The sequence below is a fragment of the Tenrec ecaudatus genome, chromosome 17 (assembly GCF_050624435.1).
Source record: "Tenrec ecaudatus isolate mTenEca1 chromosome 17, mTenEca1.hap1, whole genome shotgun sequence".
NCBI classification, from domain to species: domain Eukaryota; kingdom Metazoa; phylum Chordata; class Mammalia; order Afrosoricida; family Tenrecidae; genus Tenrec; species Tenrec ecaudatus.
The window spans coordinates 52,413,094-52,550,779 of record NC_134546.1 but is presented as its reverse complement, the minus strand read 5'-3'; the positions used below and the strand labels follow the sequence as shown (position 1 = coordinate 52,550,779).

Here is a 137,686-nt window from a genome sequence, read left to right as displayed (position 1 = left end):
TTGTGTAGTGCTTTTTACCTGGTTATTCCTAAATTGGAAGTTAATCACGAGTGGATGTTGAATTGATTTTTAACCCGTATTCAGTTCATATGAATTCTATTGATTTTAATGTGAAGCCAAACTTGCTTTCTTAGCATTAACCCCAATCCACCCTGACATAGATAATCTTTTGTATACTGCTAGATTTGCTTATGTACTGTTGATTTGGGCATCTATGTACATGCCTGTAGTGGCATGATTTTTGCTACCGGAGGAATGTTGACCTCCCCCCTGCCATTAAGTTTACCACCTCCTTTATTCCCTGGGTGCTAGCGCATTGGTGTCCCTTGCCCCCCAAAACGTCTGATAGAATCCACCAGTAAAGCCATCTATCCCTAGTTTCACCGTGGAAAGGTTTCTAATCAAAGGTTCATTTTTAAGATATTTAGGGCTATTCTGATTTCCAAATGATCTTATTTCAGTATTTCTTTTTTTAAAAATCATTTTATGGGGGGCTCGTACAATTCTTATCACAATCCATACATCCATCCATTGTGTCAAGCACATAGGTACATTTGTTGCCATCATCATTCTCAAAACATTTGCCTTCCACTTGAGCCCTTAAGATCAGCTCCTCATTTCCCCCCTCCCTCCCCACTACCCCCTACCTCATGAAGCCTTCATAATTCATAACTTATTATTATTTTGTCATATGTTACACTAACACTTCTCCCTCCATCTTCTCTCCTGTCCACCCCCCAGGGAGGAGGCTATACACAGATTCTTGTAATCGGTTCCCCCTTTCTACCCCACATTCTCTCCACCCTCCAGGCATCGCCACTCTCACCACTGGTCCTGAAAGGGTCATCTGTCCTGGATTCCCTGTGTTTCCAGTTGCTATCTGTACCAGTGTACATCCTCTGGTTTAGCCAGATTTGTAAGGTAGAATTGGGATCATGATAGTGGGGGTGGGGGTGGGAGGGCGCATTTAAGTACTAGAGGAAAGTTGTATGTTTCATTGTTGCTACCCTCCACCCTGACTTGCTCATCTCCTCCCCACAACCCTTCAGTAAGGGGGTGTCCAGTTGCCTCCTGATGGGCTTTGAGACTCCACTCTGCACTCACCCTCACTTACAATATGATTTTTATGTTCTTTGATGCTTGATACCTTATCCCTTCAACAGCTTGTGGTCACACAAGCTAGTGTGCTTCTTCCATGTGGGCTTTGTTGCTTCTGAGCTAGATGGCCGCTTGACCTTTAAGACCCCAGACGCTATATCTTTTGATAGCTGGCCACCATCTGCTTTCTTCGCCACATTTGCTTATGCACATGTTTGTCTTCAGTGATCATATTGGAAGGTGGGTGCCCACTGATATGAGTTTTTGTTCTTTGATGTCTGATAACTAGTCCCTTCTGCACCTCATGGTCAAATGGGCTGGTGTGCTTCTTCCATGTGGGCTTTGTTGCTCTGAGATAGATGGCCACTTGTTTATCTTCAAGCCTTTAAGACCCCAGATGCTATATCTTTTGATAGCCGGGTACCATCAGCTTTCTTCGCCACATTTGCTTATGCACCCACTTTGTCTTCAGTGATCGTGTTGGGAAGGTGTGCATCCTGGAATGCCAATTTAATAGAAAAACGTGTTCTTGCATTGAGTAAGTACTTGAGTGGGGGCCCAATGTCCATCTGCTGCCTTAATACTAAACCTATAAATATATGCATATGGATCTATTTCCCCACCCTACTATGTAAATATATTTACATATGTACATGCCAGTATTTAGACCTCTATAAATACCCTTTGTCACCTAGTTCTTTCCTCTATTTCCTTTTACTTTCCTCTTGTCCCACTATCATACTCAGCCTTCATTTGGGTTTCAGTAATTTCTCTCGGTTACCTTGCCCTTGCTGAATCCCTACCAGGGCTCTCACACCCTCCTTGACACTAATTTTGAATCACTTGTTGCTCCCTTGTCCCTGAGTTGGTCAGCACCACCTCCTTACCCCCGCCTCCCCCTCTCCCATGTCCCCCGGAACCATTGGTCCCATTGTTCTCTCCTCCAGACTATTCATCCAGTCTATCTTATCTAGATAGAGCTGTAGAGATAATAATGTGCACCAAAAATCAAGGCATAGCAAGACAGGCAATGAGTGAGAACACAGCGATGGCAACAAAAAAGAAAACCAATGACCCATAAAAGAATAAATTAATTAAAAGAAAAAATATTTAAAGAAAGAAAGACCTGTAAATAGATCAAGGTCTGATTTTTTTATCTCTAGGTGTGTCTTTCAGTCAGGTCCATTGGGGTGCCATGCTCTGGCCCCAGAGTCGGTCCTGTGTACTCCCTCGGGGGCTCTCTGCTCTGCTCCCACTGTTGCTCTGTCACGTGCCTTTAGTGGTTTGCCTTGGTGTCACACGGTCAGTCCAGACCAGTCCCGACACTGAGTCTCCAGTGTTGTCCCCCTTAGGACCTTGGGCCAGCGAGGGATGGCATGTCTTGTAGTGGGATCAGCCATATGGTCCACTGTGTGCATTGGCTGTTCAGAGTGGGGATACCGTCCTCCAGGCCTGGTGGGTCAGGATGTGCTCCACTCTCTTTTCCTGCCCCTTCATTTGCTCCCACTTGCTCTGATCAGATATGTTCATCTCCCCTAGCTGCAGCTTCAGTGCTGTCCTCTCAAGTAAATTCTTCTTGGGGGAGGGGCAATTGCCCACATAGCTGGTATGGGGGCCGAGCCCTAAGGCCCCTCCACATTTTAGTATTTTTAATTTGTGGCTTTTAAAGAATTTGTCTCCTACATTTGCCACATACACGAGCACAGCACTGTTACCAGCATCCCATTTTATCCTTTAGTGCAGCGGTGTCCGGAGCCACGAGGCCCGGCCACTACTTGGAATTTATTAGGACCTGTCCGGAGCCATGAGGTCCGGCCATTACTTGGAATTTATTAGGACCTGTCCAGAGCCACGAGGTCCGGCCATTACTTGGAATTTATTAGCCTCAGCTCTGGGCATTCTTCTACCACAGCCTACTGATAGAGCACTGCAGCTGTAAAGCTTGAGCAAACAAGGTGTGATGCGCTTTAGATAAGCACCTGTGTCTTGCTTCCCCTTGATTGGGTAAAAGATTGTCCTCACCCGCGCCTGATTTGCATAAACATGCCACTCCGTGTACCTGGTTGAAGACTGTAAGCGGTTACTGACCCACAGGCAGGGCGCGCTCCCCTGAACTCCCTGATTGGCCTGTCGCCAAAGTAGCCTAATTTGCATGTGCGATGGGTGCTTCCCCCATTGCTGGCCCATATATGCTGTAACCCTTTGTTCAATAAACAAGACTTGGTCAGGATACTGTCTCGTCTCCATTTTCCGTGCCTCTTGTCCCCCCAATTCCCACTCTCTCCTCCAGGATCCACGTTGAAGTTCCCGCGGGACAGGACACAGCGGTTCTCAACCTGTGGGTCATAACCCCTTTGGGCGTCGCCCGATTCATAACAGGAGCAAAATGACAGTGATGAAGTAGCAAGGAAAATAAGTTTATGGTTGGGGGTCACCACCACATGGGGAGCTGCATTAAAGGGTCACGCATTAGGAAGGCTGAGAACCACTGTTTCCGTGTCTCTAGGGTCCTCTCTAGCCAGTCTTGTAAAAGTTTCCAGTTTCATTTTTCAAAGGAGCATTTCATTTCTGTTTCATTGATTTCTGCTCTGAAATAATTTCCTCTTACTCTTGAGTTTAAATTGGAATTCTTTTACCAGCTTCTTAAATCACCAATTTAAACATTTTTTCTAATCTCTGATTTTAAACATAAAAAAAATTCCCCATAAGTATTTCAACCGCCATTCCCCGTCTCTGTTTTTATTGTCATTCTGTTCAAGACACTGATGTCCTTGTGATTTCTTTTATGCCTTCTATTATTTGGAAATGTGCTATGGGAAATTTCCAGCTTTTTGTTTAATTTCTAAGTAATTCTTTCATGGTACATTGTTGTTAGGAGCTCCAAGTGATAGTCATCCCGTGTACAGCAGAAACACACACACACCCCTCACCTGGTTCTGCACCATCTCATAAGGGTCGTTACAGCATTGGAGGCAATTGAAGATACCAGGGCTTAGCTCATGCTCATCTTCGTTCTCAAAGTGACACATCTCCTCTTTTAACATTGGGGCCTTGCAGGTATACCCAAGGCAATGTGCTGTTTGATTTCTTGACTGCTGCTGCACAGGAGCACAAGGAAGTACTCAGGAATTCCCATTCTCCAAAGTGTGGTGCACGTAGTTTGTTATGGTCCACAGAGTCGAATGCCTTTGCAGAGCCAATAAAATATAAGTAAACACCTTTCAGCTAAGGGCCATCGTGTCAGCAATGATAATCCTTTCTTTGATGTCTTCTGAATCAGGCCTGAATTGCTGGCAGCTCCCTGTCAACATGCTGTTGAAAAGGTGTTGAAATTCTCCTTGGCAAAAATTTACTTACAGGAGCTACTAATGACATGGTTTAATAGATTTCACATTCTGCTGAGCCACCTTTTTTTTTAAGGATATATTGGGTCAATCATTTTTAAGATTTGGGGGAGGGTATAACCTATATCCTATTCTGGTAACTGTCCTATGTCCACATGAAGACAGTCTCTTCTACCAGCCGGAAAGTGGACTCTTCTCTTCGGTAGCCTCAATGGTTGTTTTGTGTCACTGTTTTACTGAGGCGTGTTGTAACTTCCACCTATAATTGAATTCTTGACTTCTGCTTTTCAGTGGTCAGTTTTTGATACATGTATTTGAAATCTCTGTCATTAGACACTTAAAACATTGTCTTCCTGTTGGGTAAAACCATTTTATTAGGCCTTTAATTCTGCATTATAATGTCTACTTGGTATCTAAAGGGGCTTGAAAGAGTTCCTGGAACGATTATGTAGCCACTCTAGCGTTCTTATGATTACAGTGCTTCCCTATTAGCTTTCGCCATCCCTTTCCTTTCAACCTATGTATGTTTATGTTTAATTCTTGGAAAGAGGAGGCAGCTGGGCTTTTGCTTTTCTTTTGGCTCCAGTCTCACCTTCCCAGTGGATTGGGTGTTTGGACCATTCTGAGCTCATGGGATCTTCGTGGTCAGTAGGATTCAGTCCACCCTCTTCCTCGGTTTCTCTTCTTGTCCTCTTCTCTGGCTTTCCATGGATGGACTCTTTGTAACTCTCTTCCTGACACCACTTATATACTAGCCATCTCTCTCGTTGCAGTGGGTGCTCCCAAAGTGTGGGCGTCACACCAGCAGCATCTCCCTGAAATCTGCAAGAAATGCCCTGGCCTCACCCCAGATCCACTAATCAGGAAGTCTGCCTGTAGGCTTACAATGTGCATCTAAGTTGCAACTAACAACTTCCAAATGTTAGACAGTGGAATGGGATATATAGTACGTAATGTTAGCATACTTCTGTGCCCTTTCAGGTCATGCGTTTTATTTCTATGGGTTTCAAAAATCACAATGCACTGTCAGTTTACAAATATCTCCTAAAGTTATTCTAAAATAAGGGGTCGCTCATTGGCTTGCATTCATGTGTGGGGCTCAGGCTTCACTGGCAGTACTTTTGCTCTTGCCCAGAGAACATCCTCCTTCATGAGGATTTGCAGTGGGGCAGGTCTGCTAGTACTGAGTGCTCTAAGCTTTCTTTAGTGGTGTCTTTTGTGTTCATTTGCATTCATTTCCAAAGGGCATTTTCTTTGCAGAATTACGTTGACAATTCCCCCGGGCACTTTAAAGAGGTCTCATTATTCCAGGTTTCAGCGTTTCTAATGAGAAGTCTGCAGTCACTCTTCTTTGCCGCCCTCCCAGCCCTCTTCCTTCGGCTGCTTTTAGCCAGTCAGTGCTCCTCGTTCAGTGTGACGCGTCTTGGTGAAGGCTTTTCTTTGTGCCTTGTAGTTCATATTCTTGGATTTGTGAGTCTGCCTTTTTGAAAACGCCAGTTTGGAACATTTTCGACCGTTATGTCTTTCAAATAATTTGTGGGTCCTCTTCACCGACCACATCGAGGTGATGCCACACAGGTCCTTCCTCCTCCTCCCTGCACCCCGCCCCCCCCCCCCCCCGCTTCAGGTTGGGCACTTTCTGGGTGGTGTCCCACTCAGTGAGGACGCACTCAAGTGCTTCAGAGGAAAGGCCTGCCAATCTGCTTCTGAAGGCTCACAGCCTCAGAGAGCTCAGGACGCGCAGTCCGACTGCGCACACATGGGAACGCCGGAGGGAAGCCCGAACGACTGGTGGACTGCAGGTGGTACATCTGTCGTCTCCAGAAGGTCCATTTGGTTCTGCTTTGTGCGCATTGTTTCCCTTTAAAACCTTGAGCCTGTCCACAGGAGCTCAAGCCTTTTCCCACGTGTCCCATCCCGTCATCTTTATTCTCGCGCATCACTCCTGCTCTCAGCCTTGTGCTGTCCAGTTGTGTGGGCGGATGGACCTTGTGCATCGTCCAGACCGGCCCGCCTCCCTTTACCGTGGCCTCCTGGCTTTTGCTGGATCATGTCCTGCCTAGTCAGCTTGATCTCTCGGAAGCGGGGCCAGGGCTCTGGCAGCCGTCGGGGTCTGCATTCACCTTGATGAGGCCCTCCATGTGAGCTGTGGGGCTGGTCTTTGCCTGGCCAGGAGCACCCCCTGGCACATGGAGGCCCACAGGGACCTGTGACTCTGCTCCTCAGCTCAGCAAGCCCGTGGCTCGGTGGGCTTAGTTCCTTCTGGGCTGGTGGCCACACGGGCCCTTGTTTCTTTCACTTGAGAGTCCGCCCTGCCTGTCCAGTGTGTGAGCATAGCTGGTTCCCTGCCACCCAACTACCTGGTGCCGTGTGGCAGGACTGTGGCTGCCAGAGACCTTCCACTTGGAGGTTTGTTATTTTTTTTTTGGGGGGGGGGGGTCTATGCTTTTGCCACAGCAGAGAAGTACATTATTCTTTTTTGTATCTGTTCCCCAAATCCGAGGACAAATAGTCTGTAATAGGAAGTTCCACACATAGGTACTACATCACTTGCTGCTTACACCATTCGAATCCCTACCTGACTCCTCACACGCTAAAAGCCGCCCACAGAGTAAAACCCGCCGGAGCAAGCCTTTAGCACTGTGACGTCACGTGGCATTACTATTTGTGAATGAGTCTCCACAGGCTGACCCTTTCACACCGTTAATGTTTTAGCTCCTGAATCCTGCTTCGCCGGGGTGTGTTTGCCACCACCCATTCCCCCAGCTCCCAGGCAGCATCTGCAGATATTTTTAGTTGCCACAGGGAGGCAGGCAGACATCTGACCGCGCACAGGATGCTCCCTGCCCAAACATGCCCTTGCCCAGGACATCTAGCAACAAGATGGGTAAGGAGGCTGTGGATAATGCTGTAAACCAAAGTACCGGACTGCTGGTGGCAGGTCTGGTGCTTGAAACCCGCCAGCCATTCTGCAGGAGAAGAGGAGGCTGTCTGCTCCCACAAAGATTCACACCCTTCGGAAACCCAAGGTTCACGACGAGTCATAATGGAACACAGTGGGCTGGGGGTTAGAAGTCAGCGACATCTAACAGAGATCTAGAACACCCCACCCCACAGCAGCTCCAAAGATGTTCTTCTCCAGGCAAGTCACAAAGCCGGTCTCCATCCATCCAGTGAACAAGATAGAAATCAAGCCCATGGCAGGCATCTTTTCTGAGGGTCACATTGAGCTGGCAGCATGTCCAGGGGACACTTGATGGCACAGGACATTGAGACCAAAATCAAGAACCACTGAGCTGCCCCTTTTGACAGATGCTTCCCCAACCAGAACTGCAGGCCAAACGACGTGGACCTCCCCTGCTGTTAAGGGAGTGCTGTCTCCGTGGGGTCAGCGGTATCTGAGTGTGCACAAGTCTCCCTGCCTCATGTCCATGGAAGCTCTGAGTCTGCCTCCTTTCTCCTGGGATCCTGCATCCTGACTAACTGTGAATAAAAGCCTTCCTCAAAGCCAACCAAACCCACTGCCTTTGAGTCATACGCCCCTATGGGGCAGGGTAAAACCGCTCCTGTGAATTTCTGAGAGTGTAACTCCTTATGGGAGTAGAAAGCCCTATCTTCCTCCTTCCAAGCGCTTGGTGGTTTTGAACTCTGATCTTATGGTTAGCAGCCCAATGCACAACCACTGTGCCACCAGGGCTTCTAAAAGTTTCCTGAAAAAGCGAAAAGAAAAAATAAAAGAATTAAAATCATACTAAGCAAATGCACCTACCAAAATGGAGTGAAACTAGAAGCGTATAGTGGAAAGAAACTTGGGGAGTATGCAAATACATGGAAATTAGACAGACCAATTAAACAGTGGCCCTCGCTGGGATCTCTACGACAGCGGTGACGGTCAGCTCTCACTCGCGGGAGTGCCACTCTGCCAGCCACTGTGCTAGAAGGTTTAGTAGGTCCTCCTCGAACACACAACTACCTAGCTGTTGTGCCCTTCTGGGGGCTCCCGAGTGAGTGAGAGAGCACAGTAGACTGAGGGGCTTCAAAGTCCCAACCTTTCCGTTAGTCGTCAGGCGTTCAACGGAGCCACCTGGGGACTCCCCCCTCTCCTAGACACCCCGCTCCCCCAAAGGGCTGGAAGTGCCAACACAGACCTGTCAGCAGTGTTTGTTCCCGTGGCCGAGAGGCGGCCAGCAGCCTGTCGGGCATCATGGATCGATAGCCAAAGGACTAGCACTCAGCCCCAGAGAAGACAAGGGCATGGCACGGGCTGCCGCAGATAACGCTCGAAAAGTTCTGCCGAATGAAGTCAGTCAGTCACAAGACCACAGACAGTGTGAGTCCACGTATAGGAAATGTTTCTAACAGGCAAACAGATGTTAACAGGTTCTGGGCTGTAAGAATAATCACTTTTATTAATTAAAAAATAATAATAATAAAAATTTAAAAAAGAATCATCACCTATGGAGCTTCCTTCCGTATGGGCCACAGAGTAACCTGGAAATGGAGAGTCGTAATGGTTGCAGTGTGTGGAACACAAGCAATGTCTGCCACAGAACTGGACCCACGATGCCAGGTGGACATGTTTTGCCACATATTATTTGCGAAACACAGCAAAGTCATCTGGCCCTAATTTAGCATGAGCCAAGGTTGAGAAATCTTCCCTAACAACTGTGAGCTGCATAGAAGCCAACGGTGTTTTATTCCTAGTTTTAGTGTCAAGGAGTCCTGCTGGGCTAGTGGACACGCAAGCATTGGGCCGCTAACTGCAGGTAAGCAGTTCGAAACCAGCCGCCGCTCTGCAGTGGACAAGGCCTCCCACTCCCATGAAGTGCTGACAAGTCTCGGAAACGCACAGGGACGGTTCTACCCTGTCTGACCGCGTCGCTGTGGGTTGGAATCACTTTGAGAGAACTCTAGTACCCTAACAAGACCTTCAATGGTGTGTGCAGTGTTTTGACAAACACTTCGGTAAAATTGTTGAGGCGCTGGCCCCCCAAATTCTCAATCAGATTATTTGTATTGAAAATGGATGAATACATTTTCTGTAAATTTCTTGTCAACTTTTTTTTGGGGGGGTTATGTTGGGGATTGTTGAGGGGATTGGTTGTAAAGACACCAGATAATATTATAAAAGCAATTTATAAAATAAAAATGCTGGAGAAAACAGGACCAATGGTTCCGGGGGACATAGGAGAGGGGGAGGTGAGGGAAAGGGAGTGGTGTTAAAACTCAGGGACAGGGGAACAACAAGTGATCCAAAATCAGTGGCAAGGAGGGTGTAAGAGGCCTGGTAGTGCTTGATCAAGGGTAATGTAACTGAGAGGAAATACTGAAAACTAAATGAAGGCTGAGCATGATAGTGGGACAAGAGGAAAGTCAAAGGAAATAGAGGAAAGAGTTAGGAGGCAAAGGGCATTTATAGATGTCTAAATACAGGTATGTACATATGTAAATATATTTATATATGATGATGGGGAAATAGATCTATGTGCATATATTTATAGGTTTAGTATTAAAGTCGCAGATGGACATTGGGCCTCCACTCAAGTACTCCCTCAATGCAAGAACACTGTGTTCTATTAAACTGGCATTCCATGAGGATCTCCTTCCCGACACAATCGCTGAAGACAAAGCGGGTGCATAAGTGAATGTGGTGGGAAAAGCTGATGGTGCCTGGCTATCAAAAGATATAGCATCTGGTGTCTTAAAGGCTTGAAGGTAAACAAGCAGCCATCTAGCTCAGAAGCAACAAAGCCCACATGCAAGAAGCACAACAGCCTGTGTGACCATGAGCTGTCAAAGGGATGAGGCATCAAAGAACAAAAAATCAAATCATTGTGAATGAGGGGGAGTGCAGATTGGGGACCCAAGACCCATCTGTAGGCAAATAGATATCCCCTTACAGAAGGGTCGTGGGGAGGAGATAAACCAGTCAGGGTGCAGTGTAGCAATGATGAAACATACAACTTTCCTCTAGTTCTTAAATGCTTCCTCTCTCCCCACTATCATGATCCCAAGTCTACCTTACAAATCTGGCTAGATCAGAGGATGTACACTGGTACAGACAGGAACTGAAAACACAGGGAAGCCAGGACAACCAGTGGTGAGAGTGGCGATACCAGGAGGGTGGAGGGAAGGTGGGTTAGAAGGGAGAACCAATTACAAGGATCTACATATAACCTACTCCCTGGGGGTCGGCTAACAGAAAAGTGAGTGAAGGGAGACATTCGACAGTATAAGATAGGACAAAATAATAATAATTCATAAATTATCAAGGGTTCACAGGGAGGAGGGAGTGGGGAGGGAGGGAAAAAAATGAGGAATTGCTACCAAGGGCTCAGGTAGAAAGAAAATGTTTCGAGAATGATGAGGACAACGAATGGACAAATGTGCTTGACACAATGGATGTATGTATGGATTGTGGTAAGAGTTGTATGAGCCCACAATGAAATTATTTTAAAAAGAAAAATAATGTTTCATACATACCTGCTCCCAAAACATTACATTAAATGCAGCTCATTGGCTGCTGCCTGTATTTTCTCTCTTGCAGGAAACGTTCTTGTAACCTGCCGCAGTGTGGGGCACAAGTCAGGTGTACAAAAACGCCTTGCAAATATTCTACTATTCTCCCCCAGATAGGGTCAATGTTTTTTTAAAACATTTTATTAGGGGCTCATACAACTCTTATCACAATCCATTCATATACATACATCAATTGTATAAAGCACATCCGTACATTCTTTGCCCTAATCACTCTCAAAGCATTTGCTCTCCACTTAAGCCCTCTGCATCAGGTCCTCTTTTTTTTTTCCTCCTCCCTCCCCGCTCCCCCCTCCCTCATGAGCCCTTGATAATTTATAGATTGTTATTTTGTCATATCTTGCCCTATCCGGAGTCTCCCTTTCCCCCCTTCTTTGCCATCCATCTCCCAGGGAGGAGGTCACATGTGGATCCTTTTAATCAGTTCCCCCTTTCCAACCCACTCACCCTCCACTCTCCCAGCATCGCCCCTCACACCCCTGGTCCTGAAGGTATCGTCCACCCTGGATTCCCTGTGCCTCCAGCTCCCACATGCACCAGTGTACAATCTCTGCTCTATCCAGTCCTGCAAGGTAGATTTCGGATCATGGTAGTTGGGGGGAGGAAGCATCCAGGATCTGGGGGAAAGCTGTGCTCTTCATCGGTACTACCTTGCACCCTGACTGACCTATCTCCTCTCCTAAAACCCTCTATGAGGGGATCTCCAGTGGCCGACACTTGGGCCCTGGGTCTCCACTCCGCACTTTCCCCCTTCATTCACTATGGTGTATATATATATATATATATATATATATATATATATATATATATATATATATATACACACACACACACACACATATATATATATATATATATATATTTTTTGCATGATGCCTTATACCTGGTCCCTTTGGCACCTCATGATCACACCGGCTGGTGTGCTTCTTCCATGTGGGCTTTATTGCTTCTGAGCTAGATGGCCGCTTGTTCACCTTCAAGCCTTTAAGACCCCAGACACTATCTCTTTTGATAGCCGGGCACCATCAGCTTTCTTCACCACATTTGCTTATGCACCCATTTGTCTTCGGCGATCGTATCATGGAGGTGTGCAGCCAATGATATGATTTTTTGTTCTTTGATGCCTGATAACTAATCCCTTCGGAACCATGTGATCACACAGGTTGGTGTGTTCTTCCAGGTGGACTTTGTTGCTTCTGAGCTAGATGGCCACTTGTTTATCTTCAAGCCTTTAAGACCCCAGTCACTATCTCTTTTGATAGCTGGGCACCATCAGCTTTCTTCACCACATTTACTTGTTCACCTACTTTGGCTTCCGCAGTTGTGTCGGGAGAGTGAGCATCATAGAGTGCAAATTTAATAAAAGAAAGTACTCATGCATTGAGGGAGTGCTTGAGTATAGGGCCAATATTAAAACCGATCCTAGCTAACATAGTTTTGTTTTGTTTTTTTACATTTTATTAGGGACTCATACAACCCTTATCACAATCCATACATATACATACATCAATTTTTTAAAGCACATCTGTACATTCTTTTCCCTAATCATTTTCAAAGCATTTGCTCTCCACTCAAGCCCTTTGCCTCAGGTCCTCTTTTGCTAACATATTCTTTATATATGATGGCGCTTTCCTTCAAAAAGTTTGTGGAAAATGGAATTTTTTTTTTAAAGAGGAAATATCCTACAATTTTTGGAAGGCCCCTCATGGTCTTCCAATGTAACTTTGTACCTCTAACAAGATGTGATTAGTAAAGCTGTGTCGGCTCTTTTAGGATGTCCATCAGGGAGACCCGTGCTCAATGTCCATGTTTGAAACTCATGCCCACACCAACCATCCGCGCATCAGCTCCTCTCCCAGTGCTGTGCGGGCATGACAATGGCATGCACCACCCTGCCAGTCGGGGCCAGGCCTGAGCTGCCACAAACAGCAACCATCTATTGCTTTTCTTGAAAATGCCGGCAGACTGGAGAGTCAGCAACTGCTCTGCGGTTCATGCTGGCAAACTGCAGAATAAATCAGCAGCAACACGTTACATGGCCTTCCCTCCTAGGTTGCCAACGAGGTTGGCTCAGGCGCAACTGAGACTGCAGGCAAGTGTCTCCCTGGACACACTTCATAGTCAGCCACTTCTAAGGCGGCCTTCCTGCCTGCCTTAGATTCTGTTTTTAAGGGCTTTCATTTTAGACTTTAATAAGCTCGCGCTCACTGCCCTGGAATCAATTCTGACTCACAAGGACCCTATAGAACAATGTAGAACTGCCCCTCCGGGTCTCTGAGGTTGTAAAAAAAAAAAAAAAAATCCCCCAAAACTATTTTATTAGGAGCTAATCAGACATCATACCATTCCATAGTTCTGACATCAAACAGGATTGTAAAGATGTTACCAAAATCCATCCCAAAACATTTTCTTCTTTCTTGTACTCCTTGATATCAGCTCCCTTATTACTACCATCTCCCCGACCCCTTGGAGGCTGTAAATTTTTAAGGAGACTAGAAAGCCTCATCTTTCTCCTAAAGAGCAGCTGCTGGGTTTGAACTGTGGTTAGCAGTGCAATGCATAGCCCACTCCACCACCAGCGCTCCCACTTGAGGAAAAGGGAATGGAAATAACTACCTCAGAGAAACCTTTCATAAAGCAAATTGATTTATAAAGCTATTTATAAATGATTTTGCTTGGGAAATAAGATAAAGCAATATTTTGTTTCATCTTTTGAAGAAATAAACCATTTTATCACCTGATCACCACTTGAAGATGCTAAAGGTACAAACATCCTACCGGCAGCCCTCCATGACGTCACATATGACGGCAAAGTGTGCCAATTCCGGGCACTGACCTCCTCTCCTGCGGCAGTGCTGTCAGCACTCACAGCAGCAGGCACCCTTTCAGGGCTGGCTTTTATAGGACCCACTTATGTATCGGCTGAGCCTTTCATCATTGGTAGTTTATGGTGCCAACCTGGCCGATAAACACACGGGGTGAATTGAAGGGCAGAGAGATAAATGGCTCAGTGAGCCTCGCCTTTCTAGTTCTTGAGTCTTGCTTTCTGAGGGTCGGACTAGGGTGCAGCTGCCTTAGGCAGTTCCCTGCTTCAGCTGGCAAGGCTCACTTCCTTCAAGGCATCCCCGAGGAGAAGCTGCATGGACCTACCCTGATGCAGCCCTGGGTGCTCCGCCTGCCAGTGCTGAGATGCTTACACATTCACTGATTTGGCTTTCCTCCTGCAGTCGGCATCATTGCCATCTGTTCTGTGAGATGGAGGCCTTTGTAGATTGGTGTTGGACATATGGATTAACGTTGGACTTGTGGGCTTGGGCAGCACTGGGTTGGGATATTTTCTTGATGTGCACTTACCGTTTATATAACTCTCATACATAGTAATTTCTGTGGATTTGTTTCTCTAAAGCACCTAGACTAACAATCATTGTCTGACACTAAGTAGGTGGAGCTTGCTGTCGAGGCAGGAGGGAGCTTGGTTCATATCTGTAGGTAACTATTGTTTCTATTCAGCCAGCACCTTCCTAGCACAAGGGTGCAGCCCTGTGGCCTAAATGACTATTGCTCACAGAAGGCCTCCAAAATCCTGCCCCAGCTTCACATACATGGAAGGACCTAGCGGAACACATTTTATATGTGTATCAATTTGAAGGAAAAAAGCAATTAAATCCCCAGGCGTGGGTTTTTCCCTTTTAAGGATCCATTTTCCTGTGCCCTTCAACCCAGGATGTTTCCCAAATACGTCCGTATAACCAGGACCGGCCACATACAAATATTCACTCGTAAACAGCTTGATGGGCCTTCTCCAGGAAATGAGAATTTGGAGAAACCGTGAAATAAAGGAGTCCCTTTGTGTTTAATCACCTATATAAGCAGCAAGAATTCGAGTCCTGACGCGGACGGAGCTGATTGTACTCACCTTGCTCCCCCACTGTCCTGGTACAACACAGCACGGGCCTTTCACGACAGAAGGGCCACATGTGAGTGCCATCAGTGTCAGGGAGAATGCATCAGTGTGGGGACAGACACTGGAGCCACCTTGTGTGTGTGTACGTGTGCAGGCCTGCAGTGGGACGGCCCTGCCCCCGTCATGCTGGGGGCCCAGGACCCATTGTGTGTTGTTCGCCTTTCACAAATGGGCAGTGTCCACTCTGCAGTCCGGGACTACTTCCCATGCAACAAGCTGGACGGGGCCCTAACCATCCGCTAACGACTTGAGGGCACATCAATTCCCACACCCGGGCCCCAACACACACAGACACAAGGGTGCCTGGGGAATGCAGTCTCTACTCCAGGGGGCTGTGCCCAGCCAATGCAGAGGCACATCACCGTGCAACAAGGACAGAATGGCTATTGGGGGCGGGGTGTGTGGTGCTGTCAAGACAGATCTCATGAAGATACAAAATGAAAAATTGCAAGTTGAGGCTGACTCCGCTGAGAATATGATAGGATTAACTCACTGACAAAAGCTGTAGCGCTCTGCATTTACTGTTCAAGGACACATCAAAGACACCAAGCGCAGAACAGTAGCTGTGCGCGTGTGCCAGGTGCAGTTTGTTGGTCTAAAGCCAAAGGAAGGCAACCCGGTGCCGTCGCCTGCCGACAGAGCGGCCACGTGGGGAACAGGTGGGCGGGTTCCCTGTCAATCTGTTCACTGAAGGAAGCATGGTCACTTATAAAGCCACAGAGTACTGATTAGTCTTGGCAATTTCACCGAGCAACTTTAGAGTACCAAAAGCCGTCCTTTACATTTTCAGCATGTAGAACATCAGCCAAGAGCCCACCTTCTGGAAAAACTGGGAGCGTGGATAAAGATTTCTCAGGCAAGTAGGCCATCAGTATCTGTTTCTCCTTTAATAAGTAAGGGAGAGGGGAAAAAGGCCTTCATGAGTTTGTTTGAGACAGCGGTTCTCAACCTGGGCGTCACGACCCCTAGGGAGGTCAAACGACCCTTTCATAGGGGTTGCCCGATTCATGACAGTAGTAAAATGGCAGTGCTGAAGTAGCAACGAAAATCACGTTCTGGTTGGGGGTCAGCACATGAGGAACTGTCTGAAAGGGTCGAGGCGTGAGGAAGGTCGAGAGCCACCGGCTTACGAGCTCATCTAAGGGCGCACGGGGCAGTGGTGGAAGGCTGTCCCGTCATCGCAGGGCCAACGGGGACAGCGGCCCAGCAGCTGCTGAGTCTGGCGCAGCAGAACCAGAGCCCCCGTCTGACGCAAAAGCTCTCGATTCTCACTCTCTGTTCTGTGACACACCAAGCTTGCTTTCCCTGCTCCCTTAAAAACTACCCCAGTGTGATCTTGACATGATCAGTCAACACTACGAAACAGAAACAGCTTCGAAAGGTCTTTTGTTAGAAACGCACATATTCTGACCCCGCTTCCAGACAAGGCCGTGCCCCCGCACCAGGAGAGCCGCTGCACAGGGGCTTCATTTAGCTGTCCCCAGGTGGATGAGGGTCATGATTGTGGTGTAGCTGTGGAAGAGGTCGTCATCCTCGACCTTGCTGCACTTCCTCAGTATGAAGTTCCCCGTGACGATGCGGTCACACCCAATCTCCCCATTTCCAAAGAAGCCGAACAAGGGCACGCTGGGGAAGAGCTTTCGGAAGGCATCGGCCTCCACGTTGCCCTTGGCGCGGTAGTACTGGAAGCCCCGGCCCACGCACGCAAACATGAAGCCGAAGGTGTTCTGCTCTGGGATGTGGGCCGCCTTCAGGCGCTGCAGCGCCGCCTCGGCTGTCTTCTCGTCGTTGACATCCTCGCTCAGGAGCACGGTGGCGCTCTGGATGCGGTGCCCGCTGAACGACAGCCCAACCACGCCAGTGGCATCAATGTCCAGAGGGTTCCTAAAACAGGACACAGGTGGCAACACAGCTTGACATGAAAGTTCAATGTGTCAAAAAACAAACAATGCCCCTCAATTGGTACGTGGGAGCTGCTGCATTGGCCTTCTGTTAGTCGAAGGTGCCCTCTTGCAGAGAAGGGGTGCAGGAGGGTTGGGACCCCCGCCATCCATGTGAAATAGCAAAGGCGGCAGAGCTGTGGAGGGGAGGGGGCACGGCTGCTTTCAGTCAGAAGTACCAAGAGACAAGGGCGCCTCCACAGATGTTTCTAGAAGCTTCCCCTTGACATCAGCAGGTACGGAGCCTCATTTCCTTAGGTGAAAATGCCTTACTGTTTCATGGCCATGAACCTATTAAAGCTGCCGTGTTTTTTTTCTACTTGAGTTATCAAATTCTCAGAGGTGGGCATTACAAATACCATAGAGAATTAAGTTTAGCAAGAAACTTTATATGAGGTCATAAAAGAAAAAATCGTGTTATTGCTTAGAGCTTGGAATTTTTTGTTTGCATTTGCCTACTATGCCTTATAATAAAATATCTTATCCGTACAGTAGAAAGAACACAATGTCAATGAAAACACAATGCAGACTTTCACTATTACGCCAATCCCGTCCATTGACCACTGACGACATCAGCGTTCAGGATAAGGTATAGGGTGGCTCTAAGGCTCAAAAACGTTGAAGAACATAAAACAAAACTTTACTTTGGTAGCAAGTGTACAGCACTGCTTGATACGTGGGCGCTACGGGATGGAGCGATGTCTGCATGAGCTACCAGAGTGGGGGGTTTGGGAAAAAGAACCACAGAACTCGGTGCCATCAAGTCAAGGCGGACGCCCAGCGGCCCCGCAGGGCAGGTGGCTATGTCCCCGTGGGGTAGGAGGAAGCCTGCCTTCTCTTCCCCCGAGAAGCAGCTGGTGGTTCAGAATTGTTGACCTTGCAGTTATCAGCCCACTGCACCACTGCTGCATGACGCTACCCTCATAAAGCTAGCTCACGGCACGACTAGTGGACGGGGGCACAAACCATCTTCAGATGTCCTCTGCTGGCTTCTAACTCACACACACACCTGCTCTGCCATACCACACGCACACACACGCACACGCTGTCGACCCCTTGCCTTCAAGAATCATCTACCTCTTTCTAAGGAGAGTGGAGGCCAAGACACCACTAACACGTGGCACAGAGTCACTGCGGCCTGGGTGTGGTGTATCTGGCACTGATTACTGAGTGCATGCAGAAGCTGAAAGGGGAGGCGCCAGGGGTCAGAAGCTACTCCATGTCAGTGGGTTTGTTTGTTTCTGGGCTAAGAGTCCCTGGATAGCACAGTGAAGCTACATGGCTGGCAGTTCACGCCCACCCCTCGGGGCCTTGGAAGGAAGGCCTATTTCTGAAAGGTCAGCCTTGGAAACCCCATGGTGTTGGGGCACAGAGATCTGCAAGGCACACAGGGGAGGGGGTGACCACAATTGGTGGTTATTCTGCCCGTACCCAATTTTCACGTCTCTATTTTCACCTTTAGAAGTGGTTTAAAAATAACTGGTGATTTTAACATGCACTTTACCTTTGAGTTACCAAAGTTTCACAGCATCTGACGTGGGGGTCTTTTACTGTGTGTGTGTCACCTACGTCTTACACTTAACGATCTGGACAACACCCCCGGAATCGTTCCTCTTTACAAGCAGTCACTTCAGTGGACACAGTGGCTCTGTGCACCTGCTAGTGGCGTCTCGGGGCCCCTCTTAGAAAGAGGGGTAGCTGGCTCTTGAAGGCAAGGGCTTGACACCTGTGTGCTGCACTTGTCCGGCAGAGCAGGACACTTTGACAGAGCATCAGCAATCCTCCCTCCCTCGACAGGAGGCAGAAGCCCGTCACACATACTTTTCAGAAGTCAGCGACGACAGGTTGTCCACCTGGCCCCCTGCCAGTATGATATTCATATCGCTGAAGGTGCTGACCACTCGATGCAGGTAATTGCTGGCTCCTACCTTACAGCAATTGTAGCCAAACACAAGGACCACACGAAGTTCTGGGTTGTCTAAGAGACCTGTGGAGAAACAAAGGGCAGCAAACAGTTATAAGTGGCCTTAGAGAGGGGTTATTGTCTACAAATCCTGCAAATTGAAACATTACAGTTAATGTCCCCCCCCCCTACTAATCTCAGACTTCAGTTGTCAAGTGTCACATTTTTTTTTACAACTTGTTATACAATTCAAAATTTTTACAATTGATGTTTCCCTCTGAGAAAATGCAGTGTCTATTGGAAAACCACATCATCAAGCCTGAACACAAGTGAAGCAGCAGCTGGGTACGGGGGGTAGTCGCCCTGATGGCCACACCGGACACCCTAGCTCACATGGAGTAGAGCTGGGCCACGTGGGCAGAGGGATCCAGAGCTAGGGAGAACGGGCTCTAACTTCCCCGAGCTGGCTGAATGCCCACTACAAGAGTGAATGTCCACATGGACTCTCGGAATCCCTGGGTGTTACGTAGCAGCTATGACTGAGTGGTGGCTGTGAGACGAAGAGATGGTAGGGATTCTCAGAGTGGGCTCTGAACTGGAAGACACGTGTCCTTGTGAGAGAGGGGACAGCAGTGACCACGGGGGCTGGTGTGGAGAGGGATCACCCACAGCCAGGAGGAGCTGGGAAAGATGGGCACTTCTCCCGCTGCCGCTTTCACTTCAGACTGACTCCTGGTGGCCTCTACAGACCTCATGCCTCCAGTCAAAAGCCACTGCCATCGAATCAAACGTGATACAGTGTGGTGCCATGTAGGACTTCTGAGGCTACAATCTTCCCGGGACAAGAGGGCCTCATCGTTCTTCCTTGGACTGGTAGATTTGAACCCCTGACCTTGCAGTTAGTAGATCAAAGCCAGAACGAAATACGGGCACTTCCTCACCGCACCCACCACCCCAGGGATGGCCATGAACAAAAACAAGAGGCATTGACAGGCTGTGGAGAAACTGAAGCCTTTCCCCACGGTGGTGGGAGAGTGGTCCAGCTGTTGGGGCACGTCTGATTTTGGAAGACCTCACAATCGTGGGGGAGGGCACTGGTTCTACACCTTCCTCAGGCTGCTACCCTTTCATACAGGTCCTCATGTGGTGGGGACCCCCAACCATGATATTATTTTCGTTGCTACTTCATCACTGTCATTTTGCTACTGTCATGAATCGGGCGACCCCTGTGAAAGGGTCATTTGACCTCCAAGGGGTTGCGACCCCCAAATTGAGACTCGCTGGGGTCGGGGTTTGTGGGGAGGTGGGATTTTGTTCTGTGGTAACAGTGTAAGGTACTGTGGCACCTAACAACAACAACGACAACACACAGACGATGCATTGAGGAAGCAGTAGAGAAAGGAAGGGAGTCCTTGGGCACAACAGTTCGGTGCTCAGCGGCCTCCCAAGGGTGGTGGCTTGGCCGATTCCATAACCACTCTTGCTTGGGTATCTGAGCCCCACCTTCTCAGCTCCCCAAATGGGGCAAAAACCAAGAACACATTCGTAGGAATCATTCCCTGAACACCAGACTTAAATACAGACAAGCAATCAACAAGAGTAGTTTTGGGAAAATGTGCATCTCTGGCTCTTTCTGGGCTTTAATGCAAATAAAGTAATTTTAAAAGCGTATCAATTCTACCCAAACTGCCACATCAGCCCTCCTGGTCACCGGACTTGATTCCCTACCCATCTCCAGAACACGGCTTCTCCACCACGCAGATGCTCCCCAAGGCTCCTGGCACGGAATTATGGAGCATCATGAACTCCGTCAGTGGACAAAACAGGCAACTAAAGGTAAATCACAACTTACCCACTTCAGTGAGCTGTCGTCGGTCTAGTGTTATCTTCTTTGGATCCTTAATAAAATGAAAGGGCTGTATTTTTATTCCTTCAATTTGAGGGAACAGCAGGGCAAACCCAGCTTCTCCGATTTCTATTTCCTGAGGTCGATGACTGCCCGACCCCATTGGAGTCACTAGGAAAGAAGAGAGTCCCATGAGCAGGTAAACCTGCTGCTCCGCTTCCCGGCACGCTCAGTGACGACTAAGCAGGTGCATAAGCTAATGTGGGGAAGGAAGCAGATGGTGCCAGCTATTAGAAGACATCGTGTCTGGAATCTTGAAGGTAAACGAGCAGCCATCTAGCAGGGAAGCAACAAAGCCCTCATGGAAGAGGCACACCAGCCTGTGTGATCACCAGGTGTCGACTGGATCAGGTATCAAGAGATCCAAAACACACAGTTATATCGATGTGAACAAGCGAGGGTGGGTTGGAGTGGAAACCCAAAGCCCATCTGCAGACAATTAGACATCCCTTCACAGAAGGGTCACAATTCAGCCAGGGTGCAGTTTAGCACCCATGAAACAACATTCCTCTAGTTCTTTAATGCTTCCTCCCCCGCACTATCATGACCCCAGTTCTACCTTACAGACCGGCTAGACTGGAGTGTGTACATTGGTACAGGTAAGTGCCCCCGACACACGAATCCAGAATAGGTAAACCCCTCAGGAACAGCAATGGGAGTAGGATGCCATGAGGGTAGGGGGAAGGTGGGGGGGGGGGGAGAAGGGGAAGAAACGGGGAACTGACTACAATGATGTATAACTAACTCCCCCCAACCCTAGGGGGACGAATAATAGTAACGTGGACAAAGGGAGACAGCAAGGAGACATTGGACAGTGTAAGATATGACACAACAATAATTTATAAATTATCAAGGGTTCATGAGGGAGAGGGGAGTGGGGAGGAAGTGGAGAAATGAGGAGCTGATGTCAAGGGTTCAAGCAGAAAGCAAATATTTTGAGAATGATGATGGGAACGAATGTACAAATGTGTTTCACACAACTGATATATATGTATGGATTGTGATAAGAGTTGCATAAGCCCCCAATAAAATGATTTTTTTAAAATATGAAAAGAATAATTTATAATTTACAAGGTGCGATAGTTTATTGTGCCAGCCTGACCAATAAACACAAGTAGGATTAATTGAAAGGCAGAGGGATAAATGGCTCGGTGAGCCTCGCCTTGCTTGTCTCTTGTTCTTTAATCATCGGATCTATGTGCGGCTGCCTTGCTTGTTCTGTGCCTCAATTTAAAGGGGTACACTACCTGTGGGATACCTAGCCTGTGGACTGTGTCGCTGTAAGTTAAAGTCCCTTTAAGCCCTAACGATTGGAATGTTCGTCTCTGGAGCTGGGGACCGACAGTTGGTGACAGTTGGTGACCTGCCTTGCTGTTTGTTGCCTGGGTATATAAGCCCAGCTCTCTCTACAGAAAGGGACTGGCAACAGGCAGCTCTCAAGACTTAAAAGGACTGCTAGTGTCTCACTGCTTTATAATTTAACTGCTAATTTCTTGTATTATCTATCTGTATATAATTTAACAGTTCATTTCTTGTGTTAGATATCTATTTTTATAAATATATTTATATATATAATTACTAGCAATCAGGTTTTGTCTTTCTAGAGAAACCACCCCCCCCACCCCACCCCACCCCCCGTCCAACACACCAGGGGTCCATGAAGGTGGGAGGGAAAAAGAAGTTGATACCAAGGGTTTAAACATTAAAAAATATTTTGAAATCGATGATGGCAACATGTTTAAATATGCTTGATACAACTGGTATATGGATTGTTGTAAGAGCTATAAGAGTCCCCAATAAAAGGATTAAAAAAATAATAAAACAAGCAAAACAAACATCAACCAACCAAGACCACTGCATATAATATACTGGAAAATCTTAGCTCTGATTTGTTTTTTGAGATAATCAATGTTGAGGGGTTCTGAAAATATGATAAAATGATTCTTCCGCTCACCTGCAGCTGGGTCAGGAAGAAAGGCTTTCCTCAAGCAAGAGTGGAAAAGCAAGCCTGCTCTAACTTGTTTACGGGAATGAAGTGAGATAGAAGGGCATGGGAGTCCATCACTCTTTGCTACAGGCTTCACCAACACAGTTTTCTAAAGAAACACTTGGGCTAAAGGACAGGCAATTCCCCTTTAACAAATGTATCCTTTAAAAAGTTACATGCAGTCTATAGACACATAAGCACTCTACCACAGACTTCTTAATAGGAAATCAAAGGAAACCACCCAAGTGCTCCCTCAATGGTATTTAAGTAACAAATTACACTTACACAACAGGACTACTAGGCCGGGAACCACAACAGGCAGGCCACTAGCTGCTGTCCTGGATATCTGAGGGGTTACCACCCCCAAAAAACCCAGAATTTTTTGGTCAAAGCTATGCATTTAATATTTTTTTTGTAACAAAACAACTGTATCGCCTTCTAAGTACTCTCCATTACACTTAATACATTTACCAAGTCTGTGATTCCATTCTTGGAAACATTTCTCAAATTTATCTGTTTGGATGGCTGACAGCACCTCCCACGTTTTTGGCTTTTTTTTTCCTTCGCCTCTTTTATGTCTTCAAATTGCTGTCCTTTCATGTCTCTCTTCATTCGCAGAAACAAAAAGAAGTCACATGGAGCAAGGTCAGCCATGGGGCAAGAGAGGCATGCTGTTTTTTTGCCACAAACTGGTGCACTGAGATGGCTGTGTGAGCAGGTGCATTGTCGTGGTGGCAAAACCAGTGCCTTGTCTACCTCAAATCAGGCTGTTTTTGATACATAGTTATGCAATCTTTTCAGAACCTCTAAGTAGAAAGCTTGATTAACCACCTGACCTGGTGGAACAAACTCCAAATGTACCATCCCCCTCACATCAAAAAAACCAATGAGCATCATCTTGATCTTTGATTTCACTTGATGAGCTTTTCGGGGGTGAAGTGATGATGGAGTCTTCCACTGGCTTGAGTGATGCTGTTCCGGGTCATAAGAATAGCACCGGAGACATTGCAGCTGACAAGACACATGGAACTATGCTAGTGGCCTGAGCTGGAGAAGCCACATGGACCTACCCTGATGCAACCAGGCCCCTGAAGCCGGAGAAGCCATGAGAGACCCCTGCCAGCACTGACATGCTTACAATGCCACTGGATCCAAAGACTTTCTACCCACTGGCCTGTGATTGTCCTGCATTTGGCATAATTTCATGTGTTTCGTGGGTCTGAAGAGGATTTTATAGATTGCTATCGGACATATAGGCTAGAATCAGACTTATGGACTTTGGACTGGACTGGGTTGGGATGCTTTCTCAATGTTCAATTTCTTTTGTATATAAACTTCTTTCTTACATGCAAAAAAAAAAGGATAGCACCATGTCCCTCACCAGTCTGGGTCACTTCAGAGCTGTTCTTTCGAAGCACAGCATGTTTCCACCCCACGATCTTTATCCTGCTCAGTCAGAACTCAGGCGCAAATTTTGCAGCGACCCTTCTCATTCCCAAATCTTCGCTCAGTCACTGAACCAAGCTCCAAAATAGTCCCGATACCTTCCCTAGCCCTTCAATGGTCCCGCGTTTGTCTTCAGGCACCAGTGCGTGGAATTTGTTGATTATTTTCGTCCTTTCGGAAGGTGGATCCCAGGTGTCCAGACAAGGTTTGTCATCAATCGACCTTTCACCTTTTTGGAAAGGAGAAAACCACTTGGACACAACAAGGTTTTCTCATAGCGCTGTCATCATAAGCTGTGTTCAATATCGCAACAGTTTCTGGGGCTCCCCACCCTGGCCCTCCCCACCCCTGCAGGAAACAAAATTGCACAGCCGCATCCTTTCCTCTTAAAACGACCACCCACAAAAAAATGAGGTTCAAACCAAACTGCTTTTACGAAAAAAATTCATTGTGACCAAAGAGAACCTTTCCAGGTGATGCCACTGGGTGCACTAAAGCCTGAATGCTTACTAGGAAAGCTCTGATCACCAGAGCTTTTTTCACGTTTTTTTTGAGGGGGGGTGTTTACACTCTTGTTATGTTTGCAACATGCTGTGAAGTTTTCTTTTTTGCTGTTTTCAAAAATCAGTTCACTTGTCATTCAGCAACACAGACACCAAACCAATTACTTTTACATGTGCACCCAGCAACACAGATTCCATGTCCAGGGTGCAACCACTTTCTCCTTCCGCCTCCCAGTGGTCCCCCAAGTTTCCTGGCAAACTTCCAGGATGCTATTACCCCTCTAACAGGCAGTCCTGAGAAGCGCACAGTGCGCAAGGCAGCCATTCTTACGAAACTCAACAATGCTGTGGTTCTACGAAGCCCTCAAAGGGTAATTCTGTCTTAAGGCTGGAAAATTATCTCAGGGCAATAGTTTAGAGGGTTCATTTGTTACTGAAAACAACCCAAACAGTCATCCAAAGGACAGTGGACACACATCTGATTTTATTTACATTAGAGATTACCATTTAACAAATTAGTTAAAAACAAAATTCTGTGGAAATTTTACATTGAGGGAATCAAGCAAACACGCAGGCTTATGTATGGGACTGTGCCATTTACATGGCACCTAATGGGAGGCAAACAATAAGGACCGACAGCCACCCAAGAGTTAGGCGTGATATTTGGCTAATGTAGGTATGCCTCGAGATTGCAAAGATTAATCACCATAACCCGAGGAACATTTGCATAAGTCAAATATAATAATAGCATGGTAAATGTAACTACCGTATATGCTCGAATGTAAGCCGACCCGAGTATAAGCCGAGGTACCTAATTACCTGGGAAACCAGAAAAACCGATTGACTCTAATATAAGCCTAGGGTGGGAAATGCAGGATGTGAATTAACACAGAGACCAGAGGGGAGAGACGGAGCGCAGCCACAGACACATCCTTACCAGTTCAGCTGCCGGCCTAAGTGAATTCCTGCAGGTGTTTCTGCGAATTGGAGCCGTCCACGTCATGGGACGGCCCTGATTGGTTAGATGTGAGTAAACAAACATTCAAAACCCTGCAGTGTCAGTGAGGCTTTGAGTGAATGGTGGAAGAATGGCAATCACCCGCGAGATGTTACACCTCGCTGGGGTATCACTGACCCGTGTATAAACTGAACCCATATTTCAGCACATTTTTTGTGCTGAAAAACTCGGCTTATATATGAGTATATACGGTACTTTTATTGTGTTTGGGATAGCCAAAAATAGGAATATGCTTTTAAGCTACAAATAACACACCAATCCCACATCAATAGAAGATACAAAACCATTAAATTGGTATTTCTCTTACCTATGATTCCTGGGGTTACAATCCCAAGGACTCGACACTGCTTGGGAAATAGCTTCTCTAGAGCAGATGCTGTTTCCATACTAGTTCTTTTCCTTGCTGCAACGACACAGTTATAAATTTAAATACACACATCTGACTGTATGAACAAAAAGAAAATCAAACACTGGGTCATTTTAAAGTCATTTGACACCAGAAAACTTATCAGAAAATCCAAAGCTTCAATTCAAACAATCTTTTCCTCCTCCTGAGCTTCTGCTGTACTTTAAATTCTAAAACCTCGCGCACTAGTTTGTCTCTTTCGTGCATTTATAGCCTCTCCTTACTTAGACACGGCTAGGTTCCAGACACCAGGTCATTATGGGAACTTAGAGGGTGACCATGAGATCACAAAATGGAGGGAGACTACACCATCACACACCAATGAGAAACCAAAACCAAACTCCCTGCCTCTGAGTCTATGCCAACTCTTACTGACCCAACCCGTGGGTTCCTGAGACTAACTCTTTATGGGAGTAGAAAACCCAGCGGGGGCTGGTGATTTTGAACTGCTGACCATATAGATCACAGCCCAACTCCAGGCCACCCGAGCTCCAGGGCCCAGAGAAGCTGACACAAAACCTTAACCCTCACAGCAGCATCGCACTTGCTTCTAACCGTGGAGCTCCCTACGCAGACAGTCAATGAGCGATGAGGCTGCTCTGCCTTTGCCCCACTGCTACTGGACCTGTCTGTGCAGCTGATAAAGAGCCACGGTGACAGAGAGAGAGTTTGATTTTCTTTGTGGTCAACTTGATGGTACCTGTGGAGTCCAACCTGGCCATCAGGTGGGCAGCTAGCCTGGTGATGCTTCCTTGGTGACGTGGCCTTTTTAGGAGAAACTGGGAACTTCCCTCTGCACTTGGCCTTCCTGCTTGCTTGGACTGTGCCTGGCTCCAAGGTGGCCTCATGTGGGTCGCCTGACCCTGAGAGCTGTCTGTGCCCTGCCATGTTTCTACTAACCTGTGTCCACACAACTCTGCACCTGCCCACCTGTGATCTCCCTGCATCCAGCTACAACTGTCGGTATCGTGGTCTTCCATGACCTGAAGCTATAGAGCGCTCCAGCTGGCCTGGGACCCATGGACTTGAGTTGGATGGGGGCTGGGCTGCTTCACTGATACTGTTATTTCTTGATATAGAGTCCCTTCTTAAACATATATATGTCATTGGTTGTTTCCTCTAGATAACTCAGCCTACTACAGTTTGGTGCGTGGAGCAGGGTTGGTTCTGGAGTAGCGGTTCTCAACCTTCCTCATGCCGCGACCCTTTAGTACAGTTCCTCATGTTGTGGTGACCTCCCCAAGCATAACATTATTTTCATTGCTACTGCTATGAATTGGGCGACCCCTGTGAAAGGGTCGTTCAACCCCCAAAGGGGTCGCGACCCATAGGTTAAAAACCGCTGCTCTAGAGAAACGAATCATGAAGGTGAAGAATGGAGGCTTGTCTGACCTCTGCCTTATGACAACTGGGTGGAGCTGGCCAGAGGTCAGATATGGCCACCTGGTTGGTATTTGGAAAAGTCATGGAAAAGGACACTTTTGATTCTTAGAAATTGTCTTTCGTCATTCCTACTTGAATGGTGCAAAGCCCACGTAGGCTACCTGACCCTGAGAGCTGCCTGTACCGTGTTTCCACTGATACTGGACTGAGACTCTACCAGCTGACCTGTGATTCCCCTGCTTTACCTTTCTGCCTCATTGGCCTTCACTACGGTTGTCTGACAAGCTCTCCTGCTAGGATAGAACCCGTGAACTTGAATTGGTCTAGACTGAGATGCTTTCTTCATATTAAGTTTCTTCTTATGCATCACTGGTTTTGTTTCTCTAGACAGCCCAGCCCAATGCAGCATTAAACGGCACCTAATGCAAGCCATCAGATGCTCTGTGGGAAAGAAAAAGGGCTGCCTACTCCCATATAGTCTTAGTCTCTGAAACCCAAAGGAAGAACTTGCTCTGTCCTACAAGGTTGCTATGTGTTGCAATGGATTCAATGGCAGGGGTTTGGGAGGTCTGGGGTTCAAATAATAACTCTTGACTCTATAAGCAGTTAACAAAATTCAGATTAGATAATGATGGCAGAGTGAATTATGCACTGAGCCACTAATCCCAAGGCCAGGGGTTCAAACTCACTAGCTGCTCCTTGGGAGATAGATGAGGCTATTTGTTCCTGGAAAGACTTGAGTCTCGGAGTACCCAGAGAGGCAGTTATACTCCACTTTACAGGGTTGCTATGAGTCAGAACTATCTTGATGGACAGTGAGTGTTGTTATGTTGTTGCTTTGTTTTCATGTCTAACTCTGGGTCTGGTGTGCGTATCTTAGGGCACTTAGCCCACTTTTGGCCTCAGCAGGGCAAGAACTCATGCTATCTAGATATAAAACCAAAAAAGTGTCTGGAAGATTTCAAATTAAGGAATAACAACCAAACAAATCTTCTAAAGAATTTGCTTTTGCAATACTGCAGTTTAACAATCAATCTTTAGAGCAAAAACAGTTCCTGAAGATTCAGAGAGACTTATTCATGTACACTATCCAGGACAGGCTCGGAAGTCGGTCATTCACAAGACTCGTACTGTGTCCAACCCCAGGCAGCGGGAACGTAAGTAATCAAACTAGAGAAACTTTTGCGTTTGGTATTCACCTCTCTTGTGGCCACGGCACTCTTCCAGACTGATAAACGTTTCTGAATCAGCCATGTAAAGAACAGTCCGTGGTAAGATGCGAACATTCTGCAAAGAAAAAGCAAACTGGATTGGATCACAGGTCTCTTGAGTGTGGTTGTGGCCCTGCAGCATCTCCCTGGCAAATGATGCCTTCCATACCTGCCTGCCTTCGGGTAGGCATTAGCATTCTCTGTCTCTCCACTTAAGATTCTGTTTTCTACTAAGGCATTTACTCACTGCCTATGACTCTTTCAAAGGAGCCCTGCTGGAGCTTTGGGTCAGGGAGGGCATGCAAATAGCAAGGTTGGCAGTTCAAACCCACCGGCGGTTCCTTGTGAGAATGATGAGGCTAGCTGCTACTGTACCGATGTATAGACTGCTACCTGTATAGGGTCAGTAGGAATCGAAACCAACACATTGGCTTGTATTCGCTGATTTAATTATTCCTTCAAAGGAGCCCTGAAAATGCAAGAGCTGAGTGCTTGGTGGCTAGCCAAAAGGCTGGCAGCTGAAGCCTACCAGCAGCTCGACAAAAGATGTGCCCACCAGCTCCCATCCACATTCCAGCCTGGAGAGCCCCGGTGGCAGTTCTCCTCTGCCAGACTGGTCACGAGGAGTGTGAACGGACTTCAGTGCATATTGTTGTCCTTGTTAGGCAAGCTCCTAGCGCTCACCGTAGAGCACTGGCCAATCCTGCGCCATCCTCACGGCTTGCACTATGCTTGAGCCATGGGTGCAGTTACTACGGCAACCCCTCTCCCTGATGGCATCCTTCAAATAAGATGTCATCTCCAAGCCGAGTTCATTTCACAGTGGTAGCAATGTTAAGTTCCTATACAAAAACAGTAGAATGAGGGGCTACTTGTACTTCTAAACTGTGGACGGTGTAGACCACGTAATAAATACCAGCTTTGTTCTACAATGAACAAGTTGGCCAGACTAGGAGATTGAGGTTCTCAAACGAGAATCAAGTACAAAAAGTCTTGTAATTCTTGCAAACTGGGATGCTTTCCCAGGATGGGTGGCTCTTCCATTACATTCAGTTATCTGTCTCTCTGCTCCACGTGGAGTGGTTAACGGAGGTGACACTGATAGAGCCGATGAGAGAACTGGCCTGCTCTTAATCAAATTGCTAGAAACAGAACATAAGTCAAGATTTCATTGTTTGGAGATAAAAAATGGAGTTTTCTGTATCAGCGTGAACCAGCCCTGTCCCTAGCAGTAAAAATTTCTCTTAAGTTTAATCAGTAGGGATGGTCTTCTCACTCGGGCACAGGCTTAAACGAGGCCATTGAGGTAGGTAGCCAGACACAGAGCACACTCCCCCCATTTAGACAAACACCACACACATCCTTTGGCAGATGGTGGTCTGGTAAATTACACCTAAAACTCCTGTTAAACTTCATCCTGGGAAATATGTGATCGCTGCAAAATCTTTTTGTCGGTTTGGCTACATAACGTGCTTGATTTTCAAAGCAGCTTTCAGAGAGCAAACCCCACTGTTTCCTTCCAGAAGCACACTTTCTCGAGCCAACCTGTCTGGCCGAAACAGTGACAGGAAATCATAGACCCTGGTTCCCAGCATTGACACTGGTCAATGATTTTTTTCCTATCAGAATGGAATGAAGAACTTAGCATCGAGCTCTTAACTTCAGTGCTGGTGAAAATAAACAGATCCATTGGGATGTGGGGGGATGTTACCATGTGGCAGAGTGGATTTACAGGCACCTCTCGATAAGTAAGCAGTGGTAGGTCAACTTGCAGTCACTTCAGGGCCAGATAAGAAAGACCTGTGGACAGTTTCCTTAACCCCACAGGTTCAAGTAAAGTCCAGACTGGTTGCCAACATGAACATGCCACAGGAGCGCGACATAAAATGGGACTCTCAGGGGCTTTTGAAAAACAGGTCATCGTGACATAGCTTTGGCAGAGGTAAATACTCAAGCTTGCCACGGCCCTACCACTCACTACTGGGTTACTCCGGGTCACTGAGTCTCCACTCCTTGGTGTGGTGAGTAATGGAGAGACAATTCTAGAGACTTAGGTCTTAGCCTAGATTCTGCCACATACTAGCAAACTAACCGTGCAGTTCTTAGGTCCTATGTTTACTAATCTTAAACAAGTGTTGGAAATTTAATCCTGGAGTTTCATGGTCCTCTCTTTCTGGCACCCACTGAAAAACAATTACTGGGTGTCTTCTCTTCAGAAAGACAACACTGGAATACACTAGGACCTCTTCCCATCATTCAAAGGTGTTGCAAATGTTGAGAAGATTTAGAAAGCTTTAGGGGGCATGAAAATATCCCCAGCAACAGAGTTAAAGCAAGTCTATACCAAAAAGAATTGAAAGCAGGAATACGTAAATTTGCAAACCAATGTTACTAAAGAGCCCTCCCTGGTGGTGGTGTGGTTATGTTGGCCTGTGATCCAAAAGGTCAGCAGGTCAAAACCGCCAGCCACTCTTCCTCTTTGGGACAAAGATGGGCTTTCTGAACTGGTAAAGAGTCCGTCTCAGGGCTGCACAGGGCAGTTCTCCTCTGTCCTACAGGGTTGCTTTGAGTCAGCATTGACTCAACAGCAGTGAGTTTGGTCACAAGACGCAAAAGGTGGAAAGAGCCTCTAAAGGTTCACCATCAGAAACAACAAGCCCTCTTAGAGGTAAGGGGTGGGGGGTTGGGGAGAAGTATCTCATGACACTTCGGAAAGAGGAGCCAGGAATTGAGTGCTTCCTTTGGACTCTGAGGTCCCTGTGTGCTGAGTATCCTTGAGACGGGGCGCTGGGATGCCAGAGACAGTGAGAGAAATGCAGCAGCAAGAGATAGCGGTGTGTTCCCCACCCCAGCGAGCAAGAAAACTGAGTGCCTTTGGGAAGGAGCTTTAAGAAAAAAAACCCAAAACTCACAAAGTATAAAGAAGCACTTTAAAAAATCACTTACACCTCCACACCTAAAGAAAATAAACGCATGTCAACTTTTTTACCTGTTTCTTATTTACTTAAAAAAATCATTCAGATGAGACTTAACATACACATTCTTAATCTGCTTGCTCACTTACAGAATCAACACCCACCCCTCATTATAATGTCCCCTACTTCTTGAAAGTACAACACACAGAGAACTGGATTGGGAGTTGAAATGGCCGGAGTTCCTGGTTTTCAGCAGGAGAGCTCACAGAAAGCAGGTCAAGGCGGAGGCTGCACTGTTAACTGTGGTACTTCAATTGCCAACAATTAAAGACAAGTGAAATACATAAGGGCACACCCTGGACTTGCTGCCACCTAATGGATTCCCATTCACACTTGCTTCATCTGAAACTCAATGGGGAGAAACCACCCTGGATGATGTTGCTTATACATTTTAAGTGCATTTCTTTTCTGCCTCTTCACGTTTTCAGCCAAAGCTGCTCCTTTCAAAAAAAAAAATCATTTGATTGGGAGGTCTTACAGATCTCATCAAGCTTCTTAAACCGTGGGTCTCAGTCTCATATGGGCTCCCATGACTGAATATGGAGGTGGTGAAAATGTTGGCAACAGTGAAAGGTTTCTGAACATGCAATGATCAGAAATTAATGGAAAATTAAGGAGTAATGAATCCAAAGTCTGGCAATTCTGGAAGTCATTGCCTTTGTTGCAATTTTTTTTCCGGGCAGAATTCTGGGATCATGTGGGGAAACAGTTTAAGTTACCTAGATTGTAGATACTTATTTTGCAGGTGTACAGGTTTTCCGTAGGTCATACCAGGCAGCTTCCATCAGGCTTCCCCACATCTCTATTGCTTTTGACCAAAACCCACTCACTGCCATCATATTGACCTAACCCTAAACGACCCTATAGGACAGGGAAGAATGGCGCCTGTGAGTACCCCAGACTGTAACTCTTTACTGCAGTACAAAGTCTTCCCCCTGCCAAGCTGGCTGGTGGCTTCGAACTCCTGACATTGTGGAACGCAGCCCATTGGTAACAGCTCTGCTCCTTTCAAAGTTACCTAGTCATTGGCAACCTAGGTCTACCAAGTATTTACCATCTAGTGGACCACACACTGAGATACCAACTGCTGCGCAGGAGAAAAAAATAAGGCTGTCTACTCCCGTAAAGATTTAACGCCCCGGGAAGGAGTCGCTCCACAGGGTCTCGGAGGTGAAAGCGCAACCTGGCAACATAACGCTCCTATATACCCTAAAGCGGCGGCGTATTGTCTTTTAGTGTATGCGAGAATGTTTCCTACATTACAAAATAGAGTCATATATAACATGGGGGTTAGAGACAGAGAGGGAGAGCGAGTTCCCAAAGACTGTCCCAACAACGCTGGGGACAGACAGACAGACAGACACATAGTTCCCAAAGGCCGTCCCAACAACGCTGGGAACGGGCCGCACGCGACAGCCCTTCTTACTTGCCTCCAGCTCCTCGGCCAGCACTCGGACCAAGCAGTGGCCCTCCAGGTGGCTGCCCTCGGCGGGGCCCGCGGAGACCCAGGTCACGCTGCGGTGGGCCCGCAACACGCGGCGCACACACTCCCTCCATAGGCGGCAGACGCTGGGGACGCAAAGGCACACAGGGGGTTGGGAACGGGCTTTCACTGCCACCTCTCGGCTGCCCGCCACCCCCGGCGCCCCCGGCAGACCCCCGGGCGCCGAGCGAGCAAAGTCGCGTGCCGCTGGTTCGGAGGGGGACCCAGACGCACAGAGCACCTTCGGGAGAATGTCGCCGGGCCGGGCGGGGAGGGGCGTCATCTCGGGACCCGGCTGAGGCGCCGAGGCACCCCCAGGGTCGCGCCGGCGTCCGCCCAGCCCACCGGCCTCGGCGCCCGCGGTTAGCGGCCGCTCCTCGGTCCTCACCCGGCCACCCGCAGCAGCGCCTTGGCGGGCAGGAAGGTAAGGACGCGCTCCACCACCTCCGCCAGGTTGCTCAGCACGAAGGCGCTTCGCGGGGCCGCGGAGGGGTAGCTGCTGCAGCCCCCGCCGCCGCCCACCAACTCCATGGCTCTCCGGCGCGCCCGCGACCAGCTCTACGGCGGCCCGCAGGGGCCCGCCCGCGCCGGCGCCAGCCCGTCCCGACGTGCGCACTGGGCAGGCGTGCGCGCGCGCGGCCGACGGACGGAAGGCGTGGCTGCGCCGGGCGCCCACGTGACGCCGGGCCGCCCCGCGCGGAGGAGCGCTCGGGGTGCCTCTCGGGAGCCCGCCCGGGCCCTCCGCTCTGGCCGTCCCGCGGTGCATACCCTTCCCTCGCTCGCTCTCTCTCTCGCTGGGCCCTGGCGGCACAGTGGCTTACCAGTGAGGCTGCTAACCAGAACGTCTGCAGTTTGACTCCAGCGGCCGCTCTGCGGGAGAAAGGTTAGACTTTCTGCCCCCAAGGGGGGCTGGTGTACCATCCCCATGCGGACGCTGTGGGTCAGTTTGTTTATTTGCCTCCCCACCCGACAAGTCATTCTAATGCTCCCAGAGTTACAGGGAAAAGGAATCTAAACCCCAAACTCGCTGCCGTTGAGGCAGTGCTGACGCAGAGCGACCCCCTGTGAGCTTCTAAGACTACTGACTCAAGTCTTTCTCCCGCGGAGCGGCTGGCAGTTTCAAACTGCTGACCATGCAGACAACCACAGGCCAGCGCATAACCACCAGGCCATCAAGGCCCAGTCTTCCTTCCGTGGAGTTGCTGCTGCTTGCAAACTGCCGACCAGGCGGCGTGGAACCACACCACCACTGGGCCTCCTGTAGTAAAACTGCTGCCACCCCGCACAGGATAAACTTAGTGGACTACATCAGTGATTCTCGAACAATTTGCCCCCAGAATCCTTTCACACTCTTAAATATTGATAGCTCCAGGGAACTCGTTCATGTGGATTATGCCTACCAATATTTACCCTATTGAGAAAAAGATATTCTCTTCAGTGTACAAAAGAGCCGGATCTCAAATATAATGTAAAGATATTTATTGTCTTAAAAAGGGCAAAGACAATACACAGATACACATCATCCAGGTGAGAAAGGCCATTAGCAGGAAAGGCCTTTTAGGAGGTAATAATGGCCTCCAAAGATTCAGTTAGAACAAGGAACACAGAAGTTCTCACAAATTCATGATTTGTGGCAGATCGGAGTTAGGTTTCTCCGGTGGGTAATACTAATACCTGGGTTCTTGGCTTCAGAGGAGAAGAATTCACACCAAAGCCTGGTTTGTAATCCAGGTGGGGTTTTTTTTAAAGTGCAGGAGACGTTTCAGGTTTCACATTCTCAAAAGAGTGCACCCTATTTCAGGGAAGCGTGCCAAATCGTGCATAAGCCGTGCAGGGGCCACCACTGAACACTGGCAACCTTGTGGGACTGCGTGCCCACAAGTGCAGAACTGAGACCAGAGACTACAGCATGGCCGAGTGGGCACGGGAGCGCCGCAGGGTAAAAGGTGTGACAGAATCCTCCTCAGACCTGCCACTGAGTGGGAGCGTGGGTAAGAGACCAGCCCGCCCACTGCCAGGGTCTTTTAAACCTCTGGCTGGGGAGGCGTGGTCGAAGGTATTGGTTGATCCCACTTGCTGAATTAAGCCCACCTGGACCTAGTTCGGGCTGCCCAGGTATAATGCCCACCTGGCTGGGAAAGGTGGGGAGGGGGGGCGGGAAACACGCACTGAATTGGAGCATGCCCATGCCCAGATAATTCTTCATAGGTGGCTAATGCTTGTCCGACTTTTCCACCTCACCTCCTGTAGCAGCCCTGTGCAGGCAAGGAAGGGGCAACCCGTCCCTGTTTGACTCCCTTACAAAGACCTCACAGAGGTGAGACTACAGAAGCGGGAGATGTGCATGTACGATAAAGGAGTTTGTAAGATTGGTTCTGGGCAGCCAGGGAACCACTGATAGGGCATGCCTCATGACCACGTGACCGTGTCCTCTGCCCATACTCTGGACATGCCAGGAGACCATTCGCTAGAGGGCGCCGTGCTTGGTGGAGTTGAGGAGCAATGAGAAAGAGGAAGGCCGTGAACGAGCTAGACTGACGCTACAGTGGGCTCGGCATAGGAACGATTGTGAGGATGGGGCAGGGCCAGTTGGCAGGACTGCATTCTGATTTGCACAGGGTCTCTAAGGGTCGGAACTGGCTCCATGGCACCAAACAAACTATCCCCGTGCAGTGAGCCCCATCTAGGACATAGCCATTCAAGCCCCTAAGGGACTGCCCCTCCAGAGATGTCTCAATTTCCCAATGGAGTCTGCCTGAAGGCAAGATTATCTACATTTGAAGGAATTCCATGGAGGCTTAATCTATGCGTGGACCCTGCAAATGTATTTTGGACTGTCCCTGTTGTACATAGCCCTCTGCAAACCAGGTCCTCAGCATTTTAAGATCTAATGCAACTTAAAACTAGTAAATCCATTACACATTAGCAAAATAACACTTGTATGAAAAATAACTTCACCCCCACTCCATCCACAAGTGGGCGAATGGTGGAGTATTGATTTACATTTTTCTAATCAAATCTGGGTAATGGAGGGCAGCTGGATTCTTACTGGCTTCTGATTTCAGTCCTTAGTGCGATCACATCATGTCATGTAGTCAGCGCTGCCTCCGTGGGTTAAGAGTAGAATTCCATAATCTGGTTGTCTAAACTGACTCCAGGTGGGCTTGAATTGCCATCTTTGGGCTGACAGACTAGGGCTTAACTGTTTGCAACTTCCCTCCAGGAGTGTATGGAAAACCCTGACATTTGGGAGAGGGTAAAAGCAAAAAAGGCAATTAATGATTTAGTATTAGGCAGATCACTTTTGCTTTGCACACCTGAAATGGTCTTGCAGTTCCCGGGATCATACTGTAGGAACCACACTGATCCAAAGGACTCATGCTTAGTTGTGTCACCAGCCAGTTTAGGTGTGAACACAGGTCCCAGAGCTCTAGCCAAGTGAGGACTTCTGTCCACCTCTGGACCTAGTAAAGTACACTGAACTTTGTCGTTTAATCCAAAGATGAAATAAATAGGGGAGAAAAAAGAAAATCTCAAAGCAGCAGAGCGGAGCCTAGATAGATATACCATACCCTGAGTCTTACTCTGGACTTTGAAAATCTGTAGTGAAAATATAAACACCAAAATTTTCACCAATGCAACTTCCAGATTTACAGTTAAATTACATTGTTTTCCAATGTATGGCACCAAAGTCATTCTCCCATTCAAAAACACCCAGCCACAATGAACAAACTCCGGGCTCCTGCCCCCATCCACTCGGACTCCTACCCTTCCTACTTCCCTCCTTCTCTGGTCTCTCTGTACTTGCTTGTTTCACACAGATATGGTCACACCGTATTTATCCTTTTGGGACAGATTTATGTCACTCAGCATGTCTTCCAGGATCATCCATGTCGTGGTGTGCACCGAGATGCAGTTCCCTTCATGGCCGCCCGATATTCCGCTGTCTGGACAGACACATGTTGGAGAGCGTGAGAAGGGCTGCACTGAACACCAGGGTGCAGATTTGGGTTCCTGCCTCCCCTTCTGGGCACATCCACCTAGGATTGGGGTTGGTTAGGTTTTTTGAGGAACTGCCAAATGTATGTTTTACATTCCCACCAGCCATGGGTAAGGGTTCCTCTCTCCCTAACCCAACAGGAACCTGTTGTCCAGTGTTGTCACAGTTATCTCATCAGGATTTGCTTCGCAGCTTCACAGTGGCTAATGCTGTGCAGTGGGTAGGAGCTCAGCTGTTCGCTGTGAGGTCAGTGGTCTGAAGCCACAATACAGTGGATCGTTTAATGTGGCTGCTCTAGCCACAAACAGCCTTTGTCACTCTCACCCCTGGCTACTGGTAAGAACAGGTGGGGGGAGTTGTAGGTGGTAGGGTCTCGCTGTGACTGCTCCCTGCTGGGTAAAGGACAGAATGGGTGTGGGAGAAGGGAACAGCAGGTGTACCAGGTCCACGTACGCTGGGTTCCTTAGCTTACTCTCAGGGCAGTCTGCTCTCTCTCTCCCCTACCTTACGAAACCCGAATGCTCCAACTGCACAAACTCAAAAGATACCTTAAGAACACTGTATGTCTGCTAGGGAAAAATGACAGCATCGTTTTTTAAACGGTTCTTTATTCATAAACTTGATGCAAGTTTACAAAATTGACTGTACATTGCGCCAAATAAATCTGCAATGAAAAATAAAAACAAACCAGAACACCCCAAAGCATGCCAAATGTGCAGCTGTCAATCTGTCAGCCATCAGGATATTGAAGAATTCAATAATGTATTCAAGATTTAGCCTTAGGTTTAAGGAACTTTAATGCTTTAAAGAATTCTGACGTGTCACTTTGTATCTGAGCAAGTGGCTATCAGAACTTTATACCAATGTAACCAAGTTGACAAGAAAGTCAGAAGGCCCTTACCGATAGGATTAGAAGAAATGAAAAAACGATTAATTCTCTCTGCTGTGGTTCAGAGCTAAAAGATGAATCTTAGAGCAAATTCGTAAGAAACACTTCTGAATTATGGTAATTAGTTTGTGCAGGAAAATGTGCTTCTAGGTTTTATTTTAAAAGTGCTTAATATCTAGAATTGACTTTTAAATCAAACTTGGGTGTATAAAAAGATCTATTACCAACCAACCAGGCCTGATTTAGGTAAGGCAATAAAATGGAACGACTTTAGAAAATAATTAACATCTGCAGAGGTCCTGTTTGTCTTCAATGAAAAAGCCACTGTTGTAAGCATGGCAATGAATTTTGAGTTTCCAAGTTAGATCGTGGCTTTTTGTACTGAACTGTGCAGTTTTTGCTTGAGGAATCTGTCTTTGTGCCAATACTTCAAGTTTATTAACTTACAAATGATTTCGATGTCCCCTTAATAAAATGGAACCATAAAATGACTTCATATTTTATAACTTCAAGCTCTATACTGTGGCTCTTCTCATAAGAAATACTGAATCAGCAAGAAGCAGATTTGACCCAGCAAGACTGGGTGCCCCTGTGGACATTGTACTTAACGACCCTTCATTGGCACTGTCTGGTTTTGCTGGACCTGAAATGTACAATCCAATTATTTCATATCTTCACATGGCCATAAAAATATTTAATAATTTGGCAATATAATAAAGTGGTTTTAGACACCCCCCCAAGCTACTGTGATTTAGAAGACCTTTCATGTTCTAAATCAGTATTAAACAGCAATTAAACTTTTATTGGCTTGAAATGAAACAATATATTTTGCAAGTCATCATAATCCATTGGCTCAATACAGGAAAATCACCCCAAACTTTAAGTAACCTGATGCTGACTTGCCTGCTTCCAAGGTTTCGCTTTTCAAGAGAGAGAGGTGATAAAAGTGGCCCGTCTGTGATTTATCTGGAAAAACACAGTGACGGCCCACTGCTCAGTCCAAGAAACCTAAAATGAGCAAAGTGAAAAGGCGGTAACTTGTACTGGATGTCAGTTGACAGGTTAGCCACTAAAATATCTATTAGCTAACGTCTTCGGGGCTGCTGTAATAGGGGCACTCAAAGCTGTGTCTGCATGTTGGGAAGAGTTTCTTTAAAGCAACATTGGTCCACACACATGACAGTCGACACGTTTAGCCATCTTCCTTTGGAGGAGTGTACCAACCTGAAAGAGGGGGAAACATGTTTAGAATACTTTTAATTCTTAAAGCAGATTAAGGTTAGCTACACTCTACCCATCATTTTAGTGTTTAAACTTATTGCAATAATAAATCTTATACTTGGGCTGGAAACCACCTTTTAGTATGTTCACAAAATGTAGTTCTTTTCTATGAATAAATCATACTTGAATTTTGAACGCATGCTCTCTTTTTTATTAATTGCTTTTCATAGCTAAAGAGGACTCTGTAATATTAAACTACAAGTTAGGTTTTATTTCCTATCAGCTTTGTATTTTAAGAGTAAACCTCTTAAAAGGACATTGTTTATGTAAGTGTGTATTTGTCTCTTAAGTGCCAGCCTCAAAATACTAACCCACAAACACCATCCTGGCATTTCTGAGTGAGACTGCAGGAGGCCATCTCAGCAGCACAGTGACTGCAAGTCGAGGTGTACGATCAAGATGAGCGGCAGACGACAAACTAGACTCCATCTCACCTGTTACCACAGACGTGCTCACAGCCAGCCACACATTCTCAAATACAGCACCTCTAGAATCTTTTTTGCACAGCATTGGTGATGTTTGTTTTAATTACCAATAAATAGTGGGAAGTGAAAGAAAAAAGTGTCTCCCGGCCTTGAGAGTAAGTACTATTTGGTCTGAAATCAGCAGTTTGAGCACAGCAAGACTTGTGAAGCCTACGCATGGTTTCAAGACATGGTACACTGGCTTCATTGAGCTAAAAAGTGGATACAAAGAAGATCCAGCCTTATGCTCAAGTTGGATCATTTCTCATTTCAGCTTGAAGTTTCTGTTTGAACACTGTTTGATTCCTTAAGTAGTAGTCATAGAGAAAGTGACAAGTTTGCTCTGTTATTATTAATAATCAAAGTCAGTATACAACACAAACCTGAAGCCACAGCTGTCATGCTTGTAGCTGTCACAGAATATTTTTTATGATACTTTATTGTTAATACTCTTAAGAAAATCCTTTGTTTGTTCTCTACCTGTCTGTTCCTGAGTGCACACAATTTCATGGTCACTGCTACAATGAGGATCTTCCTGGGCAGCACCTTTCGCTACAAAGTGCTACTCACAGACACACTGCCCCATTTCCCCTCACACAGCTGTCAACACAGATATGTCTACTCATAGACACACTGCCCCCATTTCCCCTCACACAGCTGTCAACACAGATATGTCTACTCATAGACACACTGCCCCCATTTTTCCCCCTCACAGAGCTGTCAACACAGATATGTCTACTCATTTTAGAGATGAGGAAACTGAGGATCAGAGGATGTATAAGACTTGCTCTGGGCCAAAGGGTTTATAAGTTTTCATTCCAGGTCTTATTGTCTTACTCAGGGCTGGAAACAAAAACAAAAATGTACACTATGAATACAGGCAAACTTTAAAGTAAGGCCAATAAAAGTTCGCGAATTTTGTTTTTAACTAATTTTATTGGGGGCTCCTACAGCTCTTACTACAATCCATACATATATCCATGTGTCAAGCACATTTGTACATTTGTTGTCATCATTCTCAAAACATTTTCTACTTGAGCGCTTGGTATCAGCTCCTCATCCCTCCCACCCCATTCCTCCCTAATGAAACCTTGATAATTTATAAATTGTTATTATTTTTTCATGTCTTACACTGACCGATGTTTCCCTTCATACACTTTTCTGTTCTGTAGATGATTATAATTGGTTCCCCCTTTCTCCCCCACCTTCCCCTTCCTCTCCTGATACCTTTACTCTCATTGTTGGTCCTGAGAGGTTTATCTGTCCTGGAGTCCCTGTGTTTCCAGCTCTGATCAGTGTACATGAGGTTGTGAGGGGGGGGGCAGCAAGAAGAGCGTCAAAGATCTAGAGGAAAGTAGTATGTTTCATCGGTGCTATACTGCACCCTGACTGGCCTGTCGCTTCCTTGTGACCCCTCTGTAAGGGGATTTCCAATATCTGCAGATGGGCTTTGGGTCTCCACTCCCCACTCCCCTTCATTGACATTGATCAGCTTTTTTTGTTCTGGGTCTTTGATGCCTGATGCCATCGATACCTCATGATCACACAGATTGGTACGCTTCCATGGGGACTTTGTTGCTTCTCAGCTAGATGGCTGCTTCTTTATCTTCAAGCCTTTAAGACCCCAGATGCTATATCTTTCGATAGCCAGGCACCATGAGCTGGCTTCACCACATTTCCTATGTGCCCATTTTGTCTTCAGCTATTGTGTTGGGAAGGTGAGCATCACAGAATGCCAGGTTATTAGAACAAAGTATTCTTGTGTTGAGGGAGTACTTGAATAGAGGCCCAATGTCTGTCTGTTACCTCGATACTAAACATATAAACATATGTACATAGTTCTATTTCCCTATCATTATATATATTTACATATGTATAGGCCTGTATTTAGACCACTATAAATGCCCTTTGCCCCCTAGTTCTTTCCTCTATTTCTTTTTACTTTCTTCTTGTCCCACTATCATGTTCAGCTTTCAACTGGGTTTCAGTAATTCCTCTCAGTTACATTACCCTTGATCAAGCCAAGTTCATGAAGATGTTAAAAGAAAGTTCCCCTCCCCACACTTAAAAAAATTACAATTCAAACATGCTTAAAGTATATACTGAAATTAGAACTACTTTTATTTGAATAGCTAAGGTATGTAAGCCTGTCATTAGCATTAAGTAATGACCTAACAGAAACAGCTCTTTCAAGATCCGGACTGCATTTACTCCACAAGAAGAACTCTAAAGTTACCTTTAACTCAACTTCTACTCCAATACCACACATTTCAAGTTTAGAACGTGATTCATTCCTTCATCTACTTAAATATCTTGAGGCTGAATAAAGCACAGCCCGTGTATCTATTGCCTCAATTTCTTTTTTGCTCTGGTAATAGTACATTGTATGAAATTAAAGCAGCAAACGAAGCATAAAACACAAGCACCAATAATAATATAAAATCACAAGTGGCAGTAAATATTAATTGAATCAAACATACCATTTTTCTCATGTATCTGTACAATGGAATTATATGACTGTTGGGCTCTTGCTAGATTATACTGATTCTGAAAGAGAATTATACATTTTAAATTAAAACAGTATACTGAAATGAAAAATCATTACATTATAAAAGGTACTGACACAATGTCACTGTGCTTAGAAAAATAAGAAAATTCAATTTTTGATACCTTGGTGTCAGCTCATTTAAATACATGGTAGAGGTAATTAAAACTCCAGCTCATTTTCTCCCTCCCTCATAAACCCTTGATAATTAATAAATGATTATTTTTTCATGTCTTATACTGACCGATGTCTCCCTTCACCCACTTTCTGTTGTTCATGCCCCAAGGAAGGGGTTATATATAGATCACTGTGATCAGTTTCCCCTTCCTCTCCCACCTTTCCCTTCCCCTCCAGGTATCGTTACTCTCATTATTGTTCCCCTGAGGGGTTTATCTGCCCTGGATTCCCTGTGTTTCCAGCTCCTAACTGTACCAGTGTACATGCTCTGGTCTACCCGGATTTGTAAGGTAGAATTGGGATGATAATTGGGGGGGGGGGGGGAAGCATTAAACAACTAGAGAAAAGTTGTATGTTTCATTAGTGCTGTATCGCACCCTGACTGGCTCATCTCCTCCCAGAGACCCTTCTGTAAAGGGGTGTCCAGTTGCCTAGAGAGGGGCTTTGGGTCCCCACTGCACTTCCCCGCATTCACAATGATATGATTTTTTTGTTCTTGGATGCCTGATACGTGATCCCGTCGACACCTGGTGATCACAGGTTGGTGTGTTTCTTCCATGTGGGCTTTGTTGCTTCTGAGCTAGATGGCCACTTGTTTATCTTCAAGCCTTTAAGACCCCAGACACTATATCTTTTGATAGCTGGGCATCATCAGCTCTCTTCACCACATTTGCTTATGCACCTGCTTTGCCTTCAGCAATCATGTTGGGAAGGTGAGCATCATGGAATGCCCGGTTAATAGAACAAAGTATTCTTGCATCGAGGGAGTACTTGAGTAGAGGCCCAATGTCCATCTGTTACCTTAATACTAAACCTATACATATACGCACATAGATCTATTTCCCCATCTACATATACAAATATATTCACATGTGTGCATGCCTGTATTCAGACCTCTGTAAATGCCCTTTGCCTTCTAGTTCCTTCCTCTAGTCCCTCTATCATATTCAGCATTCATGTGGGCGTCAGTAGTTCCTGCCACCTCGCCACTGATTTTGGATCACTTGCTGTTCCCTTGTCCCTGGATTTGTTAATACCCACGTCCTTTCCCCTGCCTCCCCCTCTCCCATGCCCCCCCTGGAACCGTCGGTCCCATTTTTTCTCCTCCAGATTGTTTATCCCACCTATCTTATCTAGATAGACCTGCAGACATAATAAACACAAAACATAAGACAGAGCAAAACAAAGCAACAGAACAACAAAAAACCAACAACCACAAAAAGAAAAGCCTGTAAATAGTTCAAGGTCTGTCTGTTGACCTTTAGGAGTGTTTTCCAGTAGAGTCTGATGGGGCGCCAAGCCCTGGCCCCAAAGTCTATTTTTGGTATTCCCCGGGGACTTCGTTGCTCTGTTCCCCTTGCTGTTGTGTTTTTCTCCCTTAGTGTTTGTTCAGTGTGGTGGGGTCAGCTCAGGCGCAATTCCCACACACACAGTGCCTTTTTTAAGAAATCAAAATTCTGGCTATATTTGTCGTGGCAAGTAAAACGAACTATAACATAATCACCATTTAATATATGATGGATATGTTCCATATTTCATAGAAATATTTTAATAGTAAACTCACACAGCATAAGTATATAAAGTATATTAAATGATCAACAAAAAACAGAAGGAAAAATTAAAAAAGCATTCTAAGTGAACTCCCCACCCTTCCATTCCTCTTTCCCCAAGTTAGCCACTGTCACCAGTTTCTTGCATACACCTTAAGACTATACAAGTGTTTCGGAGCTTCAGTTCTAACCAGTTTGAGCCTCCACAGCTTTCCAATCAATCTGACTACTGACTGACATTATAAAAGGCTTTGCTCTTAGACCAGCCCAGGCAGGGGCAGTTTTGCCCTAAGGACCTTGCCTGGAGTTGCCCTTCTTGGAACTTGAAAGTACTAGGGTCACAAAGGTCGGAGAGCACTTGAACCAATCTAAGTCCTTCTACTCCGCAGTGCCTACACGTGCCACTAAGGGTCCCTCTGTAAAGGGACCTGCCTGCAACTGCGACCAACTCATCCGACACCCGATCAAAATTCTGTGATGCAGTCACTTTGTTCTCCAGGTCGTTTGCGCAGACATGTAGTTGTGAATCCTTGGGACACCGTAATGACCTCATCCAGGTGATTAGTTTTTGCCTTTGCCTAGGCTCTGTCTGTTGAAGACATAATGGAGAGATCTCTACTTTAAGAATCTGGGCTCTCTTGCAACCCCCACCCCCAACCCCACCCCTAGCGAACGCTTATTCAGCTTGCTGTTATCAGCCACTGCCCCTTTTATTTAGTATCTCCTGTAACACCTTTTGTATGAGCTCACAGAAACTCAACCTTTCTCTCTTTAAAAATATTTTTTTCTTTCTCTTTTTAAGAACAGTAAAAGCTCCATTATAGGAATATCCTGTCATTTAATTGGCCTCCTTTTGCGGAATCATCTTACCCATATATTTGCAAAGTGTCAGTTAATTATTTCTGATTAGAGCCGCTGCATCAGAAGACACAGATGGGACTTACTTCAAAGCTTGTGGGAAGTCCCATTGGCTTTCCAATACCTGTCCTACACTTCGCCCAAGCCAACACCTGTTAAGAGGCCAGCCCGGTCACCTGAGAAGCCTGTCCCCTGTGGTGTGAGACTCTTAATTTGCTGTTTCCTTCACCTCCACCTCTTCTCGGTGGTCTCATATTTGTCCTTTTGTGGTTAATTTCCCTCAGCAGAATATTCTTCAGGTTCATGCATATCATGAGGTTTCATCATTGTTTTTTAGTATTCCACTGTATGTATGTAACAGAGTTTCTTTTATTTTTTTTTATTTTTAGATCATTTTATTTGGGGCTCTTACAGCTCTTGCTATAATCATACATCTACTGTAATGGAGTAACAGAGTTTCTTTAGCTGTTCTTCTACTGATGGACCTGTAGGTTGCTTCCATTTCCTTACTATTGTGAACAGCGCTGCAATGTACAGAGATGTGCATATATCTGTTCCTGCTAGGACTCTTACTTCTTTAGGACAGAAACCCAGGAGAGGGAGAGCTGATTGTGCAGAATTTCTAGTCCCAGTTCCTTGAGGTAGCGCCATACTGCTGTACAGTCCCAGTAGCAGAGTCTCACATACTTTGGACATGGTATTAGGAATCCCTACTTAGTCCCTGTGCTTGGTAAAGTGGAAGGGCAGCAAAAAAGAGGAGGGCCTTGACAAGATGGACTGACATAGTGGCTTCAACAATGGGCTCACACATAAAAACAATGGAGAAGATAGAGCAGGAGCAGGTGTCTCATTCTGTTGTACAGAGGGCCACCGGAGACCAGCAGCAGTGTGCAAGAATTCCAATCTCTCTGCAGGCAATACATAGTCTCTCCAGCATTTATTTTTTGTTTTGTTATTTTATGTTTTTCTTTGTCATCAATGCCGGTGGTAAGGTGGTATCTCGTCTTTATGTTGACTGACATCTCCCAGAAAGCTAATGATCAAGAAGTATTTCTTCGTTTGTTGGCCATTTGGATATCAATTACCTTCTAAGACAATTTCAACAGGCAAATATACTTAGCACTCAGATTTAACATTCCATATAAAGTTAGAAATGAGTTAAATGTAAAAAAAATTATATTGACATTGATTATCAGAATTAAAACATACATAGCCTTTTGGCTAAGATCAATAATAAAAATTAAAACATGTGGAGCTGACACCAAGTGTTCAAGCAGAAAGCAAATGTTTTGATGAGAATTATGATGGCAACATATGTACAAATGTGCTTGACACAATGGATGTATGTATGGATTGGATAAGAGTTGCACGAGCCTTCAATAAAATGATTTTTAAAAATTTAAACATGTAAATTAAAAAAAACACTCACATTGAAACGTATTATTACATGTGGGCAAGAAAATACTTTTAAAAAGCATAATGTCACTAAAGTGTTAATACTTCGAGGTAAGCAAATTACAGATGTTTTTAGTTAATTGCATTTTTGTCTACTTTACTATTAGCATAATTTTATCATTAGAAAAACAAAATTTTGAAGTTGTAAGTACATAGACAAAGGGAGTGCTGGTGACATGGTGGTTAGGGATTGGGACGCTAAGCATGAAGTCAGCAGTTGAAAGCCACTATGGGAAAAAGACGAAGTCCCCATTTTCAGAAACCCACAGGGGCAGTTCTGACCTGTCCTATAGGGTCACTATGAGTCCGAATTAATTCAATGGGAGTGAGTCTGGTGATTCTGGGTAAGTACCTAGTCATACTACCGTCACATTTTAAAAGGCTGAGGGGAACAAAAAAGATTTAAAATGCTGGTTTCAAATAGTTAAACAATTCACTAGTGTTCAATAATTAACACAAAATATTTCATTCCAGTGTTAATCACATGTTAAAAAGGTAAAAGTGAAGATTCATTAATTTATGGTATTAACTCATATTAAGATGTTTTTGTTTTAATGTTTTTCTATTTTTCACTTCATTTTTTCTCATTTTTATTTGTTTCCCTAAATCTACAAAAGGGTTTTTTTTTTTTTTAATCATTGTACTGGGGGTTCAAAGAACTCTTATCACAATCCACACATCCACGTGTCAAGCATATTTGTTGCTATCATCATTTTTTTTTTCATTTTTTCTAACCCTAACCCACTATCATCATTCTTAAAACATTTGCTTTCTACCTGAACCCTTGGCATCAGCTCCTGATCATCCTCCACCACCGCCCACCATTCCTTCCTCCCAAACCCTTGATAATTTATAAATTGTTATTATTTTTTTCATGTCTTATACTGTCCGATGTCTCCTTTCACCCACTTTTCTGTTGTCCATCCCCCAGGAAGGGGGTTATATGTAGATCACAGTGATTGGTTCCCTGTTTCTCCCCCTACATTCCCCTTACCCTCCTGGTATTGCTACTCTCATTATTGGTCCTGAGGGGTTTATCTGTCCTGGATTCCCTGTGTTTCTAGCTCTTATCAAAGGGTGTTTCAATACTGGGTGTTAAAAGAGTCCATATCATATATCCGATTTGGAACTAAAGAGCTTGTGGAAGGATTAATCAAATTAATATTTGATATTTACAACAGTAAAAAATTATACACATCATCTTTTACATATTCCCCAATTTTATTGGGAGCTCTACAGATATTATTTCATTTCCTTTGTAAATGCGAGTATGAACACATAATTTTATTCAATACTATATGAATAGACATTGAACCCAAAATTTAGGAAATCTTTAGGAACATCCAATTTAAATAAAAACCTATATAGGTTAGGATAATGTCCAACATACAAATTACAAAGCTCACAACTTCTTTGCATGTCTTTTTGTTGTTGTCAGGTGCCATCGAGTCAGACCCACAGCAACCGTATGTGCAACAGAACGAAACACTGCCCCGTCTTGCCCATTCTCACGATTGTTCCTGTGCTTCAGCCACTGGGGTAGCCACGATGTCAATCCATCTCATCAAAGCCTTCCTCTTTCTCTGCCCCTACTTTACCAAGTATGTTGTCCTTCTCTAGGGGCCAGTCTCTCCTGACCAGTTGCCTAAAGTATGCAAGACAGAGCCTCACCATCCTTGCCTCTAAAGAGCACTCTGGTCACACTTCTTCCAAAACAGATGTTTGTCCTTCAACAGTCCACGGTGTGTCAATACGCTTCTCCAGCAGGATAACTCAAATGCACCGATTCTTCTTTGGTTTCCCTTATTTTATGTCCAACTTTCACATGCATGGGAGGCCATCGAAAATAGCATGGCTTGGGTGAGGCTCACCTTAACCCTTAAAGCAGTAGTTCTCAACCTTCCTAATGCCGCGACCCTTTAATACAGTTCCTCGTGTGGTGGGGACCCCCCAACCATAAAATTATTTATAATTATAAAAGTTACTTCATAACTGTAATTTTGCCACTGTTCTGAATCGAGCGACCCCTGTGAAAGGGTCATTCGACCCACAAAGGGGTCGCAACCCACAGGTTGAGAACCACTGCATTAAAGTAATCACCTTGTTTTCTCACACCTTAAAGAGGTCTCGTGCAGCTGATTGACCCAATGCAATGCATGGTTTGATCTCAAGACTGCTGTTGCCATGAACGTTGATTGTGGATCCAAGCAAGATAAATACTTACCAAATTCAATTATTTTTCATTTATCAAGATGGAGTATATGTTGGTTTTTTTACATTGAATTGTAATCCACATTGAAGGCTGTAATCCTTGATCTTTGGCAGCAAGTGATTCAAGCCGTCCTCACTTTTAATAATCAACACTGTGTTGCTTAATCGCCGGTGGTTAAGAAGCCGTCCTCTAATCCTGATGCCACATGCTTCTTCATATAGAAGCAGATTCGCTGGGATTTCCTCAGAGACTGAATAGGTATGGTGAGAGAATCAACCTTGATGCAGACCTCTCCTGATTTTAAGCCACGTCGTTTCCTCTGTCAAAGTACTGCTGCAGCCGCTGCTGGATGATCTTCAGCAACATTTTGCTTCATGGGACTTCAATGAGACTGTTCTGTAGTCTGAGCATCTGTTGGTCACCTTTCCTTGGAACAGGCACGAATCTGGGTCTCTTCCTGTCAGTTGGCCAAGTGAAAGTCTTCCGAATCTTCTGGCACAGACGAGTGAGTGCCGCCAGGGATTCATAGCTTATTGAAACATTTCAATAAGTATTCCATCAATTCCTGAAGCTTTTTTTTTTTGGCTTTCAGTGCTGCTTAAACCGCTTCCTACAGCACCATTCTTTCCTGCTCATATTGGTTTTCTCCAGAAATGGTAGAATGTTGACTAGTTCTTTTTGATAGTGACTCTGTGTATCCTTTCCCTCTTCTCTTGATGCTTTCTGAATCATTCAATATTTTGCCCATATAAATGTTGATAGCTGCAATTAGTTATGGAAAAAATGTTTCTGAGATAGCACGTGAATAAAGACTAGACTCAATGGTGAAAAGCGGGGAACAAAGCAAAACTTGCTTGTTTCTAGTATTTACTCTGACAACTTGAGATCAACTAAAGCTCTGTGTGTCTCCGTTCCCCCTGTACGAAACAAGGGCAATCATAACAGCGAACGTTTAGGTTAATCTACGGGTTTAAGGGTATCCAGGCAGAAGGAGCTTGAGACCGGTGAGAGTTACACTAATAACACAGTCTCAGTTTGAGGACACTTCAAAGTACACACGATTTTCTACATGTTAAGACTGTTTAGTTGGGGGAGGGGGCTGTGGTGAAGAAGGGAAACTATGTCAAGGAGTCCAGGAAGAAAAAGAACGTTGGGAAATTGATTGTTACAGTAATTGTACAATTCTGCTTGATGTGACTGAACTGTGGAATGAAATTATATGATAGATATCCATTAACCCCATTAATAAGATAGTTTATTAATAATCAATTAAATTTACATACATGTATATCTGTAAGCCAAAAGTGACTAAGGAAATATCAAATTAATTAGATGATTAGGAATGGATACCTTTCATTTCGTCAGGCCTTCTGCATTTGCTGTAGGTCACTTGTCAATGTTTTTATTGTTTCAAGGAAACAAATCAAGTGAAAAAAATTGTTTAAAAAATATCCTATGAGTCGAGATGAGAAGACATATCAGAAGGTATCATAGTAAATGTGAAAATTTACCTTATTTGCTCCAAACTGCACTCGGGCTTTGCCTTTGACTAAGGTGGCGTTGATCTGCATGATGACAGACTCTATTGAGTAGGCACTACTCCAGCCCTAGGGAAGAAGAAGATCTGTCTCTAGCACACAGCGGTATCCTGAGTCCCACGGGGGGCAGTGTAACAGATGGCACAGGTCAACTTGCAAGTAATGTTAAGAAGGTTGTAGTGACCAGGAAAAGTAAAGCTAGCTGCAATTCCAAATTTTGCAAAAAAAGATAATATAATAATAATCACCGTAAACGCTATCTAACCCAAGCATATTATAAACCTTAGACATTATTCTTTTTTGAAAAAATAAACATCACTCTTAATATCTCTCCTAGCACAGCTCAATATAAGCACTCAATAAAATGTCACTTTTGTTTATTAACTTTAGGTTGAAAATTCAGCACTTAAGGAAAAGAGTTACCTGTTTTGTGAGAAGCTCCATGCACAGTGCGCCTCCGCCCAGAACATACCTTGAAAAGGATGAGCAAAACTGTTATCTCATTAGTCCTTATTATTTTTTGTGGTGATGACTATACAACTCTTTCCAACATACTTAACTACTTAATTGTATCATACATGAAGAATAGGTCAATAAAATGGTTAAAAATAAATTGCTATGGAGCACCAATTTCTACTCTGACACATGTACATCAAACTGACTCCACGGCAGTTTGTCCACTCTGCTGCCATTGCCTGGGGATGTCCTCGGAAAGTGACTTAGCTCGGTATCCACCGTCGGGGGGACAAGCGCTCTGGCCAGCTAGCAGTTATTTTATCAGGTTGGCAGGGTAATGGGATTCGGGGGACAGCACAGGTGCAGGGAGTAATTCAAGGTCTGACAAGATAGTGCACATTTCTTGCTAATCGGGCTGGCAGAGTTTGGAGACATCCAAGAGTCAAGGTTATTTGGAGGGCCGGGAGAGGGAAGAGGAGAAGGGGGCCTAACTCAGCACCATCTTCCCAGAGGTGTCCAACAAGGGCTCTTTTCTAAAAAGAACGTTGTGCTTCTGAAAATTTATCTGCCATAAAATTATACAGTCAGGAAGTTTTTCTTTGACAATGGCACCGATTTTATTCTGTCCATAAAATGAACATCTGCATTGTATTTTACGGTTTAAATGGTTTTTGTCCAATATGCTGTGAACATCAATTGTTTTAACCCTGGATCCCTTGTTAGGGGATCCCTCAATTTCTCTTTTTAAGCCCAAGCTCAATTTCTCTTTTTAGGTCCAACGAGTCTTCTCTGGAGAATTCTCCCCTTAGGAAATCATTTAGATCAAAATTCTTTTACTTTTGGATCCTTTCTCTAACAATTCCTCTTTTAATGTTATTTTAAGCTTCAAAATGAGAACTAACACCTTAAGGAGAAAGGTGGTGGTGGTGTCAGCAATCCTGAAAAGGGGGTGGTCACCAAGGTAAAATAGCATTCACAGTCCAGAGGTGGTGCTGCTAGACATCCTACTGCAGTGAGTAGCAACTGGGGTCTGAAAAGCTCCTGAGCAGCCATCTAGCATGCGTCTATGCACCTCTCCCTGGCAGAGGAAGAAGGCGAAGGAAATTGAAGATGCATGGGAACGAGTCCACTGTTCTAGTGGCCTCAGTGGCCTATCAGTCTCCACACATGTTCCTGAAGAACTAGAGGGTACCTGGAGACTGCTACCAACTGCTCTGCAAGGTCCTGAATAAAGCAGGAGAAAGCGTGAAGCTCAACATGCAACCCACAGAAATGGGAGAGAGAGTACAAGAGACAGCCCATAGAATGGGGGGGGGGGGGGGAAACAAACTCTTCATCCGTTCTGGAGGTTCAAGTCTCATCTTCCTTTTTTTACAAGGAGTTGTGTCATCTGTGTTTCACAGACGTTGATTTTAACAGATGTAGAAGTCTAGGTTCTCATCTACATTTTTGTTTCTCCAGGATCTATAGTCTAGTAATCTGTCAGTGAGTTAACATCACACTTCTTCCTTATGCTTCAGCAATACTGAAGGCAAGGTGGAGTTTGTAGTCTAGTCAACACGTTACCCCCTCGCCAACCAGCACCTTTCCCATGAGCACCCACTCTTCCTACGGCAGGAGGTGTGTAGGGTGGGAAGAAGGGAATTTCTGTAGGCTAAAGAAGGTACTTTTTCTATAAGAAGGTACTTTTTCTATAAGGTACTTTTTCTATAAGTACTACACAAAGAAGTAGTCCATTCGATTCTATTTCTGTAGTGAATTACATTTATTTTCTCCATGCCTCAAGTTAGTATGTGTTCCAGACCCTGCTGCTCTTTGCCTTCAACTAGTGAGAAAATTCAAATAAAATTAGGCTTATAAAAATAAGCCTAAAGACCTAAGGGCCACCTAAGGATAATTTTCACATACAAGGGCACAGCAATATTTGTAACTGAATGTAAAAAGAATCTTTAATTGCCAAAGCTTTGTTGTAAGCAGTATCCCTAAGTTTGTCCTGTTAGGTATTAAATTTATAATTATATTTTGTTACAAAGTTGCTAGCTAACCTCCCTATGGGTTTACATTAAATTTATCCAATGAATTTAGTCTTTCTCCAGGGTTCTGAAAGATAATCTAAAAGAAAACAACTTTATAATTTAAGTGACTCTGATAAGGATTCTGGACCAGAGCCACTCAGCAGGCTAGCTGAGGTGATGAGGTGACTTGGTGTGCTGGTCAGGCCAGGCAGACCTATTTCTCCAACACCGTGCGATCACTTTGTGATACCCATGGATTTCAGGGGAAGTGGGGGGCTGCAGTTTGCTCACATGATGTACTGAAACTCCTCCCAATAAAAGCTCTCGATACTGAAACTCCATGGGTTTCCTGGTTGGTGTTGATGCACATGGTGGGTAGCACGTCCTCTGGGTCATGGAAACTCTCCAACGGGGACCACCCTGCCAGACCAAGGGTCCATCCAGTACATTTCTTTTCATGCTGTATCCATAGGACTCAAGACTAGGAGGCCAGTAAGTCATTCCAGTAAATCATCACACCTACAGGGTTAGTTGCAGCTAGCAGGTCAGAAACAGAGGAGCCAAGGGAAGCAAGCCCCCAAGTTTGCAGTTAGCATCCTGTGAAGGAAAAGGAAACCCTGAAAGCTGTTAGCCAGAAGATCAAAAGTGAAAGAGAGCTGGGGGCAGACCCAGAGACTTTCAGCTGACATCGAAGTCTGGGCTGCAGTGTCCTCTAACTTGGGAAACCTGACCTAGCTCCAGGGCTTCCAACTCATTCAGTCTGGCTTGGCTCCCTGCTGAGAATTTACATTTCTACTTCAGAGACAAGGCAAATTCTTAGCAGGGACCTGAGCTGGAATAAACCAGTTCCAAGCAGTACCTACCTCTGGGTAGCTAGACTAAGAGAAAGAAAGGCTGCAAGGGCACCTGGTGTCAGAACAAAACAAAGAAGTGAAAAGGTGGGGATTTGACTTCCACACTCTCCCACCCACAAACTAGAACGATCCAGTACTGCAGGGTGATGGGGCTGAGTGTGGAAACTGGTGGAGAAGATGATGCCAAGATAACGGATGAAATGAGAGAGGAGTGGGGAGGCCCTGACTCTGCTTGGTTCTCCCACGTACAGAGCTCCAGGCGACGTTCTGGGAGATGAACGTAGGCATCAGAAAGAAAACTGAACACAGAACCAGAAAGACACGTACAGTTTCGAGAGATAAACCTTAAAGCCAATGGCACAGAACCTTAATAGTCATGCCTCTCCAACAGATGGTGCTGGAACAATTGGACAGTTACAGGCAAAATAAAATGAACTTAAATCTAATAGGCTTGGATATATCAATAATAACTCACGATAAAAAGAAACAAGCTAAAAACAACAAAACAGTATGGAAAAAAAAACTTTAAATGCACATGGCTGACAGAAACCAGCCTGAAAGGGGTATATACTATCTGATTCCAATCATATGATAGTCTGGAAAAGGCAAAAAATAAAAGTAAAAAGACCAGAGGTTTCCAGGGGGTGGGAAAGAGGAGAGGAGGGATAAACACAGGGGATTTGCAGAGCAGTGCAGCTGGTCTGTATCAATGCAATGGTACATACATTGGCTTCACACATTTACCAAAACACAGACGGCTTGTACAACACAATGAATTCTAGTGCAAACTAAGGGCTTTGCTGTGTATAATGTATAAGTGTCAATTATAATAGATATATCACACAAGTGTAAGCCAGTAAGAAAAGATGTATTAAGAGCTGTGTGGGATGGGCTGGGGGTGTTTACATGTGGGCGCTCTGCACTTTCTGTACAATTCATCTATAAACCTAAAATAACTCTTAAAAAAACAACCTATTAATTAAAACATTTAACTATAAATATCAATCCAATTAGAAAACAGTTTAAAGAAATGAAGAGCCATTTCCCCCCAAAGAATATAAAGTTCTAAAGAAGCCCACGATAGATATTCAACATAGGTAGAACATAGCAGGGAGGTACAAGTTAAAAGCCCCAGTGGGGAATCGCTATATCCTGGCAGAATGGCTAAAAGAAAAACAAGCTGCAGCCCCTACACTGGATCACTCAGACATAAGAGATGGTAATGCCACTCTGGAAACAGTTCAGCAATTTCTAGAATAATAGTAATAATGTGGTTACCATACGATCCACAATCCCAATGGAAACATCTACACAAAAACCTCTGCCCAGGTGCTCGTAGCAGCTTTGTGGGTAATTCACGCAGACTGGGAACACCAAGAACACGACTCAGCAACAAAAAGGAGCTCACCACAGTGATATACAACAACTCGGATGCCTCTCCATGGGAACTAGAGTGAGCGAAACAAAGTCCACTCCTAAAGGTTACACGCTGCCACTTACGGACGCCCAGGGACAGCCAGGGACAGCCAGGGCAAGAGCACTACAAAGAAGAGGAGATGCTTTGAAGAGCAATCTTGTAGCATTGCCACTGTTCAAAACCAGAGTGTGCGTTATAGACACTGACTTTGGCAACACACACACAGCCTCACGAATTACAGTACAGTTATGGAAATCTGAGTAAGATCTGTGGAGTATTTCAGTGTCAGTATTCTGGTTGTGATATCAGACCACTGTGCTACCACTGGAGAAACTGGGCATGGTGTACAAGGCATCTGTTATTTCTTAAACTGCATGGGGACCTACAAGTATCTCATTAAAATGTTCAATTAAAAAACACAAACAATGGAATTGATGAAATCATCTAGGGAGAAGATTGGAGGGGAGGGACACGGAGGAAGGCTCCGGAGCCAAACTCGGAAGGTCTCCAGCTTAAAGATGTTAAATAAATGGCAAATAAACAAGGACATGAAATGCTAGTGGGAGAGACTATGAAGAGGTGGTCATGAGCCAAGGAAGGATTCTTTAATGTTCCCGAGAAGTCTGATAACAGATATAAGAACAATTGCGAAGGGACCTGGTATTACTAGCATGGAAATGCCCACTGGCAATAATAATTTTGAAGAAACAGTATTATCTGAAGTCAGCCTAGCGAGGGCTGACCATTGAATAGAAGAGCCTGGGTGTGCACATTCTGCTGGGAGGAATTTCATAAAACAGTATAGCTACTTTGGAAAGCAATTTGAGAGTTCATCGATAAACACCACCAAGAGGTTTCTTTCTGTTCTCTGGTCATGTAATCTAAACTAGTCTCCCAAGCAATGAGTTAGAAGCCAACCTAGTGCCCATGAAGCAAGTATCACCCACTTTATATGTAAGTCTTTTTGTTGTTAATCATTTTATTAGGGGCTCATACAACTCTTATCACAACATACATACATCAATTGTGTCAAGCACATTGGTACATATGTTGCCCTCATCATTCTCAAAACACCTACTTTCTACTTGAGCCCTTGGTATCAGCTCCTCATTTTTCCCCTCCCTCCCCACTCCCCTTCTCCCATGAATCCTTGATAATTTATAAATTATTATTTTGTCATATCTTACACCATCCGATGTCTCCCCTCACCCACTTCTCCGCTGTCCGTCCCCCAGGGAGGAGGTTATATGTAGACCTTGTGATCTGTTCCCCCTTTCTCCCCCACCTTCCCTCCACCCTTCCAGTATCGCCACTCTCACCACTGGTCCTGAGGGGTTCATCTGTCCTGGATTCCCTGTGTTTCCAGTTCCTATCTGTGCCACTGTACATCCTCCCGTCCAGCCGGATATATAAGGTAGAATTGGGATCATGATAGTGGGGGGGAGGAAGCATTCAAGAACTAGAGGCAAATTGTATATTTCATTGTTGCTACATCGTACGCTGACTGGCTCGTCTCCTCCCTGCAGCCCTTCTGCAAGGGGGATGTCCAACTTCCTATAGATGGACCCTGGGTCCCCACTCTACACACACACTCATTCACATCTTAAGAACTACTTCAACAGAGAAAACCTCACCTGAGCTGGTGTCAGCTTCTCAAGAGAGGGACGGAAGGAGAAGACCATTCAGTTGCTGCCATACAATTCTGTGCTAAGGTCACCCCAAATCTACAGACACTCTTTCGAGAGTGATGTAAACCTCACTGAAAATTCCAGTCGATTTCAAGTCAAAGTGTACATGTCTCAGAGAAGGTGATCACGTTTCTTGTTGATGGGAAGTCGGGTAGAGCAACATCCCATCAGAGTTCTCTTTACCTGGTTTCTGTCGAGCCTTTGGTGACGCACACCATGTGCTAGACTTGGGACTTTAGAGCCCTTTGAGGGGCACAACCTTCATAGACCACACCTGAAGGACTTGATGCGGAAACCCCAGTAAGCAAAGGGCTTTACCTCAAATTCACTTGTAGCATATTTAAGGAACTGATGGACGCCCTTAGACTTAAGGCTGAAGTGTCCCGGCGTGAGAAGGAGCAGATGGCTGCTATCCCAAGGTTATGGAGGAGGCGGTCACTGAGCTTTGGTTCAGATCTCTTGCTCTAAGGGTGCCCAATGAGTGGTGATCCAGGACTACCATATAGCTACTATTTTAATGCTCCCCTGGCTTTCTTATTGCATGTTTTAGTGTGGTAGTCTTGGTTCTTTCTGTCTTTGTCAATAAGCATTACTGAAAGTTTTGCCCTCTCACCAACCCCCATTGTTCATGTGAACAGTGTTCAGTCACTTAAGCATTTAATCTGAACCAGTAAATAATTAACCAATTTCAGCCTGAAGCTGGCCTATAGGTGTATAATTTCCTTTTCGCAACAGTATTCTAAATTCTTAACATTGCTTAAATTAATGACACTTATCAATAGAATTACCTTAAGTCCCAGGAGTCTACAGTAGACTAAGTAATTAAGTTTTGGGGTAGTCAAAAGTCATGGGAATATTTTACTGAACAGGGTGTTAGTGCCTCGAACCCCTACATTGCTCAAGGGCCAATTTTACTTTCCTAGAAGCTTGAAGAGCAATTTGGATAAATCAGAAGCTGATTAGTTATTCAAATAATTCATCTGAATAATAGGAATAATAACCTCATATGCTGGCCAATTTTACTTCAAAATTTTAGGTAACCTAGTGGAAATATTTATATACATTCATTCAGAAGTTACTAATCCTTTCCTTGATCTTTTTTGCCCGTTTGGATAAAAGAACAGAAAATAGCTCCTATAACGAGCAATCAGATCCTTGGTATAGGGGAATCACTAGTTTATAACTTTATTTAAACTATAAGTCCTAAGTTATATTTGGAAAATATTGGATTTTTAAATAATGAAATGTTAAACAGAGGTCACTAAAATCTCCAACCATAAACAGCACATTGATTTAAAGCAATGGTTCTCCAAGTGTGGTCCCCAGACTATCAAGAGCAGTTTGACCTGGGAACCCCTTAGAAGTGCAGTGTCGGGGTCTTATCCAAGCCTACTGAATCAAGAAGGCCTAGAGGCGTAGCAATCTGTGTTTTAACTCGCCTACCAATGATGACAGTGATGTTCAGGTCAAAGCAAACTACCACATCAACTTACCCTCCTGAGAGAACAGGTAACACCACGCGAACAAATGGAGGATCGAATGGGAAGTTATCCTAGAAGGTAAATAAGCAAGCATTAATCTTAAGACATTCTTAATACTCTCTTATTTAGAAGATACTTCACTAGAACTGTAACTGTGACCCAGAAATTCCACTCTTAGGTATCTAGGTATATATGACCCCAAACGACTGGAGAACAGACTCAGACAAAAGCTTCTTCAACAGTGTTCAACTAGTCCCATTACAAGTCTTGGCCCCGTCTCCTACGAAGCCTTTTGCAAGCTGAGATGGTATAAAGTGAAGCAGCACCTGCCAGTCATGTATATGGGAATGTTTTCAACACTCCTGACTGCAGTCCAGACACACTGTTGCTAAAGGTGAAGACGGGAGAGAAAAACCAAGCAGGCAAAAGTCCTGATTTTAGATCCAGAGAGAAAGTTCCACATCTTCTGAAACCTACTTGAATTTCTGGCAGTTCCCTGGCTATGATCGTCAATAAAATTTTGCTGTGTGTGACACTGGTGATATTGTTCCACAACTTCCCCACTTTGTTCTTTCCCCTATCTTTGGAAGGGGCACAAATATGGAACTCTTCCAGTCTGTTGGGCAAGTAGTTTGTCTGCCTAAGGGAAAAATGTTTAAAAATTCCCAAACCCCCCAAAATAACCTAACACCTACCAAAAACACATAAAACCTAGACTAACACTGACATACCATCCACACAGAGGTCAGAGCTACGGTGCCTTGGTACTGCGAGCAGTTCCTGGCAGAGCCCACGGTGAGGCTTCTTTGCTGATCAGGAAGGAAGTGCACTGCCTGGATAATGGATCACTGCTAGCTTCACTGAACTGTTAAAGCTAAAATTCTCTTTGGATCTCCTTTGTTTTGCAAAAATAGGTGTCTTTCATAAAAGCCAAGTGGACTATGGAGGACTTTCAAAAGAGTGGATATAGCCTATAGCTAAAAAAGCTGGAAACAATTTAAATGCCTATCAATAGAATAAACAACCTGTAGTACGGACATACAGAATACGCATCAGCAGTAAGAAGAATGAGTCTTAATATCACGTTACAATTCAGACAGAACTTGAAACCACTCTGCTAAGTGAAATAAGTCAATCACCAAAGTACAAACACAGTATGACTGTCTAATCTGCATAAAAGACGACTGTATAGAGACCGAAGCCTCTTAGCAGTTACCAGGAGAGGGAAAAGGGGGACAAGCAGGAGGGGGAGGGGGAGCACTTGCTTCTGGAGAATTGAGTTTCAATCTATACTGATGGAAAAAAATCAAGTTTGTTAATAGTAGTGGTACAACTGATTACTGTAATTGCTGTCAATAAGTTGTGCGCCTGTAAAAAGTTGAATTGGCAAAAGCTATGTGATAGATTTACCTGAAAACAACATCAAAGAAAGAAGCTGCTAAGGTTGTTTATGTACAACCTCAAACCTCATAGGATTCAGTTTTTGGTCTGGAGGTTTAGGGTCATGGTATTTTGGGATATCCCTGTTAACATCTAATGTTTCTGTTCTATGTTCTAATCCATTCTATAGTGCCAGGATAGTCAAAACTTGCAAGCAGCCATCTAAGGCACAATCACTGGTCACGATCCACCTAGAGCAAAAGTGGAAGAAAATGGGCCAGCAAAGGGAAATGGTTAGTGCAGCTACACGGCTCAGTGAAAAACTGGATGTGCCCGCTGCCCTCCCTGACAGTTAGATAAAAGATTCTCAAATTCTCATCAACTCCAGGCTTTTAGGAGCCACTGAAGCTGCACAAATCACTGTAACTATAGCCCTGAGATCTTCTTTACACTAACGTTCTCTTAAAAGTTCCCCTAAAATTCCCTTAAGACCAAACCAAACTTTCATGAAAAAATAAAAGATAATGAAATAAAAAAACAACTCCCAAGCTTAATCATATTAGTCTTGAGTATCATACTCGTCTAAGAACCATAATATAGAGTAACATAGCTGTGGTAGTGACATCATCTGTTGACAATTTGAGACCTAAGAGTGAAGGGGTGGAGTCTAGCCTGTCAATCAAGTCACAGCTAAATGACCCCATTTGGAGGCGCAGAGGAGATAAATAGTTCCCTGGAGGCAGGACACTCACACACTCCCTGAGAGGCATTCCTGTTGACAAGCCACGTGGAGAGAGTCTGATGGAGCCACAGCCCTGGAGTTGAGTGAAGAGCGATGTTAGTGCTGAGATACATCTACCACCACTAGATCCACAAGACTTTCCACCCACTGGCCTGTTACCTTCCTGACCTTCCATCAGTGCATGTTACGTGAGTCTGAAGAGGACTTTATAGACTGGTATCAGACATATGGGCTAATATTGTCTATATGGACTTGATCTGGACTGGGCTGGAATATTTTCTCAATATTCAATTGCTCTTGTATATAAAGCTCTTATACACATATGAGTGTCTCTGGATTTGATTCTCTACTCAATCCTGACTAAAACAATATCTATATAAGATAAAAGTCGCAAGAGGAACTTGAAAGATGAGCTATAATCCTTAGAAGCTCAGCGAGTTTATGTTAATCAGGGAGGAACCATGCAGAATGTAATCACTATCACTGAATGTGCCTGCAGAAACTGTCTAGCTGGTGTATGTTTTGCTGTGTATATTCTCCACAGCAATAAGATAAATAAAAGTGTACATTTTATTGTCCGATAGCAGGGCCATAAAAGCAAAAACCTATGCTGACAATGCTCTGTCATTCAAACCATCCACTGTCTGTGAAGTAAAAGGGGGATGACTAAGAACTCAGACACTGAGTAGGATTCACAGGCTCAGGGCCCACCCAAGAGCAGGACCTGACAAATCTCCCACAACTTAGGCTGTGAACCTGAAGGGCAAGTAGTGTACACTGTCCTGACAGACGAGGAATGGAGTCTAGTTTTAAGTCACTTCAATCCCTCGTTGGATTAGGTGATCCTGGGTTGCTGGGGCCCGGGCCCCTGGCAGAGGCAGATTAGGAGTCCTCTTTGGAAAGCAGTATCATCCAAGGCTTCAAGTTACCTCAGTGATTTTTCATATTTGACGTCTATCACTAAAAACAGTCAGCCATATGAGACAGACAATACAACCGGAAAACAAGTAACAAAGACACAACACCACAAGGAATCAGGATAATAAAATGATCAAACATTCTAATAACTACTCAGAATATGTGCAAGGAAAGACAAGATTCAAAACTCTTCCAGAGACCTACTAATTATAAATAATGAACCATGTAGAAATTCAAAAGGTAAAAATAGAGAAACTGAAGTTAGGAAGTTAAGGTGCTTACATCATGGCACAGACTTAGCTAAAAGGAATGTAGTAAACTGGGAAATAGGTCAGAAAATGTCCCGTGTAAAAGAGAGGTAAAAAGACAGAGGTTGTAAACCCAGAGACTAAAATGGGGTTGAACGTCACCACGCTTTACATTTTTGCCTTTAATTATATTTATCAAAGCAAGTCATTAAGGTGTACAAAATTGAAAATTTAGAATTCTTTTGGATGATATGTTAGGGGCTGGCTCCCCTCACCCAGAATCTCAGTCATTTACCTCTCAAATCATCCCCTCCCTGAAGCTCTATCGAGAGCAGAGAAAATAATGAAAAACTACCTGGAGTCACATGTCATCCAGTTCCTGGCCAGTGTATCCTATCTCCTTAAGATACATCCCCAAGGACAAAGCGGCAGAGGAAGGGCACACTGTGGGATTCAAAGGTACCGATAATGTCCTATTTCTTAAGTTTGGTGTTGGGCATATGACCATCTCACTGCCAGCTCTGGAGGACAGGTGTAATGGCCCCTATGAGTTTCTGAGACTGTGACTCTGCAGAACTGAAAAGCCCTGCCTTTTCCCATGGAGCACCTGGTGGTTTCAAATTGCTGGCCTAACAGGTAACCACCACACCACCAGGGCGTCTCCCCTATGAAGATAGGACTGTACATTATTTAGTGCGTTCAGGTTAAAAGAATTATTTCGATTATGTATGTTTTTAAAGTAACCTACTTGGTTGTTGTTGTTATTTTTTTTATTTGCCTGGGCATTTCATTCATCTTCAATATAAATAAATTGAAATACAAAGTCATTAGAATCTTTAACAAATCTATGTCTGAATTATACTACAGGAAAACTAATTGACAACTGCAATAAAAGTTTCCACACTAACCAAATTGAGGGGAAATACTGATACTTAGACTATTTCAATACTGTTAAATAATCCTAAGTGAAAATATATCCTGAAACAAAAAAACACACAGAGACTGAGTAAGAAGCTCCATTACTGCCATTCTTCTTCAGTATAAAGAAAATATTCTTAAGTCTTGGTTTTCTTCCTTCAAAACACCTCTACTCTTACTGTGTTCTACTATCACTGCCCTAGAGCAGATCTTCATTACTCTTTATCCAGATTCAATGTCCCGCAATGACACTACTTTTATTTTGTTGCTGAAAGCATAAGCATTATTAAAAATGAAATTGAAAGCCTAACAGATTAATTTGCACGAAAACTCCTAGCATCTCTTTGGAGCATTACGGTGAGACCTCATACACTTCATCAGAAAGTGTCTCCAAAGCTCCACAGCAGCGGTTCTCAACCTGTGGGTCGCACGACCCCTTTGGGGTCAAATGACCCTTTCACGGGGATCGCCCAATTCATAACAGTAGCAAACTTACAGTTATGAAGTAGCAATGAAAACAATTTTATGCGAGAGAGAAGAAAGAAAAAATAATGTTATGGTTAGGGGGGGTCACCACCACATGAGGAACTGTATGAAAGGGTCGTGGCAGGAGGAAAGTTGAGAACCACTGCTCTACAGCCTTCACCACACAGATTCCCGTCTGATCAACTACAGGTTCTTGAAGAACACATCATATTTAAATGTTTATGCATAGTCAATCCTCTATAGCACCTGACATGCTGAAAAGTCTACAAATTAAAGTAAAAATAAAATCTGCAAGACAATTGTTGCATTAACTTTTCTTCTCAACTGAAAATTTATCAAAAAGAAGCTTCACATAATTCAAATAGAATTCCTTAGAAACACTTCCTAGATTTTTCTGAATAACCAGTCACCACTGAGTTGATTCAGACTCAGTGTCCCTGTAAGCCAGAGCAAAACTGCTCCATCCACCATTCCAGGTAGTAACCTTTAGGGAAGCAGAATGCCACAACACTGATTCCATTCAACTGGAATTTAAGAGTGTCACCCGACAACTTGTGGGTTGCTCAGGCGTCTGGGTGAACAGCAAAAAAGGCTATTAGTGAATTGGCTGGCATGACTGATTCTAATCCAAAGGGAAACTGAGCTGATATTAGCTAATGCAAGTAAGGAATATGTTTGGAATACAGAAAATCCTTCAGGAAGTCTCTAGTACTATTACAACCTGTGATTTAAATCAATGGAAAATTACAGCAAGTCAATGCCAATATGACTTGATAATCAAGACACTTTGGGAATGAACATTTGGGTCACCGGGCAAAGAACCCCAACCAACTGCGGGATGTGCAGAGGGCAACGAGCACATGGAATGAGTGGTGGAAGAAGGTAGCTCTAAATACCACTTGTGACCATGAGACCAGTTGTAAAATGAGGACTGCTTTTCTATTTTTATTTGTTTTATATACCTGTGAGTTTATATATAAAATACTTTTGTTATTCCCTCCCTTAACTCATTGCTAATAAAGTATAAGACGTAAATGGGTCTAGGGTGTTGTTAACTACAGATGCTAACTGTATCCTATTAGTTGCAAGCATGACTTTAACACTGTATTTAGAGATGAATGATTTAAGGAGATGTGTACAGTGCCAAGTTAACAAGAGTGGGTTATGGTTAATGTTCTATGTCTACTGCTCTAAGCACTAAACACATCTTCTTAAATCATTCTAAAGATGATAACATCATACTTAGATCTAACATGATACAATCAACATCTGACTGACATTTTATGTTCTCATGTAAGGGGCGTTTCCTTGGGGAGGTGGCCTGCATGCACCATGTATGGATGTACTGCCAAAGTGTGCTCTCTTGATTCTGAATTGAACTCATCATCCTCTGACCTCTGACTTGCTGAATGGAGGTCAATCCCTGCAACCACGAGTCGGGATAAGCCTCCAATGTGATACCTGACCTTCCCATGTCGGGCTCATCAGCGTCAGGAACGATCTATCACCCTGCTTTTACTCCCCTAAGGACACAGCCCAGTGTAGCATCTTCTACTTTACCAACTAATGCGGAATTACTCCCCAAAGCAGTCGTACTCCCATTGGAAGCACATGAAAGTGCCACTGACATTTTCTTACCTTAAAAGAGAAGTTAAGCAGAATATACTCTATGCCTTCTCTTTCCTTTAAGATTTGAAGATCATTGTGCAAAGGACTATCAGGGTCAACCCTGAGAATCATGAAACAAAAAACAGTTTAAAGTTTGTAAAAGAATTTCAAAAGTAAACCAAATCAGGGACAGGGTGGGATTGGAAAATAAATAAAATAAACCAACAGCTAAAAAGGTTGCTCCCTGAGGTAAATTCCACACCACTGTTCTAAAGCTGCTTTTTTCCACAAGAAAAATAAGTCACTATGGCCCCAGGTCCTCAGGAATAAATACCCAAAGAGGGATTATAGTATTATAAATCTATTCTGATAAAGGGATTAAAATTGAGCAGTCTTTCTAAAAGAAAAAAGTCATAGACATATGCAAACAGTTTTCTCAATAATCTTTTTCCTTTTTTTAACTCTACTTCCCTAAATTTGTATTATACTAGACAGAAGTTCAAAGAAAAGAATTGCCCCCCCCCAAAAAAAAAGAGGACCTCATGCAGAGGGCTTCAGTGGAGAGCAAACGCTTTGAGAGTGATTAGGGCAAAGAATGTACGATGTGCTTTATACAATTGATGTATGTATATGTGTGGATTGTGAGTTGTATGAGCCCCTAATAAAATGTAAAGAAAAAAAAGAAAATGATTAGGGCAAAGAATGTACAGATGTGCTTTATACAACTGATGTATGTGTATGCATGGATTGTGATAAGAGTTGTATGAGCCCCTAATAAAATGTTTAAAAAAAAAAAGAAAAGAATTGCCACAGACTAAGAGAATAAGACAACTCACATATCATAAGCAATTGCTCGATACACAGGTTCTCCTCAAATCCCTTAGTTAAACGCATAACCTGGGTATCACAGTCAATCTCCTTGTTAATACTAAACACACTCCCCTCCACCCCCCTTAACTTCCACTCTTCTCTCACTGCTTCTAGGAAACATTTATCCACAGTGGTTTTTCCTCCTTCCTGTTTCTTCTAGGCCTCAGACATGTACATGCTAGCCATCTAAAATCAATTTCTATCGTGATGGGGTCTAAAGTTTTAAATAACTACTCCACTGTTTACAGGTATCATACTGGGGTTTTAAAAAAATCTCCATTTTAATACTCTGTCATTGCAAGAAGTGGGTTAGCACAAATAAGTCACTTACTTTTGCAGTTTAACATGCCAGTCATATAAACTGTCATTTATGAGTTCCACTGAATAAATCCCTGTCAAGATATAGGGCAAATTATTTAAGCTTCATTTGAACAACTATTAATTTAACTGTATGTAACACTAAATAGCCAACGAAAACTAGAAATTTTGCTATTAAAATAAAAAAACAACCAAGTTATAATAATTTTTCAACTGGATCTGAATATCTACACCATTAACAGATAATCAAGGGCACTACACCAAGAGGGTTTTAAATGACCCAAGAAATTGCTTACCCGTTGGGAGGGATAAATAGACCACACAAAATCATGTGTATTTATAATTATTTCATAAGCAAATAATTCTATGTGACTGGAATCCTATTATGTTTCATATTCTGCTTTCTTTAAATTTCAAAGACATAGTTCTATATTTTATTAGTATATTTTAAGTCTACACCAATCTTATTAACAACTTCATAGTAATTTATTTTATGAACATATCACTTAACCAATGCCATTTAATATATGACTTAACTTTTTTTCTACTATAATCCTGAGATGAGTAAGTCATTATTAAATATTTAAAGATAAACCAGCACACAAATATTAACACAATTATTTCTACAGATAACCTTACAGAACTTAGTACAAGAAAAGGACATCCACTTTTGCTTAATACAATGAAAGACAGCACATTTCTTTTAGCTGAGGGACAAGTTTGACCATCTTGTATTTTATAAAGCAGAGTTGTTCATTCTTGAGAATTCCTAAATGCTCATATCTCATCACACAAACGAAAGGTCGGCTTGTATGTAATACAGTTAGAATCCCTGTCACAATATAAGAGAGTGCCACTGAGTCCTTTCCAACTCCCACAGACCCTACAAAGGTGGAGTGGAACGGCCCTTTGCATTCCCATGACTTAAAATCTTTTACAGAAGTAGGCCGCCTCCTCTCTACGTCGGCTTCCATGGGTGTGGACTGTGGACCACACTAAAGCGAAAGCCGCATCAACGTATACAGTTGATTATGTTGTTTTCCAGAAAGGGTGAGAACAACCATAAAAATGAACTGCACAATAACAAAGTAAACTATATTCACTTTGAAAACCGAGAGAATACTTGTGCTTTTCCCAGAATACAAGCATAAGATTCATCGCCATCAGGAATAAGATACCTATTTTAACCCACCCACCCTCCTGACCCAAGGCATTATTTTCAATTGCCTCATATGTAGCTGTAAGTTGGACATTGACTAAGGAAGACTGAGGAATCGGAGTATTTGAATTGTGGTATTGGAGAGGATTATTGAAAGTAATATGGCCTGCCAAAAGGACAAACAAATCTGTCATAGAAGTAAGGCCAGAGTGCTTCTTAGAGGCAAGGATGGAGAGACTTTGTCTTACAAACTCTGGACCTGTCCATGGAGAAAGACATCATTCTTAGTAAATAGAGGGGCATTGAGAACGAGGAAGCTGTTCAAGGAGCTAGATGGACACAGTGGCTGCAACAATGGGCTCAACTTTGGAAGGACTGTGAGGATGGGCAGGACCGGGCAGTATTTGTTCTGTTGTGCGTAGGGTCACTGATAGGTCAGAAGCGACTTAATAGCACCTAACAACAATAACAACACATCTTTTGAGAACTTGATTTGAGTGTTACATGCCTAAATCATTTCCCATTCCCTTGCAGTTAGATGGTAAGGAATGACGTTTGTTACGTAAGAACAGGTAGGAGCACAAGGACAAAGGAGGCAACAGAGATCCGAGGTCCTTACCTGCTTTGTAGCTCTGTGATCTGTACATGTCCCTGAGCTCCTTCAGAAGCCTATCTGAAGCCTGCACGGACCCGGACACAGCACCCTGAAACACAAAGCTGGCTGTTGACCCGGGTCTACTGGCTCAACTCATTCAAGATCTAAAGTTTGTCAACCTGAAATAAAAGTTTACAATACAACAGAATATTTTTTTTAAGTTGAAAATTTTAGATACGTAGAATTAAATGAAAGAGTAAAACAACTCAACAGTAGCATAAAATTGGGACAAGGCTGGTTCATTTATTATTTGAGAGTGGAAAAAAAGAAGTCGAGACCAGCATGGGCCCTGAATTAAACTAAAATTTTGTCTGAGTCTGTTCCAAACCCTATCAAATTTTGAAAACACTAAAATCCCTCACCATTAAGAAGACTTCATGCAAAAATGCTACACTGACAGTGTGAAGGCCTAGGCTCTCTGTGAGAACTAGAGAGCAAAGGATCTGCATCCAAGCAAGCGGCGTCACCCATTCTTTCTGAGCTTGGGGGTCTCTCTCAAAATGAACATACGACAACATCTTACCTTAAGACTGGATGGGAATCAAATGTACAGATGCGCTTGACACACGGACGGATGGATGTAGTGTGATGAGAGCTGTACGAGCCCCCAATAACATGATTTAAAAAAAAAAAGACTGAACAGGAATTGAACTATTTATCCTAAGGAAAAAACCTCTTAGGATGCTCTTTGCTTAAAAAACAAAAGCATGCCTCTGACCATGTAAAACTGGGGGTGGGGTGGAGGGGAATCCAGTTTACAAAAAGTCATTTTTAGCTATATGACTTTAGAAGCCCAGTTTTCACATCTTAAAAGTAGCTATTTCATGCACACTAATGAAGAGTAAATGTGAACGTATGTAGACTTAACATACTTCTAGCATGTGGAAGTATTCCATCATTTCTAGTTGTCTTCACTCTGAGCTCAACACATTGAATCATGAAACAAAAAGTAACATTAGGAGTCAAGGTTGGGAACTAGGGAGGGAAAGGGGATTTCAGGCATAACTAGAATGGATTGTGATTGCATGAATATATCATCTTTAGGGAATTTGACCACGGGGGAGGGAGGATATCCAAAGTTGATGTGGGGGTGATTGTACAATTCTCCGTGATATGATTGAATGACTAAACTATTTCATTATATGATATGTAAATTACTTGTGAATAAAACTGCTGGGGGAAAAGTATCATAATTCAGATGTCCCAAACATGAAGAAGGAACAAAAATCAATATGAGAGCTGAGTTAACTTGCTAAATGTCAATTAAATTCATATAGTGCAATTGAAGGCGATCAAGCAATCCACCTGTTTACAACACTTGGCAACTACTTGCATAGCAGTGCATTCTGGCGTTTGAGAACCTGTGCTCTGGACAAAGAGCCCAGCCCTCACATTTCGTGGGGCTGACCCAGAGCCCTGTGACACAATGCAGACATCAGTAAGTGTTGATACAGAGCTGCCACACTGTTACTTAATTTCCTCTACTCTGGGCATCTTACAGACAGCATTTTCATTTTTACTCCAAGGCAATCCGAAAGTTGTTTGGCATCTGTATTTAGAGTTGAGTAAACAGAAACCCCATGGGCACACCATTACCAATTCCAGTGCTCATATCATTCCTCTGGTAGGTCTGCTTGGAATAAAGAGATGCGAGGCCAAAAAGAAGAAGCAGCAGTAGTAGCAGTAGTAGCAGCAGCAGCAGTAGTATTAGTAGTAAAAGCTTGAGAAAACTCAAGTGAAAACTTTCTTTTGGATTACTTAGGATAAGCCAGATGAGAGGTCAGCTTCATGGAGGAAAATGAGTCTGAATTGTATTTTTCAGGATGAACTGAATTTGAACACACAAATCTCCCTCGGGAGGAAGGTAACCAGAGAAACAGCATAAATGGGCTGGAAGGGGTATGGATGCATACAGGGAACAGCAGCTGGTTGCAAATCTCAAGACCATAAACAAGGTAGAAAGTGTCTACGAATAAATGAGAAAGGTAAACTAGGGCAACAAAACAAGTTGCCGAACCCACTGCCAAAGCAGGGATGGTGGTGGGGAGCCAAGTTCATTATCTTAAATAAACATTATATATATTACATTGTATTATATATAATTATATATAATTACATTATATATAATTACGTCACCACAAAAATGGTAGGTCCTGGACATTTCTACACACTTACATTTAGATGGTCTTGCCTTTGAGTCTTCCTAATTTTTTCTAATATTGCCAAATTTTCTTTCTCAATTCCTTCATCCTCTGCCTTTTTACCGCTAATAGGCTCTTCTTCCTTCATCTCATAGTGATCCAAGTCTTCTAGATCCTGCAAAAGACATATAAGTTCACTCAAACTATTTTTCCTCTTGTGCCAAAATTTCAATGATTCCTGGCCAATGAGAAACAGGGGAGAGTGATTATATTTATTCTATGAGACTGAGCTCGACATTCAATTCTAACGGGTCCCAGTATTTTATTTAACAGCTAGACTCTGAGGAAGGCATATTTAGGAGCCTTACAAAGTCACAGCTATTCCCGGGTAAATAGGCTATCTTTAGGAGGAATGTTTGAAACACTGCTGGCAAGTGGTGAAGCTGCACTGGACTACTGACAGCAAATTCAGTGGTTCGAACCCAACAGTCACTCCAAGGGAGAAAGATGCAACATCTGTAAAAAGTAGAGCCTAGGAAACACTATGGGACAGTTCTATCCTGCTCTATAGGGCCACCATGAGTAAGAATAGACTTAATGGCTCTAAGTTTGGTGTTTTGAACTTTTATTTGTATACAGAGCCTTGACTTGTATAGAGTTGATACATTTGTTCTAGTAACTGAATTTCTGGACATCATCTAAAACCTCATCTAAAATGTAGACACAGATTAAACAACCTTAAAGGACTGAAATGCTGAACTCGACGCAATGTCTTGTGAACATTCAACTGCCACAACAATCCACAAAGATGGTGGTCTTACATCCCCCCCTTATGTGAGAAGTGACTGGGGTCTCAGCCAGCAGCCATGGTAAACTATTGGTCTAGTCCCTCTGGAGCAAAAACAGAGTGAAGAAGACAATTTTGTGGGTGAAAAGACATGAATTAACAGTCAGCCACAGCACTAAAAGGACCAAGAACCACTCAGGCATCACTAGCCTGAGGCCAGAAGAAGCAAAAGGTGGCCAGCTACCCCTACTGACCACTGTATTTGGGATCACAATGGAAAATCCTGAACACATAAAAGAAAATTCAAACGATAAAAAAGACCACACTTTCTGGTGTAAGAGAGACTGGTGGCATCCTGAGACTATGGCCCTGAGACAGCCTGCCAACGTGGAACTCAACCCAACTCTGAGGATCTTTTCCTAGTCAAACAACAAGACATTCCGATGACACTCAAGTAACACCAGTGAGGAGTGAGATTCTTGGCTCAATCAGTGATAGGAGACCAACAGGGCAACATTTTTCCAAAAACAAAGTTCAGAAGGCAAGAAGGGCAGGAAAGGAATGGAAACAAGGAACTCGAAGAAGTGAGAAGCATTCTGCCACACTGCGGGGCTATAAGTAATGTCTTAAACCAGGCCTATAAACTGCTGGTTGGCAAATGAATGTGTTCTGTAAACTTTCATCCAAACCACAGTAAAATGCTCATATAAAATTCATTATTACTTTAAAAGGGGAGGGGTCTTGTCAAAATCTGTGATACCCCATTGTAAATTCTTTGTTCTGAGGCGCTGACGCCAAGGGCTCAAGCAGAAAGCAAATGTTTTGAGGATGACGATGGCAACAAATGTACAAATGTGCTTGACACAACAGATGGATGTATGGATTGTGTAAGAGTTGTATGAGCATCACTGAAGACAAAGCAGGTGCATAAGCAAATGTGGTGAAGAAAGCTGATGGTGCCCAGCTATCAAAAGCTATAGCATCTGGGGTCTTAAAGGCTAGAAGGTAAACAAGTGGCCATCCAGCTCAGAAGCAACAAAGCCCACATGGAAGAAGCACACCAGCCTGTGTGATCACGAGGTGCTGAAAGGATGAGTTACCAGGCATCATCAGAACAATCATACCATTGTGAATAAAGGGAAGAGTGGAGTGGAGAACCACAGCCCATCCGTAGGCAACTGGACATCCCCTTATGGAAGGGTCGCAGGGAGGAGACAAGTCAGTCAGGGTATAGTGTAGCAACAATGAAACATACAACTTTCCTCTAGTTCCTAAATGCTTCCTCCCCACCCACTATCATGATCCCAATTCTACCTTACAAATCTGGCTAGACCAGAGGATGTACACTGGTACAGACAGGAACTGGAAACACAGGGAATCCAGGATGGATGACCCCTTCAGTACCAGTGGTGAGAGTGGGGATACCAGGACGGTCGAGGGAGGGTGGGTTAGAGAGGGGGAACTGATTACAAGGATCTACATATAACCTCTCCCTGGGGGATGGACAACAGAAAAGTGGGTGGAGGGAGATGATGGACAGTGTAAGATATGACAAAATAATAATTCATAAATTATCAAGGGTTCTTGAGTGAGGGGGAAAATGAGGAGCTGATGCCAGGGGCTTAAATGGAGAGCAAATGTTTTGAGAATGATGAGGGCAATGAATGTACAAATGCGCTTTACACAATTGAAGTATGCATGGATTGTGATAAGAGTTGTACAAGCCCCTGATAAAGTGATTTAAAAAAAATCTTTGTTCAAGTTTCTCCATATTAGCCAATAAAATGAATTTAATTTTTTAAATAAATAAAATATAGACACAGATTTAAGCATAAGGATGCCTATTTATCCTTTATAATGGTAAAAACAAATAAGCCGCATGTTCAAAGACAGAACGGCAATTAATTCCATGGAATACTAGGTGGTCATACTGTAAGTATTTCTGTATCAATGAATTTCAATAAAACTTAAAAAAAAATAGAAAATAAGAAACTGAATTCTCAATTAGGCCAAAGTCAGCATAGCAAACAAAAAGACTAGGGAGAATGACAGTGAAAGTTGACAGTTGTTATCTTTAGAGATATTTTCTTAGCATTTCCCATCTTTTTCACGTTTTCCATAGTGAACACCTACTACCTTTACAATGAGGGTAAAAGGAGGTTTCAAATAAGAGCCTATGGTGGTGCACCAACACTTTAGTCTGCACATCATTCTGCGCCTTTCTTTCCCACATCATCTGCTCGTAAACACCACAAATCTATAGTTTAAAAATCACTCTTTTTCAATTATTTTACTTGCCAGAAACTGCCAAAATTTCTAACAGTTTATGTACTTCCTACCTTCACTTAATAAAAAAGGTAAAGCGAGGAGGGGATAAGGGGAGCTGATAGCATTGATGATTATATAACCCACCTGATGGGATTGAACGGACTGTAAATGAATGGATAAATTGGAATGTACGATGTACATAAAAGTAGTATAAAAAATGAAAATTAAAAAGGTAAAAAAAAGGAGGAAGCTCCTTGACAACATCAGTTGACACAGTGGCTGCACCACGAGGCTCAAATGTAACAATTGCTAGTACAGCACAGGCCTGGGCAGTGCTTCATTTTTTGTACACGGGGTCGCTATGAATAGGAACCAACCTGAGGGAGGCCACCGCCACCAGCACCGTCTGCTATGGCACTCAGATGAAAGACCACCTACCTCAATTCCATTAGCTTTTTCTTAGCGTGCCATCTCTTGAAAACCTATTCCATTCCTTTCTGCTCATGACTCTAGACTTCCCAGTTGTCCCCACCCCACGTTCCTTTCTGCTTCACATTCTATTTTACATTCATTTCTTCAGAGTTCTCACAAACGCCTAATGTGTACATTATTTCTTCCTCCTTCACCTTCAACTTCAGCCACATTTGTCCACATGACTTTTCCACGCCGTTGTGAGTCAGCACGTCCTGCACAGACTTTATCATTATCATCTAAAACAATACTCTCAGTACACTCTTGTCTGCTTTCGGTCTTCTTAGAAACAGTCACACCAAAGGCAAATGTGTTTGTCTCTCACTGAGTTATCTGCTTTTTCCAGCTAAACTAGCTTCCCAGGACCCCAGTGCACTAACTTTCCTATCCCAAGTGGTAGCAAACAATGCCCTCAAATAAGACCTGTCCCACCATACTGTTTTAGTAGCCTGGAATATTGTCTCTTCACCTGCCCAAATCTACCCTCTCTGAAACCTAGTCGCCTACCTTTCTCAAACTCACTATCGCCGAGTCAGTCCCAACACATAGCAACCCTTTGTAGATTTCCCTCAATGCTGCCATCTCCTGTTTATCATCTGAGGGGCACAGCATGGGAAGGGGGTTCAAGTATATCAACTCTTTATAGCCAAGTACCATATTTATTTGGCAGCACTAGGGACCTATAGAAAAGGCTTAAATGAAATGTGTTCATGCAGTTTATTACATTAAGTTCCATGAAAATATTAAAAGCAAACAATCACCCCAAAGTCATTTAAAACAGATAAACAATTCCTTCACACCCAGATTCTCCCACCCACCCCCCCAAAAAAATCTTAACTATTTCTTCAGGCCTGAGATGTGTATTTTATATTAAAATTCCAAATCAAGAAATAAGAGGAATAACCAGGATAGGAATAACTCTAAAAAAAAATAAAAAAGATTTGAAATAAAGACCATGAAATTCATACTTTTAATCTGGTTAAGGAAGAGACAGAATTTCATTCTGTAGTTTCAATTTAAATGCAAAACTTCCATAAACCTCTAAAATGGTATTTAGATTGTTAGCGCCTATACCAGTATTTAAAAATTTGTTTTTCCTAAAATAACATGGCCAAGTAAATAGCATGACCACACATATAATGTGTAGAAAGAAATGAGGAAATTAAGCAAAATAGTTTTGGTATAAGGTATGCGTTATTGGCACAAAAAGAAGGTCGTCCCTGAAATGTTCTCATATTCACTGCAAGGCATTGAATTATTTAAGGTGGCTTTTCTAGCCATTCTCTCCAAAACTTCCACCAAACAGCCCTTTCCTATGGGTCAGGGTAAGAGAAGGTTGGGGAAAACAATGGTAATTGTGAGTGGCAGTGAACAGGATGAGCTGTGACTGCCAGCCTGCTGGGTACAGAACACATCGTCTTGGAAGCAGGTCTCACTACAGGAAAAGAGAAGAGCCAGGAGCGGAGCATGATCCCTGTGCCCTAAAAGCCTCCTTGATGCAGAAGAGTGGTGATGCCAGGACGAGCAGCAGCAAGAGAACCAGGAGCCAGAGCGTGGGCCAGACCGTGGACTTCCCAGACCACAGGGCAAGTAAAGTCCAGTATTTCGGGAGTAGGATGCTATCTTGTGGAGTGAAAGCCTCTAGGCTCTTAATTGAGGGAGTAGGTTTTACTGACCCATGGACTGGAGCCGAGTGCCTCCAGCTTAAGGGCTACAGCAGAATGGTACGTTCTTTGGGCACTCATTGACAGCCCAAAAAGACCTCTGTAGCATTACCTGAGCAGGACAAAGACCAGGCCGAGAGGTCCAGGGCTAGACATAAGCCTGCCTTGAGCACCAGAGAAGAAACTGTATCTTAAGCATTTCTTACCTGAATGGTAAGCTATCAACTTCCCTACTAAAACTCCACTACTGTGAACACCGTCTTCCAGTTCTGTGTGGCCATTGCAACGAATTACTGAACCCAGCTGAAAAGCAGAGCGCACTATGGGAGGGGCATATTGGCATCAGTTGGTATCACATTAAGGCTAAGAAAGGCGAAGCGCGAAGGCATGTCTGACCCCTGTCCACCTTGGGAGCTGGAGGAGGTCAGACTGGCCCCCACACAGTAGTGTTCAAACTGTAGTTTCCTCTTCCTAAAAAATAACCATATAGAGGTTATTTTATTATTATTAAATAGTATTAAATGTACATATAATTTTAGTGTTAAAGAGTGTTAAGCGCCCTTAATTTATTCAATTCCAAGGCCGTCCGATAAGCAATTTACTAAAAAAAAAATACCAGTAGTTAGACATAAAGCCAGATTTTATAAATTATATTCAATTCCACATACAATGGGATTGTATTATTCTGTTCATTATTCTACATTGACACTGCTTTATCCAAGATTAGAGGATTACCCAAATGTTCCAAACTTATTTATAAAAGCATTTGTAAAATGTTACTTGTACATAAGATACCTACTTCAGCCATCTCTTCTTCCTCCTCCTCCTCTGAGGTAACTTCTTCTGTTGTCCCATTCTGAAATGGAGAAAGAATTTAACCAGGGCTATACAGAACACATAGGTACACATGATAGTTGGCCAGAGGCCTCGGGCCAGTTAGGGTTGTGGAATATGAAGATAAAGGTCCACTAACAGAGCTTCCACACTCATTGCTGTGTCCAGCTCTGCTCTAACAAATAGAAACTTAACTCTGGACAAGCCAACTTAACGTCTTGGAAAGAAACGAAAGCAATCACTCAAATATACAGCAGAACTGGAATGTGTAAAATAACCTAATTTAAAGTAGGAAGAGTGTTTTATATATACATAGTTATAGTTATATGCGTAAGCTGTGACTCCTTTAGTTTAAAATAAATACCACACCCACTGATTCCTTAAAATATCTTCCCTTTGAAAGTCAGAAGAACCTGAATCCTTTTATAAATTCAACTCTCTAGTATCTTCAGAAGCCAAAGGGGCTATAAAGGGATAGATATTTATAAAATGCTACACAATTAAATAATATAAGATGACCACCACTTCACTAAAATGCTTTTATAAACATGTATTTACCACAGAACACTTCTTGGCAAGACACAATTTGCCAACCATTCATACATGGATCTGATGAGATTCCAGAGGCTCCACAGCTGCTTATGGAAGGAAGAGTTCAGAAAGGCAGGTTTCTTGGGCCGGAGTGCTGTTCCAGAAGGCCTTGGTGAGCACTGAGAAGACCACAGAGGTCAAGAAACTAAGCGGCAGAGATCAAGTCAGCAGCATCCACCAGCGTCTGGGGATCTGCTCTCAGCTCCTAGAACTCATACGGCCACCTTTATAGCAGAGGGTGTACCTGTTCTGAAGGAGTGAGCCGAGAAGTCTGCAGGACGTGGAAGAGATACATAACCATGCAGAACATTATTTTTGTTTTAAATCTGCAGCTCTTCAGAACTTGCTACTTACCTCCTAGAACTGAGAGGAAAGTAAGCAAGTTCCCAAAATGTAGTGGCTCATCCCTTCTTCATTGCTCTACACTGCATTCCGCCAACAGTCTCTTCCTTAATGAACAGACTAAGGCCCCCACACATGCTTGGGTTTATTCACGACGGAGACAACCCAGCCCAGAGTATATGCTTTTTAAAAGCTATGCTGGGTGATTCTAACTCGCTGGAGGGTCTGTGATCAGTGATTCAGTCCGAGTCCTTCATTTTAAAAATGTGAACGTTGAGGTCTCAAAGCCAGTTAGGGTTGTGAAATCCTGAAATAAGTTCAGTTAAAGACCTACCTTGACTCGAAAACACCATAAACATAACCAAAGACTTGTAAGAATAGTGACCCTATAGGACAAAACAGAACTGGCCCTGTGGGTTTCCGAGGCTTGGCAATTCCACAGGAGTAGAGAGCCTCATCGTCCTCCTGCAGAGTGGCTGGTGGAGTCAGACTGCTGACCAACATGGAAACCATTACGCCACCTGGGCTCCTTAAGGCCATCACAGCACTGGAGAAACGAGCCTGCCCCACCCTCTGTTGCAGTTCCCCCAACTACATATGGTAAGGATCACTCTCCTATCAAAGGTCTCTTTTAATGAGCTCTTACTGCGGGGGTCAGAACCAGACCAAATAAATGCTATGATTTTTAAAAGGTACTTCAGTACACTTTCTTTTCTGCTTCCTCAGAAATTAGAAGGGCAGCTGGAGGTATCAGGTGTCCTGCTAACATATGCCCATCCACATGCCACAGGCAGAGCATAGGGCTACCAACCAGCCAAGAGGAGCCACAACAGGAAAGAATAGCTTTCACAATTGCTGGGGACACCCCAATCAACCAATACTGGTCAACAGTACACCCCTCATCAATAAACAAGCAGATAACCAAGGACTGCCAAAATACCTGAAGACAATCTGTAATAGAAAACAAAGAAACCAAGATGAACCAGTAGAACACGTAACCTAAAGCTTATCTAAAGAAATAAAACAAAAAAATCTAATTGGAAACTGCAGTAATCGGCAGGGGGAGACGTCAGACAGTGTAATATATGACAATATAGTAATAATATATGAATGATGAAGGGTTCATGGCGTGGGGGGGAGTGGGGAGGGAGTGGGGAAGGAGGGGGAAAATGGGCAGCATATATTAAGGGTTCAAGTAGAAGGCAAATGTTTTGAGAATGATGATGGCAACAAATGAACATATGTTCTTGACACAAAGGATGGATGTATGGATTGTGATAAGAATTGTACGAACGCCCAATAAAATGATTAAAAAAAAAACTCCAGTAATCACTGTGAGGAGACAGCGTTGACAAAACAAAAGCAGATTACTACGCAAAAGACAAAGTTTGGAAAAGAAAAACGAGGCTCTTTTTACCTACTGCACAACACCCCCAACCACACCCACGACACACAAATACCAACAAAAATGACTCAGGACATGAACCAATGAGCACAATGGACTTAACTAAACAATAATATATTTATGCTTTAAAAAAAGGCCAAACTTTGTCTTTTCCTTGGGAATGTAGAGAAAGTGGAGCTATACAGAGTGGCATATATTAAGATATGTTAAGTGGCATAGAGGATAGGAATATAGAGATACAATAGTTGTCTAATGTTTACCCAAAGGATGAATAAGGAATTTAAAAAGAAATCGTTGCCGATAAAGATTTCAGAATATTGAGTAGCTCTGAATGATGCAAATGAATATGGGGGAAAACCATATACATCACAAAGAAAAAACCATAAAAACTTACAGAAAGAAAAAGCTACTGACAAGCATTGACTTTCCACCTATAAGAATAAATTATATCAGAATAAAAACAGTAAAGAACCACGGAGAGACAATTGCTATCTCAGAATTCTGTCTCCAGTGCCACAGGGCCAGGGGTTCCATCTGTGTTCACGACTCGCTCCTCAGCACTGAAGTGTCGGGCACAGAACAGGCGCCGGAACTTGTGGACCAGACGGTACAGCTCACAGTGGACATCCAAGGAACAGTCCCTCTCTAGGCACCCACACCCCCAGTCTGGGAAAAAGCAGCTCACTCAGGGATGGACCTCACAGAGCAGGAAAAAAGCTCCTGTAGGGAGGGAACGCATACCGACCTACCACCAACAAACAGCAATGCGCAAGGGCAGCAGCTGCACCAATGGTTACCGCTAAGCTATTGCTGATAACGCAGCAAAGAGGGCACAAGCCACAATCTCAGACGATAGTTTTTTAAAAATAAAACTAGGCAGGTGCCACCTGAAAAATGCTATTTTTGGCCTCCTAAATAGCTCATGGGTCAAAAAGGAAATTGACCCTCACGCTCTACTAATCTAATTCTTAAGTATGTGCCGGAGGTGTAAAATGTGCTTCCACAGCATGCCGTGAAATACGGGTAAGAATGGTTATAGTAGTAGTGCCTTTCACAGCAACAACAGAACGGGAAACAACCTCAGTGCTCACAAAGTCACATAGATAAAAGATAACGCACAAACAATGGAACAAATACAACAGCAACAACAAAAGACACAGCTACAATGAACTTCACACATAACACTGATCCAAAGAAACAAATCCCAAAGCAGCATTACCCTACATCTATTGTTTATCCATGACACGCCATCCACAGCTAAGTACATATACGTCTGATAAATATACTGTTAAAGTTGCAGATATTCCAGAGAATGATGGGAAATTACATGTAAAATAACTCCCATTCTCCTCTTTCTGAAGGCTCTATTATAATTTCAGTGAATACTGAACATTGTATAAACATACAATGATAACCAAAAAGTAAGAAGGTAACAGAAGCAAAGAGAACTCCGCCATCAGAAGAGAGAAGATGGAGAAACAGTAATCAATGGAGGGGGGGCAGCTAACGCCCTAGGTTAGAGGGAGGGAAATAATTATTCTAATTTATCCCAGAGCAGTCTGGAGAGGCTATGGATTTCAATCCACCAAGCACAGAGAAGGAAAGACTGCCCTGCCTCCCAAACATACTGCTAACTCAAGCTTCTGGAGCAGGACCCAGGAAGACAAATAGCTACCCTCAGGCAAGAAATTACAAGGTTTCATCTCCTAAAATGTTTTAAGGGTCTAGCCGTCGTACATTGTTTTTATTTTTGTGAATTAAATGAGGGTTTATATTTCAGATCATTTTTGTATTGAACAAATCAAACACCCAATCTCCCAATAACTTGCCCCACCCGCCTCCACCCATTGTTTCCCTCTCCTTCCTCTTATGGAATACTATTCTTCCCCTTTACCCTAGCTAACACTTGTCTACTCTCTAGCCCAGGGTTCTCCACCGTCCTCTTGCCACCACCCTTTCAGATAGTTCCTCATGTAGTAGTGACCCCCAACCATAACATTATTTTTGTTGCGACTTCATCACTGTACATTTGCTACTGTTATGAACCAGGCGATCCCTGTGAACGGGTCGTTCAACCCCCAAAGGGGTAACAACCCATAGGTTGAGAACCGCTGCTTCTAGCCAGTTTCCTCTACCCTACCTTGGTAAACATCAGTCTCTTTCTTTTAGTATGAAAACCTTTATTTTTATTTTATTTTTCTTAACAATAGTCTCATACAGCTTTTGTTTGAGGAACTTCACTCAGCTTAATGTCCTCTAAGTCCATGTCCTGAGGTGTTTCTTTAACTATGCATATTTCACTGTTGTATCTATCTATTCTTACATATTCAAGTTGACATGAAATTATGTAACTACCACTTTGTTTATGCTTATCCTGGTTTGCATTCTTTTCCACATAAAATTGGTAATTAGTTTTTTCATTTGTTTTCAAAAAAAACAAAACAATGCTGGGATCTGGATCAGAATTTTATTTATAGATTGCTTTGGGTGTACTGACATTTTCACAATGTTATGTCTTCCTATCCATGAACATTGGATTATGTTAATGGCACATTCTTCCATTTAGGTAGGTATCTTTTGGTTGCTTGCAATAGAATTTTGCAGTTTTCCTTGTACATGTTTTTTCTGTTGTTTTGTTTTTCTGCTTACATTTAATCTGAAAACAAGGGTTTTAGGTCTTTAAATTTTTAGATGGCTTTGACTTCTTTTTGCTGTCTAACAGATCTGGCAAAGACTTCCAGGATAATATTGAACACAATAGTGATAGTGTATGGTTCCTATTTGCAAAGGGATTGTTTCCAGTTTCTCCCCATTTAGAAAGATGATGGTCACTGGTGTTGTGTATCTGGCTTTCTTTCTTTTATTTTTTAATCATTTTATTAGGGGCTCATACAACTCATCACAATCCATACAAATATCCATTGTGTCAAGCACATTTGTTGCCATCATCATTCTCAAAATATTTGCTTTCTACTTGAGCCCTTGCTTTCAGCTCATTTTCCCCTCCTTCCCCGCCCCACCCCTCCTCCCTCAGGAACTCTTGATCATTTGTAAATTATTTTGTCATGTCTTACACTGTTCAACTTTTCCCTTCACCCACTTTCCTATTGTCCGTCCCTCAAGTAGGGGGTTATATGTACATCCTTGTGATCAGCTCCCCCTTTCTAGCCTACCTTCCCTCCACACTCCTGGTATCACCATTCTCACCACTGGTCCTGAGGGATTCATTTGTCCTGGATTTCCTGTGTTTCCAGTTCCTATCTATACCAATGTACATCCTCTGATCTATCTGGATTTGTAAGGTAGAATTGGGATCATGATAGTCGGGGGTGGGGAGGTGGAAGCATTAAAGAACTAGAGGGAAGTTGTATGTTTCATTGGTGCTATACTGCATCCTGACTCCTGACTGGCTTGTCTCCTCCCCACAAGCCTTCTGTAAGGGGATATCCAGTTGGCTACAGATGGGTTTTGGGTCCCCATTCTGCACTTGCCCTCATTCACAATGATATGATTTTTTTTGTTCTTTGATGCCTGATTCCTGACCCCATCGACACTTTGTGATCACACAGGCTGGTGTGCTTCTTTCATGTGGGCTTTGTTGCTTCTCAGCTAGATGGCCGCTTGTTTATCTTCAAGCCTTTATGACCCCAGATACTATATCTTTTGATAGCTGGGCACCATTGGCTTTCTTCACCACATTTGCTTATGCACCTGCTTTGTCTTCAGCAATTGTGTTGGGAAGGTGAGCATCATGGAATATCAATTTAATAGACCAAAGTGTTCTTGCATTGAGGGAGTACTTGAGTGGAGGCCCAAAGTCCATCTGCAACCTTAATACTAAACCTATAAATATATGCACATAGATCTATTTCCCCCATCATTATATAAAAATATATTTACATATGTACATTCCTGTAATTCAACCTCTAGGTTCTTTCCTCTATTTCCTTTTACTTTCCTCTTGTCCCACTATCACGTTCAGCCTTCATTTGGGTTTCAGTAATTCCTTTCGGTTACATTTCCCTTGATCAAGCTGTATCAGGCCTCTTACACCCTCCTCGCCACCAATTTTGGATCATTTGTCATTCCCTTGTCCCTGAGATGGTCAACACCACTTTTTCCCCCCACCTCCCCTTCTCCCATTTCCCCCTGGAACCGTTGGCCTATTGGCTTCTCCTCCAGATTGTTTACTCCGTATATATTCTCTAGATAGATCTGCAGAGAAAACAATATGCACAAAAACAAGACAGAGTAAAACAAAGCAACAAAAGAATACAAAACAACAACAAAAAACCAATGACCCCCCCCAAAAAAGCGTCTACATAGTTCAAGGTCTGACCTTTAGGGGTGTTTTCAGGTCAAGTCTGAAGTGGTACCACGCCCTAGCCCCAAAGTATTTCTGGTATTCCCTCAGGACTTCCTTGCTCTGCTCCCCTTGCTGTTCTATTGCCGGTCCTTAGTGTTTTGCCTCGGTGTGGTGGGGTCAGATCAGGAGCAGTTCCCACACTGTGTTTCTATTGTTGTCCACTGTAGGGCTATGGGTCAGTGTGGGATGTTGTGTCTCATAATGGGGCCAGCCACAAGGTCCTCTCTGTGGATTGGCTGCTCTGAGAGGTGATATCCTCAAGGCTTGGTGGGCCAGGATGCGTTCCACTCTCTCTTCCTTCTCCTTCATTTGCTCCCATGTGTTGTGATCAGACATGTCCCTCTCCATGAGCTGGAGCTTTAGTGCTGTCCTCTGAAGTAAATTCTTCTGGGGGCAGGGGAGGCTGTCCACCTAGTTGGGATTGGGGCCAGCCTCTCTCTGGACTTTATTATGTTGAGGAATTTCCCTTCATTTCCTATTTTGTTGAGAGCTTTGATCAGGAATGGATGTCAGATTTTGTGAAATGCTTTTTCTTTATCAACTAACATCAAACGATCCTTGCATACCTGGTATGAATCTTTCTTATCAAGATTTTGTTATTGTTGCATTCTACTGGCTAGGATTTTGTTTTTGCATCTGCGGTATTGGTCTACAATTTTTCTATACTGTCTGTGCCTAATTATGCTAACAACAATATGCTCACGTCATAAAATGAGTTTGTGAATTTGTCATCCTTTTCTATTTTCTGGAATAGTTTGAGTAGAATTAATATAAACTCTTCTCTAAATGCACTGAATTCCCCAGTGAAGACCTCTGGTCCTGGGATTGTTTTTTGGGGTGGTGGTGATATTTTAATGACTTGATCTATTCATTTGTTATGGGTCTGTTCGAGTTTTCTATGTCAGTCTGTGTTAATTTATGTAGATAGTATGTTTCTTTGGAATGTGTCTATTATAGGTTTTCTAATTTAAAGTATTGTGTTATTATTGGTTGGCTGTGTGCCAATGTCACCCATTTCATTTCTTACTCATGATATTTGCAGTTTCCCTGTTGTTAAAATTACGTTTGTCAGTGTTTTGTCAATTTTGTTAATCCTTTCAAAGCTCAACTTCTTGTTTTGATTCTCTTGTTTTCCTACTTTGATTTCTTTAAATATGATCTTTATTATTTATTTTCTTCTGGTAGCTGAGGTTTATTTTGCTGTTCTTGTTCTAACTGTTAAAGATGCTGGGCTAAGATGTAAATTTTCTTTTTAAAATTATTTTTTGGTGTGTACATTTATTGGTATAAAAGACCTTCTGAGTACTGCTTTTGCTGTGTACCAATTGTTTCAAAATATTTATTTTCATTATTATTTCATCATACCCAGTATTATATGCCGGGTACTGTTCATTTTCCATGTACTGAATTTTTCTCCTTGATTTTCTTAATGTGGATTTTTTAATGTTATAGTGTTAGGGTCTCAGAAAAGGATTTGATGTTTTCATGTTGTATCTTGATAGCTTTAAAAGTTGTAAAGGCTTGCTTTGTGGCCTACCATAAGGTCTCTTGTGGAGAATGTTCCACACACAATAAAAAAGAATGTATATTGTGTTGTTCTTGGGTGGAGTGCTCTGTGTGTATCTAAGATGTCAAGTTGGTTAATAATGGTGCTTAGTTTTTGTAACTTTTTTTCCCTTATTAGATTTATGTCCTTCCTCAACAGAGGTATTGAAATTTCCTACTATTTCTTTCTTCAACTCTGTTAAGAGTTTGATGGGTGAGTTTGAAGGTCTTTCACTGGGTGCATATAGGTATTTATCAAGGCTATGTCTTCTTGTTAAAGTCTCCCTGCAATCAGGATGGGGTCTTTGTCTCTCACGATGGATTTTTCCTGGAAGTCCATTTTACTTGAAATTAATATTTCAAGTTAAAAAGAAAGCCACTCCTGACTTTTCTTTACTGCCATTAGCTTGATGTATGACTCTAATCTTTGACTTTGACTTTTGTCTTTATGTCCAATGTGTGCTTCTTGTAAACAGCATATTAGTGGGTGCTGTTTCTTGTCCATTCTGTTACTCTCTGCCTCTGAACTGGCACATTCAACCTAGTTCCATTCAGGCTCATTGCTGATGGTATAAATGTATTGCTGCCACTCTGCTGTGTGTGTTTTATGTGTGTAAATGTCCGTTCCTTTGTCCCTCATGACTTTCTGTGCTGACTGCAGCTTACTTATGAGTTTTCTAGTAATGTTTTTTCTTTGCTGTTATTTTACCACGTTTTTGTGATTCTTTTCTTTTTCATTTTGATGAAGTTTTTTTGCCGTTACATTGCTATTTATTATTTTCTTCCAGAGATTAAGGAAGTCTGTTCTCCTTTGCAAACTCCTTGGTTTCCTTTCTACTGGAATGTTTTATATCTATACTATTCTGTACTCTCACTCATTGCCATCGAGTCTACGCCGACTCACAGCAACCCAATAGGGCAGTGTAGAACTGCCCTGGTGTCTTATCTGTTGCTCCCAGGTTGATGGCGGTTGTTGCTATTGATTCCCTACCCAAGGAACTCTTCTTAGCATTTGTTCTTGTTTTCACAAACTCTTAATGTCTCCTTATCTGGAAACACCCATTTCTTTTTCATTTATAAAGGACAATTTTGCTAGATACAAGATACTTGAATGGTAATTTTTTTTTCTTTCAGAAGTCTATATATGTCATTCCATTGTCTTCTTGTTTGTACAATTTCTGCTGAAAATAATCTGAACTTATTCTTATTCGTTCTTCTAGGTAGGTAACTTTTCTTTTTCCTTAAGCTGCTCTCAGGATTCGTTCTTTGTCCTTACATTGCTGCTAAATGCAAGGCCAGCAATTCCAAACCACCAGCCTCCACAACATGAAAAAGACAGGGCTTTCTACTCCTATAGACAGCTACAGTCTCAGAAGCCCACAGGGATGGTTCTATCCTATTCTATAGGGGCAGTATGTATCGGCATCAACTGGATGAAATTGAGTGAGTGAATGTTGCCAAGTTAGACTATGATATGTTGTAGTGAGTTACTTTCTCCTTTTTTACGGTATTAAAAAAGTTTTCTTCCAGCAATTTTAGGGCTATTTTCTTTCTTTTAAAAAAAATTCTCCCTGTTCTGGTATGACAACAAGGCCTAAGTTATTTCTCATGATAGTGTCCCTCATAATTCTTAGACTTCTTTTTCTCTTTTTACTGACTATTCTCATAGATTGATATTGAAAGATATGTCTTCAAGCTCACTAATTCAGCACTCCATTGCAGTTTCACCATGTACTAAACCTGGACCAGTCTTCTGACATACCTCAATAACATGAGGCAGAAAAGACAATGGGTCAGTCCCTACTCTAAGAAGACCTGGTTCTTCCACTTTTATGATCTTGAAAGCCAGCCACCAAGGAAGAAAAGTCACATGGAAAGACCTTGCAGTAAAGGCCCTGTGAAGAAACAACCAAGCACTAGACATCTGTGTCAGTAAGTCATTCTAGTCCAGTCAAGCATCCAGACTGTAACAGTTCAGTGTCTCCAAGCTAGACAGCAGAACAACTGTCCAACTACACCCAGTCAACCTACATAGTCACAAAAAATTAAATAAATGATTGCATCAGGGCATTATGTTTTGGAACAATAGATTAAGTAGTAATAAATAATGAAAACAAAAATGACTGCCCAAATAAGATTTCTAAAAGTGGAATGATAATAATGATCTCCCACAATTTGGACAGAAACATACAGACAGGACATACAGAGATAATGTAAGTGCTACTAGGACTCAACTAGGAAGTCTAAAATCCAAGTAGTAGGTATTTCAAGAAGATGAATCCAAAGAAAACAAAACGTTATTACAGGGAAAAAATGTAAAGATTAAAGGTTCAAAAATTAGAACGGCTCATTGTGTTTTCATTACAATACAATAAAAAATAAGCTAATTATATCACTGTAATATTGCAGAGTGCCAAGGAAAAGACAAAAAGCTCTAAATGCTTCCAGAGAAAGTCAGTCACATATAGATGAATTAAGACTCAGAAGGGCATCAAGATTCAACATTGACATTTCTCAGAAGACTATGGCAGTCTTAGCACTCTTTAAACTATTTGCATGCACTAAATCATTTAATCCTCATACCGCCCCCCAAATATAAAACCCAACCAAAGCTATTGCTACTGCTTTTACAGTGACTCGGGGAGAGTCTACAGGACAGAGCAGAACTGCCTCTTCAGGCTTCTAAAGCTATCATCTTGACAGAAACAATCGGACACCCTTTCCTTGCTAGGAAGTGGCTGGTCAGTGCAAAATCAACCTTCCAACAGGCAGGACTTTAACCCCTGGGCCATCACAGCTCCTCCCCCAAGAGAGGTACTCCTCTCTTTGCATTTTGCAAATAATGCACACAGTAGTTAGGTAATTAGCCCAAGGACAAAACCATCACAGTCTGGCTCCCAAACCACTCTTGACCATATTGTTTTAGAAGCCAAAACTAGGATTTTCATTGAGGATGTACTTAGGGAAAAGGAGAAAGAGCAAGTCAAGAAGAGATATCAGATCCAGGGAACAGGGAATCTACCATAGGAGGATAAACAACAAGGAAAAAACAGACGACCTGTATAACCAGCCCAGAGAATAACCTACAAAGACCGACACAGAAGAGCCAAAAACGACAGAGGGTGATGTCATCGGAAAGATATAGAATACACATTTTCTAAACTAACAATAATTATCAAAAGACATTGCAAAGCAAAAAACTACACAAGGAAAGAAACTTGGCGGCTTTATGTTATGAAGTCCTAATATAAGCAGTGATTGTTCCCATGACTAAGATTCATGTCTTCGGTGGCTTGGGAGGGGAAGTGGGTAGCTAATGAGTGGTCGTCTCAGTCCCCATCTACTTTAGGAAAGTCTATACAGTATGCCTAAAAACACAAATCCATTTATAAGAATTCATTTATCAGTCAGTCTACCCTGGAGTATTACAGTTAGAAAAAGGGACAAGACTCTTACCAGCCTCAAATTAATTGTCTATCTAGAGTAGAAAGAAGTTCTCAATTTTGACTGCATAACCGAATTACCGAACACTCACTGCCATCGAGTCATTTCTAACTCACTGGACAGGGCTTTCAAGGCTGTAAATCTTTAAGGGAACAGACAGCCTCATCTTCTTTCCTCAGAGCAGCTGGTGGGATTGAACCAATAACCCTGGAAGTTGATATTATTTTTACTTAGAAGTCCAACACTTACCCAACACTATGACCAGGGCTGCTACTAAAAAAGTGGTAAATAAATAGGTGTGTGTGTATACACACACACACATTCACAGGCCCACCTCATAACAATTAAAACCTAATCTCTGGAGAACAGATGTTAGAGTTCCCAAGTGATTCTATTGTGCAGCGATAGAAAACCACTGGTTGAGGGGTAAAGAGTCACCAAAAAGACCCTCAATGAGATGGGTTCAACAGTGTAGCTGGAACAGTGAGATCAAACATTCCAACAGTGGCACAGGATCAGGCAGTGTGTTGTTCTGGTTCTACTGGGTCTAGGGATGCTAGGAGGGGAAACCAGCACCTGACAATAGCAACAGGAGAATCGAGGCAATCTTTGTATCACATCTTGAGATAAAACTAGATTATCAAGTATTGGCTTAGGTGCTGGTGTTCCCTCTTCTCCTTATTCAAATGTATAGAAACATTAAAGGTCATAAGAGAACAAAGATCAAGTTTGTAGGAATGCAAAGAAAGAGACTAACTACTTTTGGCTGGTCAGCACTTTTGCTTCTGAGGTCAGCCGCATTATTAAGGAAATGGCATTCTAGGGCCAAGTATTTGAATGAGTAAAGGCAAACAAGCAAAAGAGCAAGGAACATTTATGAAAACAATAAATATTCACAACACTACCAAGAAGGTAATGGTAGGGAGGAAGGGCAATTGTTTGTCGGTCACGGTAAATACCAGCAACTACTCCAAAGGTTATTTCCAGTACTTTAGAAAAGTCAACACAAACACAAAACCAACATCAGTCATAATAAAAAGAAAAATCATCCTAGCTTTACTTTTGCTTGCAAATGTATTTTAGCTCTTGAACACTGGAGAATTTTTACTTTACCTGACCCGTGGGTAGTGGTTGATCTAGCATCTCAACATCCAGGTGCTTAGGGAGGTTATATAATCTGCAGAGTTCACATATCAACCACTTCAATTGCTGACGAAGCTACAAAACACATTTCAGTAAATGAGTATTATATTAAAGAGCCTTAAGAAGACATGAATAATTCTAAGACTACTGTATTCAATCCAGTAGGAAATGAAAGGAGGGAAAAACTTTGCCAACTGCTCGACAGATAACTGAGTCTTTAAAGCAAACTTTGGGGCTGCAAGGCTCAGAGAGCTACTGTGACGTGAGTGCAGTTGGAAGAGACCAAAAAGGCAGAGCACAGGGAGTTCCGGGGGGTGTGCAATTCCCGGAGCTACCTTCTTCTCTTTCAAGTTTACCCACTTCAGACCAGCGCATCTTCATGCACTAGTAGCACTGCAATAAAACAGTGTTGCTTCACAGGGGCGGCTAGAGAGCAGACTAGTAGTCCACAGTTGCAGTCAATACAAGGAGAGGCAAATGTTGTCTTGTAGACAGAGCCCTGGAATCTAGACGACTATAGATTGGGTGTTTAGCTCCCTATGTTTGAGTTGCCCCATCTGTAAAACAAGGAAATTAAAACAATCTCAAAATGGTAAAGATTAAATGAAATCTGTGGGCTCACTTGAACACACCCCCCTCCCAAATTATTACTATCTATAGAACTACAAAGAGTGACAAGTCTCCATTTTTAATTCCAGTATTGTTCGGTTAGTGTATTTCACTTAAAGCAAAGCAATTTATGTGCACAAATGTGTTTTTCACTGTTTCTAGAATTTTTTGTCAATTACAATTTAAGAATGGCGAGTACTTAGTAGACTTGAATGGGATTTAGTAAAGCAACTTAATGTAATTTGATCAGGAATGTTTACCTGGGTGTCTGTCTCTGTCCAAGAAAAGAGAGGAACAGAAAGAAGCAGGTTAATGAAGAACTAAGAACACACAGGATCAGAACAGGTTAACAAGGCAAAGAACAAGCCTTTTCAACATGGACAAGGAGTGAGTAGAAATGAGGAAGGCTGAGCAGTAAGTTAGGATGAAACAAAAATCCTCATGCTTACCCGGAAACAAAGCCTCATGCAATAAGCTCTATTTTGTGCTCAGTGCATTCGGAAGATGAGGCAGGCTACCTGGGCACATGCTGGGGACACTGACCTCTGCACAGGAGAGCCACAGGGGGCGCAGTGCGAGAGGCACACGAGTAACAAGGCAACAAGATAGCACATGTTCCAGGAGTCTCAATTTTAGGCTATTATTATTTTAAAGTGAGGCATGGAGGGAACAACTAAAATCATGGGAAAGGCTTTAAGAAGTATTTAAAAGGAAGATGGACTGATGGTTCTTAGAAGCCTACTAGTTAGTGGGCAAGTTGGGAAATGGTGATATAAAAAAAGAACTCTATGATAGGTCACAAGCCTGGGTTCCAGGCTTGGGTGACTGGTTAATTATTTCATGTTGTCACAAAGAGAATTATGAGGGAGTAACAAGTTTTTATGAGGAGAGGGAGGTGTGGAGTGTCTGGAGGCAGATGAGTCTAAATTTAGATATAATCATGTTAAACACCCACAACACATCCAAGTGAGATCCCAGGAGACGGATAATAAGGGTGTGAAACTCAGGAGATCCATTTGCTAGAGGTACAGTTTTAGGAATCCTGGAATTGAGGTCGTGATTTAAGTAATGAGACTAGAAGAGATCACTCGGAGTAAGTCCAGAAATGAGAAGAGAAGAAACAGGCAGACCACGAAAGATGAGCTCACAGGATACTAAAGCAGGGCAATAAAAGGACAAAAACCTAAAAAGCTGGTCTAATCGAAGTTTCTGTTATCTGATCAGTTCTTAGAGGGCAAGGACATGCTTTCTTTTGTCTTTGTACCCACTGTATATCACAGAAGTGGGCATGGAAGGCAATTGTAAAATAAAATGGGGACGCTTCTGTGTGCTACTGTTAAGTGTCTTCCTTCAGTCCAACTCAGGGGCAGAAGGGTATGTAGACAAAAGGAGCCAGACTCTATATAACATGCTAGGCCTTGCAATTCTACTTCCTATATAAATACCATCTTGCGCATTTTCATGAACTTTTTTGGTGGAAAGATCGGCTGCCTACTTTTTAATACAATATAATGTTCTATCAGAAAACTATACACAGTAATTTTATTTAGCCAACTCTTTATTGATAGACATTTATTAACACGTTTATTCAATGAAGGAATGCACAGGTAATAGCAATATCAAAATGCTGTAGACAGACCAATGTAAGGCTACATCGGGAACTGCTGGATTTGGCAACCAGGAGATGAAAAATTATGTGGCAATGCAATGAGGTGGAATCCAGATTATCACGAGTTAAATGAGCGGAACATGGAGATTTAGTTTGTTATAAAACAGAAAAGAAATGCAGCTTGTTCTCTCAAGAGACAAGGCTTTGAGACAATGGACAGAAGTGACAGTGCATAGCATGAGGGTCCTCATCCACCGCTCAAGCACACATAAAAGGGCTTCAGAAAGTTCATGGAAAAACGAAACTAAGAGATAATGAGATTTTGCCACAAACTTTCTGAAGCCCCTTCATATTTCATTTAACTTTAACTCATTAGCCTCTTAAATTTTTATTTTAATGGCATATTTCAGACATGAAACTAGTTAAACAGTTCGGGTTGTACTGAGGTTGTGGTCCTCATTTCTACTAGGATGAAGTGAGCATCTTTAAGTCTATAGAGGCAACTTCCTAAAAATAAGTAGGCAGCACCACCAGGGTAGTCCCCTTCAGGGCAGGTGTGCAGCATCTGTCTGGCTTTCTGTTTTCATTTTTCCCCTTCAAGGGTCCCCACACTACTCTTAACTCTTAAAATAAGTTGCTCTTCAAAAATAGAGTTGTTCTTCTATTCAAAATTTTAGAATAGATGGGTTTCTATCATTTATAACTTATTTGACAAAAACTCCTAAATGATCAGTTGGGAGAATAATTTATCCTTCCTTAAGAGCACATGGATGGGGGGTGCTGTGGGGGGCTGATATCAAGGGCTCAATAGAAAGTAAATGTCTAGAAAATAATGATGGCAACATATGTACATATATGCTTGATACAATTGATGTATGGATTGTTGTAAGAGCTGTAAAAGCCCACAATAAAATTACCTTTTAATTGAAAAAAAAAAAAGAGTACATGGGAGGTGTTAAGTTAGAATCTACTTGAAGGCAACTGATAGTGATACTGGTAATATCTGGTTGGGCAAGTTTCACGTTATGTTTATTTCAATTTTGTTTTTTCTCTTAGATTTATTTTTCTCTAAAGTTAACATCATTTTGTAAAGTTCTAAAATATCTAGGATTTTTATAGAATTGTATTAAATATATGGAGACATAAAGATGACTCTTATTTACATTATGGAATATGCCCCTTCAGGAACAAAGACACATTTATCCTTCCACTGGACACAATTTTTGCACATTTTAACTGTCTTCCTCTGTATTTAACTTTTATGGTCACTATCAAAAAATAATTTTCCAGTAAACTGTCTATCTGATTATAGACTCAATTTGAGAAAACCATTGATTTTTATAAACTAGTCTTCAGCCAGTCATCTTAAATATTTATTTCCTCGGGTCATGTCTTTGGATTTTTTAGGTAAACAATCATATCACCTACAAATGACTGACATTTTTCTCTAAGAATTTTATGATATCATGGGAATATACAATGATGTTAACTTTAAAAAAGGATGTAACCAATATCATGTACTGTGTATACGCACACCCTTATGTAGACTATGACCTCAACTATTTAAACATATGGAGGCAGCTTCAAGATGCTCACGAACAAATTCTATTTTTCTATTTTTAGAAGTCCCTTCTCGAATGTATGAAGGTGTACCAGTGGCCAGTAAGTCAAATGACTTATGACAACCCCATGTGTGTCAGAGACAACTGTGCTTCAGAGAGTTTTAAATGGCTAGTGTTTCAAGTCTGTCTTCTGAAGTGCCTCTGAGTAAGCTTGAACCTGCAGCCTTTCAGTCAGCAGCTGTGAGAGTTTATAAATGTTATTAGTAAAGGCAGGCGGGAAAGGCTGGTAGAAAACAGGCAAGATCACAAGGATCTCCATATAACCCCCACCCTGGAAGGTGGACCCAGAAAAGTGGGTGAAGGGAGATGTCAGATAGTGTAAGACATGACAAAATAATAATAATTTATAAATTGTCAAAGGCTCGTGAAAGGGGGGCAGGGAGGGAGAAGAAAAAAGAGGAGCTGATACCAAGGGCTCAAGTAGAAAGAAAATGTTGTCAGAATGATGATGGCAACAAATGTACTTGACACAATGGATGGATGGATGGATGGATTGTGATAAGAGTTGTACAAGCCCCAATAAAATGAATTAAAGAAAAAAGGGAAAACAGCCAAAATATTAAAAATGATTATATCGAGTACAAAAATTATGGAATCATCTTTTCTTTTTGCTTTTCTCTATTTTACTAGTTCTTTCAGTGGTCATTTCTTTGTCTCACAGACAAAGAACAGTTTTGTCTTATAATTTAACTTTAGCTATAACTACAGACTCATGAACCTTTAACAGAAAAAGTGATTCCCTGGCACTAGGATGGCTGTCGTCCTATCATTATTTCTACTCATATCTGCCTGCATCTGTGTTCCCTTTTCCTTCTTTCCACCCTGGCTAGGGTCAGAAATTACTGCTTGATTTAATAGTAATAACTTAGAAAAAAGATCATCTGATTCCTGACCTAAATTCAAGCTACAATTGTGGGGAATAAAAATTCAAAAAGCCAGGTACTATAGTAAATAATAGAATCTGGCTTCCAACCCCACTAAGGTAATCATTAGTCATGCTTTTACACATTACCCCAACATACAGTTTCTATGTAGAAAGAAGAAAAAAGAAAATAGCTTGGCTTGTTTTCTCACCAAATGGCCGTTTTTAGTATCTTCTAGACGTTCCAGAACTGATGTCAGATTTGGGTCATCAGAGTCCACAAACCATATTGGTGAGGAAGATGGATAAGACTCCTGTGGTAAAGAAATCTATGTTAAACACTTTCATATACAGACCAACCTGGACAGGCAATTACACTACGCCACTAAATCACAGTAGACCATGAATTTAAGCAAAATGTAACAGACAGGAAAAAACCAGCACATTAAAATACAGCTGAGGGAGAAACAAATACCTTGATGGATTGCTTTAAACTACAAAGTTGCTAAATCTGATGGTTTAGTTTTGCTTGTCCTTGGTTACATAATTTGTATACACAGAAACAAACTGTTAACCACTAAAAAGTATGATTTAAAGCTGAAGAGAATACATAGCAAAAGTTAAGTTTTAAACAAAAGTAGAATAAAAATGGTGTTCAGATACAAGGAAGATGGGCTTCCTGCCTTTACAAAGACTATGACTGCCTGGATTCTCCAACTTTCACATTTGAAAGAGATTTAAAGTCAGAGTTGCTGTTAGCTGCCCTCAATGTAGCCCCCAACTCAATTCATGGAGGTTACATACTGAAAATCAGATCACTCCAATGGCTGATTTTTGGAAGCAGATCATTATACCTTTCTTCCGAGTCTGTCTTAGTCTGGAAGCTCTCCTGAAACCTGTCCAGCAACACAATCCTCCACTGATGAAGTGTTGGCTGCATGAGATGCATTAGCCAAGAATCAAACCCAGGTCCCCGAAGGCAGGCAAGAATTCACTACATTTCTATTGTCCTCATGATAAATCCTTCAAATAGCAAACTTACACACACACACACACACACACACACACACACAACCAAAACATCCAAAACCACAACCTTGCAGGATAGTCTACAGATTAAAACTATTTTGACTTTTCAACAAAGTCCACATGGAAGAAGCACACCAGCCTGTGCGATCATGAGGTGTCAAAGGGATCAGGTATAAGGCATCATCATAAAAAAAAAAATTTTACCATAGTGAATGAAGGGGGAAGTGCAGAGTGGAGATCCAAAGCCCATTTGTTGGCCACTGGAGATCCCCTCACAGAGGGGTCTAGAGGAGGAGATGAGTCAGCCAGGGTGCGACATAGCACCGAGGAAGAAGACAGCTTTCCTCCAGTTCCTAAATGCTTCCTCCCCCCTCCACCCCCACTACCATGATCCGAATTCTATCTTGCAAGTCTGGATAGAGCAAAGGTTGTACACTGGTGCAGATAGGAGCTGGATGCACAGGGAATCCAGGGTGGATGATAACCTTCAGGACCAAGGGTGTGAGGGGCGATACTGGCAGAGTAGAGGGTGAGTGGGTTGGAAAGGGGGAACCGATTACAAGGATCTACCAGTGACTTCCTCCCTGGGGGACAGACAACAAAAAAGGGGGTGAAGGGAGACGCCGGATAGGCCAAGATATGACAAAAAAATAATTTATAAATTATCAAGGGTTCATGAGGAAGGGGAGAGCGGGGAGGGAGGGAAAAAAGGACCTGATGCAAAGGGCTTAAGTGGAGAGCAAATGTTTTGAAAATGATTAGGGCAAAGAATGTACAGATGTGCTTTACACAACTGATGTATGTATAAATATGGATTGTGATAAGAGTTGTATGAGCCCCTAATTTAAAAAAAGGCAAAAAAACTATTTTGACTTTTAACAGAATATCTACATAAGGTCTAATTCTAGAATGTTAAAAAATGTCAAGTACACATTTAGACACATTTTTAAATCCTGACATATATTAAAAGTGGTTTTTAAAAATCATCCGTTACCTATACTCCTTGTTTTCTGAGTAATGTAATTACAGAATTTACTTTGAGATATTTCTCTACTAGAAAACATGGCCCTTAAATCTATCCCATTTAATTTTACCTTTTCCTAATAGTTTTCCATCCACGGGGAAATGAAAAATTTTTTTTAAAATCCCACAAAACAAGCAAACCATTTTTAACTGATGCAAAGCATATGTAAATAGAGCAGGTGTTAGGTAAAACCGACAGCAGGAGCTTCACCAGACACGGGGTAGATTTTGAGGCCACTGTTCCAATGGCGAAGCCACTGTCTCTGAGCTCTATCATAGCTCAGGTGGCAATGGTGGGCAGCGTCTAAAATGGGCTCCAGGAATTCCTATGCCCTCCCTTCCCTAGACCTGGTCATGAACAACCCAGCACGGTAATGGGATGCTGCTTTGGAGATCAGATTACAAAAAAAGCAAAATTTCCACTTTATACGTTTCCCCCACCTCTCACCCCTTTCAGTTGCTCTCTCTGATGGAAGAAGCCAACAGCCACGTGATGAGCGGGAGCTCCCTATGGAGCCACCACATGGCAAGGAACTACAGACAGCCTCTGCCCAAAAGTCACTGAGAAGCCAGGTCTGACGGCCCTGTGCAGGATGATGCTCGAGTGTTCTTAGGAGAGGATTCTCCCCCACACCCACCGCCAGCCCTTCACCAAAACCAGCACTGAGATGACTGCTGCCCCAGCCAACACCTTGGGTGCTTGGAGCCTGAGAACTCAAGATAAGTCCCATGTTTTCACGACCCTCAGAAACTGACAGCTAATTTGTAGTTTTTAGCGGCTTGGTTCTGGGGTGGGTTATTACAGAAAACTAGGTAACTAATCGAAATTCTATAAATTTCTGATATTTTATGAACACACAAACTTGAGTATTCGCAGGAACTGTTATGACATATACAGTATATTATAAAAAGGATAACTGCATGTGATGATGGGAAAAGCAAGTACCCTAAAGTATTGTTTCCCTCTGCCACTAGACACCTACTCTGTTGATGCGTACTACTATCTAGTCTACATTAGTTATGTGCTACAAAAACAATTAGGTCAAGGAAAAACAATGTTGCTGACACCATTTTAAAGAAATAACACTTGGAACTAGAATCTTAATTGTAATATACCTGAAACCACTGAAAATAACTGTTTTAAGGATGTCCTTCTTAAAGAAGGCCACTTTATTAAATATTATATTTGCTTCAAATTCTTCAGCCTCATTTGGGAACACACCAAGGCCATTTTTACTGTTAGCTTCACATTTTTTCCTACCTTTGAAATGAACCTAAATGTGAGGCTTCAATGCATAGGTTTGTGTTTGTCTAATAAATTTCTGCACTAAATTAAGAAGGTACTCTGAACTGGAACTCCTCCCTCAACACCATATTAGAGGAGTTGGGAGTAAAAAATTAACCAGAAACAATCACTAAAAAAGGAAATAGAGGAAAGAACTATGAGGCAAAGGGTATTTATAGAGGTCTAAATAGAGGCATGTACATATGTAAATATATTTCTATATGATGCTGGGGAAATAGATCTAGGTGCATATATTTATAGGTTTAGTATTAAGGTAGCGATGGACATTGAGTTTCCACTCAAGTACTCCCTCAGTCAAGAACACTTTGTTCTACTAAACTGGCATTCCACGATGCTCACCTTCCCAACATGATCTCCGAAGACAAAGCGGGTGCATAAGCAAATGTGGTGAAAAAAACTGATGGTGCCTGGCTACCAAAAGATAAAGAGTCTGGGTTTTAAAGGCTTGAAGATAAACAAATGGCCATCTATCTGAGAAGCAACAAAGCCCACATGGAAGAAGCACACCAGCCTGTGTGATCACGAGTTGTCAATGGGATTAGGCATCAAAGAACAAAAAATCCTATCATTGTGTAAGAAGGGGAGAGGAGAATGAGGACTCAAAGCCCATCTGTAGGCAATTGGACATCCCCTTACAGAAGAGTCGCAGGGAGGAGACAAGCCAGTCAGGTTGCAATGTAGCACCAATGAAACATACAACTTTCCTCTAGTTCTCTAATGCTTCCTTCTCCCCACTATCATGATCCCAACTCTACCTTACAAATCCAATTAGACCAGAGGAGGTACACTGGTACAGATAGGAACTGGAAACACAGGGAATCTAAGACAGATGAACCCCTCAGGACTAGTAATGAGAGTGGTAATACCAGGAGGGTGGAGGGAAGGTGGGTAGGAAGGGGAAATCAATCACAAGGATCTACATATAACCCCGTCTTGGGGGGGAGGTGGACAACAGAAAATTGGGTGAAGGGAGAAGTCGGACAGTGTAAGACATGACAAAATAATAATAATTTATAAATTATCAAGGGTTTGGGGGGGGGTCAGGAAGGGAGGAGAAAAAAATGAGCTGATACCAAGGGCTCAAATAGAAAATAAATGTTTTTAAAATGATGATGGAAACAAATGTACAAATGTGCTTGTCACATTGATGGATGTATGGATTGTGATGAGTTTAATGAGCCCCAATAAAATGATTTTAAAAAATGACTAAAGCAATGAAAGTCATTTTGTAAGATCCAGTCCTCGAGTATATGGATTTTTAGGATTAAAAGTGGTGATGCGGACGCAGAGGTGGACCCCAGGTAACTAACAGGTCCTTTCCTTTTCCCTTCCAACTGAATCTGTTTAAGTCCACACGGTGCATCTATTGCTTGTTTAGGCTTACGTTAGGACAAGAAATGGGGCAACTCCTTTTCAACGATTCAAAAGCTGCAGTCAGCAAGTGAAGGTGACTGTGCTACGGAGCTAGTCACAAGCAGAAATTGGCTCAATCATTTGAAAGTGGGAACAAACATACATCATTATATGAACATACATAAAGGGTAAGTTCAATAGTCTCAAATCAAGCATTTATGACCAGGGGATGACTTGTAAACATAAGCACTTACACAAAACAAAAATAAAAGCGCTTGCAGAATTGCACTGTGCTGAACTAACCACTTAAACCATTTTTTACTTGAAAAAACTGACAAATAATGGTGGTTCCATTCCAGTTTGTTCCGGCAGATGTTTCCTTCAAAATGAAGGAAGGGTGGTCATTTCAAGGAAGCAGAAGAATGCACTAATTGCCAATAATAAAATCTGTTTTCAAGCAAAAGTTAAGAGTTTTAGAAAACATATCTGCTCCTGTGAGTGTGACAGTATCCCAAGACCCTTTTGACACACTGATGGTCACATTAATAAATGTGATGCTCTGATATTCTAAAATGAATGCGTCAACATTGGAAAGATTTTGGTGCAGTTAATAATATCGGTTTCTCCCCAACAGGAGGAAGAAGAGTGAATGAAGGAACTCAAAGACCATAGGGAAACAGCTCTTCCAATGAACCATGCACCTTAGACAATCTCGCCTCCACAAGCCTGAGGCCAGAACTAGATTTCACCTCGCTATCAGTACCAACCACTCTGAAAAGAAACACATAAGAAGGTCCTGGATAGAGTGGGAGAGAAAAATGTGAAGCAAAACTTACTATCAATAAGTTAGACCAGAATAACTGGTCATATAATAACAGGTGGAAATCCCTAAGATGATGGTCCTTAATCACCCTTCAGGCCTGGAAATGAATCTAGCCTAAGGTTCAATTTTCAGCCAAACAATAGGTCTTCAACATGAATGACAGGAGAGGGATGTTCACTCCTTAGAATAATCAACCACTGAGATCAAAGAGTAACATTTACCCAAAGACCAAACTCGAAAGGGTTAGAAAAAGAATAGGAATGGAAATGGGAAATAGGAGACGTGAGATTAGTGATGTTGCATTGTGGAGCTTCAGTCAAATGACATGAAACAAAACATGATGAACTGTTGAATGGAAAACTGATTTGCTTTCTAAACCATCCAATTCACAATAAAAAGTTCTCAGCTATGATAGTTACATAATCCGGTGTCAATTTGTGAAGGGGTGGAGTCTAGCCGGTCATTCGGGTCGCAGCTTGATGACCTCCTTTGAGGGTGCCACAGAGATAAATCGCTCACTGGAGGCCAGATACAAACAGACTTTGCTTCGTCTCCCTGTGAGGCACTCCAGTTGGCAAGCCACATGGAGTGATGCTGGTGATACCCAGAGCCCGGGAACAGGAGGAGCCACGTGGGGACCCACAGCAGCGCTAAGAAGCTTCTACTACCACTGGATCCACAAGACTTATCACCCACTGGCCTGCGTGTGATCTTCCTGCACTCGGCGTCATTGCATGTGTTACGTGAGTCTGAAGAGGAATTTACAGACAGGTAGTGGACACAGGGTTAATATCGGACTTGTGTACTTGAACTGGACTGGGATGTTTTCTTAATAAACAATTACTTTTTATATAGAGCACTTTCTTGTATACATAGGAGCGTCTGAATTTGTTTCTCTAGTCAACCTGGACTAACACATCAGAGAACCACTATTTTCCAAATGGTCAATGCATGACATAATATCCAATAGCCAAAAACTCGTTTAAAGTTCAAAACAGATAGGACTTTGACAGATTATCAAGAGAAGAGCCATACTTATCTAAAAAAATCTATTATAATAACCCCCTTTCCAACAAACATCAATGGGAGGTTAGATTTTTCTTCACATTTCAATCAAATTAGATCACAAGAGATTAAATGCAGAAATAACAGACCAGATATTAAAAAGATGGGCAAAAAATGGCAAACCATTCCACGATTCTTAGTGTATGTTCTTAGAAAATAATTTTTTTGAAAATAATTTTTATAACTGTATTCTTTATAGTGAATTTATTTTTAAATTAATATTTTAAATATCTGCTTTATCTCTAATTATAAGTACCAACATACATAACCTATACTAACAAACACTCCTTGGGGTCTTCAATATATTTAAAGTATAAAGGACTTCAGACACCATAATCTTCAAGATTGCTGCTGCCTTCTCCTCCTCAACCCATCCGTCCTCCTCCCTAGAACCTCTTCTTTGGAAAGAACACTCCTTCACAACCTATCTGGTTCCACTGGGGCTCGTCTTCCTGTTTCTAGCCCACCTTCCTAACCTCCTGCCCTTGGTCTATCACTTATCAAAGGATGCTACCACCCCCTTCCATCCTCACCCAGACTACCCTATTCCCAATGATTGTTAGGCAGGTTGTCTAGGCTTCTACTGGAAATATCTGGAAAGAATGTTCTTTCTTGGAAATAAAGTCACAAAGGCAATAGTAGCTAGCCAGGGAAGGGAAATCAACATTCATCTTGTCAAAATAGGGAGAGTGTACAAGAAGACTTCAAAAAGTTCACAGAAAAATGGAACTAAAAGATAATGATTATTTTTCCAAGAACTTTTTTTGATATTTTCGTCCCTGCAGTTAAGTTGCTTTCTAGAAGGTCAAAAATATCGATACTTTCTGCCATGATTATGAATATGCCCAATATATTGCTCATGTTTTTACCAATCTGATTAAAAACTGGCACCTAGAAGAAACAAGTTCCTATACAATATCATTTACTTACAGAAATCAATTCAGTGATAAGAATTAAAAGCTATCAATTCTAAGACTGTTTCAAAGGACAACAGGGACCTAGCTCTAACTTTACATTTTTAAAAAACAAAAGAGTCATTTTGATGACTAAAGTGCAACTAACCAAAACCACACTTTTTCAATTGCTTCATATAATTGTGAAAGCTATACAATGAAAAAGGAAGGCAGGAAGAGAATGGATGCCTTTAAAGTATGGCAAACCAAAGAAAAGGTATAGTCAAGCCTCAGACAAAGCACCCTGTCAAAGACGGAGAACTTGCCCAGTCTAGGAACACAGAAGTCTGGTCACGTTCCAGGTTCCACAGGTCTCTCATAGACCATGGACTTCCAGAAGAACAAACTATTCTGTTTCAGAAGAAATGCAGTCGGGATGATCCTTTGAAGGCTACTGAGAGCTCCTCGGGAAAGGCCAACCATTAGAAAAGGGCACTAGGGTTGTAAGGAAGAGAGGCAGCAAAAAAGGGAGAAATTCTCAATCACATGAACTGACAAATAGCCACAGCCTCAAGGAGATTCAAAGACACGAGCAATCGTGAAGACTGGGCAGGAGCAATGGCTTCCCAGCATTGAAAATCAACAGCAACATTCACTGCCATCAAGTCAGTCCCAACCCACAGCGACCCAACAGGGCAGGATCAAAGTGCCCCTTTGGGTTTCCGAGGCTGTAAATCTTGACGTGGGAGCTGAAAGCCTCAATCTCCCTCCTTCAGAGAACATGGTGAGTTCAAACTGCTGACCTTGCAGTTTGTGGCACAAGGTAACTCTCTATGCTACCAAGGCTGTTACAGGTCAAATGAGCCTGGCGACGTATTTTTTAAAGTGCTCAGTGGCTAACAAAGCTAGTTTTCAAATATAAATTCTTGCATTAACATCCAAATTTAAATGAATATTTCAGGTTAAATTTTTTACTTTTTTATATAAATGCTATTCCTTTTCAATTATTCAAATTTATTTTCTACCAATCCAAAAACCCAAACTCACTGCCACTGAGTCCATTCCGACTCATAGTGACCCTACAAGGCAGGGTAGAACTGACCCTGTGGCTCTCTGAGGCTGTAATGGTTTACAGGAATACAAAGTCCTGTCTGCCTCCTAAAAAGAAACAGACTAGCAATTCCAAAATTAGCTTACTTCAATGGAAGGTTTGTGTTTAAAGGGTATCACTGCTGTTATTAAACCATCATTAAAAGTGGAGTGTCTTTTTGATGAAGAAATAGTGTTTGGGGCCTCACAAAAATGGTACTTTGGGGTGCTTACTTGAACCATTTTTAGCAGGTCACATCTCAGTATGGGAATAACACAGGAGAGGACAACCCATTGGATGTTGTCTAAGACAAGGTGTGAAGAATTAGTAGGTGGTAGAGTTGAACAACTATTTTCAGTGAAATAAGTACAACTGGCTATTTCACTTAGAGCAGTGGTTCTCAACCTTCCTCCTGCCGCGACCCTTTCATGCAATTCCTCAGGTGGTGGTGACCCCGAACCATAAAATTATTTTCGTTGTTACTTCATAACTGTAATTTTGCTACTGTTATGAATCAGGTGACCCCTGTGAAAAAGTCATTTGACCCCTAAAGGGGTCATGATCTGCAAATTGAGAACTACTGACTTTAGAGTCCACTCTTGATCATACACATGAGCCAAGTGTTGGGATCTTTGTTTCACATTTAGTGACTACTGATTAAGTTTTGTTTTAAGAAATCTATCTCCAACAGAGGAAAATGTGTTGAGCAATTTATCATATTAACTTGTTGTTTTTTTCTTTTTTCTTTTTTTAGTAATGTAGCTTGAAAATGGAGGTGTTCCTTGGTCTGATGATCAAGGAATGAGAGAGTGAGAGAGTGAGAGAGTGAGAGAGTGAGAGAGTGAGAGAGAGTGAGAGAGAGTGAGAGTGAGTGAGTGAGTGAGTGAGTGAGTCTTAACTTGTTTTTTAAAAGGTCATATTGGTTTAAAAAAATCGCAAAGAGTTCACAAAAAAACTTCCAGAGCTAATATAGGAATGGATTTTAGCCAAGCTGGAGGGTACAGGTAATTAAAGAAAAACTAGTTGGGTCTATACACAGCAAAGAGAAATTCAGAAAGGAAATTAGAGAAATAATTCCATTTAATAATAGCATCTACCTAGGAATAAATCTAAACAGGGACGTGAAGGACTTGCACAATGAAAACTATGAAACTGCAGAAAGAAACCAACAAAGACTTAGATAAATGGAAAGATTGACCATTTCATGGGTTTAAAGACCCACTGCTGTTAAAATGTGAGTACTCCCCAAGACAATTTATACATTCAATACAGCCCTTTCTGAATTGAACTCATGGCGAGCTGGAATTGACTCAATGACAGTGGGTGTCCAAGAATGGCATAAAAATAGGAAAGGGGCAGGAAAGGAGACCAATGTCCAGTAAGAATTTGACCATATATTATAAATTGGTTAGATCAGCAGTTCTCAACCCGTGGGTTGTGACCCTTTTGGGGGTTGAATGATCCTTTCACAGGGGTCACCCGATTCATAACATTAGCAAAATTATAGTGATGAAGCAGCAATGAAAATAATGTTATGGTTGGGGTCACCACCACATGAGGACCTGTATGAAAGGGTCGCAGCATGAGGAAGGTTGAGAACCACTGGGTTAGATGAATGAAAATGTAACTGGAAAGCCCCGGGCCTTAAGATTCTCCCTGAGTTCAATTCAGAAAGGTAATCTGGGTAGGTGCAGGGGAGTGAAGAAAAGGATTGAAGGCACCTTAATCAATTTTGTACATTATTTCTTTTTTACACTCAACTGGACTACTTTGATTGGTATAAAACCTAGAAAAAAACAAAAAATGAAGATAACAGCATTGCCTATTTCCTGTGAAAAGCTGGTACACAAAGCATTTTCACAACAATATTCTTCAACCATAAATGATGCCATTACAATTGCATTTTTAAGGGAACATTATCATTGCCAAAGAATTTTCTTCTCTGTGCCCTCATGCAGGGCAAAAAAATCTTAGAGATGCAAAGTAAAAGAAGAGATCGAAGCCTCCACTGCTAAGTCAAGACTAAATCTCTCTCTTCCCCCTAGATTTAAAGAGCTAATGTTTTGAAGTTTAGTATCTTGCTATGAGGGAGGAAAGGGGGGCAGTGCTTACAATGGAGAGAAATTTAATTCGCTTTTTAAAAAAAGGGGTGGAGGGAGGGTGGGGAAATGAGCTGATACCAAGGGCTCAAGTAGAAAGCAAATGTTTTGAAAATGATGATGGCAACATATGTACAAATGTGCTCGGCCCAATGGATGGATGGATGGATTGTGATAAGAGCTAAATGAATCCCCAATAAAATGACTTACAAAACAAAAACAGAAAAGGTTTGATCAAAAGTCACGTGAAAAATAATAAACAGCCACTCCAGCAGAAAGAAAAATGATTTATGCTACACAAATAAGGAAGAATGAGGTGCTTCCAATTATTTGCCAGCTCATTTATTTCTCAGGAGAGGATTTTTAACTCTTACACATTGATTTCCAACCAAGAGCCCCCGAGGCAGAAAGTCCATAAAAGAAGGAATCGAGTTGTCAAGTCACGTTAAACGTTTCAGCAGCACTACAAGAAAGCCGTCTACTAGCTCCGTACGCGGCTGTGCCGGTTACTGAAACAGGCAGCATTGCTCTTAGGTACCATACAACCGGAGATGTTAGCAATGGCTGGCAGGCAGGTCTGTTTACTGAGTAGAATATGGAAAAGCAACACTTAAGTTCAGAGAAAACAACACTCCTCTGAAATCAGAACTTCATAAAACGGGGGGGGGGGGGGGTGAGCTCAATTCCCTTGACCTTGAGTGAAAAACATCCACCATGCTTTCCTTTACTTCTGGCGCTGGCGCTCACAGGAAGTAAAATTTCCCTCCTGGAGCCCAGGTGGTGGTGTGGTTCTCCATCAGGCTGCTAACCGGAAACCTCCAGCCAGCAAAGAGAGGGAGAAAACTGGAGCTTTCTACTCCCGTAAAGAATCAGCACACGGAAACTCACAGGGGCAGTTCTACCCTGTCCTGTAGGGATGCACGTAGTTGGCATCGACTCAATGGCAGTGAATTTGGAAGAAAACACTTAGAACACCACAAAACTAGTATGGCAGAATATAATAAGCCAGGCAGGAAAGAAAATTATCAACATGAGCCAGGATGGTCAAACAGAAAAACCGTGGATGGGGTGAGGAGTAGGAGTCAGGGGCTCACTGCCCATGGGGAAAGAGCTAAAGAGAAGCCTACAAGAAAATGGGGTACACCTTCAGTGGGTTAATGAAAAACAGGCACACACATGTATAAGGAAGCAACCAGTGAGGTGGCAACACTCACTCAGCGTTAAGAGACCCTGCCCCAGGATGTTTCTTGGTGAGCAAGAGACAGGCAGGGCCTGCAAGAAAAGCGCAATCAATACCAGAGCTGTCTGAAGAGGACCAAGAGCCCTGTTGGCAGAAGGGGTTTTCACTTGGGTTGTTGGCTGCAAGGTCAGCAGCTCTAACCCATCAGCCACTCTGGGAGAAAGATGTGGGCTTTCTACTCCTGTCAAAACTTGCCACCTCAGAAACCCACAAGATTTCTCTTGAACCCCCAAAGACCTTTCATACACTAATGCATTACCCACATTATTGCTGTACTTTAACAAACCCTACGGATAACTTCTATGACACGTGTGATTTTTGGTGGAACAGAATATAACTAGAATGGTGATCACAATACAAGGGGTCCCTCCCCCCACCAAATGGAATTTTTCTTGCCCCCCCCAAAGCTATGTATTTACATGTTTTTTTAACAAAACAACCTTATGACCTTCAAAGTACTCTCAATTACAATGAACACATTTGTCAAATCTGTGATTCCATTCTTGGAAACATTTTTCAAACTCATCTGCTTGGATAGCTGACAGCACCTCCCTCATTTTTTCCTTCACCTCTTCAACATCTTCAAGTCGCTGTGCTTTCATTTGCAGAAACAAAAGAAGTTTCACTGGAGGTCAGGTGAGTAAGGTGCACTGGGCCAGAGAGGCATGCTGATTTTTCCCCAAAAACTGCCACTGAGATGGCTACATGAGCAGATGCATTGTCCTGGTGGCAAAACCAGTCCCCTATCACAAAGCATGCCTTTTTTTGGTCACAGTTATGCTATCTTTTCAGAACATCTAAATAGAAAGTTTGATTTACAGTCTGACATAAAAAAAAAATCAACAGTAGTCTGACATAGTGGAATGAACTGCATAACTCCAAATGCACTATGTGTGACATTTTCATTCTTTCAGGAAGTAGACAGATGTCCAGAACAAGGTTTGTCATCAATCGACATTTCACCTTTTTTGAAAGGAAAAAACCACCCATACACTTGAGTTTTTCCCATAGCGCTTTCATTGTAAGCTGCAGTCAACATCACAACAGTTTCTGCAGCATTTTTTCCAAGTAGGAAACATAATTTCACAGTTGCCTGCTGTTCTCTGTAAATCACACTCAAAAAAGCAAGATTCAAGTGAAATCTGACCCCACTTTACCTTCTTTAAGAGCCAGCCGCACAGACTTCATAAACATAGCATGTTTACAGAGTCTTTATATATTAAAGTGAGCATGGTGAGTTGAATTGGGCTGCTAACTGCAAGGTTAGCACCAGCCACTTTTCAGGGAAAAAGGCTTTCTACTCCCGTACAGATTATAGTCTTGGAAATGCACAGGCAGTTAGTTCCACTCTATCCTATAGGGTCACTTTGAATTGAAATAGACTCCATGGCAGTGAGCTTGGTTTTCTGATTTACTGACATATTTACAGATGAAGTGATATGGTTGGGATCTGTTCCAAATAATTCAAAATGGGATATAGATTTAAAAAATGGCCATGCTTATCATTGTTAAAGTTAAACATAGACTCATACACGGAAGCATCATCTGATGTCCATCATAATTCATTACATCTCAATTTTAAAAGTAATTATCAGGGCCTCAAGGGGTCCTCTCGTGCCACAAGGGGTCACACACAGGGTTGTTAACCACAGTTGCAGCCGTTCTTCTCCACCAGTGGATCCAAGGAAGAAAGGGGCTTTCTGCTCCTGTAAAGACTTGCAATCTCAGCAACTCTAAGGGAAAGTTCTATCCTGTCTTATATGGTGGCTGTAAGTCAGAACTGATTTCGATGGCAGAGAGTATGGTTTGCTTTTTTTGACCAAGGCTTCAAACAGATCCATTCTGAAGCAAGCCCACTCTGGTATGCAGACTCAGAATCTACGTTTTAAACAAGACACTCCCCCCCCACCCCCAGTGATTCTTACAGATCATGAGGGCTGGGGCTGGGGGGAGATCCTGTTGAAATGTAGGGTCTGATTCAAAGCAGCTGTGATGAAAATCTAGTTCTTACTGGCAGTGTTACATACTAGCCCCCAGTCGTCTCCTCCTTTTGCTAAGTCTGTACTCCACTCCTTACTCCATTTTACTTAACCCAGGTCTTCACTAAATATCTTCGTCTGCAGCAGACTTACAATGTCCTCCAATGCGGTTTTCAGCAGGGGTACCACTGTCATTTTAGCTGGGACAATTCTCTATTGTGCTAGACTGCCTGAACATCCTGTACCACTTGGACTAAATGCAGGGCAGCAACACTATCACCACCCTACTGACAACAGTATCACCATATACATACATTTCCAAATGCCACCCACCATGGAAAACTTTTTCAGACCCTGGAGGTCAGCAATTTTCCAAATTTACTTGAGTAACTGTAATGGCTCCCAGTGTGTACAAAGTTAGGTGCCAATGAGATCGCTGCCAATGAGATCGCTGAAGACAAAGCGGGTGCATAAGCAAATGTGGTGAAGAAAACTGATGGTGCCTGGCTATCAAAAGATATAGCGTCTGGGGTCTTAAAGGCTTGAAGGTAAACAAGTGGCCACCTAGCTCAGAAGCAGCAAAGCCCACATGGAAGGACACCAGCCTGTGTGATCACGAGGTGTTGAAGGGATCAGGTATCAGGCATCATCGGAACAAAAAAATCATATCATTGTGAATGGGGGGGGGAGTACGGGGTGGAGCCACAAAGCCCATTTTTAGGCCAGTGGACATCCCCTTACAGAAGGGTCTCAGGGAGGAGACCAACCAGTAAGGGTGAAATGCAGCAATGATGAAACATACAACTTTCCTCTAGTTCCGAAATGCTTTCTCCCCACCCACTATCATGATCCCAATTCTACCTTACAAATCTGGCTAGACCAGAGAATGTACACTGGTACAGACAGGAACTGGAAATACAGGGAATCCAGGGTGAATGATACTTTCAGGACCAGTGGTAAGAGTGACGATGCTGGGAGGTTGGAGGGAGGGTTGGAAAGGGGGAACTGATTACAAGGATCTCCATATAACCTTCTCAAGGGGGAGCAGGGAGGGAGGGGGAAAATGAGGAGCTGATGCCAGGGGCTTAAAGTGGCGAGCCAGTGTTTTGAGAATGGTGAGGGCAATGAATGTACAAATGTGCTTTACACAATTGATGCATGTATGGATTGTGATAAGAGTTGTATGAGCCCCTAATAAAATTATTTTTAAAATTAATTTTTTAAAAAAGGTAGGCGCCCTGGTGGTGGAATGGGTTACGAGATGAGTTGAGATGAGGAAACCACAAAGTTAGCAGTTCAAAACTACCAGCCTCCCTCATGGAGAAAGATGAGCTTTCTGCTCCCATAAAAATGTAGTCTCTGAAATCCACAAGGACAGTCTAGTGCCAGGCGTCCTCAAACTGCGCCCCCCCTGAGGACATATATCTGGCCCGCCAGGTGTTTTTGCCCCGTTTTTTTTTTTTACTTCAAAATAAGATATGTGCAGTGTGCATAGGAATTTGTTCATAGTATTTTTAAAAACTACAGTCCAGCCCTCCAACAGATCCGAGGGACAATGAACTGGTCCCCTGTTTAACAAGTTTGAGGACCCCTGTCTGTCCTACTCAAGGTCACTGAGTGAGGGCCTATAAGGTTAGTCTTTCATTCCAGCCAGCCTTACCTTCTTTTCCTGGTCAGACCCTAACTTCTGCCACAGTAATCGCCCTCCAAGCCTTGAGGCCAGTCTCATTATGACCCACTTAATGCTCTATATTACTTCCTCGTAATCCTGTTGTTTGGAAAATCTTCCCCTAGATCCTAAATTTTCTGCAAAGTCAAAGCCACATCCCATTCCTCCTCAAATTGTGTCAATTCTCAAGTGCCATCATGCATACTTTCTTCAGCTTCAGGGGCCTTTTTTGGGTTGAGTTCTGAGTTCTCTCTGCCTGAAAGGTCCTTCCATCCCCTTCCAAAATTCTACCTCAAGCACATGAGCCTAACTCCGTCACATCTTGGTCCAAGCCTTGTCTGGGCAACCCCCTCCCTCCCTCCATCAAAAGTCATTTGTTCCCGATGGTTTTCCTACCATCGTTCATGACACCACAGTGTGTGACCCGCTTTGAGGTAGACCACTCTTTCCAACGTAAACTGGGCTCCGAAGGCAGGCGAGTTGATACCAACAGTCCTTCCAACTAGGCCAGCGAGTAAATGCTTAATTCTCTCCTCGGCACATCACCGGGCTGTACTGGTTTTGCCACAGCACGCACCTTTTCCCTCAGATAGTCTGCAATTTTAAGGTTGTTGTTCTAACTTCAATAACTCCAGTCAACTCTGACCCTGCTTAATTACGAGGCACACTGGAGGCAATTGAACTTGACCAAGTCACCAGGCTTGGGCTTAGCCATATTTCAAGAGGACCATGCAACTAACGACCCCCTTGGTTCTGCAGTCTGGACGCTATCATAACTTCGTTTCGCAATGAAGAGCCCGGCCATACATTTTCATAACGCCTCTTTACCATTTCAATCACTCTGCCGCAGCCTAAAGCGCTTTCCGTTTAAAGAGACATAAGCGGTCTTTCCGTCCTGGCCGTGCACTTGAACATGGGATCTCCTCTCACCCATGAATCCTATTAAAGGCTTAGCCCGAGGAGGGAAGCACGAAAATAAACCCCCAAACCCCCACCTGCCGCAGCACAACGCGCCTCCCAGAAACATTAGCAAGCGCCCGGAGCTGGGCAGGGGCACGGGGGCGGGGGGGGGGGGGTTGGATTGGGGGAAGGGGGATCCGGACAGCATCCCAGGCTGCTCTTCGAACTTTTTATGCCCCTAGCCCGGCCTGAACCGAGTCCGTTTGCCCTTGAACACCAACTTGAAGAAACGAACGAGCTGAATAAGCAGGGTCGCGGGACCCCCTTCCCCGAACCCCAACTACAGCCGGGGACCACCGGCCTCCATGGGGTCCCCGGAGCCGGCTGGCCGCGGGCGGCCCGGGCGACGGAACCTACGAAGGGGGCGGGGCGGGGCGCGGCGACGGGGGCCGGCAGGGGTCAAGAGCCCCGAGCCCGGGGAAACGCGCCCGCCGCCCTTCCCACCGCAGCCCGGCGCTGCGCCGCGGGGCCTGGGCCGGGCCACCGGCCGGGGGAGGGGGAGGGGAAGGAGCGGAGGGGGAGGGGCGGGCCCGCCCGCCCGCCCGGGGGCCCGGGGGCCCGGGGCCGGGGGCCACTCCCGGGCCTGGCTCCCTTTTGTCCGGGAGCCGCGGCCGGGCGGCTCACCGTGATGTTGCAGTGGAGGGTGAGCGGCGGCGGCGCCGGCGAGGGCGGGCTGCCCGGCGGCGGCGGCGGCCCCAGGAACTGGCAGTGCAGCTCGTCCAGCTTCCAACTGACGATGCGGAACCGCTCGTGGTTCTTGTCGAAAATGGACGCCAGGAACTTCAGCTCGGCCTTCAGTCCTGACACGGACATCTTCCCCTCATCGCCGGCGGGAGGGGGTGCGGAGGGGGAGCCGGGCCGGCAGCCGCCGTCACGGCCGCGACCGCCCCGCAGGGCCGGCCCGGGCCGCACTCTCGCGGCTCCGCCTCTGCCCGCCGCCGCCGCCACCGCCCGCGTCGCGTCGGGAATGGAAGATGGCGGGGGGGCAGCACTGGGGGGACGTCGAGGCCTCAGGGGGTGGGGGCGGGGGGAACCGTGGCGGCCAGTGACCCCTCGAACCGGCTCCGCGAGCGGAAGGCGGCGACGGCCGCGGCCCGGCGGCTTAAAAGGGCACCGGCGACACCGCCCCCGCTACCGCCTGGGAAAAGGGCTGCCCCCACCCCGCCCCCATCTCCTCCCGCCCCGGCGCGCCTCGCGCGCCCTCGCTGCGGCGCGTGCACGCGGCACGGCGCGCGCCGGCCCGCCCCCTCCTCCCGCCACCCGGCCCCCTGGCGCTTGGCCGACTCCGCCCCTCCGGCCGCGGCCCCGCGGCTCGGGGCCCGCCGACGCCCCAACCCCTCATCACGAGGAGAAGCTGGGGACCCCCGCGCGCCCCTGCCCCCGGTCTGACACCGGACACACGCGCTGCCTATTGCCGCAGCCACGTCGGCGCGGCCCCGAACGGCCACCTCCTTACCTGGCCCCGGCGCAGCCGCTCTGGCTGCCGGCAAGGTGCGGGCTGCGGGCAGCACCTAGACCCGTGGAGGCCCACCCAGCTTCACCCCAACCAATCTAGCCCTTGTCCCGGGCACCACTCTCTCTCACCTAGGTCCCTGCAAAGGCCTTTCTAAGCCGCGTGAAGTTGCAGCTTTTGCCGTCCAACAATGCATTTCCTGGAGGGGATGGGGGCTGTGCCCTCCCCTTCCCCCAAACCACCACCTCCTTTGACTCTGCTGTCTCCCCCGCTCCTTCCCTCTGCCCTGATTTCTCGGGTGGAGATAACCCACTTCACCCACACCTCCCCGTTGGAGGCAAAGCCGGCTTCTTATCATTAAGAGCGTGAGCGTAGCTCAAATATTTCAAATAGGGTTTCCCTGACTACTCTAAAATGGACACCAATTCACCCAGTATCACATCACCCTATACTATTTTTTTTTCTCAACACCGGTGGTCCCCCCCCCCATTTGTTTGCTCCCTGTCTCTGCCCAGCTCAAACACCTGATTCAGTCTATCTATAGCACTGAAAAGGCATTAGCTAGCGAGTATCCAATGTTAATAAACGAATGTTTTGACACGGGATCCCCACCATTTAACAACACCTGCCACATTCTGGGTGCTCCAAGAATGGGGGAAAGACTACATGACAGGCAGTTAGTGGCGTGTGGAGTAATATGTCCCAGAGTCAGCTTCGTGGGTGTGCACTCTGTGTAGTTGCGCAAGTCTCCCAGGTTAGAAGGGCTCTCTGCATATTGTGGTTCAGTGTTGTGTGTCGCCGTGGAGAAATTCTTCCGTCTTCAGCAACGGGCACAGTATTTGCTTTTTACACTGATCATACCTAGATCTCTGAAGTCTGGGTACCAAATGTTTCCTGCTTCATAACTTGCAAGCTAAGTCAGCTGGTCTCGTGGTTACCTAAAATGACAAAGAATAACACCCCGAAGCATCAAGTCTGCTGAGTTAGGAACATTCTAGAAGTTTTGTTTTTTATTTTCGTTATGAGATATGAGGAGCCCTCATATGAGGTGGCAGAGAGGTTACCTGCTGGACTGCTGACTGCAGGGTTCACAGCTGGAAATCACTAGCTGCTTCTCAAAGACTGGGCTTTCTACTCCCATAAAGAGTTTCAGACTCTAAAATGATTTTTTTTTTTAAGTTACAGTCTCAGAAACTTAGGGGGGGGGCAGTTCTGTCCTGTCCTATAGGGTGGCTATGAATTGACATTGACTCTAGCAGTGAGTTTGGGGTTATTATTATTATTGGTATGAGATACAACATTATGTAATACTAGATCCTAACCTTTCTTAACCCTTGAAAGCCCTTTGGGAAGCCAATAAAAGCTAAGGACCATTTTCCCAGGAAAATACCTATGGCCTTTTGTGACCTGAGCATTAGGGGGACTAATACTGGCAGGAGATCCAGGGTAACAGACTGGTAGGAGTTCCAGTTCTGAGCTCTGAGATCACCTGAAGTCGTTGGGATATTGATTAAGCGCAGGAATGACTTGTTACTTTCTTTTTCCTTCAGACTCTAGTACTCTTGGGACCTTAACAGGCATGGGAGTCACTAACAAAGTGGAACAACCTGTTCAGGACCTGAAATGGCTAAGAAACAAATGTCTTGAACAAGTTATTTAATCTTTCTAAACGTTATTTTGTAGCTCTAAATCGCTACAAGAAATTGAAGAGCTTTATAAATTGCAAGTGTTTCAACTAGTGATATCTCTGACATGCCTTGCAATCCTTTTGTTTTAGCTTCCCTAAAAGAATAACCTAAGAGCTAGAAAGATAAATACAGTCTCTGAAGTCAAGAAGCTTAAAATGTAACATTGTAAACAGTTTCCTAGTGCTTTCAGCTGCAAAGAATGAAACAAATGAAACCTGTGGTCCAAAGTGTCTTGAACAATAAGGAATGTATTCACATAATCAGAAGTTCAATGGCTGAACTGACGGCCTCGATAATAACAAACAAATCTGTCTTGGAAGGGCAGCTAGAACGCTCCTTAAAAGTGAGGATGGCGAGACTTCATCTCCTGGACTTGGGCCATGTTATCAGAAGAGACCAGTCTCTGTAAAAGGTCATCATGTTTGGCAAAGTGAAGGAACAGTGAAAAACGGAAGCCTTCAAGGAGGTGGATGGATGAACACAGTGGCTGTACCAATGAGCTCTAGCACCCCACCAACGGTGAGGATAGCCTGGTCTGTGCCATGTTTCATTCTGTTGTGCACAGGATCACTGTGAGTCAGAACAACAATCACATCAGGTTGGCCTGTATCTCTCTGCCTTATCAGACTAAGAACTAGGTGACTGTAGTTATCCTTGGGATCAAGTCCAGACATGACTACCCAAAGGCATAAAGGGCTATTTCTTTCCATAAGTTATTTCTTTCTAAAATAAGAAAATATTTCTAAGGATCCTCCCTGCCAACCTCCTTCATGAATCATTGGCCTGAAATGTATCACATGCCCAATTCTAAACCAATCACAGGTAAATGGATAGAATTACTCTGATTGGATTACTCATCATCTGAGATGAGATGTAATGGATGTTGAGAAGTCTACTACAAAGTCTATCATGAACACTTCAAATAAAGACAATAGCACTGCAAATGTGATAAGTTCAAATCTGCTACCCTTCAGTGGAAGAAGAAAGTCATTCCAGAAATCATTCTGCATAAAATAATGTGCACACAAGGGAATATCCAAGAGCCTAGTTGCTTAGACTGTATAGGAAAGAGCCAAGAGGAAGATAAAGCGGAGAAGTTCATTTGAAAGCAGAGCTTTGTGCAGTGGAAATATTGTAGCCAATGAGATCTATCCAAGGATTATTGCTAATTGAGGGAAAAAAAGGAAGGCAGATTTTGGAGCCCTGAAACACCATGCCAGAGACCAGAATCAAGTAAGCAGAGATGCGGTAAGATTGATGCCAAGCCATCTGGTGAGAGTCATCACTTTTAAGATGAATCTGCCACCAAGGCACAAACTGAATTACAGTGAGTTTAAAACTCTGAAGTTGATATCAAGACGACGCTTCAGGGGAACCAGTTACATCCAACTGAAATTCTCTAGCTCCAAATAACTAAATTCAAGTACCTTATGATCCAGCAATCTACTGAGGATATACACCCTAATGAAATCAAGAATAACACCAACAAACATATGTACATCTATGTTTATAGCAGTAACTTCCATAATAGCAGAAAGATGAAAACAACTAAAAACTCCAATTGTAGAGGAATGGATAAACAAGCTCCGTACATCCATACTATGGAATTTTATGCATTAATAAAAAACAATGGCAACTCAATTACCGAAAGGCCTGGACAAAATTATATTTAGTAAGCTCAAAGCCTATCTTACAAAGATAAATACTTAATATCACCATTGTTACAAGGGAAAACACAAAAGAAGAAACATGTTTGATGCACCAATAGACAATAATTTGATGACTATCAGGAAGCCAGGGATGGGGGCAAAAAAAGGAGAGGGAAAAAAGAACAGGGAAAGGGGAGGCATGTGGGAACAACCCCCCCACATACACACACACACACACACATGAAAGGTTTAATAGAACGTTGTTGATTTCGTTTCTTGAAATTGGCTGTGTAAATGTATATAGTATGTTTCTTTAAAAACACAAAATCCCTGCAGATTACTATCCCTCAAATTTAAATTGTGCTTTGAGTGGCTTTGAAAAAAAGTGTTTTTTTCAAGGAAAAAAGTATAATTGAAATGGACTTGCAATCTTTAGCAACAAACAAGTTAATCTCAAACAAACAAATATATGTCAGAAAGAGCTTTCCAACAAGAAGGTATTCCAGCCAGGTCCAACTAAGTCCAAGGGTCTGATGCCAGAGTCCTCTCAGGCTCCAGTAGCTGCAGGTCAATGAAGCCGAAAGGTGAAGTGGGATGCAGGAAGATCGCAGGCCGGTGGGTGCAGAGTTGTCTGGATCCGAAGTCAGTGGCCATGCGGCAGGGAGCTGATAACTCTCATGGTCAAGCAGCCCATGTGGGACCAACCCTGGAGGCAGACACAGAGTCCCAGCAAGGAGGAAAGTCAAGGGCACGAGAGAGAGAGAGAAAGAGAAGTTCCTCACTGTCTTTCTTATAGAAAAGGCCACACCCTTGATAATTTATAAATTATCAAGCGCTCATGAGGGAGGGGGGAGTGGGAAGGGAGGGGAAAAAGAGTACTTGATGCAAAGGGCTTAAGTGGAGAGCAAATGCTTTGAAAATGATGAAGGTAAAGAATGTACACATGTGCTTTATACAATTGATGTATGTATATGTATGGATTGTGATAAGAGTTGTATGAGTCCCTAATAAAATGTTAAAAAAAAAACAAACAGTAAGTTTGATACAAGGGGAAAAAAAGGCCACACCCACAGGGAGGCATCATCAGGCTGTGACCTGATTGACAGGTTAGACTCACTCCACACAAGCACAAGCAGATGTAAAATCTAACTGCCACATAAGAGGAGTGGGGACAAAGGACATAGTTGTGGATCGGCCACAGAGAGGAGGGTGGAGCTATGAGTGCAGATGTAATCAAGAGTCACGGGGCCCAGGGAAACTGCCCGGGCCAGGAAAACCACTTGGAGTGTCTTGGTCATCTAGAGCTGCTGGAACAGAAATACAAGTAAGTGGCTTTTACAGAAATCCATTTTTGCATGGTTTAGGAGGTTCAAAATTCACTGTCGCCGAGTCAGTGGCAAGTCATAGGGACCTTTTAGGACAAGGTACAACTGCCCCTGTGAGTTTCTAAGACTGGAACTGGTAACAGTAGAAAACCCTGCCTTTCTCCTTCAGAGAGGCTGATGGTTTTACACTGAATCCCAACCCAAAGCATAACTGCTATACCACCAGGGCCCTGACTACTGAGCACTGGGGCTCAGGAAGGGCTTTCTCTCTGTCAGCTCTGGAGGAAGGCCCTTGCTTCCTGGTTCCTTGGAAATCTCCATATATTTGGGGCATCTATTTTAGCCAGTCTCAGCTTTCTTTCTTGCTTGTTTAATCTTTCTATTTTTTAATCTCAAAAGAGATATACTCAAAACTCATTCTACATTAATCCTGTCTCATTAGCATAATGAGACAATTTATTCCCAAATGGGATTATAACCCCCCCCTCCAGGCATTAAAACCCACAAACATCGAGTGGATTCCAATTAATAGTGACCCCTCTAGACAGAGTAGAATTGCTCCTTAGGGTTTCTGAGACTGTTAAATCTTTATAGGAGCAGACTACTTTACCCCTTTACTTTTCCTCCCATTGCAGTGGCTAGCAGATTTGAACCACCAATCTTCTTGTCAGCAGTCAGTCCTGTGTTAGCCCACTGTACGTACCATTAGCGCTTCTTAACCACAGGCGCAGAGGTTGGAAATTACAAGATATATTTGGGGGGGCCATAATTCCATCTAGAGTGCTGAGGAAGGCCAATCACTGATGAATGTGTAGGAAAAAGAATTGGGGAAGTTAGAAATTCCCTGCCATTCATCGATGGAGTTGATGCGGACTCATCGCTCCCCTCTAGGACAGGGCATTTCTGAGACTGTAACTCTTTACAGGAGTAGAAAGTCCTGTCTTTCTCCCTATTACAGGACAGTCCATCAGACTTACCGTGAAGTTAAGCTTCATTGCACTTCACTTCCACAGGCTTGTTCTAAATAAAGGACAACTTTTGTTCTTAATGTGATATTTGTAATTGTGTATTATCTTGAAAAGGGCTTCCAATATTGGATAAGCTTCAGGCCCAACGAAGGTTAGATCTGTTCCCAAGGAGAGAGCTATTTGTAGACAAGGAAAAATGAAGATACAAAACTTGTTCTACAGGGCAGAGTGGAACTGCCCTGTTGAGTTTCCAAAATTGAAACTCTTCATTATATTTTAAATCATTTTATTGGGGGCTCATACAACTCTTATCATAACCCATGCATACATCCATCGTGTCAAGCACATTTGTACATTTGTTGCCATCATCATTTTAAAAATATTTTCTTTCTAGTTGAGCCCTTGGTATTAGCTTATTTTTTCCCCTCCCTCCCCCAGGAATCCTTCACAATTTATACATTTTTTCATATCTTCCACTGATTGATGTCTCCCTTCACCAAATTTTCTGTTGTCCATCCCCCTGGGAGGGAGTTATATGTCAATCATTGTGATCAGTTCCCCCTTTCTCCCCCAACCTTCCCCTTACCCTCCTGGTATAGCTTCTCTCAATATTGGTCCTAAGGGGTTTATCTGTCCTGGATTCCCTGTGTTTCCAGCTCTTATCTGTACCAGTGTACATCCTTTGATCTAGCCAGATTTGTAAGGAAGAATTGGGGTCATGATAGTGTGGGGGAGGAAGCATTTAAAACTAGAGGAAAGTTGTATGTTTCATCAGTGCTACACTGCCCCCTGACTGATTCGTCTCTTCCTTGTGACCTTCTGTAAGGGGATGTCCAATTGTCTACAGATGGGCTTTGGGTCTCCACTCTGCAATCCCCCTCATTCACAATGATATGATTTTTTGTTCTGGGTCATGATGCCTGATCCCATCGTCACCTCATGATCACACATGCTGGTGTGCTTCTTCAATGTGGGCTTTGTTGCTTCTTGGCTAGATGGCTGTTTGGTTTATCTTCAAACCTTCAAGACCCCAGACACTATATCTTTTGATAGCCAGGCACCATCAGTTTTCTTAACCACATTTGCTTATGCACCTGCTTTGTCTTCAACCATCGTCTGTCTGCACATAGATCTATTTACCCATCATCATATATAAATATATTTACATATGTACATGCTTGTATTTCAACGTTTATAAATGTCCTTTGCCTCCTAGTTCTTTCCTCTATTTCCTTTTACTTTCCTCTTGTCCCACTATCATGTTCAGTCTTGACTTGGGTTTCAGTAATTCCTCTCGGTTTCATTGCTCTTGATCAAGTCCTACCATGCCTCCTACACCCTCCTTGCCATCGATTTTAGATCATTTGTTGTTCCCTTGTCCTTGGGTTTAACACCCACTTCCTTTCCCCAGCCTCTCTGTCTCCCATTTGCTGAACTGTTGCATTCCCTGAGTGTTTCCCCTCCGTGTGATTGGGCACAATTCCTGCACTGTGTCTCCAGTGTTGTCCCCCATAGGGCTATGGGTCAGTGAGGGATCTTGTGCCTTGTGGTGGGGCTAGCCCTGTGGTCCTCTCTGTGCATTGGCTGCTCTGAGCAGGAATATCATCCTCAGGGGTTGGTGGGCCAGGATGTGCTCCACTCTCTCTCCCTCCCCCTTCAGTGCTTTCCTCTGCAGTGAATTCTTCCGGGGAAGGGAGAAGATTGAAACTCTTGATGGAAGTAGAAAGCCTACATGACCAAGGCTCTTTCTGATGACACAAGGGAGGAGATAAGGCTCAAAGCTAGGTCCTGGGAGATGAGGAAAGACAGATGATAAGGAGTTACTCAAAGCAAAGAAGAAATTCTCTCTCTGTTGAAGGTGGGGTTGGGAAGAGGATGAGCGCAAATGATCTCCAAGCCCTAAAAACACAGAAAACAAAACTAAACTAAACCCACTGCTATCAATTCTTTTTTGTGTGTTTTGTCTTGAAATAATGAGTTTGCTTATACCATAAAAACTAAAGAAAGTGGCATATAATTTTTCTTTATATTTTTTAATTAACATATTTCAGAATAGAAATATCAATTATATTAAAGATATTCTGACACTATCTTTTGATTTTTTATTATTAAGTACATATAAAGGTACTGAAATTAAATTACTGTCACTAAATAAATTTTTAATAACAATATGTCTTTTCATCCAAGTAAGTTTTTGAACTCCATCAACCGTCCAATTTAATGTCTTATTCTTGAGATCCCAATTCTAAAAATTAATAGTAAATAGATATATATAACCACTTTAATTCACTGCCATCAAATCACTTCTGATTCATAGTGACCCTTTATGATATGATTTTCTGAGACTGTAATTCTTTTTTTACATCCTTTTATTGAGGGCTCGTACAACTCTTAACACAATCCATACATCTATCCATTGTGTCAAGCACATTTGTATATTTGTTACCATCATCATTCTCAAAACATTTTTTACTATTTGAGCCCTTGGTATCAGCTCCTCAATTTTCCCCTCCCTTCACCACCCTCCCTCCATCATGAACCCTTAATAATTTATAAATTATTATTTTTTCATGTCTTCCACTGACTGATGTCTTCCTTCACCCACTTTTCTGTTGTTCATCCCCCTGGGAGTGGGGGGTTATATGTCGATCATAGTGATTGGTTTCTCCTTTCTCTCCCCATCTTTCCCTTACCCTCATGGTATCGCTACTCTCATTATTGGTCCTGAGGGGTTTATCTGTCCTGGATTCCCTGTGTTTCCAGCTCTTATCTGTACCCATGTACATGCTCTGGTCCAGCCAGATCCGTAAGGCAGAATTGGGGTCATGATAATGCCGGGGGGGGTGTAGAGAAAGCATTAAATAACTAGTGGAAAGTTGTATGTTTCTATACTGCACCCTGAACTGGCTCATCTCCTCCCCACAACCCTTCTTTAAGGGCATGTCCAGTTGCCTTCAGATGGACTTTGGGTCTCCACTCTGCTCTCCCCCTCATTCACAATGATATGAAATTTTGTTCTGGGCCTTTGATGTCTGATACCTGAACCTATAGACACCTTGTGATCACACAGGTTGGTGTGCTTCCTCCATGTGGGCTTTGTTGCTTCTCAGCTAGATGGTCACTTGTTTATCTTTATCAAGTCAATTCTGACTGATTGAACTCCAAATCCACTGCTGTCAAATTGATTTGGATGGACTCATAACCAACCAGAAAGAAAGGACAGAGTAGAAGTTCTTCAAAGAGTTTCCAAGCCTGTGACTCTTTATGGAAGCAGATTGCCTCATCTTTCTCTCATGGATCAGCTCATGACTTCGAACCCCCAACCTTTAGTTAGCTGCCTAATACTTAACCCACTGAGCCACCAGGACTCCTAAAGATGAGAGAATACTCCAATAACTGAGTCAGAGAAGAGGGTCATTGAGAGATGTCATACCAAGCAACCTTGATTTCAACAAGACACACTGGGGGGCTGACAAGACAGATAAATACACATAAATACCATGGGCAGGCAAGGGATTGTGGAGTGCTGATAGAGCTTGGTTGAAAATGGAGTCATGGGAATAGAATAGGATAAAGGTCTGTCTCCATGTCTTCAAAGAGAGCAGGTTTAATATAAAAAGGAGTAGCAATCATAGCTTGTACAAAAGAACAGCTTTGGGAATCCAGAATTTGAGTGAAGCATTTCCAGTGATAGAATCTTCCAGTCCATGCTCTTCCAACATATCCTTTGAGGACTCACTCAAATGCCACCTCCTTTATCAAGTGGCTTTCTCTCTAAATGGAGTTTAATGTCTCCCTTTCTCGAGCTTTCCAGTACCTCTCGTTATAGCATTGATTTAATTCTGATTTGGTTATGGCTGGTTGGTTTCCTGTCCATCGATTCTAAGCCTGCCGTTTTAGCTTTTGCACATCTCCCATTCCCTGCCATGTAGGAAACATGCAAGCGAAGAAAGCCTGCCTCGGTTATGGAGGCTATAAGTCCACTGCAAGAGCAGGTCTCTGAGTTCACAGGAATCTCAGGGAAGTGCGAGGGTGTCTGTGTGCGTGCACAGCAGCATGCGGCCACATATGCCCAGACCAACCACAAGACTTTGCAGGAGACACAGGGAACAGAGCCCAAACCTCGTGGCTTGAACAAGTGACTCATTATTCTATAGCTGCAGCCAACTCCTCAGCCAGAAACTGTTCTAAGCCACATTTTCACAAGTTTGGCCTCTGGCTTATAATGAAATGTCTGTCTTTGTAATTTTAGTTACCAACACACATTTTCTCTCTCTTGCCTGTAATACCAGTTTCCATGGAGTTGATATAACTCACGGTTACCCCAGGGGTGTCAGAGTGAGAATCGTGCTGGATGGTGTTTTTCAGTGGTTGATTTTCAGGAAGCAAGTCTCCAGGCCTGTCTTACAAGACCCCCCTTGGGTGGATTCCCACTCCCAGTCTTTCAGTTAGCAGCCACGGGCATGAGTCATTTGCTCCACCCAGAGTCTCTGCCTCTATTATAAGGGGATTGCTTTAACCTACCAGGTTCATGTCAATGTGCAATCACCTTGAAATGGCATTCATTTGAAGTGTACAAGGGGGCACGCCCAAAAAAAAGGAAAAATCTCTGATAGGCAGAGCTTTCATAGCATGCATTTCCCCTCACTAGGCAAGTATCCAGCTACTCATTCTGAGTTAGTGCACCCAGTGACATCGCCTGGGAAGGTTCTCTGTGGTCACAGTGAATTTTCTCACGAACTCAGTTTCCCTCAAACCTTGTTTTTTGTGATGGCCAATTTAAGAGGACAGTGTGAAGCTGTGAATATTTGTATCCTGTCTGGGAAAAAATGCTGCAGAAACTGTTGTGATGTGAAACACAGCTTACAAGGACATCACTATGGGAAAAACTCAAGTGGTTTTCTCGTTTTAAAAAAGGTGAAATGGCAATTGCTGACAAACCTCGATCTGGACATCCATCAACTCCCTGAATGGACGAAAATGTCATCTAGCAGTGCTTTGGGAGTTCATTCCACTAGGTCATTCTGTTAATCAAGCTTTCTGTTTAAAGATTCTGAAAAGACAGCATAACAGTGTGCTGCAAAAAAAGGCCTGATTTGTGGCACATGGGGGACTGGTTTTGCCACCACTACAAACATAATGCACCTGCTCACACAGCCATCTCAGTGCGGCAGTTTTTGGCAAAAGCAGCATGTGTCTCTTACCCCATGCAACTTATAAACCTGACCTCACACTGTGCGACTTCTTTTTGTTTCCATGAATGAAGAGGCATGAAAGGACAGTAATGTGATGATCATAGAAGAGATAAAGAAAAAAAGGAGGGAGGTGCTGTCAGTCATCCAAACAGATGAGTTTGAAAAATGTTTCCGAGAATGGCATCGCAGATTTGACAAAGGTATCAAGTGTGATAGAGAGTACTTTGAAGGCCATAAGATTGTTTAAAAAACAAAATACATAGCTTAGGGGAAAAAAATTCCAGGTTTTTTTTGTGTGTGTGAATCCCCTCATATATGCATAGGAGTATTACTCTTGGGAGAAGGTGTAGAACAGCCCTGTCCAATAGAATACTCCGCATTGATGGAAATCTTACACACCTGTGCTGGCCAATACAGGAAGTCAGGGGCCACATGTTGCCAGTGGGCACTGGAAAGTGACTAGTGCTACTGAGGCCTTGAATTGCATATTTATTTCATTGTAAATAATTTAAATAGCCACATGGGGCTGTTGCCTTCCATATTGGCCAGCGAGGCTCCAGATCATTCTATGACAGCACATACAGCTCTGTTTCCTACAAAACACTGCCATCCACTCAATTCTGGCTCCTAGCCACTAGATAGGACGGGGTAGAGCTGGCCCTGTGGGTTCCCGAGGCTGAAGTCTCCCGTTTCTCCGCTGGAGCCATCGACCGGTGGTTAACAGCCCACTGCATAAACCACCACAACCCCAGGAATCCGTGACAGCTCTGCTTAGCACTTTGCAGAAGTCTCTTTTCCGACCCTTTGGCAGTAGTAACTACATCTTTTTAATGATCATACCCTCAGGGCCCGCCATAGACCCCGTTTTTAACCCGTAGTCGATGAGTGACCCAAAAGCAGACTGCACATTTTCTCTGAAGTTAGTGCTCTCATTTCTAAAACAGAGTGCGCTAATGTCCCCCCCAAACTGAAACTAACAGGTGCCACAAAAATACTCTCATTAGGAAACATCTATTCATTCAACACATACTTACTGAGCATGCATTAGGTCCAAGCTACTTTATCTCTGCAGCCACCTAAGGCAGCCAGCATTACTCTCCCAAGTACTTTGAGAGAAGTAATTGGCCCACGACCACACAACACATCTATGAACAAAGCCAGAGTTTGACGCTGGGTCTGTTTCACTACAATGTAGCTTAGAAGTAGAAATGTAAGTATTATCCAGAAATATAAGACACCCTGGTAATATAGTAATTACGTGCTCAGCTGTTAACCAAATGAGTGGTAAATTTTTTGAGCCCACCATTTCCTCCGAGAAAGAAAGATATGGCAGGCCTAGAAACCCTGAAATGGCTCGACCCTGTCCTGTAGGGTCCTTATGATGCCACGGTAGTCCCATGACAACTGGGTTTTTATACATGAAGTTCAAAGAGCAAATAAATGGGCAGGATGACTCAGGAACTTCGCTGTATTAAGTCATCCTCCTCTTTAAGCAGATCCCTGCTTTTACATGTAGATTCTTGATTGCTGGTGAGAGATATTGTTGTAGTTATATAATCGGTTGTCAATTTGAGAGGATCACAAGTGAAGAGGTGGAGTCTAGGCTATCAATCAGGCCACAGCCAATGAGGCCTCTGTGTTGGCATGGCCTTCTCCTAAGGATTCTGGGAACACTGGTATTCTTCCTTGGAGGCGCGAGACACTTTCTCTCTCAACTCACTCCCAGGGAGATATAGCAACTGACAAAACACATGGGACTATGCTAGATCCCTGAGCTGGAAAAGCCACGTAAAGACCCCTGGCCAGCCCTGAGATGCTTACAACACCACTGGATCCACAAGACTTCCCATCCACTGGCCTGTGATCTTCCTGCATTTGGCATCTTGCATGTGTTTCGTGAATCTGAAGAGGATCTTTATAGATTAGTATCAGACATATGGGCTCATATCAGACTTATGGACTTGATCTGGATTGGGCTGGAATATTTTCTCAATATTCAATTACTCTTGTAGATAAAGCTCTTATACACATGTGAGTGTCTATGAATTGGTTTCTCTAGTCTACCTGGACGAACACAGATATCAAGGAGCAAAAGTGGCACTGTGGGTTAGGCATTGAGCCACAAACCCACCAGCTACTCCTCAGGAGGAAGGCGAGGCTGGCTTCTCCTATAAGTTTACAGCGTTGGAAAACCCTATGTAGGGCCTCTGTATGTTGGAATGTGTGTGTTAGTAAGGGATGCCAGCTTCTTCAGGAATACCACCCATGCCATGGAGAAGGGAGGAGACTTCCCGTGAAGTTCCTTCAAACCGAGGGAGGACTTGGCTGTTGCAGGGAGGAAGGGAGGAAATACTTGGTGTCTACTTGAGGGATGAGAGAAAGACAGAGCTGCCTACTTCTGGAAAGATTTCATCGTAGAAGCTCACAGTTCTACCCTATGCCATAGAATCATTATGAGCTGGCAATGATTCGATGGCCATGAGACTTGAGTATATCTTTAGGATAGCTTTCAGAGTACTAACTTCCCTTTCATTGTGAGGTAGGCTGCTAATTGTAAGGTCAGCAGTTCAAAATCACCAGCCGCTCCTTGTAAGGAAGACGAGGCTTTCTAGTCCCATAAAGAGTAACAGTCTATCTCCCCTGGTTGTTTCTCTGTTGGAGACATAAGACAAACCGTTACTGTGAGTGTCATCAAGGCAGTGGATAAAAAGGCTGCTGGAGCTGGCAATGTCACCAAGTCTGCCCAGAAGGCCACATGAATATTGCTGATAACACCTGCCATCCCAGTCTTAATCAGGGGTGGAAGGACGGTCTCAGAACGGTTTGTCTCAATGGACCACTTAAGTTTCATAGTAAGAGACTGCTTAATGCTAACAAATGTATCGTAAAGCTTTCAGAAGAAAAGGAATGTCCGTGGACCATATGTTTCTTTTTGGTGTGACAGTTTTAAGTTAGCCGTTTTTAGAATCAGTACTTTTTAAATGGAAAACAACTTGCCCAAAAAGTTGTCACAGAAATTTGAGAATCATTAAAGCAAACTTTAATGGGAGGGGGGCGGGGATTACAGTCTAGGAAACCCACAGGGGCAGCTGTATACCCTGTCCTGTAGGGTTACTGTGAATCGGAATCAACACGATGGCCATGACATGGGTTTTTTCTTTTGTTTTTGGGGGGATTTTTTGGGTCATCGCGAGCATATGAAAACCTGAAATAAAAAGACTGCCTCCTGATTCCTTCCACATCCACATCAATACAAAATGTTCTTTGGAAATGTTTCAGGCAAATAACAATCTTTCAAGATCTAGGCAAAATAAACCTTTAACCAAAGCATTCCAAATGTAAGCCTTACCCATAAGAATGAACTAAGCATATACACAAGAGTTAGTTCTCAAAACTAAAGCCAGCATCAAACATTTGTGAGATTAATGGGGACATTTGAATATTGATGATGTGGAATTTGTTAATTTTTTAGCTGTGACACTTATTATGCTTTAATGAGTCTGTACCTTTTAGATCTATATACATGAATATTTATAAATGAAATAAAGCCCCAGAGATTTGGTTACATATTTATTCTTTTCATAATAGTGAAAAGATAGGAAAGGTACTAGCGTATCCTAATCAAATGAGCCCTGTTTTATAGAACATTGATATAATGACATAACATGCAGCTATCCAGACAGATGGTATACATTGTATCTGGCAGGAGACCTCCAGATGTTAACAGTGGTGATGACTTCACGGGCAATTTCAAGTTCATTTCTGCTTATTTGTATTTTCTTTCTTTTATTATTATTTTTAATAAATCATTTTATTGGGGCTCATAAAACTCTTATCACAATCCATACATACATCAATTGAGTAAAGCACCCTCATACATTCGTTGCCCTCGTCATTCTCAAAATTCGCCTTCCACTTGGGTTCCTGGAATCAGCTCATTTTCCTTTATTCCCCCTCTCCCTCCCTCCTCCTTCCCCTCCCCCATGAATCCTTAATAGTTTATAAATTATTATTTTATCTTATCTTACACTGCCTGGCATCTCCCCTCACCACCTTCCCATTGCCCATCCCCCAGAGAGAAAGTTACACGTTGATCCCCGAGATCGGTTCTCCCTTTCTGCACCCCCTTCCCTCCCGGTGTCACCACTCTCACCGCTGGTCCTGAGGGGTTCATCCGTCCTAGATTCCCTGTGTTTCCAGATCCCTACTGCACCACTGTGCATCCTCTGGTCTAACCAGGTCTGCAAGGCAGAATTGGGATCATGATAATTGGGGGGGAGGAAGCGTTCAAGGACTAGAGGAAGGTTTTGAGTTTCATTGTTGCTACACTGAACCCTGAGTGACTCATCTCCTCCCCCACTACCCTTCTGCAAGGGATGTCCAGCTGTTTACAGATGGGCACTGGGTCCCCATCACTCACTCCCCTCATTCACAGTGATGTGATTCGCCCCCCTCTGCCTTTGTTGTTTGAAACCTGGTCCCCTCCGCACTTCTTGATCACACATGTTGGTGTGCAGGTTCCATGTGGGCTATGTTGCTTCTGGGCTAGATGGCCGCTTGTTTACTTTCAAGCCTTAAGTCCCCAGACACTATATCTCTCAATAGCCGGGCACCATCAGCCTTCTTCACCACACTTACTTATGCACACATTCGTCTTCAGCGTTTATATGAGGAAGGTAAACACACAATGATGGTTTTTGTTCCTTGGTGTCTGCTACCTGGTCCGTTCAACACCTTGTAGTCACTTAGGCTGTGTGCTTCTTCTCTGTGGGCTTTGTTGCTTCCAAGCTAGATGGCCGCTTGTTTACCTTCAAGCCTTTCAGACCCCAGACGCTCTATCTGTTTCATTGCCGGGCACCATCATCTTTCTTCACCACGTTTGCTTATGCACACGTCTGTCTTCCGTGATCATGTCGGGAAGGTTATTTGTATTTTCTAAGATGTTTAAACTGAGCACATATTATTTATAAGGCAATGATTTAAATTTATTTATTATTTTTTGTTTTTGTTTTCAATTAGCAATAATAGCGCCTCGGGTAAACCTCATTGGCTATGATATTGCCACTGCGCAAAGTTAATTGGTTTATTTATAATGGAAAGAAGTAGAAGTTGTAGAATGATATAAATGGTGCAGATGCCCCACTGCTACAGCACGTGGGAGTTAGAGTCCACCTAGCAAGACCTAGAAATAAAAACCTGATCATTTCCTTCTGGAAAAATCGGCTATTGAAAATCCGATGGAACTAAGTTCCACTCTGACACCCATGGGTCATTGTGAGTTGGACTACACTCCATAGTTACTGGCCCCACTATGAGACATGATGCCTCTCACTGACCCATGGCGCTACAGGGGACAGCACCAGAGACACAATGTAGGAATTGCACCTGACCTGATTCCACCACACCGAGGCAAAGCACTGGGGGAGTGCAGCAGAACAGCAAGGGAATGGAGCGGCAAGGTCCCCAGGGAATGCTGAAAGTGGACTTTGGGGCCAGGGCGTGGTGCCCCAACAGACTGGACTGGAAAACACTCCTAAGGGCCAACAAACGATCCTTGAACTAACTATAAGCTTTTCTTTAAAAAAAAAAAAAAAAGCATTTTCATTGTTACTGTAATTACTGTTGCTAACTGTAATTTTGCTACTGTTATGAATTGGGTGACCCCTGTGAAAGGGTCTTTTAACTCCCAAAGGGGTCGAGACCCACAGGTTGAGAACCTCTGTGAATAGTCTGATTGCTCTGGATGGCTGATGCCCTCAGGGAGAAAACTTCTAAGCAGTTCACCTCCTACCAAGCAAGCTGGTGACAACCTGGGGGAAATCTTTCTGTATCCCACAGGTATCCAATGGAGGGACTCAGAATCACCACATATTGAGACCCTCAGGGTTCCCCTCTCGGTGACATGACAAGTTTTGAGCTGTTGGGCAGGGATCTGCACTTGGAAGAATTGATCCAGGAAGATCCCCTTTGGCATCAATCCCCAAACTTAGGGTCAATTGAATGGGAGATGGAACGGTGTCACTCAAGGTGGAATTGTACTCACATAGAATCTTCATACCCAGGGTTGTGTTCCTGGGAAATTTGATGATGTTAGCAGTACAATTGCCTTATACCCCAGGGGGATGATTGACAATGTTGCACTTTTTTGTTTCTATGGATTTTTGTTTACCTACCTTTAGCATGGTTTTCCCCCCTGTTTGTTGGTTGGTTGACTGGTTGCTGTTGTTGGTGTAGTTGGTTTTATGGGGTTTTGATTCTGTCATAATATGACCGCCAAAGAAACCTGAGTCGTGCATATCCATGGACAAGCAGACTGTAGCCCCAATCCAAGAACAGTTAGATCCCATAACATGGCCCTGCTAGATACTCACCTTTATGGGATGATCCCTGAAGATAAGGCTGCTACAGCAGAGTGTGGTGTAGAACAAAGATGGTGCCCAGCTATCAACTGGAATAGCGACTGGGGTCTTAACGGCTTGTATTCGAACAAGCAGTCATCTAAGCAAGAAGTCAACTAAGTCCACATGCAAGACACACACCAACGTGTGTGATCCAAAGATGACAATAACAACATTCAAATATGACAACTGGAAAAGGATTAGAGCTAAAATCAGGAACACCTAATTTGTAGAAGGCTATAGAGGACATTGCAAGCCCCAAGCCCATCTGCAGAGTATCTCCTCAGATGAAGCCTCAGGCAGATCCCCTCTCACCCACAGGCAAGCGTCTTGGACAGCCCTGGTTGAACAGACAGTGATCACTGTAATCTTGATGATGATGGATCGAACTGGATAGCTGGTTACTTGACCTTCCTATTGACTGGAACCGAATCGGTTCTAGGTGGAAGTAGACCTTGCTTGTTCTATGACAAAAGGGTCTTCCCTGGCTTTTTGAATGTTGACGGGGATCTTCTCTTTCTTAATCGTTACTTATACTTTTATCTTTATATTATTTTATCCTTAACTGCTTTATTTTATCTTTGTTTCTCATTGTTTCTGTTGGGTTTTCCAGTTTGTGAAGCACCGAAGGAGTGGATGTATAGAGATAATAATGGATGGGAGGGTTTGTAGGGGCTGGAGGGTTGGGGGTAGGAGATAGGGAGCGTGAGGAGATTTGGGGAGTAAGCAATGAATGTGGGAGGAGGAAGGGAGCACTAGGACAGATTGTGATGACACAACTCATTTTAAAGATGATTTACCGGTGGGGAGGGGGGAGAAAAGAATGTTCTAAAATTTATTATGGTAATGATTGTACTATTTTTCTTGATAAGACCAAACTGTTGAATTGTATGATGTGTGGATTAAGTGCCAACAAAACTGAATTGATTCTGAACAACAAAACAAAAACTCTGCTAATTTACCTTTGCACCTTCTTTTTTAGATCTTTTAAAAATCAATAGTAATAACTTTATTGACATATAATTCACATATCATACAATTCAATAGTTTAAACATATTAAGAAAAGTTGCACAACCATCATCACAATCAATTTTAGAACATTTCTTCTTTTTTTAAAATCATTTTATTAGGGGCTCATACAACTCTTATCACAATCCATACATACATCAATTGTGTAAAGCACATTTGTACATTCATTGCCCTCATCATTCTCAAAACATTTGCTCTCCACTTAAGCCCTTAGCATCATCTCATTTTTCCCCCTCTCCCCGCTCCCCACCCCCTCATGAACCCTTGATAATTTATAAATTGTTATTTTGTCATATCTTGCCCTGTCTGACATCTCCCTTCACGCACTTTTCTGTTGTCCGTCCCCTAGGGAGGAGGTTATATGCATATCCTTGTAACTGGTTTCCCCTTTCTACCCCACCCACCCTCCACACCACTGGTCCTCAAGTGATCATCCGCTCTGGATTCCCTGTGTTTCCAGTTCCTATCTGTACCACTACACATCCTCTGGTCTACTAGCCAGATTTGTAAGGTAGAATTCGGATCATGATAGTGGGGGAGGAGGAAACATTTAGGAACTAGAGGAAAGTTGTATGTTTCATCGTTGCTACGCTGCACCCTGACTGGCTCATCTCGTCCCAGAGACCCTTCCATAAGGGGATGTCCAGTTGCCTACAGATGGGTCTTGGGTCCCCATCTGCATGATATGATTTTTTGTTCTTTTATGCCTAATATCTGATTCCTTGGGCACCTCGTAATCACACAGGCTGGTGTGCTTCTTCCATGTGGGCTTTGTTGCTTCTGAGCTAGACGGCCGCTTGTTTGCCTTCAAAACAAAACAAAGCCTTTTATAAAAAGGAGTGACAAAACTGACCCATCTCCTCCTCAGAGTCCTCTACACCTTATTTGCACGCTGCTATTCAGTCATTTAGGGAGCGTTACAAAGACTTTGGATAGAACGATATCTCATTACTAGAAATACCAAGTAATTTCACTTCACTGCATTACCCAATTAATTACCTGATGCTGGGAATCACTTGGTTCCGTCCGGACAAGCTACAAACTTACACTGTTGACTTTATTGCTGCCAGGGTTTTTATAGTTGTGAGTTTGTCCAGTTTTCTGGTGTTTGTGCTACAATATGGTTGGGGGGGGGGAGATTAATGGTAATTAAAGGAAAAGGAGAAAAATCAACAAAGGCTTCTATGGCAGCACTTCCTCTCAGACCTGCCTTCGGGCGTCTGTCTCTGTCTGTCTGTCTGTCTGTCTCTCTCTCTGCCTTGGGGCTCTTATGTTGTTGTAACCTAATACTGTTTACAAAACAATGTGGTTGTTTTTGCTCACTGCCATGGAGCTGATGCTGACTCATAGCGAGTCAACAGGGCAGGGTAGAACTGCCCCTGTGAGTTGCTGGGATGCTAAGTCTTTGTGGGAGTAGAAAGCCCTGTCTGTCTCCCATGGAGCAGCTGGTGGTTTCAAACTGCTGACCTTGAGGTTAGTAGCCCAACATGTTGCCCACTACACCCCCAGGGCTCCTTATTATGATATAATTTGTGAAATATAACTCTACTTGGCATGTATTATGCTATGATGAAAACTTATAGCAAGCATTATTACAGGTTCTGTGGGGCTTGGTATGGGAGAAAGTCCATGGGGTGCGTTTGACACCAGAGTTTGGGCACTGGATAATACCACTGTTCTCTACTCTAGGCCATCGGCTCCTTTTCGGTTAATTCAAAGCTCCATTTCTTCCCTGACTCCGAGCCTTTATATCGGTCTTTCCTTAGTCTGGACTTCCTTTCCCTTTTCTTCCAGCACCTCAATATCTCCCACCCACCAGTCACAGCTCCGTGTAAATGCACCTTCCTCTGGGAAGCCTTCTCAGATCTAACTGTAAGGTCTCTCTATCCAGGCTAGAGTTATACCTCGGTCCTTGGCTCCGCACAAGAAAGAATTCACACCGAAGCCTGGCTCGTGATCCAAGTGAGTTTAATGAGAGTTAAAAGAAGCTTCGGGTTTTATGCGGCACACATAGGATTCCTCAGGGTCATGCAAAGATCTCTCTCCCAAGTTTTCCTCCGAAAAAGACCTGTCTCAAGTTCTTTCTCAAGTTCTCTCCCCAGTACCTCTTCAGTTCCTCCCCTCTCTCACCCCCTGGCTCCTGCCTTTTCAAGGATTCACGGGGGAGGTGTGGTGAACGGCTCCAGGTTGATCCCATTGGCTGAATTGCAATCACCTAGCCCAGGTGGGCTGATCCAGGTTTAACGCCCATCTGTGCCCACTAGCGGGAAAATCCAGGTCTTTGTCCTATGCTGGCTCTCCTGGGCATGCGTCAATGGACATCCCATCCCTGCCTATATGCCTAACATAACCACCATCACTGTCAGGGGAAGCCAGCCCCTAACACATCATTATGGGCCCGGTAGGTGCAATTGTACAGTGATAATAAGTCAAGATCAGAGTAAAGTTATAGAGAGCATGAGAGATAGAAGAGAAGTATTGAAATAAATGGAGTCAGACACAATTCATGGTAGCATGCTCACCTCAGCCCCGCTTGGTGGTCCCCGTGGAGGGAGAGAGAGAGAATCTTTAATGCTAGACCAGGCTTTTATATTCTCTAGGGACACACAAGCCCCCTAATTACAGGTGAGGACATGAGGAAGGGGTTGTGCTATAGGTAATACAGTAATGAGAGGGGGTGGTCTAGGGACATACAGGCAATAGGAAGAGGAGGGATTGGGTGGGGGAGGAGGGGTATACATGTAATAAAATGGGTGGATCCTAGATTTGGGATGGCAGCTTAACTTTGAGCTGTTCTCTGGATCTCCATAGGAACCATTATCAGTAGGGTGTAAACCCCACCTACTGGAACCAAATCAATGACTGCAGGCGTCCATTGTCCTTAACAGCAGGGAGTGGGGCCCACTGCAGTGTGGCAACTGCTCACCCTCAGGGAGGATGCCTGTGAGCATCTGACCTAACCCCACAGATCACCACCACTCAGGCTAGGGCAGGTCTGTTTTGAGAGGCTGACTGTTGTTATTCATAATGGCAGAGAAGGTTCTTACAGTGGCCTCAAAATGATATGTCACTTGGTCTTCACCATCTTCACAATGGCTGACCTGTTCCATGAAGTCCTCAGGACCGCTGCGCGTATTCCCAGTGCCTTCTGATTAGGATTTTCCTTGGCTAATTCTTGGAAGTAGATTGTCAGGTCTTTCCCCCCACTAGTATCTTAGTCTGGAAGCTCCACTGAAACTTTTTCATGTGGATCTTTGCATTACTGGGACCAAAACGTCCATTACCGTAGCAACATGCAAGCCACCAATTTATGACAAACTGATGGATGGGGGGCAACCTCTAACAGCACCCTCTAGTTCTTCTTGGCAGTTATCATAAATATTTACTTGCAGAGTTATTTGCTTGATTTGCCTGCTCATTCTGCTCATTAAGAGGACTGTGTCTGTCTTACTCACTGCTATAGATCTAGCACCTAGCATAGAGCCAGGCTCAATAAGTAGCTGATGAGTGAATGAGGGAAAAGAGGTCCATTCTGAGGCATCGAGGTCAGCAGTTCGGAACCACCAGCGGCTCCTCGGGAGAAAGGAGACTGTCTCCTCCCATAGAGAGTTACAAACTCAGAAGCCCGCAGGGGCAGTTCTGCGATGTCCTATGGGGTCTCCCTGAGTCAGAATCGACTCCATAGCAGTGAGTTCGGTCTGGCTTTGGTTATGGCACAGGAGAAGGCCTCCCGGGGTAAAAATCCACCAGGCCTCAGTTCTACACCCGGGTTCACCATTTCCTGGGTAACCTTCAGCAGCAAGAAATTTTCTCGAACCTCAGCATCCTAATCTTTCAAAACAAATGGAGCATGGTCTTCAAGACTTCTTTAGTGTTCAAAACTCAGTAAGCATTGTTTTCTAGTGATAACCAGAGTGACCACGAGCAAAGGTCCCTGTGTTGACTCTGGTGCTGGTTTCCCAGGCTTCCCGGGCAACCTTTCCCACGTCCTCCCAACCTCCCCACCTCGACAGAGTAAGTATCTCTGTCATCACACCAGACCAACAGTTGACTGAGCGGTTTGGGAGGTTAAGGAATGAGAAGAGAAGGTAAGGTGTGTCAAGCTTCCAGTACAGACAGTTTGTTCCTTGGAAACTTCCCCTGTTGGGCTTACAAATGACCGGAGTTCATGTTGAGCAAGGCCTACAGGTTCCATTACCATCAGTTCTTCCTGACCTTGCCAAGTGGGGAAAGGCTGCCCAGATTGGAGCAGGGCTTGGAGCTGAGGACAGAAGATGGCTGTTGTTAACATGAACACCCAAAGGCCCTTTGTAAGCAATCAAATGTTTATTTTTTTAACATTTATTTACTATTTCCATTTTTAGATAAGTGAAACCATTTTTACCTTTCTACCGACCTGGTTTGATTTCCATGTGCCAGGGAATACTTTCCATGGGGAGGGAAAAATCCGATTATCTTTCTTTTAATAAAATGAGTAGTATTGCATGTGGACATTTTATTAGAATCTGAATTTCTCTAACAGTCTCCTGACTCCATGAAGGTAGGAAATATATAACAGTCACCTCTCAGCCCACAAATAGAGCCTGGTTTTGGAACTTGGCAGATGCTTAGTCTATGTTTGTTGAGCACAGCAACGAAGCACAATCAGTGCCGGGCCCATAGGGATCCGTTCAACCTTGTGATGAACAGCATTTTGTGAAGTTCAACAGAGCTCCCATGGGCTAGCAGGTTATGTTGGACACATCATGTAATTTTAATAAACCTCAGGAATCGTACCTAGATGAGAACTTCAAAAAGTTCTTGAAACTTTTGAATGAAAAATAATGGACACGTCCCACGAAGCTTTGGAAGCCCCCTCGTATTAAAGAAAGCAGTCGGCTGAGTTCATTTCCTCCTGCCATGGGACACACTTTGGGAGACATTATGTAATTGCAAATCCACGGGTCTTTCCGAGTAGGCGGCAAACCGGAGCATCCTCAAAGGACATCCATTTGCTGACAAGCTGCTGCTGTCTGTGCTCCTGAAATCTCTCATCGCACTGTGTGTGCGTCCATGCCCCGCCCTAAATAAACGTATAAAATCGTCTGGACAAAAAAGAATATGGTTCTTGGGTTGCTTGGTTCCATCAAGTCGGTCCAGATGCACAGCGACCCCTCTGCACAACTGAAGGAGAGACTGCCCAGTCCTGAGCCTTCCCCACGGAGGTCCTGGCTGTGTCTGCAGCCACTGTATCCGTCCATCTTGTGGAAGGTCTTCCTCTTTTCCACTATGATGTTCTTCTCCACGGGACTGGTTTCTCCCTTTTAAGGCACCTTCTGGAGGGCCTTCTTTTAAAACTGATTGGTTCGTTCTTCTGGCAGTGCCTGGTCTATCCACGGCTCTTTGCCAACACCACAATCAAAATACATGCATTGTTCTTTGTCTGACTCGGTGTCCAGCTGTTATGCATGTGAGGCCATCAGAAATGTCGGGGCTTGGGGCACAAGAAGATGGAAGACACAGGGCGGGTGCAGCAAAAGGCATTGGTTCAGCCATTTCTAGAGGTAGCATAGGAGCAAGAATCGAGAGTTTTGAAAGCTGCAAAGAAAGCCCCTGGGGAAAAGCAGGGCTCCAGGAAGGATCCGCATGCCCACTGAGGTGATTCAGCAAGGGAGGCAAAACTGAAAGCACTCACTCATCTCTGCCAAGACATTTAGAAGAACATCACCTGACCAGTAGCCAGGAAGGGATTTGTGGATCAACAGAATGCTGGAATGATCAAACACTATCATTAATAGCAAACATGGAGTTTTGCTGACGATCCTTCCTGCAGTGCGTCAGCTCCAGAAGAGGGCGTGGAACAGGGAGGCCATGGTTGATGGCAGATGAAAGTGGCTATAAGCAGACAATACCCCAAGGGTGTTTCTGTTTTCTTGCGTATGTATGCAAAGGCAGTCCTCTGTGTGGCTGCTAACAAATGATGGCTAACCTTGTAAAGCACGGGAATTCCAGAGCACCGATTGTCCTCATGCAGAAGCTGTACATCCGGGGAACTTGGTGTGGCTTAAAATGAGCAAAGGTGTGTATCTAGGTTGAATCCTTTTGTTAGGCAGCTTAGCCTAGGGAATTGGGAAGTCCATTTACGCATGCCCAGGAGAGCCAGCATAGGACAAGGCTGGATTTTCCCGCCGGTGGGCACAGATGGGCGTTACACCTGGAGCAGCCCACCTGGGTCAGGTGATTGCAATTCAGCCAATGGGATCGACCTGGGGTCGTTCACCACACTTACCCCGGGAACCCTTGAAAAGGCAGGGACCGGAAGGGAGAGGGGTTTGGCTGGTCTGGTCGTCTTCTTGGGAGGAGAGAGATCCTTGCGTGACCTGGGGCAGTCTCTGCCAGGCCGCATGGTCAAAGGAATCCTATGGGTGCCGCGTAAAACCTGAAACTTCTTTTAACTCTCATTAAATTCACTTGGATCACGAGCCCGGCTTCGGCGTGAAATCTTTCTCGCGCGGAGCCAAGGACTGAGGTTGGAATTTAGGCCGGAGAGAGAGACCTTACACTTTCACTATACTTACTCACTCGATCTGTTGAACAAACAATCGGAGAAGAAGCTGAACTATAGGAAGGACATGGCAAAAGTTTTTTTTCGTTGTTGTTTTTAAGTCTTGAAGGAACTTGCTATACTTAAAGAAAAGGCGGGGGGGTAATGTATTCAAAAACAACTCAAATATAATTGAATCAATGAATATTTTTTACTCAATTCACACACAAGGAGATGATGCCATCAGGGAAGATTCGTGAACAAGCTGAGATCCGCAGATTGTACACAGCCTCGCTTCCTGAAAGGGAAGCGGATGAACTGCTGAAGACGGAAGGCAACCGTCTTCCGGGTGAAGAAAATGGAATTCCTCACAGCAGGACCCAAGAGGAATATAGCGGGCAATGGAAGAAATAATGAAGTGGTTAAGGATTTCATTACTTGGCTCCACAATCAAGGCTCATAAAAGCAGCAGGCAGGAAATCAAATGATGTAGCTGCACTGGGAAAACCTCTTGCTGAAGACCTTGAAACCATTACACACACTCAACTCATTCACAAAGAGCACCGAGGCATGGGTTGGGACCCTGTACAGGTGGGTGTGTCAGGCATTCTGGGAATTCGCGGTGAACCAAATGACAAAGGCATGAACAGGTTTCTTGATTTTTCCACCCCACTCCCTTGACTAGCTCCCTCCCTGCCCCAGTGCAGCCCGGCAAGAGTGTGTGGAGCTCAGCCTGGCATCAGCTGGAAAGAGTTATTTGACCCAGCCAGCCCCCTTGGTCAAGGTCAAGTCATAACAGCCCCGCAGGAGTGCCTGATTCAATCTAGATGAACACAAGGGAGCTTTCAGCCCCGGTGATCCTGTGGGGCCCAGTTGGATGACAATACTCCAGCTGTGTGTTACCGGAGCATGAAGGCTCCTCCTGGGAGCTGTAGAGAAGACGGGGTGACCAAGATCCCCCTGCAAACAGAAAAGGGCTTTTTTGGAGAACCACACTTCCTGGGCCACGTTTCTCGTGATACGAAACATACCTCAGGCGCAGGGAAAGACGTGCTAGGGTGCTCAGTTTAGGGGCGCTCCGTTGCCCACAGTGGCACGCATGCATTGTTCTACCGGGAGCCCGCTGGGTTGAGCGGTTTGAGCTTGTCTGCTCGCTGAAAGGTTCGCGCTTCAGACCCATCCAAGGTCTGGCAGCTGCTTCTGGGAAGATTGCAGCCAAGAAGGCCCCAGGGGGCCAGTTTTACTATGAGTCTGAACGGTCTCGGGGCAATGTTCCATTTTGTTCTGAATTGTATTTTGCTGGTATTCAAGCAAAGAATACCGGCGCTGCCCAGACTCTGTGCCCCCCTTCTTGTAATCATGGGGTGGCGCACCCCCCAACCTCCACCCCCACCCCAATCCATGTCTTTTTCTAAGCCACGCAGAGGGACCAAAGGAGCTGGCGGGGGGCTCCATCCTTGAGCTCCAGGGAGAGACTGGAGGTCATGTGGTGCTCAGTCGCCTCCTTTCGTGGACCTCGCGAGAGGCATCATCTTAATTCTTCCCTAAGGATGGGTGAGCAGTAACCAGTCATTTATTCAGGACACAAACGGTCCATTTTCTGATCGCAGGCAGGGTGCTGCCTTAGCAGGCGATAGAAAATCTATCCCGAGGGAAACAGACGGCAGGCTTACAGTCAGGTGGTCCAAGGAGGTGGCGGGTGAACAAAATGACAAGACACAAAGGTGTAGGTGGCGGGTGGTGCTGATTGTTAACCTGCTCACCTGCGAACCCAGAGGCACCCGGGAAGAAAGGCCTGGCAACTGTCTTCTGGAAATTCACCGTTGAAAACTTCGTGGGTGCAGTTCTATTCTGACACACACGGGAGTCGTAGGACATCAGAACTGACCCCAAAGCAAGTGGTAGATGTGGACTCAAGACCAGAACTCGTGTAGTCACG

The 137,686-nt window shown here is 43.7% G+C and overlaps 2 protein-coding genes and 1 non-coding gene across 3 annotated transcripts; all 3 read right to left on the bottom strand.

Moving 5' to 3' along the window:
* Nucleotides 1-16,308: 16,308 nt before the first annotated feature.
* FBXO22 (F-box protein 22) lies at nucleotides 16,309-33,695 on the bottom strand. The gene is made up of 7 exons (XM_075535396.1): nucleotides 33,493-33,695; nucleotides 33,052-33,190; nucleotides 28,635-28,722; nucleotides 25,954-26,049; nucleotides 20,639-20,803; nucleotides 18,705-18,870; nucleotides 16,309-16,827 (listed from the first exon to the last, which is right to left on the bottom strand). The coding sequence occupies exons 1-7, from the start codon at nucleotides 33,633-33,635 to the stop codon at nucleotides 16,410-16,412; spliced, it is 1,215 nt and encodes a 404-aa protein (XP_075391511.1). The 5' UTR covers nucleotides 33,636-33,695; the 3' UTR covers nucleotides 16,309-16,409.
* A 5,079-nt stretch (nucleotides 33,696-38,774) lies between these two features.
* On the bottom strand, nucleotides 38,775-110,674 carry UBE2Q2 (ubiquitin conjugating enzyme E2 Q2). Its single transcript, XM_075535252.1, has 13 exons — nucleotides 110,143-110,674; nucleotides 93,202-93,303; nucleotides 88,258-88,362; nucleotides 75,417-75,473; nucleotides 69,462-69,602; nucleotides 67,251-67,335; nucleotides 65,486-65,546; nucleotides 64,315-64,405; nucleotides 57,997-58,055; nucleotides 50,497-50,545; nucleotides 50,047-50,142; nucleotides 42,219-42,285; nucleotides 38,775-39,217 (listed from the first exon to the last, which is right to left on the bottom strand). The coding sequence occupies exons 1-13, from the start codon at nucleotides 110,329-110,331 to the stop codon at nucleotides 39,186-39,188; spliced, it is 1,134 nt and encodes a 377-aa protein (XP_075391367.1). The 5' UTR covers nucleotides 110,332-110,674; the 3' UTR covers nucleotides 38,775-39,185.
* Nucleotides 110,675-126,738: 16,064 nt separating this feature from the next.
* On the bottom strand, nucleotides 126,739-126,872 carry LOC142431114 (U4 spliceosomal RNA). The gene has a single exon (XR_012780684.1). It is a non-coding gene; the product is annotated as a U4 spliceosomal RNA (small nuclear RNA).
* Between the last annotated feature and the right edge of the window lie 10,814 nt (nucleotides 126,873-137,686).

Coding starts and splice junctions, on each gene's coding strand:
- FBXO22 (XM_075535396.1), bottom strand. CDS start 33,635: ATGGAGTTGGTGGGCGGCGGCGGGGGCTGCAGCAGCTACCCCTCCGCG. Junction 33,191..33,492: donor GCGCTGCTGCGGGTGGCCGG/GTGAGGACCGAG, acceptor TTGCGTCCCCAG/CGTCTGCCGCCTATGGAGGG. Junction 28,723..33,051: donor TGCTGGCCGAGGAGCTGGAG/GCAAGTAAGAAG, acceptor TTTTCTTTGCAG/AATGTTCGCATCTTACCACG.
- UBE2Q2 (XM_075535252.1), bottom strand. CDS start 110,331: ATGTCCGTGTCAGGACTGAAGGCCGAGCTGAAGTTCCTGGCGTCCATT. Junction 93,304..110,142: donor CCCTCCACTGCAACATCACG/GTGAGCCGCCCG, acceptor TCTTTACCACAG/GAGTCTTATCCATCTTCCTC. Junction 69,603..75,416: donor AGGAAGAAGAGATGGCTGAA/GTAGGTATCTTA, acceptor TGTCTTTTGCAG/GATCTAGAAGACTTGGATCA.